The sequence below is a fragment of the Dryas octopetala genome, chromosome 7 (genome assembly GCF_963921425.1).
Source record: "Dryas octopetala chromosome 7, drDryOcto1.1, whole genome shotgun sequence".
Lineage (NCBI taxonomy): Eukaryota > Viridiplantae > Streptophyta > Magnoliopsida > Rosales > Rosaceae > Dryas > Dryas octopetala.
Window position 1 is genome coordinate 19,100,896 of NC_141372.1, and position 144,179 is coordinate 19,245,074.

The window sequence follows — 144,179 nt, forward strand, 5'->3', positions numbered from 1 at the left end:
CGGGCAGAGAAGGAAGTAGAGGCCTCTAGTGAAAAGATGTTGTTTTACACAAGCTCAGTGAAAGCAATCAGGAAGGAGATTGAAGATGCTAATGAAGAGCAAGTGCTAGTTGAGTTGGCCCGAATTGAAGCTTTAAAAGAACTTGGAGATATTGAAGCTCAAAGAGAAAAGGAAGCCAATCAATTCTTATTTGCAGTGGAGGAAACCAGGAAAAAGATGAAAAGTGTTATTGAAGAGATTGATTACTCCAAAGAGCTTGAAACCAAATTATCTCTCACATTGTCTGATGTGGATGTGTTACATAATGAACTAAAGCAAGTTAAAGAAATGGACAAAAGGATTCAAAGGAATATTGATAGCTTCAAGCATTCAGAAGGCAGTTTCCAAAGAGTGGAGGACTTGGAAGCTTCATCATTGTTACCATCAATCACAGAAGAATTAGAGGCGGCAAAGACAGAATTGGCTGCAGTAAGGGAAGAAGGTTTTCAGTTCATGGCCTCCATGGATATTATAAGAAATGAACTGAAGCATATCACAGACGAAACAGCTCGGTTAAAGAAGACAGAAGATAAAGGGGATTTAACTGTTCAAAGTCTCAATTCAAAGCTTCTCAGAGCAAAAGCCAAGTTAGAAGCTGTATCTGCATCTGAAGAGAAAGCAAACTCAATTGCATCCAATCTTTCTCTCACTCTTGAAAAGCTTAAGACAGAAACAGTAGCTGCAAAGAAAGAAAAGGAGCTTGCCCTTGAAGAGGCTGCAACCATGAAGTCGGAAATTCTGAAAACTGAATTTGAGATACACTTACATGAGGAAATATTGCAGGCTGCAATGCAAGAGCTTGAAACAGTCAAATCATCAGAAACTGTAGCTCTTGAAAATCTTCAATCTCTTATTGAGAATACCATGAGAGAAAGAGCTTTTGCATCTCAGAGTAGTTCTTCAATTACCATATCCAAGTTTGAATATGAGTACTTGACTGGACGTGCAGTGGGGGCCGAAGAAATTGCTGATAAGAAGGTAGCAGCAGCTCTGGCATGGATTGAAGCTATAAAGGCTAGTGAGAAGGAAATATTCATGAGGATAGACTTAGTTCAGAGAGAAATCAAAGAGATTGGAGAGGAGGAAGAGCAAGAGGCCAATAGAACAAAAAGACACCTTTCTGGGCAGAGGATGGTTGAGGGAGAATCACAGAACGGAAGATACAAACGGGAGAGAAATGCAGTACTTGGAAACCGTCCACAGCCTAGAAAATCTATGAAAGCTAATGGAAATTTGACTCCATCTAGGCGTGCTAAGCCTCGAAAAACTCCCTCTCCTGCAGCACGGCATATAAATTCTTTCCTTATACAGAAGAGGAAAAAGGTAATGCCTAATCTGACCAAGTTTTTTAGTGGTAAGAAAATTGTCAAACTTGTGTGAGCTATTTGGAGGTTACTACATACTCGTTGGCAAGTGAATCCAGTCCATCACATAAATAAATTACACTCACGTAATTTTACCTTTGGGAGCTTATAGCTTTGCTCTTTTCAAAATAAGTGATGCTCCATAAGCTTTTTGATTTACCAAAAACATGAAAGTCTGGATCAAGTGTGTGAGATGTCCATGTATAATACCTGTGGGCTGAGCTTGTAAGGGCCAGTTTGGTATTGCTGTGTGGAAAAACAGCTGTGAAGTAAAACAGCTGTGAAGTAATGTCAGTTGTAAAGTCAAACAATTGAGTGTTTGGTAAACTATGTTTTCAAAAGTGGTGTGAGTGCAAAAAACAGTATCAAAGTGTTTGGTAAATGTTAATGTAAAAGTGTTGTGACTGTGTATAATTACTAAAATGGACATGATGCTGAAAATGTTTTTCACTTTTTTGTTTGGTAAAAATAAAATGTTTTTTTACTTGTTTTTTAAATTTGTGGCTTCAAATTTTTATTAGCATTAATTTTTTAAGAACAACATTATTAAATAAGTATGCCTATTATTTTTTTAGGTATATTATAATTTTAATCGTACAAATAAAATATCATAATTAATTATTACAATATAAAATATAACTAACAATAGACATTTTTTTGATTCAAAATAAACAAATAAAAATTATAGAAATCAATAAGGGTATTATGGGTAAAATAAAATATTTATTGTTGCTGTGATTCACTACAGCTTTCAAAAGCACCTAGAAATTTGTTTTCTGTTTTTGTTGTGGGGAGTTGAGAATTGTGAAGAAAAACAATTTTTTATTTTTTTTACTAAACACCAAAACTGCTATAGGTGATTGAGAATTGTCATCCACAGCAGCTTTTGAGTCATCCACCACAATCTCAAACGGGGCCTAAGACATTCATGTCTGTAATTGTGTGCTGAATGACTTTGTGGAAATAAATAGAAGAGGTCACTGTTGTGGCTATGTTCATTGATAAAAGTCCCACCCAAATGTGTTTTTGGTACCTACTGCCGTGAGGCATTCTGTATACTTGCTGCTTGATTGTTGTATATGTAATGGACATCATCTAGAGCATTTTTTTTTTTTTTGCTCAAGTGGATTCCAGCCTACTGAGACAAAAGTCATGCAGTTTTGGAAAAAAATTATCCGACTGACTTAATTTTTGGCCTTATGTCATTTTAGGATATTAATTTTGTTTTGTGTCATTAAAGGATATAAACTTTTATTTTGTGTCAATCTGGCGCATTCCATCAGCAGGACCTTTTTTCCTGGTCACTAATGGTTACTTTGCATAGATGTCTTTGAGGAACCAGCAAGAATAAACTTGTTATGTGACTCTCTCTCTCTCTCTCTCTCTCTCTCTCTCTCTCTCTCTCTCTCTCTCTCTCTCTCTCTCTCTCTCTCTCTCTCTCTCTCTCCCTCCCTCCCTCCCTCCCTCCCCATCTGTTTTCACTTCCCATCATCAGTCCTCATAAAACCCATTTGCTCCTTTGCCTTTTTTCTTTTGGTCAAGAGTTTGCTTTTGCTCGGATTTTTGCGAATGCTTTGCTTTCTTTTCCTCCTATGCAATGCTCTTGCATTTGTGAGTTGTGTAAATTAAGAAGGGTTAGCTCTGCTTTCATTCAAAGAATCTTCAACAGAGTACCCTGCAGAAGGCTCTCTGAACAACTGGAACTCTTCAAACCAAACCCCATGTTCATGGAATAGAGTCACATGCAGAGAAGGAAAAGTTGTATCTCTCAGCATTCGAAATGAAAAACTTTCTGGGAAGTTCCCTCCTCTTAGGGACCTCTCTCCCTGATATTGCAATTGATTGGAATAAAAAGGATTTGAAAGTTGAAACACATCAGAGGATAATGGATATTCCACATGTGTATCTAAGTCTGATAAATTGGAATACGATTTTTCTGTATGGAAAGACCAAATCCAGCAATATTATTTATTTTGTGATTACAATAAATTGATAGAATATGGATCATCCACTACTTAATTAACTAATAAAGATATATATATATATGCATATCATGTATAGAAATCAATCAATCAATCAACACAAGGGACACAAATGAGTGGCCTGAGCCACTGAACAAAGCAAACGTCCATGATAAAGGTGTAAGCAGGGCATGAGGTGTAAGCAGGGCATGCGCGTAACTTGAACACCAGCCTCAACGTTCTCCATACAAATGACACATAAGTGCTGTCCCCTCGGCAGTTAATTCCAAACTATCAAAACTCATTTTCTGCAAGCCTTCAATGGATGATTTAGTTGCAGGAACAGAGTTGACATGATAGTCATGATCACCAAGACTGTGCAATCGCAAAGTCACGCTAGCTATGATCACAGAAACAAACAGGTGCCATTCTTCTTCTTCTTCTTCTTCTTCTTCTTCTCTCTCTCTCTCTCTCTCTCTCTCTCTCTCTCTCTCTCTCTCTCTCTCTCTCTCTCTCTCTCTCTCTCTCTCTCTCTCTCTTTCCTTCCCCCTCTCTCTCTGCAACCCAGATGGGTGCTCTTCTCTACAGTAGCTTTGTGTTTATTTATATCTTCATTCGTTTCAATCTTGCTTGGCCTAAGTCTTTCATGTCAAAACTTAAATTCAACATTTTCGTTGTGGAATTGGTCACATCTTTATTTGTTCCAAATATTAACATATCATCTACATACAAACATACAATGACACAAGAATTACTATTATTCTTGATGTAGACACATTTATCACATTCATTGATTCTAAAACCATGTGTCAACATTGTATGATCAAATTTCTCATGCCATTGTTTTGGCGTTTGTTTAAATACATATAATGATTTAACAAGTTTACAAACCTTATTTTTTGTCCCTTTTATCACAAAATCCTCAGGTTGTTCCATGTATATTTCTTTATATAATTCTCCATTTGAAAAGGTTTTTTTTTATCACAAATAGTCCCTCAACTTTTACCAAAACATCAATTTGGTCCCTAATTAAAATGCATTTTCAATCAATGTCATCCCTCATCTTTGCTACTGAAAATCAATTTGGTCCCTAGACACGCTTTGAAAATTCGCTAAAAGTATCTCGGGATATGAAAAAATTTCCAGAAAATTCCTATAGACTCGTTTTAACTACTACTATTTTTATATGGGATCAAATTATCAAATTGATTTTTCAAAAAATTCAGAATTCCCCGAATTTTTTAGAAAAATATTAAACGTCAATTTGATAAATTGACCTCATATAAAATTAGTAGTAGTCAAGATGAGTCCGTAGGAATTTTTAGAAAATTTTTTCGTATCCCGAGTTATTTTTAGCGAATTTTTAAAGTGTGTCTAGGGACCAAATTGATGTTCGATGACAAAGATGAGAGATGACATTGATTGAAAATGCATTTTAGGGACCAATTTGATGTTTGAGTGAAAGTAGAGTGACTATTGGTGATAAAAACCCATTTAAAAATGCAGTTTTTACATCCATTTGGTGTATTTGCAAATTGTAAACAGCATCGATTGCAATCAACATACTAATAGATGTAATTCTAGATACTGGAGAATAGGTGTCAAAATCCCCTCCTTTTGGCGGTATCCCTTGGCAACTAAACGTGCCTTATAGTACCATCCGCCTTTAATTTCTTTTTGAAGATCCATTTGTATCCTATTGGTTTATTACCGAGTGGTAAATCAACCAATTCTCAAGTATTATTTTGTAAAATGGATTCTACTTCACTATTAATTGCTTCCTTCCAAAAAAGAGCCTCAGGAGTAGACATTGCTTCTTGATAATTTTGTGGTTCAACTTCAGACAACAAAATAAGGAAATCCGGTCCAAAATTCTTTGGAATTTTTGTCCTTTTTCCTCTTCTAGGTTCCAAGTCCAAATCTGGTTCTTGAACACCTGAAGAAGATGGAACATAACGATTTTCATTATATGTTCTCTTTTTGTTTGAACCAGATCTTTTTTCTTTGTAAGGAAAAATTTCCTCAAAGAATTCAGCATCAATAGATTCAATTATTGTGTTAACATGTATATTTGGAATTTCAGATTTAAATACTAGGAATCTATATGCTGCACTATTGTTTTCAAAAACCAAAAAATACACAATCAATAGTTTTTGGTCCAAGTTTAGTTCTTTTTGGAAATGGAACTCGAACTTTTGCTAGGCAACCCCACACTTTCAGCGTCTTATATGTGGGTAGTCTTCCTTTCCACACTTCATAAGGAGACATGTTCGATTTCTTATGTGGAATTATTTAATATTGTGTCTGCAGTAAGTATGGCTTCACCCCACAAATTGTGTGGAAGTCCTGAACTATTTAACATGGAATTAATCATGTCTTTGAATGTTCTATTTTTTCGTTCTGCAACACCATTTTGTTGTGATGTATAAGGTGCAATCGTTTGATGTATAATTCCATGTGTTGCACAAAAATCAGAGAAGGCTGTAGACTCATACTCTCCTCCTCTATCTGATCTAAGTACCTTGATTTTTCTGTCAAGTTGATTTTCGATCAACTTCTGCCTTATATGTTTTAAACATTTCAAAGGCTTCATCTTTGCTATGAATCAAGTATACATAACAATACTTACTGCAATCATCAATGAAGGAAATATAATAATTCTTTCCACCACGAGTTGGTGTGGATTTAAAGTCACAAAGGTCACTATGAATTAATCCAAGCAATTCATTCGACCTTCCAAAAACTGACTTAAAGGTTTGCCTAGCAAACTTTGATTCCGTACATGTTTCACACTAATTATGATTAAAATCATTTTCAAATTTAGGTAACAATCCTAAATTACACATTCTATATCATGAACGAAAATTAACATGTCCTAATCTAGCATGCCAAATATTATAAGAGTCAACAATAATAAATAGAAGCCTTATTTATTTTATTAATAGCATCAGCAACAATTATATTGGGTTTAAATAAACCATTAGCCAGATAACCCTTTCCTACAAACATCCCTTCCTTAGTTAGGACGAATTCGTCATAGTGAAATACAAGTTTAAAGCCTTTGTTACTCAGCAAAGGGCCTGACACTAAATTCTTCCTAATTTCAGGAACATGTAGCACATCAAGCAAGGTTAGTACCTTTCCAGAAGTGAATTAACTTCAACATCACTTTGCCCTTTCCTTCAACTGCAGAAGTAGATGCATTGCCCATGAATAATTTTTCTCTAGCAGAAATCTGTTGGTAATCAGAAAACATATTTTTGTCACCACATATGTTCCTAGTAGCACCCGTATCAATCCACCAATCATTGACATTCAAAATCATATTTTTTTCGAAGACAACAACATCCAAGAATTCTTCAGTTATGTTTGCTTGGTTGTTTCTTCCATTCTGGTTTGGATTGGCATGATTTTGGTCCTTCCGGTGGCGGCAATCTTGTGCCTTGTGTCCAGGCTTTCCACACACCCAGCAACTCCCATTTTCTTAAAGTTCTTGCCTTTTGGTGCATGTACTGCATTCTGGTTCGCGATTTTTTCCTTTGTTTTTCTGGAACTTTGGCTTAGATGTATTACCCTCAACGATATTGGCTTTGGCTTCCATGGATGGTGCATTATTCTTATCACCCTTCATGTGATCCTCTTTAACTCGAAGCCTCAGAATCAGATCCTCTAGAGACATTTCCCTACGTTTATACTTGAGGTAGATCTTGAAATCTTTCCATGAAGGTGGCAATTTCTCTATTATTGCCCCAACTTGGAAATGTTCATTGATTTGAACAGCCCTCAGCATGAAGATCATGAATTAAAATCTTGAGTTCTTCAACTTGTGTGATGACAGACTTGGAATCAACCATACTGAACTTCAGAAATTTGCCAATGGCAAACTTCTTTGAACTAGCATCTTCACTTTTGTACTACTTCTTTTCCAGTGATTCCTATAGTTCCTTCGTAGTTTGGCAGGTCGCATAAATATCATACAAAGTATCATCCAGGCTATTTAATATATAGTTCCTACACAGGAAATCAGATTGTTTCCAAGCCTCAATGGTCATCATAGTCTCCTTGGACATGGAACTTTCGTCTATCTTGGGAGCCTCCTCTCTGGCAACATGTGCCAACCATTTGTATTCAAAGTCTCAGCATTGGACTTTGAATCTGGTGAAACTTGGGTGTTCCTCTCAGTACACAGGAAGTAATGTATGTATGCACAAAAATTCTATATGTTTGACAGAATATTCTATATGTTTGACAGAATGAGACTTTGCAAATAAATAGACGCACTAACACCTTTTCACAAAAGGTGTCTATTGAGTGTCCAATTTGCATCATTTTTACATACTAATTCTCACTCCTAGAATGCTAGAACTTGGCATTTTTGTGTATTTTGGTTTTTTTTAGTGTTTTGTAGGTAATTCTCGTGTAAAAAAGGAAAGCAGTATATTAGGGCAAATTGGGACCAATAATGGAAAATAATGGAATCTGAAATTTGGAATGAATCTTTGGAGAATCTCAGACATAATCTTTTGGGGAATCTTTTTTGTCAAGGTTGACTTTTGGTCAAAGTCAAAAGTCAAAGGTCAACTATGCCACATCATCAAGTTACATGGACCTCACATGCAGTCCATGTACTATGGGCCATGCGCATAACCCTAGCCCAAAGGACCAAGACCTTGCGCCTTTTGCTAGCCTAAATGGAGGAAACCCAAGTTGTGTTATCCAAGGGTCCACAAGCCCAAGGAATTGGCACCCACTCAGCTGATCTAAGGCCCAAATGGAAGGAATCCCACATGATTCAGTTAAATATCACAAGGAATCCTAGTTGAAGAAGAAGTCAAAATCCCGTGAAATAGAGCATGAATTTCGACAGTGATTATGTATTTCTACAGATCGAATCAGATGTCATGCCATATATGGTTGGAAAGCTACGGATGTTAGCTTCGTATAGAATTTTACGGATCTTGATTCCGAGTTGTGTAGCTCAAGATATGACTATTTTAGTGGAGGTAGCGCAGTAGTTCCGCGAACAGAAAAGTGAGTTCCGCCCAAAATAGGTCAAGGCCCAATGTTTGCTGCATCTTTTGCTACCCAAGCCCATTTGTTTTCCCTTGTTTGCAAGGAAATAACTGAATCCCACATTAAAGAATGAAAGAAACCTTAGCCCCAAGGTTCCTTATAAATAGACCTCTCTCCTTCACAAGTGTGACACGCTCTCTACATGCTCGATCTTTTCTTTCTCTCACTCTCTATCTTTTGCCACAAAACCCTAGCTGCCTTTTGCTTTATTTTCAAGTAAGCCTCCAGCCCCCATCTCTCTCTTTGTTGAAACCCTAGAGGAGAAGAAGGTTTATTTGCCGTAGCCCCCTAAGCCATCGCCCAAGGGTGTAGCCACCTCCATTTTTTTGCCGTGGCCTCTCCTTCTCTCTTCCATCGGTTTCATCAGTTTTTAATTATGTTTTGTTTTGTTTTTACTTTAGTTATGAGTAGCTAAACTTCTAGCTAGGGCTAGGATGAAGCCTTAACTATGTTATTTACGTTTGTCATGGATTATTGAGTTTTTAATTGCAATTTATGTTAATAAATCTTGGACCTCTGTTTTAATTGACTTTAGTTGTATTACATCTTTGATTGATCACCTTAGGTTGTATGCATCTAGAATTTGTTATAGAATTGGGGGGGTGATAATCAAGCCAACCGTTTCAATAGATAACAAAGAGATATCCTAGCTAAGAATTTATCTTTGAGGGAAGAGATCATAGATGCTCTTAAGAGGGTCTATGTGTTTGTCGTTCTCACATAATCATAATGACTCTTGCATGGTTAACAGCTTAGGTAGACGATAATCAAGCTATCTAGGAACATGTGGGTTAACTAAGTTACTAAGAGATAATCAATCTACTAATTTATGCATCAGGAGGACAATAGTTAGGTGAGTGTCCGATAATCAAAGCCTCTCAGCTGGCAACTTTATCAATATATCTTGTCAATTAATTGCTCTTATATATCCATGATTATGTAAGTAATATGTTAGTGGTGGATTCCGACCCCTAGTTGTTACATCCATTGTTCTTAATTTAATATTTTAATTTGTTTACTTTTTATGATTGTTGATCATTGTTCTTAAAACCAATCCAAAACCCCCTTATTGTGTGTGTGAGTTGGTGTTTGATTTAATTGGTTTTAATTGAGTTAGTAATCACAACATTAATACAATTCCTTAAGAGATCGACCTTGTATTTGCAAGCTTTGCTACTCCGCGATTCATGCTCTTGCGAGTTAACTTAGAGCTAGAAAAAAGTTAATTAAATTACTCTAGGAAAACAACAAGTTTTTGGCGCCGTTGCCGGGGAATGGTTATTAGTGTTGATTACTAGTTTAATTATTTTTAGTTAAGTCATTTTAGTTAGATTTATTTTCTATTTTTATTTTCTTTATGGCTCTTGCTAACTTCTCTTGTTTTTGAGGTACAATGGAGAAGTCAAGTTCGAAGATCACCCCTCCCACCCGTGAGGAAGTATCAAAGATATTGAACAAACAAAAGGGCACACCAAAGGTTGTTCGGAAGCCATTAAGAATGATGTTTGCCCTTGTGTCGCTGAGAGGTAGTGAATCTGAAGGAGAATACAAAGAAGAGAAACAAGAGGAGCAAGTTGAGAAGGAGGTGCAGCTAAAAAGACCATTGAGTGAGTATTCATCTCCAACACTCCTTGCTCAACCTACATGTATAGTCTATCCTCAAGTGGAGGCCGAACAGTTTGAAATTCAAAGTGGGACAATTAAACTCTTGCCAATTTATTATGGTTGTGAAGGTGAAGATCCTTATACGCACATCAAAGAGTTTCATGCTACTTGTGAGATTGGAAAGCTAAAAGGATTAAGTGATGAGCAAAGAAAGGTAAGATTATTTCCATTATCTCTTAAAGAAAAAGCAAAGAGTTGGTTGTCTTCCTTGCAAGTTGCTTCTATAGAATCATGAGAAGATTTGGCATCTAAGTTTCTTAAGAGATTCTACCCAACTAGTAAGACTACTATTGTGAGGAAGCAAATATTAGGATTTACACAAGAGGAAGATGAAGCTTTTCATGAAAGTTGGGAAAGGTATCAGGAGCTTTTAAATTCGTGTCCACATCACAATTTTGCCCCATGGATGCAGATTGATTATTTCTACAAGGGTTTAATGGAGCAAGATCACACTATGGTGGATATGATTTGTGGAGGAGCATTAAAGGAAAGGACTTCTGAAGATGCATGGGCATTGTTTGACACATTGGCACTTAATTCTCAGCAGTGGAATAGGAAGAAAAGAACTATAAAGAAATCGACCATGGAAGTAGAAGTGGCTGAGCTTAAACAGATGATGCAGGTTATGATGGCTAATCAGGTTTCAAAATCATCTTAAGGAGCCGTGTAGTGAAGTTGAAAGAGTTCACTCTAGGCTGAGTACACCACCACCTGTCGAGCTAAGAAATACATACTTGGAAAAGATGATTGCTACACTAGCTCAGAGTACAACTTCAATGTCTAATGATACAAAGTCTTTCATGAACAAAACGGAAGAGCAGTTGAATGCTACATCTAGAGCTATTTCAAGTTTTGAAGCCCAATTGGAACAAGTGACCTTAACCTTGGATAAAGTGGTAAGGGGTGCACCAATCCATGATAAGGCCGAAGCAATAACTACTTTGAGAAGTGAGAGAGTTGTGGACAACAAAGTAGGTATTAATCTGAATCCAAAGAGTAACAAGCAAGATGATGATGAGATTGTGATCTTAGATCCCAAGCAAGTTCTAAAGGATCAAGATAAGGTTGTGGAAAATCAGGAAGCAAGTGAGGAAGTACAAATGGAGCCCACGATCACTCTAAGAAGCAAGCAAGTTGTGATTGCCCCAGTTATTCCAAGGGCTCCACTACCATTTCCCCAACGCCAAAGGAAGCAATTTAAGGATAATCAAGCTAAGGAAATCCTAGACATGTTTAAGAAAGTGGAGATCAATATTCCTTTGCTTGATGTCATCCAACAGATTCCTAAGTATGCTAAGTTTTTGAAGGAATTGTACACTCACAAGAGGAAGTTCAAGGAGCATGAGCAGGTTGCTCTAAGTGAAGAGATGAGTGCTGTATTGTTAAGGAAGTTGCCACCTAAGCTGAAAGATCCTGGCAGTTTCACAATTCCATGTGTTGTTGGGAATCACAAGTTTGAGAAGGAATTGTTGGACCTTAGAGCAAGTATCAACTTGATGCCTTATTCAGTTTTGAGGAGATTGGCCTAGGAGAGCTTAAACCGACGAGTGTTGCACTCTAATTGGCTGATCGTTCTGTTAAACTCCCTAAAGAAATGATTGAAGATGTATTGGTTAAAGTTGCTGATTTGATTATGCCCGCAGATTTCATAATTCTAGAGATGGAAGATACACCATGAGTGGGTAATGAGTTACCAATTATCCTTGGAAGACCATTTATGGCCACAGCCAACACCAAGATAGATGTGAGTAATGAAAAGTTTTCAATGACAGTTCTTGGTGAAATGGTGGAGTTTGATGCATTTGGAGCTATGAGGTATCCAAAAGAGAAAGTAGATTGCTTGAGAATAGACTCCATAGACCCGATGGTGCAAGAAATGATTAAAACAAGTTTTGTTGAAGATCTGCTGAAGGCCACCCTAGTGTTAGTCGAAGCAAGCTCCCCAATTTGAGTGACTGAAGAAGTGCAAGCTTTATTTGATGAGAATCGACATCACATAGGTAAGTGGTCTAACCAATTTGAAACTTTGATTTCTACTAAGGATAAGTCATTACCTTCAATTGTGCAAGTGCCCAAGTTACAATTAAAGCCGCTACCTGAGCACTTGAAGTATGCATACTTGGGAAAAGATGAGACTTTGCCTATGATAATTGCATCGAACTTGAGTAAAAGTGAGGAAGAAAGACTTTTGAAGGTATTGCAAGAGCATAGATTGGCATTGGAATGGACCATAACTGATATCAAAGGCATTTCACCGACAATTTGCATGCATAGGATACTTCTTGAGGAGGAATCTAAACCAACCCGTGATGCTCAGAGATGATTGAATCCGACTCTAAAGGAAGTTGTTCGTAATGAGATACTCAAGTTGTTGGATATATTTTGGAATCATTTATCCGATTAGTAATTCTAAGTGGGTTAGTCATGTTCAAGTTGTGCCGAAAAAGAGTGGGATTATTGTGGTAAAGAATAAGGAGAATGAGTTGGTGCCACAAAGAACACAAACCGGTTGGCGTGTGTGTATTGATTATAGGAAGCTGAACACCACCACAAGGAAGAACCATTTTCCCTTGCCGTTCATTGATCAAATGTTAGAAAGGTTTTTTTTTTTTGGCCAAGGCAAATGTTAGAAAGGTTGGCTAGTCATAGTTACTACTGTTTCTTGGATGGGTATAGTGACTACAATCAAATCCCAATTGCACCCAAAGATCAAGAGAAGACGACTTTCACATGCCCTTTTGGTACGTTTGCTTATCGAAGAATGCCCTTTGGATTGTGCAATGCCCCAGCTACATTCCAAAGATGCATGATGTCTATCTTTTCTGACATGGTGGAGCGTATCATTCAGGTATTCATGGATGATTTTTTCTGTTTTTGGCTCTTCTTTTGATTCATGTCTTGAAAATCTAGAAAAAATATTGAAAAGATGTCAAGAGGCAAATCTAGTGTTGAATTGGGAGAAATGTCATTTTATGGTGCAACAAGGAATAGATTTTGGTCATGTAATCTCTAAGGATGGAATACAAGTTGACAAGACCAAGATTGATATGATACAAAGGATGCCGCACCCTACAAGTGTTAAGGAAGTGAGAAGTTTTCTTGGACATGCTGGATTTTATAGGAGGTTCATTAAAGATTTTTCAAAGATTTCGAGGCCTTTCTGCAATTTATTGCAAAAAGATGTGAGTTTTGAGTTCGACAAGGATTGTGTGGTTGCATTCAATAAGTTGAAGAAGTTGCTCACATCCGCTCCTATTATCATGTCACCCGATTGGAATTTTCCATTTGAGCTAATGTGTGATGCAAGTGATTATGCCATTGGAGCTGTTCTAGGTCAAAGAGTGAACAAGTTACTACATGTGATCTACTATGCGAGTAGGACGCTCAATGATGCTCAGTTGAATTACTCTACCACTGAAAAGGAGATGCTCGATATGATCTTTGCATTAGAAAAGTTTCGAAGTTACTTGATTGGCTCGAAAATCACCATTTACACCGATCATGCAGCTCTCAAGTACTTGTTGAATAAGAAAGATGCTAAGCCAAGATTGATTCAATGGACTCTACTTCTTCAAGAATTCGATATTGAGATCAAGGATAAGAAGAGATGTGAAAATGTAGTAGTTGACCATCTGAGCCATTTAGTTAATGAAGATCGAGCTGAGGAGGACATGTTGCCCTTAAGAGAGTCGTTTCCAGACGAGCAGTTATTTGTTGTTGATGACGCACTTCCATGGTATGTTGACATAGCAAATTATTTGGTGAGCGGAGTGATGCCTGAAGGTTTGACAATTCCACAAAGGAAGAAATTCTTATATGATACAAGACAGTATGTGTGGGATGATCCATACTTGTTCAAATTTGGAGTTGACCAATTGATACGCCGGTGTATACCTGAGAGTGAGCAAAGGGGGATCATTGAAATGTACCATGGTGGAGAATGTGGAAGACATGGTGGAGGAACAAAGACAGCTTACAAAGTTCTCCAATCAGGTTTCTTCTGGCCTTCCATATTTCATGATTGCCATAAATTCTATAAAGCATGTGATAGATGTCAAAGAATGGGGAACATTTTCTGCGCGAAATCAAATGCCTTTGAATGTGATGCTTGAAGTTGAAATTTTTGATGTTTGGAGCATTGATTTTAGGAGACCATTCCCCTCTTCGTTTGGTTTTGAATACATCTTAGTTGGAGTTGATTATGTGTCTAAATGGGTGGAAGCGATAGCAACAAGAACTAATGATGCTTGGGTTGTTATTAGTTTTATCAAGAATAACATTTTAGCAAGGTTTGGGACACCAAGGGTAATCATTAGCGATGGAGGTTCTCATTTTTGTAATAAGTTGTTCACAGCATTGATGACGAAGTATAGGGTAAACCACAAGGTTGCTACTCCATATCATCCCTAAACAAGTGGCCAAGTTGAGATTTCCAATCGTGAGATCAAGCACATTCTCGAGAGGATAGTCAACATGAATCGAAAGGATTGGTCAACCAAATTGAATGACGCTTTATGGGCATATCGCATCGCCTACAAGACACCCATTGGTATGTCACCTTTCCGGTTGGTCTATGGAAAAGCATGTCATTTACCGGTTGAGCTTGAGCACAAGGCCTATTGGGCAATCAAGAAATTCAATTTTGATCTAAAACCTGACGGTGAGAGGAGGATGTTGCAACTTGGTGAGTTGGAGAAGATTCGACATTTTGCTTATGAGAATGCTAAGCTGTACAAGGAGAGAACAAAAAGATACCATGACAAGAAGCTTGTGCCAAAGGAGTTTATAGTTGGTGATAAAGTACTACTTTACAACACGAGATTACGTCTTTTTTCTGGCGAGCTTAAGTCAAGATGGAATGGACCCTATGAAGTTATCCATGTTTACCCATACGGTGCGGTGGACATAAGAAACTTAAGAATGGAACGGTGTTCAAGGTGAATGGCCATCGTCTCAAGCCTTATATAGATTCGAACTTCGACTCCCACCTGGAAGAAGTTTATTTCTAGAGAACAGTAATTACGTCTGGTTGAAGACGTAAAACTTAGCGCTTCTTGGGAAGCAAACCAAGTGATGGAGGAAAAGAAGTTTGGGGGAGGTGTGTGTGCTTGTCAACCTAATCGCGTCAAAGGGGAGTCCTAACCCTATTCTTTCCATGTTTTACTTGTTTGTTTTGATTTCTCTCATGCTTTTATGTTCATTGCATGATTTTATTCTTTAAACATTGGGGACAATGTTTCATTTAAGTTTGGGGAGAAAAGCAATTTCATTTATTTTTGTTTTTAGATTTCTAGATTTGTAGAAAAAAATTTCAAAATTTTGGTCCAGAGGTCCAGTCCTCTGCATTGCTGGAGGAAGACGACCTCTCTGGAGGTCCGGTCCTCAAAGGTAAGGACCAGTCCTCTATGTAGCTGGAATGGAGCTTCGCTCCTAGAAGTCCGGTCCTCTCTGTGCACTTCCTAGAGCCATGCTCTCTGGAGGTCTGGTCTTCTCCTTTGAGGACCGGTCCTTTAGAGCAATTTAAAAAAAAAAAATTGTGTTTAATTAGGGTGACAAACCCATATCAAAATGCAATCATCTAAGTGTCATTACATCTTTGTGAGGTAATTGATTCTTAGAACTTCACTGCGACATTGTTTTTAAACAAAACAAAGTTTTTGAGTCCCCAACAAGTTGATGAATTGTTTATAGCCATTGAAAATCATGTTTAGCATTCATTTTATAGGTTATGAGTTTTTGTTTTTCTAATATTGTTTCATAACCTATTTCATGATTCTTTGTAATTAAGCCTTGTTTTCATAAGCTTAAGTTGTGATTTGCATGACTAGAGATACATATACATGATAGAGGAGACTTATATGACCTAAGTGAGCTATTGAGCCTTGTACTTTAAGAAGTGGTAGTTGACCAATTTTGAGTTCGGTCATCAGGTAAAGTATTAGGAACGTTCCGAAATGTTTTTAATGATTGTTTGAGCATGTAAATGGTTTTGAACTGATATTGATTCTCTGGTTGTGCATTGTGCTATTTTAATGTGTTTCACTGGTTATTTAGTATAAATATGTTCATACTATTTGAAAACCTAGCTAGGGTCCCCTGGGTGACAGGACCGCCCCCGGATTCCATCCTGAAAACCCGGAGAGGTCCTGTGGGATCCAAAATGAAGGAAAATCCTACCGAAAATTCGGCAGAACCTCCCCTGAAAATGGACTAACCCAGAAATTTCAAAACCTGTTAAAAGCACTTTTAAGATATCAACCACCTCTACCACAACCAAAAGGGTCTCAAACCCAACAATTTCAAATAAAAACCATCTTGAAATTTAAAAGTCGTTATCAGAGCCACTACTCTTATTACATCAATTTTATCTATTAAAGGAAAGGAACTTCCAAAATGGAAGTGATGCCTACAAGATCTGGGAACGGAAAATAGATGCTATGCCTCGACGTGATTGACTCGACCTCCACCAAAGCTACTACCTGGGAGAAAAATTTAGACAAAAATAAAATAAACTGTGAGATAACTCAGTGAGTGGATAATTTTATGGAAACAAAAACAAAGCAAATCTTCCAGTTCAGAAAATCCTTCAAAAACACATTTAGCTCTAAAACCTCACATCGCTTTTTGAAATCCCCCAGCTTCCAAACTACTTTCAAAATCTCTTCTTTCAATTCCATTTTAAATCACCTCAAACCGTAAATCAAACTCTGGAAAACAATTAATACTCTCAAGCAGTAAAACTGTTAAAATATCTGAAACAATACACAATGTCTTACTGAAACTGTCATTTAAAACATTTACTGGTGTAATATAATTATTTAAAATACTCCAAAACTGAAAACTCACGCCACACTAGTACCCGGGAAATTGCTGGTCATATACTGCCGAGTCATCTCTAGGCAAGTGCAGAGCAAATCTATACCTGCTGTGATGCTGGTCATACACCGCCGACTAGGCAAGTGTAGAGCAAATGCTGGTCGTACACCGCAAACTAGGCAAGTGCAGAGCAAATGTCATGCTGGTCATACACCGCCGAGTCATCTCTAGGTGAGTGCAGAGCAAATATATACCTGCTGAAGGGGGTACTAATATGGAGGTTTAAAACTGCTCATTTAACTTCATAAAATTCGTAACTCAAATCAAATTCATGTCAAACGATACTTAAACCATTGAAATTTACCACATATGTTCATAAGGAAAATGTCTAACTCTTAAATCAATATTTCTAATTCAAGAATCATGATAACCAAATAATAAAATCATAATTTAAGAAAACACTTCCAAATCAAAGATCCAATTCAACTTCTATTATCTCTCAAACAAATTCAATAACCAAATGAATAAATCATGAATTTAGAAAAGTATTTGCAAAATAAAGTCCACTCACTGTGAAAAGTCCTAGCTTCGATCTCCCGCTGAATCGTCTAGGCCCACGGTCGTCTCACCTATAGAATAAACAGTAAATAGTATCATTAGTCTCGACTTCAACGACCAATTTCAAAGTGTGTATAAAACTAGATTTTTCGTACAACCTCCTATTTTCAACGGTAAAAATCAACTTCATCTTAAAGCCCATAAACCCAAATCAGTATATATTCTTCCCAGCTCAGAACCCACAACACACCAAACTTTTTAATCCGTCAACTCTACTCAAATAAAACTTCTTGCACAGGACACCCCGGTCGAGGCTCGTCCGAAAGTCATTTCGGTAACCAAAAGTATCCAAATAACACCCAAAATTGAAGTTTCGTCAATTTGGGTAACACCCAACAGTCCAAAGCAACGACTGACTTAATGTGAGTCTTGATTTCGTGTCATCTTAAAGAATTGACGGCTGGGTGGTCGGAACCACCGCCATCGCCACCCACCATAGTGAATCCTACAACCATAATTCAAAAATCGTCCAAATTACTCTAAATTTTTGATCCTAAACATCAATCATCCTTCCTAAGAGGTGGAAATCGCCCAATAATAGACCAAGAACAATCTCCAAAACCAAATTTCAAAGCACACCCGAATTGGCTTTAAACCCCCAAATTTAAGTTTCAAATTTCTAGTTTTTAACAACCAAATACATAAGGAAAAGAAAAACCCAGTAGGAGAGAAGGAAAACCCACCGGAAAAAAACATTGATTAGCGACGTAGGATGGCCGGAATCCGGAGAGTAATGGCGGAGGGCTGGCTTTCCTCTAGCCTTGTTCTCGTGCGTGTGGGGGCTGGGCAGGCTGGAGGAGGGCCGGGCCGAGCTAGTCGACCAAAGGGGAAGTCACCGGTGGTCGAAGTCGATGGAAAAGTCGCCGGAGGTGGCTGGGTGGCTAGGTTGGTCGCGCACAGAGAAAAAGGGGAGAGAGAGAGTAGGCTTGGGGGGAGTGGTCGGCGCCTGGGGTGTTCGCCGGTGAGCTCAGATCAGAGGGAGGTGGCCGACGTCTGGGAGAGGTGGTGGCTGTGGCAGCTGGTGTGCAGAGGTGGTCGCGGGGAGGGAAGACAGTGAGAGATAGGTGCGGGGAGAGAGAAATAAAAAGAGAGAGAGAGAGAGAGAGAGAGAGAATGTTCTAGAAAGATAGAGAAACCCCTTAAAAAATCTGATTTTTAAATTTTAAAAACCCAATTTTTCAATTTTACAAAATTGCCCCTCGCTTCAAACGCCCATATCTCTTAAACTGTAACTCGGATCGACGCGTGCTACGTGTCTATGAAATCGTGGGCTCGAGACCTATCCAACGGACGCAAAGTCAAAATCAGAAGTCCATTTATTTTAAAAGTCAAATTTGGGTCAAGCCCAAATTAAAACAAAAATAAATCAAAATTTAAATCAAAACCCTTTTTATTTTCCGAATAAATCTCAAATCTTTAAAATACAATTCAACATCCTTTAAAAACTTCTTAAAACCATAATTGAATAAAAATTTAAATTTCTAGTGGAATATTTGGGTCGGGTCATTACATGTGGGGAAGCTATGATCGTATGTGATGTTTACCCCCTACTGTACTCTTCGAGTGCAGAGAACGTAGCAGTTGACGACTTGGACTGAAGGCGCGGCCTTGTGACTTGTTAACTCTATCTCTGTTTTGACGAATTTTGATCCTTTTTTTCTGGGCAGGCCGATTATGATCATTATGGATCACTTTTGCTATGTAAATTAGCGTGCTGTTGTCTTTTGGGTTTGTTTTGTAAATTATCAAATATTTATCTTCGGGTTGATTTGAATGTAAACACTTTATTTACATTGTTTATTTCCACTGAAAATTTAACTCTGATCCAACTTGTTTTATTTATAATTAATAAGGCTTACCTATTTTTAGAATGTTTTGGAGGATAATACTTAAGATTTGAGTATTTTATTTTTGAGTATTCTCAAGATAGGTACCGCTGTGATAGACCCGGGTTTTGGGGCATCACAATGAAGCTTGTGTGTATATATATGCCTACATGTTTATCACCTTGTAGAATTTGAATTTGATTTTAGATTCCCAATTAATGCAATGAATATAAGTGACTTTAGAATTTGTTTCTGTTACAACGTCATCTCTCTGAGTCTGAGATTCCCAAGTTTATACCACCACAACCACTACTCAGCATGATGGAAATTGACAAAACCGCCCCCAGATTTTCATTCTGAACCCGGAGAGGTCTTGTGGGATCCAAAATCAAGGAAAATCCTACCGAAAATTCGACAGAACCTCCCCTGAAAATGGACTAATTAACCCAAAAATTTGAAAACCTGTAAAAGCACTTCTAAAACATCAACCACCTCTACCACAACCAAAAAGGGTCTCAGACCCAACAATTTCAAAGAAAAACCATCTTAAAAATTGAAGTATGGTTATCAGAGCCACTAATCTATTACAATGAATTTTTATACAATCGAAATAGCGTCTACAATGTCCAAGTAAGGATATGAATGTAATTGCCTCGACGTGATTGGCTCGACCTCCACCAAAGCTACTATCTGAGGGAAAACAATTTAAGACAAAATAAGAAAATTGTGAAATAACTCAGTGAGTGGACAAATTAAGAAAACGAACATAAAATTTATTTATCCTTTCAGAAGTCTAAAAATAAAATCTCTAAAACCTCACAATCATTCTTTGCAATCCCCCAGTTTTAAAACAATTTTGCAATCCATTTTCGAAAATTATCTCATATAAACCTCGATATACTGAAAAAAAAAAAAAAACAATAAAAATTTTTAAGCTGAGAAATATCAAATCTAAACTGAAATTATCTTTATAAACTGATATCTCAAAACACTTATACTTAAAACTTACATCATACTTGTACCCGTACTGTAGACAATGTCCTGGCCACAATCCCGCGCACGGGCAGGCTCAAATCCTGGCCACAATCTCGTACATAGCGGTTACTTTGCACGAGCAGGCTCATATCCTGGCCACAATCTCGTACGGAGGGTCACTCCGCACGAGCAGGCTCGTATCCTGGCCACAATCTCGTACGGAGGGGTCACCCCGCACGAGCAGGCTCACATCCTGGCCACAATATCGTACGGAGGGGTCACTCCGCATGAGCAGGCTCACATCCTGCCCACAATCTCGTGCATTTTACACAGGCAAGCTCATCAGATTAGTACTTGCATTTTCAAATCACAACATTTCCACATCCAAAAATAAATAATCATTACGATAATCATACTATATATAATAAATCCTCTCATAAACTAATTGAATTTTAAAACACGCCATTTCCATTTCACTTTTGATAGTCGATTAATCTCATAATTAAGCTCTCCAACAATTTAGATTCCTCAATCATTAAAAACCAATTAACCTAAGTCTAATCTAATCTCGTCGATCCACTCTTACAACCTAATATCCCAAATTTAAACGGATAGAAATTATACCCTCCTCGCATTTCATATCCTTTGCGACTCAATTTATGATTCCAATAACCAATCTACACTAAGATTGAGATCCTCGAGTATACCCAACCTATCCAAACAACCAAGTGTCACAATTGACTTCCCAACGTCCTCACAACCTGTCCAATTACACAACAATCGACTGATAATCTAAGATTGGTTCAATAACTGTCGGGAATTTGCATTTCCAACTCACAAATCAACTCACAATCAAAAATTTATTCAATTTAACTCACCCAAATTTCCATTTAGTGGCCGTGTGGTCTCGGAGTGGCCGGAATTCGACACTAACACCACTCCAAACGGCTGCCCAAACTTGATTTCCAACCTAAACACAAATGTATCAACCTAATTCGAACTCCAATAGGCTCATTAAACTTAAAAAGACATAAATTCATTGAAGGGAGTCTGAATCGGCCACCACACGCGGCGAAGCTCGCGGTGGCCGTGGGTGACTGAGTTGGGTTTTTAATTCCAGGCATAATCATACAAACTTGTAGAGGACGAAGAGAGGATCGATTTCGATACCTAGGTCGAGACCAACAGTGGCCGGAGTTAGCCGGAAAACACGAAACCCGCCGGAGGTGCCGCGAGCTTCTCTTCTTCGAATCGCCGCGTACGGTGGTCGTCTTGGCAAGGTGATGACACCTTTGTGCTCTGCTCGTCGAGTGGAAAAGATCTGGGGTGGTCGGGGGTTGCAATGTTGTTGGAAAAGCGAGATCACCGGCGGTAAGTCTCAGCTTCTCTCTCTTCGATATGCCGCCGGTGGTGGTTGACTGGTGAGAAGGAGGAATGGGCTGTGATGACCGGTCGGAGAGGGTCATTTTTCGACCGGTGGGGTGGTCGGTGGTCGCCGGACAGAGAGGCATCGGTAGGAGAGAGAGATGAAGAGGAAAGTTGGGGGGGGTGTGCGTGAGTCCCTCCGGAGAGAGAGAGAGAGAGAGAGAGAGAGAGAGAGAGAGAGAGAGAGAGAGAGAGAAAGTTGTAGAATTTTCTGGAGAGAGGAGAGAGAATCCGAATTTTTAGAAATAAAAATGGCTTTTTAAAACCCCTTAAGTGAAATTTTTACACAATTGCCCCACACTTGTACGATCCGTAACTCCTAAACCGTAACTCGGATCAACGTGTGCTACGTGTCTATGAAATCGTGGGCTCGAGACCTTTGTAACGGGCCCAGAGTAAAAATCAAAAGCCCATTAGTTTTTAAAAGTCAACTTTTGGGTCAATCCCAATTTAAAACGTAAATTAAAAATTAAACCAAAACCTTTTTATTTTCACAATAAATCCTCAACATGATCCAAATAAATTCTCAAAAAATCTAAAATAACTTTTGAGAAAAATACGAAGTCTCACAATTCAATTTCTCACTACGCCTCTAAATGGCCATTACGAATAAAAATTTAGATTTCTCGTGAAATTCGGATCGGGTCGTTATAACAATGATGGAGTTGGAGGTGATGCCGCAGATGCATGTTGATGGAGTTACACATATATTTAGAAATGTTTTTTTTTTCTCTTATAGATTTAAGTTTTTTTGTTTAGCTTACACATTTTTTTATATACTGAATACAAGATGTATATTTCGGTAAATATAAAAACGAGATGTATGTATGATTTTGTTTTGTTATATAATATTATATTGTCTTCATTGAATTTAATTCAATTATTGTTTATTGTCTTTGTGTTAATATAAATTTATTAATACATTTTGGCCAACATAGTTTTTGGATAAAAGGTAAAAAATATGAAAAAAAAAAAAAAAAAAAAAACCTTAGGCAACGAATTATTTTCGTTACCCAAAGTAATTTTAGGCAACAAATTGTAGTTTTGTCACCCAAAGTAGCTTTAGGCGACGAACTGTAATTTCGTCACCTACGGTACCTTTGAGTGGCGAACCAAATTTGTCACCCAAGGTAGTTTTAGGCGACGAAATTATGGTCTTCAACGACGGGGTTTAGGTGACGAACGTTTCGACGAAATAATTTTGTTGCCCAAAACCTTAGGCAACGAGAATTGACTTTGGGTGACAAAATCAATTCGGCTCCTAAACTCTTTTTTCTTGTAGTGATATTGATTATGGAAAATATTGATTATGGAAAACAAACTTTAGGCCTCGATTAGGTCACGAGAGTAGCTAGGTCATTTTGCCTCCTTATTCGGAATTCGTAAAAACTTAATTCCGGATTATTAAAATAAGCGGTATTTTTGTAATAGGTCGATGGAGCTCTGCTTCTCAACTATTCCTAGTGGCGAGCAAGTGAGTGAAGGTGAGATAGAAACATCTTCCAGAAAGGATTGGGCATAGCTTGGTTATTCAGTGAGTTAGACTTTTGTTTTTGAAATGATTTTATGATTTTAAATATTTAGCATATTATTCATGAACAAGATTAAATGTTTTATATGATTTAATTTGGCAGTATTATCGAAATTTGAGTTTCTTGGGAAATGATCATATTTAAGCTTTATGATAAGATGATGCATTCGAATGGCTTTTTTTAAAAGGATTTCATTCAAGGATTTGGTTGAGTTTTGTTGGAAGTTTTATTCGAGAATTCATTTCAGGGTTATTGATTTGAAAAATTTCATCAACTATTTTCATATTTAATTATTGGAAAGAATTAAATGATCTGCATGGTTTTTGAAATTATTTTGAGACATTTTGTTGTTAAATTTCCTGTCCCTTGGAAACGATTCATATCGAACAGTTTTTTCATGATTTGAGAACGATTTTATCAACATTCAGAGTCAAAAATCATATTACATAATTTAGGCAACATTTGGGTCAAACCTTTTAATAAATTTCAATTGATAAAATTTTTTTGAAAATGAATAATTTAATTTCCGTTAAATTCATTTTAGTGAAAACAAACTGGGTTATTGAAAATAAATTTGAATTTCCCATCGTCTCAACCTTAGAAAATTTGATTTTCCAAATCGTTAGAGAAAAATTTCAACGTTTTTAAATAATTCTTGAAAATCAATTAAACTTCGATAACAAAGAATAAATTCTATAAATTCCCAAGGTAATTGAGAAAAAAAAATTGAGATCGCAGATTACAACTTTTTATAGAGCCTCTTAAATCCAAAATTAAATAAAAATTCAAATTCTTAGTAAAATTTGGGTCAGGGTGTTGCATAAGGGGTTATTCTATATATGGTGGTGTTTCCTCCTCAACCTTGATGAGGGAATTAGAAATCCACCATTTTGAGTATCATGCATCCCCATAAAAATACAATACAAGAGAGAGAGAGAGAGAGAGAGAAGAAGGCGTTGGCTCGACTTGAGGAGCGACTCGTCTTGGCAATTGAGTAGGTGACACATGTCATGCGAAATGGTTAAGAAATGCAAAAAGGAAGCTAAGATGAAGCTTCCTTCTGCGTGACCGTTTGGCTCCCCAGGAACAGCTTGTGACTCTTCGGCTTCCTGGGCTGGGTTTGTGACTTTCCAAGGCTTGGCCACTGATTGGATTGGGTTTCTTCAACTAGACCGGCGCAAATCTTCTTCTTTTCTTCTTTTTATTTTGGGCTTCATCCTTTTTCTTTTGAGTTGCAACCATTTTGGCCCTTTTCTCAACTTAATTCCTACAAAATAAAATAAGTATAACTAACTAAAAATCACATAAAATTATTCTAAACTAGACACAAAAATAAATAAAACCAAGTAAAGTTGTTTGCCTCTAGTTTCCTTCGGCCACGTGTCACTTAGGCCATGAATTAGGGAAATTATGTCTTTATGTATGCGTTAGGCGTGCTAGTACGCAACCATAGGCTAAGCGTACGATATGATTATCTGCGCTGAAACTGACTTTTGGTCAAGTGACCGTGGACCAATGAAGGAACACCTCTCGGTTGCAAAGGTTCTGATGCCTTGGCTACAAGGACTTAGAGTAGTGTGGTCGGGGTTGGTGTGACGGTGATACGGTGAGTGAAAGGAAATGCTCGAGCGGTGGGTGTGTGAAATCAAAATCAAGTAAATTTAATAACAATGAACTGTAAAAACAAAATCAAAACATAGGCAATCTTTGAAATTAATCGAAATAATACGAGTATGAACTGTAAAACGTATAATCTAACACTAATCTAAACTAAGAAAGAAATAAACAAAGCAGTACCTAATTTATAAGCATAAAGTACAGAAAACAAGAAATTAAACCTAAACTAACGATATGCAAACTAAAGGAACATGCTTATATTAATTCCAATAAAAACCAAAGAAGACAAAGGTTTTGATCCTAAATTCTTGAGAAAAACCATAAGATTTTATTAAAAATCTCCTGAAAATTGAAAAGACATAAAGGAAACATAGTAAAAACTTATGGGAATTCGAAAATTGGGATGCTTGATGCTCTCAATTTCTCTTGATTTTTCTGGGGGTCAAAAGTTGTTTCTTTGGGAGGTCCCAGGCCTTTATTTATAGTGATCAAACCCTAACGGGTGCCTTGATTCCCAAGAGTCATGATCTTGCAAGAAGTTGGAACTGGTAAGAATCTTTGAGGTGTTATGACTATTGATCTTCTGGGATCTTTCGATTCCTTGTGCTAGTGAGATTTGTTCTCTAGGCCTGATTCACTTCGATCCTCATAGTTCCGGGCTTGGTTATTTGTTTCTAGGCTTAACCCAAACCTTCTCAGCCCACTTAGATGGTCTTTTGGCTAATTGGGCCTTGCCCAACATGCGGCCCAATTTCCTTCTTCTTTTTCCAACCCAATCCTGTGATTTAAAAACAGTCTCAAACAAAAGTAAATAAAATCTACGAAATAGGATAAAAACTAATAATACTCGAAAATTAACTAAATATATAATATAGGTTATAAATTATTTAAAATAAAAAACACAAGGACTTAAAATATATGCTTTGGAGGTAAAATAAATATTAAAAATGGTGCTCAACAATTAAATTGTTATCACTTACCCTTCATTAAATTGTTTAGTTGTAACTTGTAAGAACTTGTAAAGCTAACGGTAAAATAATTTCAATTTTCCTATTTACATTGATCATTATTACTTTTTTTATTTATTTATCAGATTGATGACTATTATACTGTTTAAGAGCAAAAAAGAAAAAGGTAGGAAGTTTCTTTATTTAAAGATTGTAATAATTAGGATATATATATATAATTATTGGTGTATGGGCACAGTTGGAAGGGAGGTGGGGCATATCCAACTTGAAATTGGTCCACGACCAAACCCATATTCATGAATCATGTGTGCGACGTGGATGACAAAAGGTGCATGACATCAGCATGAAGTGTGATGATCATATAAATATATAGATAAAAAATAAGAAAATAAATAATTGTTTATAAAATTAGAAACCTAGCTAAATGATTCATATGTGGCACAGCCACTCCCCCTCATATTGGAGCTCAGCTACTTAGTGCTTACGGTACAAATTAAGAAATCTTTTTTTTTTTTTTTTTTTGGTAGCACAAACATGTCGACATTGGGGTGGGCATTAACTACAAATTGGTAGCTATCTTCAATTCATAGGATGAGGTAAGGTAGGGTTGCCCGCCGCCTTGGCACTTTTATCATCATCATCCTCATCATCACTCAAACCATCAACTCAGCCCTTTTTCTGATGAGATTGAAAACCACCTTCTTCTTCACGTCACTCATTATTTTATTTTTTCTCTCCCTCTCTCCAATTTTGTAACCTGGACAGCTAGCTATAAATATCATGTGCTGCTAAAACATAGTTTGCACGAATTATATATATATCCTTCAATTCCATCGCATGCAATGGGAGATAAGAAGCAAAATTTGAAGCACCAGCAGCTGCCTCCTGGTTTCCGATTTGAGCCGACAGACGAAGAGCTTGTAGTCCATTTCCTGCAGCGTAAGGCGACTCTCTTACCATTCCATCCTGACCTCATTCCCGATCTCCATCTCTATCCATATGATCCATGGGACCTAAATGGTACGTACATACGTTCCTTCATTGATTATAGGCTTATTTATATTTTTACTGCCTATAGTTTCACTTAATTTTTCTTTTATCACTTAAATGTTTATTTGTCCCATTAACACCTATAACTATTTCTAGCTATGTTCCACTTCCCTTTTTTTCGTCCATTCTTTTATTTAAACTGTCAAAAATACTAATATGACATGAATATTTTTGTCACCAATACGAACAGATAAACTAACAAAATGGACGAAAAAAGATACAGTAAGACAGGCAGAATAGTTATATATGGTTAAACTGAAACAAATAAATATATTTTAGTAGTAAAGTGAGAATCAACTGAAACTATGAATGGTAAAAATACAATTAAGCTTTAATTATATTATATGTTTTTTAGTAATTATTTGATTAATTATATATACGTAATAATTTATGCAATAGGTAAGGCTCTGGGTGAGGGTAAGCAGTGGTACTTCTACAGCAGGAGGACACAAAATCAAAATCGGGTTACTAGTAATGGGTATTGGAAGCCATTAGGCATTGAGGAACCTGTCTTTACAACAACTACCCACAACAAAGTTGGAATCAAAAGATATTACGTGTTTTACGTTGGAGAAGCTCCATCTGCTAATTCTTTTGATTCAGGCCTCAAAACCAATTGGATCATGCATGAGTATCGTCTATCAGCCTCTTCTCCATCTGCTTCTTCCTCTTCCTCTTCTGCCACTACTTCTCGATCACCATCATCATCATCATCCCAATTTTCTCAGGAATACTACAATGGATACGACGTCGTGTGTCGAGTGTACGAGCGTAATGAAGACGAAGACGATGATGATGGGACCACAGAGCTTTCATGCTTGGACCAAGTGTTCTTATCTTTGGATGATCTTGATGAAATAAGTAATTTCCAAATTAGATACTGATCCATCCATCCATCACTAATTAATTAATACACAAGGCTATGACATACTAGGAGAAACCGACCTACCTTATTAATTAGTGCTACCTTCATTGTTAATGTTAATTAATTAGCTAGTTTTACGCAATTGTATAATTTCATTACTGCAGTGCATGCGTGCAACTAGTACAATATCGTTCTAAATTATTGAATTCCATTACTAATGCTAACGTACTTCTTGATTGGCACGTGTCAACATACTTTTATTTATACTAGCTATTGGACTAAAAAAATCTCCATATTAAGCATAATAATTTTGCTGCCGACATACAGGTAGTGTTGACTTGGGAATTGAACTTCGGATCTTGTAGTTAGGATCTTCGCCTCTCGATGGATCTTGATTTGCTTCAAACATAAGGTGGAGTGCTAGCAAAAGATACTTCGACACTTAAGTCTGTTTGATATTCAAGTATGATTAAACTGTGTACCTTATCAAGTAATTAAACTTACCGTTATTCATATTTGAAGTATCTTGAGGCCCAAGTTCATACATTGGAGTCATGGATGGATTCATCGATCACCTTATCATGGGTTCATCCTCACTAATAATTAGGCCTTAACTTTGGGCCCCAAAATATTCCACCCACAATGCCCCCTTTTCCTTTCAATAAAAATGAAAGAAAAACTCTTGTTTCTTTTCTTATCCAGGAATTCTAATGAATTATATATTAATTATTTGAAAACAAAGTTAGGTGTTGATGTTAGAAAAAATAGTTGTGAAGTAAAGCAATTGTAAAGTAAAACAATTGAGTGTTTGATAAATTATGTTTTCAAAAGTGCTGTGAGTATAAGAAGCAGTATCAAAGTGTTTAGTAAATTTTCATGTAAAACTGTAAAAGTGTTGTGACTGTGTATAATTACTAAAATAGACAAAATGTTGAAAATGCTTTTGACTTATTTGTTAAGGAACAAAAAAATGTTTTTTATTTGCTTTTATAATTGGATCCGTTAGATTGTAGAGTCCGACAACTAAAATTGTCGGTCTAAAAGACAACTAGCCAAGTAAGTTGAGCTAAAGGTCAAAATTCAAATAAGGGCCAACCTAGTGCATTTGTAAAAAAAAAAATCAGTGCATCTGTAAAAAAAATTCAGTGCATCTGTAAAAATATAACAAGTTCATCTGCGAAGTCATGCATCTGCGCAAAAAATTCAGTCCATCTGTAAAAATACAACAAGTGCATCTGCAAAATCAATGCACTTGTTCAAATACAACAAGTGCATCTGAAAAATCAGTGCATCTGTAAAAATACAATAAGTGCATCTATAAAGAATCCTGAAACTATCTTTTACACCAACTTTTTAAATTAGGGTCCTTCACACACCAAATTTATTACTGGTTTGGTATTAGAAGATAATTTACTATTTATAATTTTGGTCTATAAATTAATATTAGCATTAATTTTGCTGAAAACAAAATCATTAAATAAGTATGCCTATTATTTTTTTAAGTATAAGTAGTATTATAATTTTAATAGTACTAATAAAAGTTGAGGGTATATTTAACTGGCCACTCAAAACTTTCATTAACAAGCTAGCCCACAACTTTCATTCACAACAGTTTTAAAAAGTAAGTGGAGAGCTGCTTTTCAAAATTGTGGTGAGTGATCTAGAAGAATAATGCTATACTTACCACATTCTTATACCACATTTTTATACCATCTGACGTGTCATTACTTTATTGGACAAAGTTTTTCTTTTCCTTTTTGGGTTTTTCTTTTTATTTTTAAATATCCAATGTATGAATGCCATGTAAGTTGCCACCACTACTACAAAATAGCAATCAGACAACGGATTTTCACCGTTGTCTAAGTTTATAATTTACCGTCGTCTAATCGAGTGTTGTCTATTCATACCCCCAATAGACAACGGATAAAATCCGTTGTCCTGGTGCACCTACACAACGGTTATAGATGTACCACCGTTGTATATACAACCTTTAAAATCAATGATTTGGAAGATACCGTTGTTGAGTGCCAATTTAAACATCGGTTTATATTTAAAAACCGATGTGTATATATATGTTAAACAACGGTTATGTTAAGTAAAGAATTGGTTTTACAACTATTTTAGGTAGAAACACGAGGTGAAATAGCCATTAAAACAACGGTTTATTGTTAATAACCGTTGTGTAGGCTATTGAAAATAGGTATACTGCCATGTCTATAGGTCTTTCATACTACGTTGTTTACATGAAACCGTTGTATGAATGCATTAAAAACATCAGGTTTTAACCATATAACCATTGTATATACTTATTTGGTACATCAGTTTTGAGTTAGAAACTGTTGTATGAAGGCATTTAGCACAATGGCTTTTTAAGGTTTGTATGGTATGCTTATGGATTAGACAATGGTTTCTGATATTGAACAATTATAAGTTAAGGGTATAGACCACGCTTTTGATCGAAAAACTGTTGTATAATGTGCCTGTTTACATCTGTTTTAAGAAGCTCCCAATTGTCTTTGACCACAATGCAATTATAAACAAAAATGCACAATCTGATGAGATAGACTGTTTTGGTACAACCATTGTTCCAAATTGATTCCCATCATAATTAACATTCCTAATAAATTATACATTTACAAAATACCATTCACAATAATAAAGAATTGGAATTTATAAAATACCAAATAATATAAGATATTTCAAGATAGTAATTGTATATATGCCTTAACCCAATTCCATTTACAAAACCAACCATGCCATACACAAAAACCCTCCATATATGCCTTTCCAAAATATCAAGCATCAATCTAATCTACCAAATTGCTGCCATATATCAAAAGTATTATCCAGCAAAGCTAGCCTATCAATCATTAATATCCCCAAGCTAATCTAACAAAGTAATCAATCATATATATACTCCAAGCTAGTCTAACTAAACACATGGCCTACAAAATCAAGTCAAAAAGGTGTCATATATGCAATAATCCAACATTAGTCTACATATACTACCCCACAAAGTTTGCCCATTTAGCCCCGGACTTCATTGATATCTAGCTTCTTGGGTATAAGTGTTGTCCTTCCTCCGCTCCCACTGAAACAAGGCAGAAATGGAGTACTAATTAAAAATAAAATTCAACCCAAAATGCAAACCTTCACAGCAGCAATATTCCTTGATGATAATTTAGCAGGTCGTTCTTTTGCTACTCTGACCACACCATCCAGGCTGCTTATAAACTTCTCGACATCATAAATCTCTTCGAAATTCATGAAATTTCAGTTAAATTAGTTGCCTGCCAAAACCTTTCAGTTAAATGGAACATATATAGAAGACCCAAAAATAAATGAGAAAGGCTCGACAGACATGATCAATAAACATTTTCCTAATGAGTAATTCCTCTAATCAAATCTGATTTTGTGTATTTGTGGAAGGAAACAACATATTAGAACAAATATTTATTGGGGGAAAACACCAGAGCTTTAAACAAATGTTTATGGAGGAAAAACCACCAGATTAGATCAAACTGTCTCGCCCATAAAAGTTCCAGTGTACGTACAGATGGGCCGTGCATGCCATGACAAGTACAGTCAACCATTTCAATGGATTCATTATGAACTTCTTTTTGGCCTGGATTCATCTGGGGTTATAAACTTGAAAGTTACAAATTAAAGGATAAGCTCACAGGAAAGAAATGGGTTTAATTTTAAAGAGATGCTATAAAGTAATGCGAAAATGTTCTATAGCACTCCATCAATTAACCAATGTACAACATAACAATGAGTCAGAAATAAAGATTTAATTATTACCTTAGATCATTCAGTTCCAGTGTAAGATCACTTATTTCCATGCCTGAAAGCCTAATGGCAGCCATAGTACTAGGGAGTTCTTGACGAGCTGTATCTGCCAGCTTCGAAAGAGATATTGCAGCTTTCCCAATTGCCTACACAAATACAAGGAAACGGCCACATTGGAACCAGAATTTGGACATGGTCTCCATACTAGAGATTTAAACCAAAGAAAAAGAGCACCCCTTGCTTTGTAAATTGTCTGGAAGAAACATCAGAGAAAAAATCACTAATGCTCTGTAAACTGTCTGGAAGAAAGAAAAAAAAAATTATCAAGAATTATAGACTGACAGTTCTAATTAATTTTCTTTTGGGGTACATGCCCAACTCAAGGCAACGTTACAAAAAGACCAAGACCATAAAATTCATGACAGAAGTTGTCGCACATTCCATGCCAGCACTCAAACTGTTCAAAATAACCGATTACAACTATCAAAGAACGGATGGGACAATCAATAGCAACAGTATCAAGACCCAATAACAAGTTGTAGAAAGATAGACATAAAAATAATAGAATATGATTCAGGGTTTAGGGTTTTAGAGAAAGGAAGTGCCATATCAAAGTCAGAACTCTCTAAAACTCAACTGATGATTTGCTAAGCACTTATTGATTACTTTCTCCTTTGAACTGAAATTAAACCAAAAAAAAACTTACACATAGCGTTGGGACAGCTGCAATTACAAGGCTAGTAAATGCCACAGAAGTCTGCACACAAAGAAACCAAAATTAACAAAATAAAAATTAGAAATAAAATCTTCATATTTATCATTTATGTCGAAAATTTCACAAATTGATCCCAATTTCTACAACAAAATTACAGAATTTCATTAGCAATCTACAGAATACCAAGGAATGGATTACTGAGAGGATAAGGAATTGGTTTAAAATATCAGTGGCTAATTGAAAAAAGTACAACAGAAAATCTTTATGAAAATATAAACAAGATATGCAACATCCATAGAGTAGCACTACACATTTCCTATCATATTTAACAACCATTTGATCCACCAATGGACAAAAGGATGAAATGACTGAATTTGTTGCAATTTAGGGAAAAAAAAAATTAGACTATATTCAGGAAGATTAAGTTCCAGTTTAGAGGACCCAGAAAAATAAAAGCCAAATAACTCCATCAACTAAATGGACTTTTAATTTAAATACCTGTGAAACATGGTATTCAGGGCCATTTGTTAATGAGAAAAGGACAAACCCCTCCGTCTGGTCAACATCATCTGCCAACCAGGTAACATGTAAGAATTTACAGAAAGGAATTAGGCAACACAGGACTGTGATAAACAATACATGAAACTATCAGTCACTTCAAAATGTAAAGCAATCTTACCCAAAGCTGGCTTAGACCAACATGGTTTTAACTCTTCGCCACCATTTTCCCAAGGCCCACCATTCTTCTTAGCAGAGGTAACAAGGCCCTCCTTTGAAATCTTGGCATTTTCTAAGGTATCTCTTCCTCCCCCTCCTGGAAATTTCTCCTACATAAAGCAAAAGAGAAGGAAGCCCTGTAAATAAATGCTCAAATTTATTCATTGTAAATAAACAATGTCAACTTCATCTAAATTTATACATGATCTAAATTTATTTAAATTTATACATGAGCTCCACTAGAACTCTATACAACTCTTTTAGAGTGATGACTGATGAATACCCCTAAAGAGAAATTATAACTATTGAATTCAAGAGGGAAAGGATAACAAAAGAGTCTTGAATTCAATAATTAACTCAACATAGAGTTCATCATAACTATATGACTTAGTTGACCAGAAATCTTTCTTCAACTCTTGGAGAACTAAAATTCTGAATCCATTTTGCCTCTCTAATTCCGACAAGCAAAGGATGGGGAATGACACAGTTAAACATTTCAGAAAGTGGCTAAATCTATAGTAACCCGGAAAGATGGGTATTGCTATGATTCAACTTCAATTACAACAAATCAATCAAAACCCATCAAGGAATACGAATCAAATGAAACAGAGACCGAGACAGAGAGATCGATATTACACATATTACACAATGACATTTATGTTGTTATTCTACAAAATGACAGAGAAAAATCATACAAATTAAATTAAGAACAGTTAATGAACAAAATTAATAATAATTAAGAACAAAAATTCCTATTAAAAATCCTAGTTCATGAGATTAAACCAAGCAAGAAAATTTTAAAAAGAGATGACATGAAAGGAATCAACCTCAAAAAACAAACGAATCTAACCTCAAATCCCTCCAAAGTAAACCCACAAAAAAATTACAAAAAAAAGAAAAAAAAAAAAGATAACAAAACACAAATTCAGCAACGTAGAGGAAATAATCAAGAACTTCATGTGAGAACCCTAGCACAGAGGAAAAACAAAAGAGTAAAGTGAGGGAAAAAGCACCTGAAAGCCCAGTGTGAGCTCAGCGAAGTCAATGGTCTAGATTAGGGTTAGGGTTTCAAGCTTTCCCAAATCTTTGTGTGATTTGGTTGGAGGATAGCATAAATCCAGTGATTTCAGAAGGCATAAACGACTGAGAGTCGACATGATAAGAAGATGTGTGCAGCCATGGCGACGGTGATGAGAAGACGAGTGCGTACATGGTGGTGAAAGGGCGACACAATGGTGGTGAGGGACGGTGATGGGTGATGGCCATAATCAGAAGAGAGAAAGAGAAAGAGTGAGCAAAGTGAGAGTGCGGGAGGTCTGGGTTTTGGGAAGAAGCAAGTCTAGGTTTGAGGGCACGAGGAGGAGGAGGTCTGTGTTCTGTCTGAGGGGTTAAAGGCGCGATGGTTTTTTTCATTAACGCGGGCGTGTATTTTGTCAAATACAAAGACCCGCAAATTTTTTTATTTTTCTGTAACTTGTCCAACACAACGGTTTTACTTAAAACTATTGTGTTTAATAATTTAAGAAAATTCATCCGACCAAATAGCATTGGATATGATACCTTCATATAACAGTTTATTAAAATCCGTTGTGTGTTAAATTAAGATAACGGACAAAATAAGAACCGTTGTCTATTGACTGTTGTCTATTTATACAATTGTAGTAGTGCACATAAGGTGGTATGAAATTATGGTATAAAAATGTGGTATATGTAGCACTACTGGATCTAGAATTGTGAGACACTACAGTTTTTACTTTTATTATCAAACACCAAAACTGTTGTGAGTGACCTAGAATTGTCATTTACAAAAATTTTGGTTTTCCAACTACAATCTCAAACGGACCTAAATAACCAAACCTTGGTATTCTCAAATTGCACCAAAAAACACCCCACAAAGCTTTCTTCAGCGTGACTGCCCCCACCTCTCACATTGACCTGGCTGCTACTCCGAGGTTCAGTCGCTCACTTATGTCGCACACTCGTCACACCCCCACATTGCATATCAACGAGCTTTCTTTTCCTGCACCAACAACTTTCTCTCGTGCTCTCAACCCTCGTCTACTCACACGACTTTCATCTTCGATCACCCAGCCACGTGACGCTACTTTGTTGCTCTTTCTTTGCCTCACTTATGATCGTTCCATCAGGTTAGTTCATTCCCTTAATGCTTCTATTGTCTGTTTCGATGGTTGGCATCTTCTTCTTCTTCTTCTTCTTTTTTCTTTTTTTTAATAATTAATTTTATAGTTTTATATAATTATTTTTAAGAGATAATTACACGTTTGGTCCACTTATTATTTCATAATTCTCGTGTTGGTTCACAAATTTTTTTTTAAGTGCCAAATGAGTCCACGAATTAACTGACGTTTACCACCTTAGTCCATTCCGTCAAATATATACCACAACCAAACGTTAAGTTTTGTCACATGGGTCACACCTGGAGGGGCAAATCGGTGTTTTCATGTCCCCTCCTCACCCTTCTGTCCTTCCATGTGCTCCTCGCGTGACCAAAATTGACATCCGTTTGAGATATTTTGACGGAATGAACTAAAGTGGTAAACTTCAGATAATTCGTGGATTCATTTGTCACTTAAAATTTTTTTTGGACCAACACGGGAATTATGAAATAATAAGTGGATCAAACGTGTAATTATCTCTTATTTTTAATGGTGAGTGGAGTGACCATTTTACCCCTAAAACTAGCGGATATTTGACTTAAATTGACGGAATAGGCTCATTTGACGCTTAAGTGAAGTAGTGGTCCTAACGGATAAATTTTTGAAGGGGGAAGTCCTAATCTGACTCTGACACATAAGTTGGATTAAATCTCATGAAAGCTTCCAATATAATCGTATATGCAATAAATCCTTAAAATCATTTCCAAAACCAAAGTCCAATTCACAAATCATATCAATTCTCAATCAAAACTATAGATAACAACATGAGTTAAATCGTGAAATTAATAAAAACATTTCCAAAACAAAAGTCCAACTCACTGTACATGCTACCCAGGCAACGCTCGATGCTTCTCGGGATCGCCTCAAACCTCGTGATAGGTGATGTTACCTATATAATAAACCCATTAAGTTAGGCTCGCCCCAAATACTCAAAAACTGAGTGTGTGACCTACAACGACCCGAACCAAATGTCACTAGAAATTTGGATTTTTATTTGTTGTGGACTGAAGAAGCACAAAGGAAAGTTGAGTTGTGGGACCCATCAAAAATTTAATTTGTTAATTAATTTGGAGCAAAATAAATGTTTGAAGATTCATGAAAATTTATTTGAGGTTGTAAGAATTTTTGGTGAAATAATTTGAGTAATTAAGAATTTATAGAGAATTATTTGGAAACTTTTAAATTAAATTGGATAAGTTTTGAGGACTTAAAGTTTGAAGTTTAGGAGATAGAAAATCAGTACTAGTTGAGTGGAGTCCATTGTAATAACCTATATTTAACACAAAGTAAATTATGTTTATTATTTTAATTACTTGTTTTATATTAATTATACTTATATTTACTATTAGAGTGTGATTCACACCGGTACCTTAATTAGATTAATTCTTAATCCCGGATTGGGGCGTGACAAAATGGTATCATAGCCTAGGTATTAGATAACCTTGGGTAGAACCTGTGGAGACGTGCTAAGTGTAAGGATATATAACTTTGGGTAGAGCCAGTGGAGATGAGTTATGTGCATGAAACAAGTTTGAATTATTGAGCTAGCTCGAGTGACTTTGGATTTGGGATTCTTGTTTCCACTGATTGAATTTGCATTTGGGAGAAATTAGAACTTATTAAGTACTATGGGAAGTATAAGTGAATTTGCATTTGGGAGAAATTAGAACTTATTAAGTACTATGGGAAGTATAAGTTGAAGTACGCCAAAAGTACACTGAGCTATTCTTTAACTTTTGGGTAAGTGCCAAATTTCGAGGACAAAATTTTTTTAAGGGGGTTAGATTTAACACAAAATAAATTATGTTTATTATTTTAATTATTTGTTTTGTATTTAATTATACTTATATCTACTATTATAATTTATATATTTGTATTTTACATTTTAATTAGAGTGTGATTTACACCTTAATTCGAGATGAATTCTTAACCCGGATTCCATGGTTAGTGAATTATTTAAGATTATGGACGCTTATGCCCTTAATAGAAAAGTTTGGGTTTACAAAGGGATTTAAATGAAAGGTATCTTTAAATATTCTAATTTTAGCATGGTTGGATAGAGATAGTGCTCACAAGCAAGCACGTAGGAAAAAACGGATTGCGATTCAGAGTTACGTAGACAAACTTATGAGCATTTGAAGTTTAGGGGTAAAATAGAAATTAATTTTGCAAGTAAGATATTTTTTAAAATCCAGCCCATCTTTCTCTCTCCCCAACCAGTTATCTCTCTCTCTCTCTCCTTGACCGAACTTTGACTGGCCATAACTCTCTCATCTGACCTACGATACAAGCGATCTTTGTGTCGTTGGAAAGCTATCGACAACGCCTTTCCACTTATGAACTACCCACAAAGGTGATCTCCTGGCCTACGATACAAGCTATCACAAACCGTCAAAGTCACAGCACCACTGGCGGCGATCTCCTGTTTTCGGTGACGTCGCAACCTTTGACCACCATGGTACTCTTCCTCTCGATGGCGCCAACCTCTTTGTCACATATTGGACTGTTCAAACAATCACTATGTGCAATGGATCAAGGCCAAGAAGCTGGTTTGGTGACCGAAACTTCCTTCATCGATTCCGGTTAACTCCAGCCAGCTCAGGTCTTGATTTTTTTTGTGGTTGTGATCCTCTCCTCTCAAGCTTCAAAACCCATATACAGATGAAAGTTTATGTGCAAGTTCGGTCAACCTGAGTAAATGGGCCATTCTATTGTTTTCGGCAATTTCTAACCACTTCCGGCTATTTTTTGGAGTCAGGCTTAAGTATAAAGCTGTTTATCTTGTCGTAAGCTTCACGTGGATATACATTTTGTAGGTAGTTGACTAGTTTGGAAAATGGTCATTATTCACCAACGGCGAACACTGCGGGATCACCGCACGTGGCGGCTGCTGTGGCGGCTACCGGGGTGTTTTTGCACGGTTTTCGACCCCTCTCACTTCCTAGGACCACTTTAGACCATTAATAAGTTGTTTGTTCAATTTCGTTAGATTGAAGGTTCTCAAAGAAGTTGAAACGTAAATCGGGCCACAATCGAACACCTTTCCTGATACCGAAGCGACTTCCGATCAAGTATACCCCACCTCACTTTTATTTTAGATTAATTTGTGGATTAGAATGTATAGGTGAATTTGGAATCGGGTTTGGGAAGAAACCAAGGTTTTTATCGATTTTAAATAATTAATTAGATAACAGAGTTGCAACGTACATGCATGAGTGTGTTTAGCGTGTCGGATCCTGTATTTAGACTAAATGGAACGTTTAGAAACTTTTGGACGTAACACATGTCAAGGGTTTATGTTTAGATTTCATTTTACACCGTCGTTATCATCTAGAACACCTTTCCAGCTAATACCGAAGCGACTTCTGATCAAGGTATACCCCACCTCATTTTTATTTTAGATTAATTTGTGGATTAGAATGTATAGGTGAAGTTGGAATCGGGATTGGGAAGAACTACGGTTTTTATCGGTTGTAAATAATTAATCAAATAACTGAGTTGTAATGCACATGCATGAGTATGTTTCGTGTGTCGGATCCCGTATTTAGATGAAATGGAACATTTAGAAACTTTTGGATGTAACGCATGTCGAGAGTTTATGTTTAAATTTCATTTTGCACAACCATTATCGAAATTATAGATAATCATGCCCTATGTGGATAATGGACGCCTCAATGTGAGTGTTAAGGGTATTTTGAGAATCTAAGAGTTTGCTGGGTGAGACGATTAGCTAGGTAACATATATACTTTTTGAGTATTTGGGGCAAATTTAACTTAAAGACTTTGTTGTATAGGCGAAGTCGTGTATCGCAAGAGTTGGGGCGATCCCGAAATGGACTGAATATAGCTCAGTTAAATTTGTGAGTTGGACTTTTGTTTTCGAAATAAATTTATGATTTTAAGAATCTTTGCATATTTGGTTTTTAGAAGCTCTTTCTTGAGATTTAATGGTTATGTAAAGCTTTGGGTTCTTGATGCATAATTATTTTAAATCAAGTGTTTAACATTTTATTGAATTATGATTTGCATTGTATTTGATTAATAAGTTAGTCATGACTTTATAATCTTGGAGTGTGATTTTTAGAAATTATTTCATTGGAATTGAGTATTCCAAGTATTAATAAATCCAATGTGTTGAGGCGATTTCATGGTTTTAGGAAGAGTCATGCACTTAATTGAATGAGGATTTATATGTGCGTTTGTGGAACTTTAAATGATAATTTTAACCTATGACATATTTTTGAATCCTATTAATCTATGCTTGGATTTGCTGATCAGTTTCAGCTTGAGCATATTTAATTTAATGACTTTACATTTTAGCATAGCCTATTCATATATATAATTCTATTAATTTTTAGCCGTTGATCTTTCAAGTAAACATATTAAGGTTATTCATATTTGGCTACTGTCCAGTTTTTGCTTTCTCCATGAGAATATTGAAATTCAAAACTTATATTTTCAATTATCTGATTTATTATTAGTCAGATAGATATCTTGATTTATCTAAATTATATTGTATAGCATGTTTTTGAAGTTTAATAAATATTTCATGTTCTCATGCATTTCTCATATCTAGAACATATTAGCAGTTTTGAGAGACTTCAAATATATTGAAATGTGAAATAAGTTTTAAAATTGTGGGATTTCAAAGAAAATAAGCTAAAAAAAAATGTTTTAGAAATGAAAAGAGTTTCAAGGAAATCCTTTAAAGTTTATTTTCGTCTACTCACTGAGATAATTCTTAAGTTTGTTTTTTTAAATTTTAACATAGCAGTGAATTGTAAGTAAATTGAAACTTTAGGTACTAATTGAAAAAAATGAAATTATAGGGTGCAAATTATAAAATCCCCCAACCTAAGGGGTGTAAGTTGTATTTTGCTCAATTTAGAGATACTTTAGGTATTTTTTATATAATCCTTGTTTGGCATCTAGGAAAAACAAAAACATTTTGTTCGGCCCGGGCCATCGCTAGCTAGTGACAATTCCTGACTCCACCCTTCGTGTGTTGCATTAAATTTTGGTGCACTTTGAGTTTGGGATTTGAGTGTTGCTCTTGGCATGAGGCTTTATTTGTTGAGATTCTCACGTGTATAATTAATAATTGGGAGGAGGATAAACGTGAGAGAGTGATGTGGAGCCCAGTGAGCACTGTAATGTAAGTTGTAGCTAAGGCTAAGGAAAGGGGTATTGAGCATTCATCAACCTATTCTTTTAGCTTTTTCTGCTTTCATGACATTTGGTAGTTGTATTTTGCACAATGCGATCGAATTGGAACAATTTGTTTGTTTTTTTCTTTTTGGGTGGCTGCTTAAGGGAGCATAGTGTCATACATGATGCAAGCATTCCCATGCTTTACAGTTATTGCACGTACTGCTATTTAAATTTAGTTGTGGACCTTATATTCTGTTTCAATTGTGGGAATGTTATTGTGCTTCCATCAGATCACATATTCACATGTATAGGCATTTAAATCTTATAATTTCAATTAAATCATAAGATTTATTGAACAAGTTGGATAACTTTTTGTTTTCTTTTCAATTTAGTCCATCATATGATTTATCTGCCTAAATGTATGATGTTTGACTATTTTTTTTTTTTTACAAAATATTGCTAATACCCTTATAATTAGAAAAACATTTTTTTTTTAGCCAACAATTAGCAAAACCTTAAATACAATAATAAATTACTACTTTTCTCAAAAATTTAAATTGAAAATTTGGATTAAATATTAAATGGAACTAATGGAACCTTTTTTCCTTTTATACTAACGATTTGGTCAGTTTGGATAGTCAATTTCTTGATTTTATAGTCAATTTCTTGATTTTAGAAAAGTTTGTCCTTTTTTTTGTGAGAGTTAGCCCATTTCTTGATCATAGAGAAGATTCATCATATACTTTTGTATTGGTTTAAGTGTCATCGTGTCCCTCGCAGCGGTTGTGGTTATGTCTTTTCTAAGCCTACATCATATTTCTTTGCCTTGAAGGGAGCAAGAAAGATTCTGAGTATATATAGAACAGATATACAAGAAGCTTGCTATGGTTTTCTCTATTGACTGATCAAGTATGACTGTGATTCAATTGGAAAAACTACGTTATCTATTAGAGATTAAAGGGTTTTTTAGCAGTCAAACAGAGCGTGCAACTTGTTGTAGATGTGAATTATTTGGCTTTTATTGTGTAGTCAAGAAGCGTTCTTAATGGTTAAGATTTGGTGGAGGAGGTTAAATCATTGTACGTTGACCCTAGCCAATCTTTTGGGTTTGTATTATCAGCCAAGAGAGTATAATATAATTGGTCGCTTGTGTTAAAGGAACGTGGTATGTTTTTTTGGTTAGAGGATGTTTCTGCGTGTCTTATAGATTGTATTCAATTTATACATCTTGTAACTAATCTTGATTTTTAATAAAATTCAAACTTTTATTCTAAAAAGAAAAAAGTAGTGAAGAATTTGTTTTTAGTTTATATACCAACCAAATGAGACACTAGTTTGTGATAAAAAATCTTGTACGAAGCAGAGTGTCTTTTTTTTTTTGGCAACTAATTGATTTGTTGGCCTACGGAACAATCTATAGTGTTTTATTTTATTTTCTATATATTGTCTTTTGGCTCGCCTTTTCGGAGTGTTTTGGGTCCATGAGAGTCTTCATGGAGCACTGAAGGAATTAAGTTAGGAGTTTGGAGGCAAGGGAAACAATATTGTAAGAGGAATTAAGCATCAAACGTGGCTGGTGCTTGAGTATGTATACAACAAGTCAAGCATGAGCTGGTGCTGCTGGTGCTTGAGAATGTTTCTTAATTTCTGCCTAAAGAAGCTCGAGCGTCACCAAGATTCTAACCTAACGCTTATAAATTAACTATAAATATGTCATTAGGGCTTAGAAAAACATAAGATTAGCATCAAGAGTTTTAGCTAAATTGTGAGTGAGAGATTAAGACCTAAAGGGAGAGAGTTTGTGTGATCACTGTAATTATTTTGAAGTTTAGAGGAATCTTTCAGGGTGCTCCCCAAAGGTGTAGGAAAATTGTCAAACCTAGCTTGATGAAATGGTGTGTTGTTTAATTTTATTCATTGCGTGGTTTAATCTTTCTTTATTAATTTCGTCATATATAGTTCATCAAGAATTAGATTAATACAGCCATAGGGATCGAATCACATCTAGTGGTTTACTCACAACACTATATTATTGTGATTGTCATGCAGTCATATTCGAGTTTATAAAAGTTTAGGGTTTATAAGGATTTAAGACTTAAGGCTTCAGCCCTAAAATTTATATACTACACAGTAGCTAAACCCCAAGCCTTAAACCAATATCTATACAAAAAAAAAAAAAATGAAATGAGCAAAAATTCTCGCATAAGCACCTGGGTCATGCGGACCTTATCCGAACCCAGATACTATACAACAATACATGATGCCCACCCTATACGAGAACGTCTTCATGCATTAAAGCTTTTTGGTATAGGGTATATGATCGATAGGCACCATGTATCGCCGTATAGGGGATGTTATGGTATAAGATATACTCATGTATCACTGTACAGAGACATTCTGATATAGAATGTGCATCATGTATGACCGTTTAATATTCGAGTCTAGAAGAGATCCTCCCGACCCAGGTTGCATGGGAATGACTGATGAAATAAGATGTGATTATGACTTGGTCAAAAAATTCTTCTTATCATGCAGTCACAATTGAGTTTATAAAAATAAAAAATGTTGTCTCGTTGATGGATCGCTAAGGCTACCGACTGGTGGAATGACATTTTAGCCAACTTAATTAAAAATACTCTTATACTAGTACGCAAACCTTAATGGCATAAGAAAATACGTACTCGTTGGTATCTATCAAATCAGACCCATAGTACTAGTGAAGATAAAATTATATAGGAAAAATGGACTAATGTACTAGTCTATATATGAGTTTTCAATTCAAAATTTTGGAGAACTTAAAGTGAAATACAAATTCTCCTATTGCCATACTACACGCCCCAGCAACTAACCCTGCAAACCCTTCAAGCAGCTTGGCTTTGATGTCTCTTTTGACTGCCCCAACACCCATCATCACTGAAGCTGTAGAAACCAATCCATCATTGGCTCCCAAAATTGCAGCTCGAAGCCACTGCCCACTCTGAGAGTAGTCCAAATTGCTCTCTTTTTCCTCCTTACATTGCTGTTGCTCTACATCATTTGAATAAACTGGAACTCCCATATGGTGCACTTTATCATGAGGTGCAGAGGTAGCCATGTAGTACAATTAAATTAGTTAGAGATATTAGAGAGAGAGAGAGAGAGAGAGAGAATTAATTCTTCACAATCGATCATATCAGAGAGAGGACGATCGAGCTTGTGAAGGACATCAATATTATGGTGATAAATTAGACCAATCAACCTAACTGATCAGTGAACATCAATATATATATATATAATATATATATATAGAGGGCCCTTCCAATAAGGGATTCCTCATTTAGTGTTAAATGAGGGATCACCTTGTGGGGCCCACACGAGTCGTTTTGTGCTAATCCGAACCGTTCATTTTTTGCATCTCCATTGATAGATCATCTCTGCAAAAAATCAACAAAATCGAAAATCGTTTACCCGTTCGATTAAGCGGTCAAAGTTTAGGTGTTTATAGAGGAATTTGTTGTTTGTCCATTTGTTTTAAACTTTGACCGCTTAAACAAACGGCTAAACGATTTCCGATTTAGCTGATTTTTTGCAGAGATGATCTATCAATGAAGATGTAAAAAATGGACGGTTCTGATTAACACAAAACGACTCGGTTGTGCCACACAGGGTGATCCCTCATTTAACACTAAATGAGGGATCCCTTATTGGAAGGGCCCTGAGAAAATCCACTTGAGAAAAAAAAAAATATATTCAAGCATAATGGATTCTCACTTGCTTAAAATTAAGATAGACGTTTATCATAATTAGTTTTCCCATCAAAATACACATATAAAAACCTAAAATGCATTGATGAGCAAGGGTAAGTTAACTCAACCACAAACAGATTAAAAGATCGATAACATTAACATTCTCTAATATAAAACCGAGAGCAGTTTTGCTCACCTCCTTTAACTAGGGTGTATGCTCACCTCCCTTATCAAATCATGACATCTGTTTAAAAAATTAACTCTGAGTTAACATATTGTATATTTAATTATTTTTTATTTTTTTTACACAAAACTCTCTCAATCTCTCCTCTGCGTTCTCTCTCTGCTTAACTCACCTCTCTGCATTTCTCTCTCTGCCTCCAGCAATCACTGCCCCAAAATCCCACCCCCAGCCTCCTCTCACCGAAACCCCCCAAAATCCCACCGATTTTGGATCGTTAAAATTGGGTAAATCCATACATGGCTATATTTTGAGAAGGCTTGATTTTGATAAAGTTTTGGGTACTGAAGTCATTGACATGTAGTCTAAATGTGGATCCCTTCCTTATTCTTGTGCTCTCTTTGATCAAATGGGTTCCAGAGACTCTTGGAATGCCATGATTGCCAGCTATGGAGTTCATAGGCATGGAGAGGAAGCTCTGGCACTCTTTCTCCAGATGACAGAGACAAACTTAAAGCCTGATCATGCTACTTTTGCTTCTCTTCTTTCGGCCTTCAGTCACTCAGGTCTCATAGATGAAATCTGGTATTGGTTCGATATCATGGCTGGGGGGTGGCAGCGGCAGGGGAGATCGAGAGAGATGAGAGAGGCGAGAGGAGAAATGTGAGTCCGGGAGAGATAGAAAGCAAAGGAGAGAGAGAGAGAGAGAGAGAGAGAGAGAGAATGTGTAAAAAAAATAAAAAATAATTAAATATACAATATACAATATGTTAACTTAGGGTTAATTTTTTAAACAGATGTCATGATTTGAGAAGGGAGGTGAGCATACACCCTAGTTAAAGGAGGTGAGCAAAAATGCTCTCTATAAAACCTAACAGTCTCATGTTCAATACCAACAAACCTTTTGTTTTGTTTTTGCTTTCAATTAATAAACCTTAATTATTTGATAAACGTGAATCATGCATGCCACACGTACGTACTGAACATATATTAGGAATATGGAAATGTGAAATTGGCAGAAAAGAAAAGGTATGTGGAGATTATCGAGCTAGTGTTACATTTTGACTCCACTATAAGCAATCAACTTGGTGAGGCCGTAAGTAATAGCCATGGCCATCAAGCCTCCAAACAGCATCCTAACACAAGACCTTGGCACTGGAGTTCTTCCCAAAATTGCTCCTACAGCACCAAACACCACCAATGCCAAACTAGACACTGCAACCACTACACCAATCATCACCTTGTACTCCTTTATGAATGCAGCTCCTATTAATGGGACTAATCCACCGACTGAGAAGGAAAAGGCAGATGCCACTGAAGCTTGAAATGGATTTGGCAGCTTCTCTTTCTCTTTGCTAGTATCTTGTTCACTCACTCCTTCATTTGAGTGAGTCATCTCTATCTCCAATTGAGTGTACACAGACACAAATTCTCCTATTGCCATACTACACGCCCCAGCAACTAACCCTGCAAACCCTGCAAGCAGCATGGCTTTGATGTCTCTTTTGACTGCCCCAACACCCATCATCACCGAAGCAGTAGACACCAGTCCATCATTGGCTCCCAAAATTGCAGCTCGAAGCCACTGCCCCCTCTGAGTGTAGTCAAAATTGCTCTCTTTTCCCTCCTTGCATTGCTGTTGCTCTACATCATTTGGATAAACTGGAACTCCCATATGGTGCACTTTCTCATGAGGTGCAGAGGTAGCCATGTGGTACAATTAAATTAGCTAGAGATATAAGAGAGAAAGAGAGAAATAGAGAGAGAGAGAGAGAGAGTTAATTCTTCACAATCGATCAGATCAGAGAGAGGGCGATCGAGCTTGTGAAGGACATCAATATTATGGTGATAAATTAGAAAATGGAATACTAGGCACTGGCTTAATGCAATGGACAACCTCATAATTTATTTATTACTTGTTTAAATATAACTAATTGTTCTGCTTTGCCTCTTGCAATATTTAAAAGTATAAACATAAAATATATATAATCATGTTCTAATTTTCAATGGTCAATGGCCTTTTGGCCATTTCTCTTTTCTTTTATTCTTTCGTCTAGGATTGATGTCATACATATATATATATATACTTTTAGTTACTCTTAGATTAATATTTCTTAGTAAATATATTGAAGAAAACTCTTGGCAAACATATAAAACCAATACTTATTTTTATTAACAGAGTTAGGAAGATTGCTATAATTAATGTAAATTATGTGGTTATCCACGGGAAATTCTATAATGACTGCAGGTATACAATGCCTTCAGAAGTTCTGAATCGATAGCCCATAATGAGAGAGAAAGAGGTAACTGAACAAAACAAAAGAAATCCTTCTGAGTCGCAAACAAAAAACGCAAATCTCATCTGCTTCTTTACCCTCTCTCTCCCGCACCCTTTCTCCGATCAAAACCCAGCTGTCCGGCGGCAACGTTGACAAAATCGGCCCCAAATATTCGTCTACCACTTACCATGTCGAAATCGATGAACCGATTGAACTTCGTGACGGCCATCCGCCTTCTCCGGCGGAGTTGCGACACCGACCACCCAAGACATCGTCCTCTCGACACACTGATCGTCTGGGTGTCCTCCTTTAGACCTAAAATTCAATCATGAAGGAGAATCAAAGGAGAACAGATCCAACCCCTTCGCCGGCGATCTGAGTTTTCTAGCGGCTTCGAGGTCTCTCTCGGGGATCAGGTATCAGGTCATGGTCGCTACCGGATCATTACAGAGGTATAATTGCGTCCTCATAGAGAGATTGTGAATCTTGTCAATTACCTTGCAATGGCTTTCTGAAAATTTGTGTATTTAAATTCTCTTACTTGTATGGATTTCAGAGGAATTGGTTTTTCTTGCTATGCCAGAAAATGTAATTGGTTTTTTCCCCGATTTGGGTTTTCACATATAGCAGCACAGAGTCCAGGAGGAAGATCTGTTGGTATGTTTTTTTCTATCCTTAAACTGGATACATGTTGGTATGTATGGGTACAGTTTTGTATGCTGCCTTGATGCAGGAATTTATGATATGTGCAACTATGTGTACCTGCATTACCTGTACTGTTACGTTCTCTGAATCTAATGTTATCAGGGAGAGATAAAAATTGTCTGAAGTTTTATTTTTGTGTATGTTTGTTCTGGAGTTCAAGGCTAATCCCGCATCTTATTTTTCCTATTATTTGTGTAGATAGCATATTTCCTATGGCCATGTGCTTGCTCTTCTCTAATCTGCTGATGTTGATGCTTTTTTCTATTGTTATTGAAAGACCAATTTTATATTTTAGTTCAAGGTTTTAATAGAAGAAAATGGTAGATTGGATCAGTGCCTGTGGCATTACAATTTCTGGCTTACTTTATTGGCTCCATTTCTGATTGGTTATTTCTTAAATAATAAATTTGTATTAAAGATTTCTTTCCCATCTAAGCATTGTATTATTTTACAATGCTTAGATACGTCCTTTTGGGTCCTGTACTCGGGTATTGTAGATCACTGCAAGTAGTGAAAACTACATGCTATAGGACCTTACATATAATTGCTTAAATGGTTTTTGTACCTTTGTGCTTGATACAAAAACATGCCACTGGACCTCTTCTTTTATTCTGTGATAGCATGACATGTTATCGACCTGTTTGAATTGCATACGTGGTTCAATTTTAATTCATATTTTGAAGCATTATGTATAGCATCATCTATTAACTCATCAAAATATGTTCAGATATTCAATGTGGGATTGTTTCAAACTGCAACTGAGCATAAGGAACAGATTCATGGTAATTCATTTATTTTAATCTCTAAGAGTTCAACAATTGACCTCCACACCTCTAGGTTTCATGAAATGCAGAGCTCCTGTCTTAATGCTCCCTTTATGTTTGTCAGCTCATGTTTCTTTACAAGATTTTACATTTTTTTTTTGAAGTAAATGATTATATGTGATACTGAATTTATTCTTATGAGATTGTTACAAGAAAGCTGCAAAAACATTCTATGATGAATTGTGATGGAGATATGGTATCAGCTGCACTGGTCAAATTCATGACTAAAAATTGGAGTAGAGAGGTAGAGAAGAGAAAACGAAGGCCCTTCATCTGAGTTTTTGCTAAGAAATGGGAAGGTCACTAGTAATTCAGACTTTTTGCATGGACTTGGCAGCCGCTTTTGACTTTAACAACTAGAGACTAAATCTATTCCATGGTTAAAAATTTTGGGCATGGGTGTTCAGACAATATATGAGCATGAAATTCTTCCAGGGCACAATATATTCAAGTCTCCCACTTTAGCAAGTATATGCATGCTTACCACTTTTCTTTAGCAAGTATTTAGCATGCTTACCACTTTTCTTTTCTCTGTTTTTCAGAATTATTGACCAGCATGACAAACTGAGGAAAAGAAGCACAGAAGCTTATACCACCGAGATAAGTACTACTCTTTTATCCTTCTGTCTGGTATAACCTAAGTATCATATAGCAGATAACACTGAGAAGTTAAATCACAGATTAATATTCCGATTTCTTTAGTAAATGTCACACAGTACTTTCTTACTTGTTTTGTTGCCATTTTCAGCAGTTATAATTAGCAGTTATAATTGAATAATCATGTATCTTGTGCTATCTTATGTATTTCTTTGCTATCTCATGAAGTTTTTGAATTGGGATCTAAAAGGCTCTATTATTGAAAACAAACTAATGAATGCAGATTGGGTTGGTAGTTATGTTCGCTCAATGTATATCTTCATGTTAAAATTGTGTGAAGAAGCAACCTTGCCTCCAGACCTATTGCAGAGGCAGAGTATGTTGCCATTGTGTGGTCTGCAACGTCTCAGCAATCAACACATGAAGATTGACTAGTATTTCATACCAAGTGTGTTCAAGCTAGTTGCTGATATTTTCCAAACCACTTCCAATGGTCCCATTATGTTCTCCAAGGATCAAAATTGGTCTCTGAAACTCTCCGTGCTTTTGGAACATGTATTTGAACAAATATTGATTAGTTAAATGAATGGATGAAATTTTTTATGAATGGATGGATTTTTGTTGAATGGATGGATTTTTATGAGAGAATGGAATATAAATAACATTTATAACATCCAAATCCCATTAAAAATTGACATGTATAATCTTGTTTATTTATATCAGTTTCAGGAGGTTTTATACATCGAAAAACCTTGATTACGATTTCCAATCTTGTTTTGGATATCAGTTGGGCTGAAAAAACAAATGGCATTTGCTTTGTTCTTTTGACAATTCATCCATTGCGTTTGATCTGTTTAAATGATTTTAAACGATTCGACAGGGACTGCTCAGGATCCCAATTATAACAGCATTATTCAATGATTAAAAAACAAAAAAAGATTTTGGTTAATACATAAAGGGGCAGCAAAATACAAGCATGTGTATTGGCAAAATATGTATTGGCACTTTTGGGTACTTGATATTCAACAAATTTTACCCAACTCAAGAATGCCTAAACATTTTGATACAATATTGATGCATTGTCAATTCTTTCGAGCCTGATGTGCAATTGCTATATCAAAGTAATCGTTTGGCACCCCTGTTTGACAATCATAGTTGGACACGCAATCACGATCTATAGCATGTGTCCAACTCAACTTAAACTTACCGTCTAAATGTATAAATATGGGTGGTTTGGGTTTTGGTCAAATTAGAAACTTAAACTTAAACCCGATATCCTATATCCTAAACCCAATATCCTATATCCTAAACCCTATATACTTATTATTAGGGTATAGGGTCATTTTATTGGGTTTAGGGTATACACTTTACCCAATATACATTATACTTATTAATTATTATAGTTCTAGGGTATAGTACTGTATAGTGTATATGGTATATATGAATTAAAAATGTAAAACACATGTAAATGTGTAATGTATATAGTTTTAGACTTTTAGTATAAGGTTTTTCATTAAACTTGTTAATACTTAATACCTTAAAAAATTTGATCTAAAAAAAACCCCCTACAAAATTTAAAATTCAAAAAACTAAAACTGAAAATCACTAAAACAAAAAAATTAAAACACAAAATATTGAAATTGAAACCAAAATTCCATCCTCGCCCAAAATATAAAATTAACCCACCCAAGTTGAAAAAAAAAATGAACCTCTGGCACGTCTCCAGACTTGTCAAATAGTGTAATTTTTAATTGCATGTCAAAACCTGATTGTTAAACAGGAGCTTGTATTTAGCACTCTGAGAATGCAATTGCCCTTTCGTGTATACACAGTTGTAGTGCGAAACGTTTTTTTGGCCCAGTGATGAAGTTACCATTTTCTTGAGATTTGGTTCAAGAAAATGGTAACTTGGATTAAGAAAATGGTAACTTACAATTCATTGAGAAAAAGTTACCATTTCTAGAGAAAAAAAATCAAGAAAATGGTAAGTTTGGTCACGCTGGGGCTGGATTACCACTTTCTTGAACGAAGTTACCATTTTCTTGATCAATCGATCAAGAAAGTGGTAACGTGTTTTGCTTGACTGATTCCGTTACCATTTTCTTGATATTTGGTTCAAGAAAATGGTAACTTCGATCAATAATGTGGTAACTTACCATTTCTTAAGAAAATGTTACCATTTCTTGAGGAAAAAAATCAAGAGAATTGTAACTTTGGTCAAGATTGGCCTTAGTTACCACATTCTTGAACTAAGTTACCATTTTCTTGATCGAACGATCAAGAAAGTGGTAACGTGTTTTGCTTGGCTGATTTAGTTACCATTTTCTTGATGTTGGGTTCAAGAAAATGGTAACTTGGATCAAGAAAATGGTAACTGACCATTTCTTAACAAAAAGTTACCATTTCTTGAGAAAAAAAATCAAGAAAATGGTAACTTTGGTCAAGCTTGGGCTTGGTTACCACTTTCTTGATCGAAGTTACCATTTTCTTGATCAAACGATCAAGAAAGTGGTAACGTTTTCTGCCCCACTGATTTAGTTACCATTTTCTTGAGGATTGGTTTAAGAAAATGGTAACTTGGATCAAGAAAATGGTTACTTACCATTTCTTGAGAAAAAGTTACCATTTCTTGAGGAAATAAATCAAGAAAATGGTAACTTTGGTCAAGCTTGGGCTTGGTTACCACTTTCTTGATCAAAGTTACCATTTTCTTGATCAAACAATCAAGAAAGTGGTAACGTTTTTTGCTTGGCTAATTTGGTTACCATTTTCTTGAGGATTGGTTCAAGAAAATGGTAACTTGGATCAAGAAAATGGTAACTTACCATTTCTAGAGAAAAAGTTACCATTTCTTGAGGAAAAAAATCAAGAAAATTGTAACTTTGATCAAGGTTGAGATTGGTTACCACATTCTTGAACCAATTTACCATTTTCTTGATCGAATGATCAAGAAAGTTGTAATGTTTTTTGCTTGGCTGATTTGGTTACCATTTTCTTGAGGATTGGTTCAAGAAAATGGTAACTTGGATAAAGAAAATGGTAACTTACCATTTCTTGATCTAAAGTTACCATTTCTTGAGGAAAAAAATCAAGAAAATGGTAAGTTTGGTCAAGCTTAGGCTGAGTTACCACTTTCTTGAACCAAGTTACCATTTTCTTGATCGATTGATCAAGAAAGTAGTAACGTGTTTTGCTTGGCTGATTTGGTTACCATTTTCTTGATGTTTGGTTTAAGAAAATGGTAACTTTGATCAAGAATGTGGTAACTTACCATTTCTTGAGAAAATGTTACCATTTCTTGAGGAAAAAAATCAAGAAAATTGTAACTTTGGTCAAGATTGGCCTTAGTTACCACATTCTTGAACCAAGTTACTATTTTCTTGATCGAACGATCAAGAATTTGGTAACATGTTTTGCTTGGCTGATTTGGTTACCATTTTCTTGATGGTTGGTTCAAGAAAATGGTAACTTTGATCAAGAATGTGGTAACTTACCATTTCTTGAGCTAATATTACCATTTCTTGAGAAAAAAAATCAAGAAAATGGTAAGTTTGGTCAAGATATAATTTTGTGATTGCATGTTCAAACCTGATTGGCAAACAGGAGCTTGTTTTTTATACTCAGAGAATGCACTTGCCTTTTCATCTATATACAGTTGCATGCGTAGGTGGTTACCACATTCTTGATGTGAAGTTACCATTTTCTTGAATTTAAGATCAAGAAAGTGGTAACTTGGGTTTTAGGCAGTTTTGTGAAGTTACCACTTTTTTGATGCATCCCTCAAGAAAGTGGTAACTCTTAGTCAAGATTTGGTAAGTTACCAAATCTTGACAGAGTTACCACTTTCTTGAGGGATGCATCAAAAAAGTGGTAAAACCCAAATCACACAGAACTTCCGCTCATTTCACTCTCCATTCAAAATAAATAACGTAGCCTCACCCAGACTCTCTCTCGCCGCCCTCGCCCTCTCAGTCCACTACAAGAAAAATGTCAATAGATATCACCCATTTTATATCAGATTTTAATGTAACTGATATTATAAAAATTATAATATCAGATAATTTTTTTACTGATTTCTAAACTTTATTAGATATCACATGGTTTTTTTCAACTGATATATAATATTGTCATTTTTCTAAGAACTTATAAAGACATCAGTATAAATTGTTAACTGATATCTTAAAACAACACTTATAATTTTTTTATCCTAACACTGATATGTAATGTGTTTTATCTGACTTAAATTTTTTTGTCCTACTCCCAAGTCCCAACACTTAGACATATACAGAATATACTAAAAATTAGATCTATCTCTCAGCTCACTTCGATCTCGATCTGTCTCTCGATCTCTCGCAAATTCCATCTCGCAAAAACTGTCTCAGCTCATCAGTGTCACACACTCATCGTCGGAGTCACCGTCGCCGTCGCCACTCCAGGCCCAGACTTCATTGTGAGTTCGTCTGTCTCTCTCACTCTCACTTCTCTGTCACTCTCACTTCTCTGTCTCTCTCTCACCCTCTGACTCTTAGCCTCTCCATTCACAGACGTCAAAGAACAACCTGACCAGTCGCACCCCAGCCTCTCTCTTGCCATCGCCGCCACCGCTTGAAGATCCTTTCGACAGGTGAAGTATGAATTTCTGGGTAAATTAGTTTCTGAATTTTTGGGTAAATGAGTTTGCTCACAAGGGCGTTTTCTGTGTAAATTTGTTTGGGTAAATCAGTTCCTCAGTGATTTCTGCAAGGATCTGACTGGCATCCAGCAAATTCAGGTTCGCTCTTAATTTGGCTTGCCCTTACTCATAGGAAGGACATGCTGTGTAAACTGGTGTTGCATCTATGTATTTTGACCAGTTCAATTAGTATTTTCAACTGTAGTTCCATCTATACTTGGTAGAACATTTCTAGGCCTTAATTTTCAGCTTGGTTGTGATAGTTAATAGTATAACCTTGCTATTGTTGTTTAGTTTACTGTAGTGGGTTGCAAAATTTCTAGAATTTCAAGGTTAATGCCACTTCTGTGCATATCATGTGCTATTGGCGCTGCATGAGTTTGCTAAATATTAGATGATGGACTTTTCTATTTTCATGCCAGTTTGTTTGTTTGTTTTTTTGTTGTTTTTCGGTATTCACTTGCAAACTACAGTTTCTATCTTGGACAAAGGTGGGTCTTGATATATTGATGAGTACTGCGAGCCATGTGGTCCCTATGAAGAAAAATCCTATAGCCAATTAGATGGGATTATGGCTTGGTTGAATAGGTTCTCTTACTGAACAAAGCTATGGACCATCTAATTCATGATAGAGGATGTGTAGTAGTTCCCAATATGGCTGTTTGGTGGATACCATGCACCCTGCTATTAAACAGAGTCTAGGTAGGATTGTGTCCTTGTGCTCTCTGATTGCTGTCTCTGGAGATGTCATCTGTTTCACTATACTGGAACCTTTGTTAGAATCTTGGATCACTCGTTTTTGACCAAATTTTGGTGCCTAGGGTTGGGTTAATGGCCTTTTTTTTTGTACAAGAACTTTTTTTGTGTGTTGGATTTTTATTTAAGTGTATATAGATTTTATCTCCCAACCACCTAAACACAGAGGGCGAGTCTCGACATAACTGTAAGTTTCCTCATTGGGTTCGAAAAGGGAAATAATCTCTCCACAAACAGAGCTATGGCTGTATACATTGGACTCTTTGTAGACTTTGCAATGGTGGGAGTTTCGTTCACCACGCCACAATTGTTTTTAACCAACTAAACAAGAAAAGGTCTCTTTTAATGTAAAAACTTTTTTTTTTCCTGTTGGTTATCTAGCTGATGGAAATTCTAGGACCTCTTGCATTGATTAGTCTTGCCTTTTTCTTTCTTTCTATAGTTAATTTTTAGTTGGATTCCCAGAGTTTTCTGCTCTCAAAGGTTGTATTAACTTGAGCTATTAGTTTATTGTTTATCGTCTTAAGTTTGGTAGAGGAGCTGTGCTTTCAGTGTATAGCAAGATTATTTCTTTGATGGAGACATGTTTATGGAAGGGACATTCTTTTGTCCCTTGCAGTTGGTGCATTTGAATGGTTCCACTGGTGCTTATACCATAAAGTGGATTGGTGATGTCCTATATGAGACTGGAATAGTTCTTGAATGTTCGAGTTCTAGGAAAAAGTTATTTTCCTTTTTAGACCATTCTAACAATTTGTACATACTATGCAACAGATCGATTGTAGTTTTTGTCTAGTTATTGCTATTTTATTGGAAATAAAAGTTTTGGTTTCTGTAAATAACAGAAAAAAAAGACAATTTTGACACACTGTTAGTTGATGTATGCTATGCACCATCGGGTACTTATAGATTGTGTAAGCACATCTGATTTTCAGTAGTCAAGGTTGCAGTGGCGACCCTTCAGAAAGAGAATTCTTGTGTCTAAGGAATTTTTCTAATAAATTAATTAATTCACATTGTTGTTAATTGTTAAGATTTTTTGTTGTTAATTGTTAATTCACATGGGTGCTTCTGGTAGTTAATTACTGAATGAGGCTCCTTGTTTGACTTACTCTGTTGTGTTTTAGCAAATTATAAATTGTGCATTTCATTTTTCAGGTTTACTTTGTTTGTATTAGAAGACATAACCAGCAGCCCTGTTTACACATGAGGAATTGCTAACCTAGGTATATTTCTTAATTATTTACTTCGATCACATTCATGCTGCTGTTCAATTTTGGTCTTCTGATTTTAAGCTTGTGCTTGTAAATATGACATAAGAGCTGTCCTAGTATGCATATAAGTTTTTTATTTGAAAAAAATTGGGGGAACAATAAAGTGGCTAGTGTAGATTTCTGTATGGTACACTTGCTGAGTTTTAGGAATAATAGGTTGTCCCTCTAAAGTCTCTTATGAGCTTTTTGTTTTCCATATATAACATAGATGTTTTGAATCTTATATATAAATTGCAGTACATGAATGTTTGTCTCTTAGGGTAAAATTAAAATGTATTAATGAGTATTTGTTTCATAAGAGGCTAGGTGAGAAATTTGCATTTTAATTTGATTGCACATTAATATTGAATTGGCTATTGTCTCTTTATGTGAAGTTAATATCGACAATTAAGGGCAATGGATAAAACCTGGATGCATGCTGATAGGGTGACTAAGGAGTATGAGGTGGGAGTTGAGAATTTTTTGGCATTTGCATTAGGGAATGCTACCAATCATAAGTACATTCAGTGTCCTTGTGTGAAATGTGGGAACTTGAATAAGTTTACCATTAAGATAGTAAGGGAGCATCTTTACTTTAATGGTATAGACAAGCGATATAATAATTGGATATGGCATGGTGAGTGTGCTGCCCCTACATTTGTGGAGTCAGAACATGATGTATTTGGGTCTGAAACAGTCAACATGTACGAAGGTGCATTTGATAATTTCAATGAGAATCCGGATGAGTTTATGAAGTTTGTTGAGGAAGGAGAGAGACCCTTATACCCACATTGTCATAATTACAGCAAGTTATCTGCCCTAGTCAAGTTGTTCAATTTGAAGGCAAAACATGGTCATTCCGACAATAGCTTTACTGATATGCTGGTCATCTTTGGAGATATGCTTCCAAAGGATCATTTGCTTCCCTTATCTACGTATGAGGCGAAGAAGACATTGGCTGCTTTAGGAATGGAATATGAGAAGATTCATGCATGTCCGAACAACTGTATTTTGTATAGAAAACAATATGAGCATGACACAAGGTGCCCCAAGTGTGATCTATCTCGGTGGAAGGTCAACAAGGAAGAAGTTGAGAAGGAAGGGGTGGCAGCAAAACTGTTGTGGTACTTTCCACCTATTCCAAGATTTAAACGGATGTTTAAATCTTGTGAGACTTCAAAGAATCTGACTTGGCATGCTGAACACAAAATGAGTGACGGCATGATGCGGCATCCAGCTGATTCTCCAGCTTGGAAGTTGGTTGACCAAAAGTGGCCAAATTTTGCAAGTGAGCCTAGAAATTTAAGGCTTGCCCTTTCTGCTGATGGGATAAATCCGCACAGTTCCCTTAGCAGCCGGTATAGTTGTTGGCCCGTACTTTTAGTGACTTATAACCTTCCTCCTTGGTTGTGCATGAAAAGGAAGTTTATGATGTTAACCTTGCTGATTTCTGGTCCTAGGCAGCCGGGAAACGATATAGACGTGTACTTAGAACCTTTGGTTGATGATTTGAAGACCTTGTGGGAGGGAATTGATGGAGTGCACGATGGATTTAGAAAAGACATCTTCTTTTTGAGGGCTGTACTTTTGTGGACAATCAATGATTTTCCTGCTTACGGTAACTTGTCTGGGTGCACGGTTAAGGGTTATAAAGCATGTCCCATTTGCGGAGAAGACACAGATTCGGTTTTTTTGAAACATGGTAAGAAAATGTGTTTCCAAGGCCACCGAAGATTCTTGGACCGCAACCACCCATATCGAAAACAAAAGGCTGCTTTTAATAACAAGCAGGATGATCGTGAGGCTCCTACACCTTTAAGTGGCGAAGATGTCTTAGAAAAAGTTTCTGGAATCAATTGTAACTTCGGGAAGACTAAGTTAACTAAGCCAAAAGGTGGTGAATCCCTTATTTCATGTTGGAAGAAAAGATCAATTTTCTTTGACCTTGAGTATTGGAAGTCACTTCATATTAGGCATTGCTTGGATGTAATGCACATTGAGAAGAATGTGTGCGATAGCATTATTGGAACTCTATTGAACATTCAAGGGAAGACCAAAGATGGTGTGGCTGCCCGTTTAGATCTGGTGGAAATGGGAGTTAGACTTGACTTGGCACCCGAGGTTGGGAATAAAAGAACTTTTTTGCCAGCAGCTCCATATACTCTTTCTAGGGTTGAGAAAAAAACACTATGTAGGTGTTTGTTGGGTACTAAGGTCCCGGAATGTTATTCTTCAAATGTGCGAAACCTCGTATCCATGGAAGAGTTGAAATTGTATGGTTTAAAGTCTCATGATTGCCACACGTTGATGCAGCAATTACTACCCATCGCCATACGTTCGGTGCTGCCCATCCACGTGAGATATGCAATAACAAGGCTATGTTTCTTCTTTAATGCTCTTTGCACTAAAGTGGTTGATGTGTTGAAGTTGGATAAAGTGCAATACGATCTCGTTGAAACTTTATGTTTGCTAGAGAAGATTTTCCCACCTTCGTTCTTCGATATAATGGTGCATTTAACCGTTCACCTTGTTAGAGAAGTTCGATTGTGCGGACCGGTTTGCTATAGATGGATGTATCCATTTGAAAGAGCCATGAAAGTCTTAAAGGGTTATGTACGGAACCGTAATCGACCGGAGGGCTGCATTGCTGAAAGTTACATCGCTGAGGAAGCTGTGGAGTTTTGCTCCGACTATTTATCTGATCCAATAGCAATTGGAATTCCTCACTCGCGGATGGGGGCACAAAACAGCAATAGACCTCTCTCAGGGGCTAAGGCACATTTAGTGGACCGCGAATCTTGGGAGCAAGCACACCGAATTGTATTGGAGAATGCCTCAGAAGTCGAACCTTATGCCGAGTAAGTGTATTTATCCACCACTTAGACTTATAACATATTGAATTTAATTTAATTTGAAATCATCATTTTGATGTTTTTGTTTGGAATCTGTTGGTAGAGAACACAAGGCCTACTTGAAAGAATTACATGCAAGTAAAAAAAAAAGTGATAAGTGGTTGCTAGAAGCCCACAACCGTGAATTTATCTACTGGTTACGTCAAAAGGTATGCTACTTTGTTACCTTTACAAAGCTTTGACTGTTACAAAATTTGGGTGTTTTGGAAAAGTTTTACAAAGTGTAACTCAATCTTTGTTACCATAGGTTTTACATCTAATTGAACTTGGAGAGGTGGAGATAACAATGTCATTGAGGCGGCTAGCTCAAGGTCCACCAATGAGTGTGCTGAAGTATGAGGGTTATGAGATTGGGGGGTGCCATTTTCACACAAAGGCACGGGACAATAACCGTTCTGTCCAAAATAGTGGGGTTACCTTGGTGGCGAATACAATGCAGGTGGCGAGCGCGAAAGATAAGAATCCGGTCTACACTGACATGGTTTTCTATGGGGTTATCCAAGAAATTTGGGAGCTAGATTATTGTGATTTTCGGGTTCCTTTGTTTAAGTGTATGTGGGTAGAGAATAATAAGGGCATAAAGATAGATGACCTAGGGTTCTTATTGGTTAACCTTAATAGAATAGGTCATAAGAAAGATGCGTTTGCATTGGCTGCCCAAGTGAAGCAAGTCTTTTATGTAGATGATCCACTTGATTCGAGCTGGTCAGTCGTGATTGCAGCCCCTAATAAAGACTATTATGACTATTCTCAAGAGGATGATTTAGGGAACAATGTGATTGATCATGAGTCCTTTACCAATGGCCTTCCATCTGTTGAGGAATTTGATGAGCTGATGAATGAGGATGACACCACTTACAAGAGGCCTGATTGTGAGGAAATATGGATACATCATGCAAATAAAAAGAAAAACAATGTAATAGAGAGAATGTAATAGAGCTGCTATTGTGCATTATTTGCAAAAAATGTAATGGAGAGAATATATGTATGTGTAATGGTACTGCTAGCTGCTGCTGGTTGTGTTAAGTAAATCATTTATATGTGTATTTTGTATTTGTGATCTTTTATTTGTATTTTGTATTTGTGATCTTTTATTTTGTATTTGTGATCTTGTAGTTGTGTTAAGTAAATCATTTAAGTAAATTATTCATATGTAAATTATTTTTAATTGTTAAGTAAATTATTTTTAATACTGACTTTATTTGTTATTCATATGGAACAGGAGCCACAGCTGCAAAACAGAAATGGCTACACCAAGGAAAAAGAGAAGTGCCAAGTGGAAGGCCAACTCAACACAGCTGGCCAAAAAAATTGTTGAAACAGCCAAGTGGAAGGCTAAAAAGGGCTCATCACCAGCCAAGTCCAAGGCTAAAAAGGCCTCATCACCAGCCAAGTCCAAGGCTAAAAAGACCTCATCACCAGCCAAACCCAAAGCCAAAAATGTGTCATCACCAGCCAAGTCCAAGGCAAAAAATGCCAAGTCCAAGGCCAAGCAGACTGGTCGTGGGGTTACAACCATGCACAGAGTTGTTGTGAAGAAAGCACTAGGAAGAAAGGTGAAAGTGGAGTTTAACTCCTTTGGCGCACCTTGCGGAGATGCACATTCAACTTTTATGTCATACATTGGGGTTTTAGCTCGGACCACAGTGCCAATCATTTATAAAAATTGGCCAGCTGTAGATGACACCATAAAACAGAACATATGGGAGGATGTTATGGTAATTATGAAACCTTAGAATTGAACTTGCAACTGCACCTTCCTTTTAGCCTTTTTTACTTTATTTAGTGGATAACCATGTGCTTTTTTTTAATGATCCACTTGATGTAGGGTGCATTTGAGCTGGACCCGTCAAGCAGGAAACATGTTTTGTCGTCCGTTGGCATCAAATGGAGAACATTCAAGACTATGCTGACACGCAAATACATTCTCCCATTCATAAATGATGAGAAGATGTTAAAATCACCACCAAAGGAGTATAAAAGCATCGAGCAAGTCCATTGGGATCAGTTTGTTGCTGGCAGGGTTACGCAGTCCTTTATGGTATGTTATATATGTATGAAATTTAGATTTATGTGTTTTGACTTAACTGACTGGTAGGTACTTTATTTGACAATATGGTGTTGTCTTAATTGTAGGAAAAACACGAGGTTCAACGTCAAAAAACCCTCAAGAGGAAGTATCATCATAAACTTTCACGGAAGGGCTACATTGGATTGGAGGAGACTTTGGTAAGATTCTTAACAATCCATCTGTTGGCAGCACTTGCCTTATTTATAAGCCCACAAGTTCTGATATATTTTTTTTTAATAAAGGCCTCATCTTTTAGTGGTTTTAATTATAAACTTATAAATTGTGCATTATTTTTATTATAACTTAGAGGAAAGAAAGTTTTGGGGAGGATGACCTCGACCGTTCAGTCCTATGGAAGAGGGCACGAGAAGACTCTAATGGGAAATTGGATGAGGAAGTTTCTGAAGTAGTGAATATCATTGTAAGGATTTACATTGTGCTTATACATGACTGCCATTGCTTATTCATTGATAATTATTTAAATTATGCATTATAATGTCAGGATGATTTGCTGGAAAAGAAGAAAAATGGAGAGTTGAAGGTTGAGGGTGCTAATGATGTGCTGACAATGGCTTTGAACACACCTGAGCATTCTGGTAGGGTCAGAGCAGTAGGTGGGAATGTCAACCCTCATGTGTACTTCAACATACCTAAAAAACCGAGGGAGATAATTACAAAGAAAGAGCTGATTGCAATGTTTCTGAAGGACCGTGAGGGGCTTTTGGAGAGGCTTGAAATATTAGAGAAGAAACAACGTGGTGATTCACCTGTTACACCAAAGATGGTACCTGCAGGCCAAGGTTTGATGTCAGATAAAGCAAGCTGTGTTTATGAGGACAAGGCTAAGGGTGTGGATGTCGAGGTGAAAAAGAAAGCTGCTGATGTTGAAGTAGTGGAGGTTGAAGAGGTCGATATTGCAGAAACTGTCAAGGTAGCTGCTCTCGATCCCTCTTTCCATTATGATAATAATCTTGTGAACACGTACTTGTAAAAACATACCTTAAAAAATGTTTGCCTACAGTCTTAAAACAATCTTTTATTGACTGTTCTATAAGTTTGGCTTGGTTTGTGTAGTGGGTGTTACATAAAGCTGAATGATGGGTCACTAAATGGTTGATGCTCAGCATGTATAGTTCCATTTGGGTCAGTGTGGGTTTGGATTTAAAGCATCAACTAAAAACTGAATACAAAGCCTTAAACCTATATGAGCTCATTAAAGGCAGACCTTTCTAGCCATTTTTTCTTTGTATACAAGTTATCCAAATCCTTATATAGTGTAGGGAAGGATTTTTGAAGTCTTGGAAGGGTTATTAGCTTCTATGCTAGAGTTCAGCTATCCTATTAGCAGTAAATCCATGAAAGTACGTCAAAAAATTAGCAACTAACTTTTTTGGCACACTGCAATTGCAAATAGGAGCACTTCATTTTATATTGTTGTCTCTTGTAATTTGTGCTTTGTGGATTAATCTAATTTATATGTGGGCATTGTTTGGGACATACATGGCAGTGCCTACAGTCTTTTATTGACTGTTCTATAAGTTTTTGGACCTTATAATGTATCTTTATTATTCTAACGAGTGTTGCTTGTTTTTTCTTAACACCCTAGAAACAAAAAAAACAGGATCCTGTCATAAGGAAAGAGTTATTCAAGACATCAGAAGCTGGCAAGCGAGTGCCTCCGAATTGCAAGGCCTTATATCGTTTTGCGTGTGACGCGATGGCCACAAGTGGAAGAGCTATTGCAGCAGATTTAGAGGAAGAATTCTTTGGGCATGTCCGACGTCTATACATCTTGAAAGAGGACATTACTTCCATCATGGAGATGCAAGAATTATCGGCCACGTGCATCGTGCTTTACATGAGGTAATTGTGCTTGCTGATTCAATGAGTATTTTCTCTAATATTTAAGTTATGATCTAGTAGCTGGTAGGATATGAACTAATTGAAATAAATAATTAGGCACCTATATGAAAAGGTTTTGAACTCACACATGGAAGAAATGGTTGCATTTGTGGACCCCTCGCGCATCTCACTTGGAGTAGGCGACTCACAACAGCGATCACAATATTTAGCAGATCGCTTTCATATGGGCAAATCAGATCATGTTTTTTTACTTCCATACAATTCTGGGTAAGTTTCTGAAATTACTTATCTATTGATTAATTTAAAGCAAATTGTTTTCATATGGGCAAATCAGATTGTACTTGCTGATTAATGTTAACCTTTTCAAGGGCACACTGGATTTTGACCATTATCAATGAAGATAAAGATGCAGTTTTTATCATGGACCCTCTTCCGAAGCAAACCCATGACAAAGAGTGGATGGCAATTGTCAACAAGTAAGACTTTACTTTTATTTGATTCATTGTAACCACTCTTTTTTTCCCCAGATTTATATACCATCTTTGTTTCAAGACATATAATTAAAATTTTCAATTTTTGTTCATTAAGTGCTATTAGACACTTTAATGGACTCACGGGTAGGACAAATAAGAAAACGCCCCAGTGGAGGCATCTATTCGTAAGTCCTCAACCTTTAATGTCATTAACCTTAATTTTATTTGTCTGACAAGTCCACATATGCATATGGCTTGAATATTAACTATGTGCCATTTTTTTGGATATATCATGCATAGTGTCCAAAGCAACCTGGTGGTGTTGAGTGTGGTTACTATGTGATGCAGTACATGAAGGAAATTATTGAGGATACCAACCTTGATTATGCGACCAAGGTCAGATTTCCAATTAATAAAAAAAATATCTACCCAAGCTAGATTGTATTGCGTTTGTGTTGTTCATGCATTTGGATTAAATACTTAAAAGTACGTATGGTTTGTAATATATGCAATTGAATAATCTGATCTGCCTTTTATCCTTTAAGTGGTTCAATAAACAATGTAGAAACTGCATGCATGCATACCCAAATTTTTGACTAAGTTCAACTTGGAGAAACTGCATCTTTGATGTTTGAGAGAGAGGTATTTGAAATTAATGTGAAAGTTAGAGTGGAGAACCTCTGAGAACCTGATCTGCTGCTTTGTGTCATATTGTTACTATATATTATTAATTTGAAACAGGGTTGCAACTACAGGGAGAAGGAATATTTGGTGCTTTTCTTATAGTGTGGTCTCTTTTCAAGGATAAGCAATTTTCTTAAAAGCACACATATGCATGAAGCAAGGAAATGGGAGGGTTGTTAGGCAGCAACTCATTTTCTACTGCTGCTATTGTTCATTCAACTACTCTGACTTGCTTTTATTCTTTATGCATATGCATGTTTAGTTGAAAATTGAGATTAATAAGGCATGCATGTATTCAGTATATAGAACTTATGAGATCAATGAATTTGTGATTAAATTAAAGAATATATGTTCCTTTGATGTTTTCAGTGGTCCAATATGAAGACCAAGCGAAGCGGATACACACAAGATCAAATAGATGAGTTGCGTGTGGAATGGGGAGATTTTCTGAACAATTATCTTTAGACCGACAAGTTAATTGGTAGGTGGTGTGCATTTTGCCTTTTTTGTGGATAGAAGAAAGCTGTCGTGCATGCTCATTTTTTGTAAAGCATGGAAGAAGATTGAAGATTTGGTGCTTTTAATTAGATCATACATGCTGCCATGACTATTTTGTAAAGGATGGCAGAATTGAAGATAGAACTAGCTAGCTAGCTAGACATAGTGCTGATTTGCAGATTAATTAGGCTAGGTGCTGTCATGTTATTTTGTACATGTGGGCAGCGTTTGGTACATTGTTTTGGTTTTGTAAAGGTCTTAACAAGCAGGGTTTAGGCAATATTGCCTTAGTTATTAGGCTGGTGGCATGGTATGTTTAGACCTCTACAAAACAAAAAATATATATATGGTTATCTTGTTGGATATTTGTATTGTTATTGGTGATTATGTACATGTAGGCAGTTTTGAATATTGTTATTGGTGATTATTGAAATATATGGAATGAGAATGCATGGAAGATTTTATGGCTGCACAAATTTATGTACAGGTCAAATTTATGTATTCATATCATTTTTTAGGTGAAAAAAAACTGATATAGCAAGTTGTATTCCAATTTTCTTTTGTGAAATCGACATACTAAACGATATCAGTTTTAGACTAATAATTGATATTTTATAACGCTTTGATATCAGATTCTTTCTCAGATCTGATATAAAAACAATATTTAGATATCAGAACCTATTCCATACCTGATATTGATATCAAGATTATATATATCAGATTCTACTATAGACCTGATATTGATACTATAGTTTTATATCATATTCTACCTCAAACCTGATATTGATATCGAGTTATATGTCAGTATTAGTATCCAATACGATATCTATTGACCAATCCTGTTGGTACTTGGATTTTATAGATATCAGAAATAATATCAAATTGGATATCCATTTTGTATTTAGGATATCAGGTTGAAAAAGAAAAATGATATAATAAACAATGTTTACATATCAGTTTAAAACTGATATCTAAAATACCATACATTAGATATCACGACGCGCTATATCAGGCGGCTACCCAAATAGATATCAGTCCACGACTGATATCTATCGACATTTTTCTTGTAGTGGTCTCTCACTTTCTCACTGAATCCTCGCCCTCTCAGTCTCTCACTCTCTCACTGAATCCTCGCCCTCTCGCCACCCTCGATCTCGCCATCCTCTCACCGAAAACTCAGAAACCCATCCCAGAAAGATCAGACTCTCTCTCGCCGTCCTGGCACTCTCGTTCAATCCTCGCTGTCGCCACCCTTTCGCCATCCTCCCACCAAAAACGCAGAAAACTCAGAAACCCATCCTAGCACGTCCATCGCCCATCATACCAGAAAACTCAGACCCTCTCTCACTGAGTTTCGAAACCTAGAAACCCAGAAAACTCACTCAGACTCTCTCTCTCACCGAGTTTCGATCTCTCAGAAACTATAAAACTCCGACTCTGTCTCTCTCACCCAGGTTAGGGCTTCGATTTGTTTACATTTGATTTTGTAGTTTTATTCATATGTCAAACTCTCTATCTCTTTCATGAATTTAATATTTGGATTTTGAACTAATTTATGCAGGCTCAAAAACAGGCACTTGCAGCAATTTAATCTGAAGCCAAGACACGTTGAATGACAAATATTTCTGAGCAGGGATGACCTGTGTTTATGCAGGTTGAATTATGTGATTTGTCAACTTCAATCCCAAATCCCTTTTATCCCTGTGCACCACTGACATCTGGGAAGCAGAGTATGAAAACAAATTGGCACTGCTAAATCAAAAGGAGAATCGGTATATTCATTTTTCTAAGGTTCTCCTCTGTGTGTTTGTTTTTGTTAGGAATAAATTTGACTATGACTATGCACAGGGGACAATTACATGCATTAGTTTTATTAAAGAGTGGACAGTTTAGGAATATATGAAGGATTATCACAGTGCACACCTTTATTTCTTTACTATTGATTCTGAATATCATCTTTTCTTTGACCTCTGATATATGAACGATTACTACCTTTCCAATTAATTGATTGCGTACTATTTTTTCGTGTGGCAATAAGAGTTTTTTCATTTGTAGTGAATAGTTATAGCTTTCCCTTTTTTCTTTTTAATTTGTGCAAGGAAAAAGAAAAGTGGAGTTTGTTTTTATGCTCTTTTTCTTTTCAAAATCTTGGAAAGGGGGGAGGGGGGGCGGGGGGGGGGGGGGTGGGAGGAGGAGTAAGTAAGTGGGGCTGATTTGTCAGGCTATTTTATTTTCCATGAAGGTTTAAAATTAGATATACTTTACGATGATGAGGTTCCATTGAAATTATTCAGAAACTTGATCAGGTGGAGAGCAATATTTCTAAATAACTGGAAGGTATGAGATCATGCGTAGGATGGGTTTGTTGAGCACCCTTGTAGGCTGGGTCTACAATTCATATGATGACATCCATAAACTGGAAATGCATTCACTGTTTAGCTTTTCCACTTTTTTTTGGGTGTCAATATTCATTAACTAAACTTTGCACTAGTTGAAAGACAGTATTGCTTTAGGGAGAACAAATTGAAAGTTTTACTTTAACTTAACTTTAAAGCCCATGGTACATTTTGAAGCCATGGTAGACAGTCAAGTGAGATGTATATGTTCTTATTGAAATTATCCTGTTACTATATTGTGTCTACCTAATCTTTTTACGTAAAAAGTAATCTTGTTTTCACTAAATGTTTTTACTTTTATGCATCTCTTAATCCAAATTTGTAAACTATATTACTTTTTTGCTCTATGGAAATACACGCAGTACTTTTGATCCACACATCTTAATTACATTGTAGATTCCCTTCCTCTGAAAAAGCTTCTAAACGAAGAAACTCTGAAGTGGTTTCAGCTAAAGGCCCACTGAGCATACCGGGGGATTACTCACGAAAGCCCCCAGTAGGAGGTAATTTACTACTGATTATAGTATTCAATATTTAGTTTCTTTTTTTGTCCTACTAAAGCTAGAATTTAGTCTTAGTATAACCCATTTTTATTTTTATTTTTATTTTTTTGAAAAACAAAAGTAAATACCAAGTCCAAAAAGAGAAATTAAAAGCAACAAAATATCTGTCAAAGAAGTGTCTATGTTGTACTTAAAAAAAAAAAAAAAAAAAACACAGAACTATCAAATGCAATCAAGAACCACGCTTGCTTTGTGATTGTGGACTTGAAACGAGAGATTTAGATTTAGATTAAATGAAGTGACTTTATATAATATATATTTGATTCTTATTAACTACAACTTCACATTCTTATCAATATATATTACCTATGTTAACTTCTACAATTTAATTAAAATCTAGGTTATCACAGATATGTGTATATAATTTATATGTATAATAATCTACATCACATGGTCGCGCGCATTTTAGCTTCTGATTTTATGAACTCGTTACGTGCTGTTTTTCTGAGTTTGTTTTGTTGGTGCCATTGAATAATACAGTGATGAGTGCAATGCATATGCCTGAACTGAATATTGAAACAAATATGTTTGTCAAGGAAAATTCCCCTAGCTTCTATTCTTGCATCTTATATTTAAGGAACAAGTAATTTATGTTTTGAGATTTATGTTAATGGGTTGTTTGTGTTTAATTTTAGGGGTTGAAGATGTGAGCACAAATTGCAAGACTCACAAGGTGGTTGTGCAGGGTGAGAAGGTTGATCCCATTAAGGTGCTTGAGCTTTTCATTTTCAGAATGGGTTTTTTTTTCTCCATCATTTTTGTAATTATTTCTGTATTTTTGTTTTTTAATTTGTTGGGTAGAATAAATTGGCTACTCAGGACGGGCTTTTGGGTTAAATCATCCTTCATAGTTGTGGCTTAATTAATGGGTTAAGTCATGAGGGGCTTTTGTTTTTTGGTTTAAATCATCCTCCATGATTTTGGCTTTTGTTCAATGAAATTATGAGTAATTTGTTGTGGGTTCCTTTTGAGAATCTGAAATCGATGATGATAGCATGAGGTTGGTATGGTCTTGACGTTTTCCCATTTAATTTGAGGATTTGGCTTAAGATTGTTATTGGGGTATGGGTTCATGTGGATAATTTTGATAATTGTTCGATTTCAAGGTATGGATATATTTAGGGATTTAAGAATTTGGGTTAAAATTACTCTTGACGTTTCCCATTCAGTTTGACAATTTGGCTTCAAATTGGTTCGATTGAGTGAGTTGGGTAGAATTTGGTAGGGTTTACAATTATGGGTAGTATTTTGTCTGAATAATTGGCTTGAAACTGGAATTTCAATTTTTTTTTTATTGTTAGTTGTGCAAAATGTTATTTGATTGCATGTCAAAACATGATTGCCAAACAGTAGATTGTATTGACTGATCTGAGAATACAATTGCACTTTCGTCTACACAGAATTGCATGTGAATGGACAGATCATGAATTGCTTACTTAAAAAATATATCTATTTTGCAGCAGGGAGACATGGGTACCGCTTGTAACAGATTTGCTTCAACATCTGCACCCCACGAAGCTCAGAATGTTCCCGGTCCTTCAACCCCTACTCGCAACATGTTTCGGTTTGGTGATATTCTGCAGCACAACGGGATAAGTTATGAGCAGCTAACTGAAAATGACCTTATAGACTCCGAATTTTTGACACTAGAAGAAGCAGACAAGTTTTACAGAGATTATGCCTCGGCGATGGGATTTGGTGTTAGGGTACGTGATGGGAGACGGTCCGTGGTGACCGATAAATTCTGTAGTAGATTATGGGTTTGTGACAAGGAAGGCGAAAGAGCCGAGAAGTACATAAACTCACCGAATAAGAAGCGATGTCCCAGGGGCATCACAAGAGTTAATTGTCCAGCAGCATTCCGCATTGGCTTATGTAGGAAAAGTGATTGTTATGTTGTGAAGAAATTCTGTGTGGAACACAACCACCCACTGGCAATGTCACGCGAGGCTCCTCTAATCCGATCACACCGCTCTATCCCGAACGATGATCTTTTCCAGGCCACTTCAATGCGAGGTGTATCAATTAGGACGTGCCAAATATACGAGTACATGGTCGACCGAGCAGGAGGGTACCGTAATGTTGGTTACACGATCAAGGATTTGTACAATAAGGTGAATTGTAGACGCCGAGAAATCCTTTTTGAGGGTGACATTGAAGCTGCACTTGCATACTTGAGTGGGAAAGTCGACAGTGACCCCGAATTATATTGTAAGTTTAGTGTGGACGAGGAAAACAAGTTGGTAAACTTGTTTTGGAGAGACTCGCAATCTCTAGTGGATTACACTTGTTTTGGAGATGTTGTGCTGTTTGATAGCACTTACAAGACAAATTACTATGAGAAGCCTCTAGTGTTGTTTGTCGGTGCAAATAACCATCTATCAAGTACTATTTTTGGATGTACGATCCTTGGGGACGAGACCAAGGAGACATACACATGGTTGTTGGAGACCTTCGTATCTTCCATGAGGGACAAGCGGCCTGAGTCGGTAATTACCGATGGAGACCTTGCTATGCGCAATGCCATAGATGCAGTTCTTCCTGGAGTTCCACATCGTCTGTGTGGATGGCACATCACGAAGAATTTAGCACAAAACTTGAAAGACCCAAACTTGATTCAGGCTTTCAAGCGATGTCTGTGGGCCACCTCAAGCCCCCCTGAGTTTGAAATGCGGTGGACGAGCATGGTTGAAGAATTTGGTGAATCATAGTGGTTGAAGAATATGTATGAGATTCGTCACAAATGGGCCGAAGGATATTGTAGACAGCATTTTTGGGGTAGAATGCGTAGCACGCAACGGTGTGAGGGCATGAACAGATTTGTCAAGGACTTTCTCAAGAGTGGTCCGAAGTTGTTTGAAGTTATCCCAGCTATTGACAGGGGTCTGGCACGCCTGAGGAATTCACATGTGATTGAAGATTTTCAGATGAAGAATTCGAAACAGGTGCTGACAACTCATCTTAATGCATTGGAGCGGCATGCAGCAAACTTGTACACCGACAAAGTGTTCAGGTTAGTAAGGGAGGAGATAAATAAGGTTGCTTCACTTGTGACCGCGCAGCCTGTACAATTTGGGAAAAGTCGCATGTATGTAATTCATACATACGGTGAAGAACATGTTCAGTTCAAAGTTTTATTCCACCATATCAAAGGTATCTTAGAAATAAATTGCACTTGCAATCTCCTTAAATCACAGGGCTTCCCATGTTGCCATGTTATTAATGTCATGAAGTATGAGAATTTGAAAGAGTTTCCGGAATCTCTCATTCTTAAGAGATGGACAAAGTCAGCAAAGGAATCAGCTTCTGGTATCCCACTGCCCGACAACATTGTTCCCGACGAAGCACGAGAATTAGCGAGGTACAGTTATTTGAGTACAAGTTGCAACAAACTGTGTTTCCTGGCTTCCAGAACAGAGGAAGGTTTCAATTTGTTGAATAATGAATTAAGTAGGTTAGCACCATTGTTGGATGAGTTTGGGAAGCAAGCAGGAGATACCCACCTTCGCTTTCGTCGAAATGCTGCTCGACCAAACAACATTGTTAGAGATCCAAACATCGTGAGGACCAAGGGAACCCAATACACAGGAGGCAGACGGGGAGGCAATGGAAGAAAATGCGGTACATGTGATGCATTTGGTCATGACAGGCGCAACTGTCCCAAGAGTAAGGGACACCGTAGAGGAAATAAGAACGGAAATGGCAGCAGGAAGATTGAAAGTGACAGCGATGCGGAGTAGCAGCAGGTTGAGCCGCAGATGCAAAGTTTCGTCTTGAACACTTGAAAGTCCCATAACAAAAAAATTATTATGTATTGCTATTATTTATTTGTAGCAGGATGAGCCTCAGTGTCGTCTGGAACACTTTTACGTCCCATCACAAACAATTATTATGTAGAACTATTATTTAATTTTTAATGTGAAATTAATTTAGATTGTAACTGTTCCTGAATGTAAATGCTTGATTCTGACATTGCTTGTTTATTAAGTAAAAACTATTACAAGGACCAATTAAATTTATAGTCTTTACGAAACTAGACAAACTCACATCTCCATAATCTAGCTAAGTACATGTAGGGAATCAAATTGTAAAGGAAATGAGATAAAAGGATTCCGCCAAAATATGTTAGTAGGACACACTTACTGTCTAAATGTATAAACATGGGTGGTTTGAGTTTAGGTGAAATTAGAAACTTAGACGGTTTGGGTTTTGGTGAAATTAGAAACTTAGACGTAAATTATAGCCCACCCAAGTATGATACAATGTTATGCAATGTCAATCCATTATAGCCCGATGTGCAATTGCTTTATTAAAGTATTCTATTGACACCCCTGTTTGACAATCATAGTTGGACATGCAATCCTAAACCCTCAACCCTAATACCACTACTACAAATACCCCCCTTATATATATCAGTGAATAACTTATGTCTATTCATGTTTTATGGCGATGTCTAGGCAGACGATATCTAATGTACCTACTTAAGATATCGTTTTGACACTAATATCCATTTTGAGGTTAGACATCTTTTTTATTTTAATTCTAATATCTAATAGGCCCTTTAGATATCAGTTCTCCAATTTTCTAGTGTATTAAAATTCTGAATATGATATTAAAGATAGGAAACACATCGTTAATTACTATGGAAATTATCTAAATTCTTATTAAGACATTAGTTCTGTTATATTCATCGATATGATAAATCCATTAAATGTATTTTTGTATGCTTTCTACATCATATTTAATGTGATTTTGGATATGTAAACTACCTTACATATCGTTTTATGCGCCCAGAACTGATCTACATGCTATGTTACATATTGAGTTTTTTCTATTAAAAGATGTTTGAATGTATCTAAAACATCTGTATTTAATCTATAACTGATATAAAAGACAATGTTGGACATCATGTTTTTTATATTTATTGATATGGTAATGTTACTTAGATATTGGTTGTTTTTGATAAACTAATGTGCATACTATTTTATATATCTGTGTGTAAATAAACTGATATGAAATTTGTACGATAATATCACTGTCATTATCCAATTTGTACTACAATCCTGATATAAAAGAAACTGACATTCAAGCCTGAAATGATGCAATCTCAATCCATTCCATTACCATTAATTCCAACATCCAATACAAGTATTTCAAGACCTTCCGAAAAAAGATTACACATTGCACCAAAATATAGAGCATATATCTATAATTAATTACCCCATCCCATCCTAGTATCTAAATTAAGGTAGCCTCCCTTTACAAAAATCAATAATCAGCGCATGCATTTGCACAAAAATAGGTGCATGATTCACCGCTTCTAAAGGCTGCCTTCATTTACAAAATATTAATTGGCAGCACTTGTTACCTTCCTTCACAAAAAAAATGCGAACACCTGTTATAATTCAGCTTCATTCACAAAAGAAAACCTCAACTGTTATTTCAGACATGAAACAAACTCAAAGATTTGCAATAACAGTCAAACTCAAATAAACAATAAAAATAAACATCTCCAACAGTCAACAGGAATTCATGCCAAACAAGATGCAAATGGTTTTGGGACTTCTTATGATTCATCCTTATTCAATTTCCCAACGCAAAGACATGCAAACATATCACAGCCACCATCACCCACTGGTTTTGTGAAAAAGGAAATTGTGAGTGATGCAACTAATAATACCAGATAAACTTGTCAATAAGCTCTAAGCAACTGAAAAACTAGGAAAACAATGGATGAATGGATGAATCGAATGTAAGTTATTATATAGTAACAGGGCATGAACTAAATAGTCTAATAAAAACAATCAATCATAACCTTGTTCATCATTTACTGAATTTGATCAACAACCATTTCAACCAGTTAGCTAAGAAGCAATGTATATGGTCTGATATCACACTGCTCATCATTGATTACTTCTAAATATGTACTTTGCAAGCTTAGCTACATAAAGTAACAAATGGACATATGTCGCTTACAAAATATAATTTACTCCAAAAGAAAACAAAAAAAAAAATTTATGAAACCCACTACCTCATCAAAACCATGACTAATATAGGCAAGCTCTATTTATTCTTCCATGAATCTCTCCAACCCCATTTTTTTTTTCTCTAATTTAATAGCTTCAATTAACACATGTAGATCTTCTGTTTTCCTACAATGCTATATTGTTCTTTTTCTTGTTTTTTTTTTTTTTTTTTTTTTTTTGTTTTTTTTTCATCTAACCCGCTCCAATGTCCAATCTCAAACAGAGGAATCAAAATGTATTTTCAATTTCTGTAATATATGGCAGGAAGTGTTAAAGGGAAAAGAAGATGAGTGAAGCTAATGAATAAAAGGAAAAATAAAAGTAGATAAAGACAGTGCAATCATCCAGTTTTGCTTGGCTGAAAGGTTGGGAACTTGGAGATAATGTTTAATGCTCAGAGAATAAAAAATTGATCAAAAGACAGGGATGAGTGAGTAACGAACTAAAGACATTGCTATTTCTTGATTTTATTCTTTTAATTATAAGTTAACAGTCAAATGATAGTTGTTAGCAAAGTTAAAGTAGCTATTAAGAAGAGGGACATGTGTCAAAAAAATAGCTTAGGGGACATGAAAAATGGAGACAGCAGATCTTTGCTCCACAAACATTATATCCACAAACCATTTAAACAAGCTGTACAGAAAAATAACTAATAAATTTCTATAACACTGAATTAACCACATTATTAATCAAGCTTATAGTTTAAATATTGCTAGGTGACTATAACTATTGCAGCTTAATTATATACTACAATATCAGTTGTTTGTGTAGTTTAACTATTGCTCTCAAACTACAAAGCTTTCAATGTTTTTTATTGATTGCATTCAAACTCAACAGAGTATCACCCAATCCTACACTACAAGAAACATGCCAACAAAAAAATTTTCTCTAGCAATTTGTTGTGGTAACTACTTAAATAAAGCATGCATTAGGCATAAGGCATGGCATATGATTTGGAAAAATACATAATCAATTTAGAATTCATGTTCCTGCAATCTTTCAATTCCTTTATGATACTATCCTGCACTAGAAAATATGCACATTAAGAACTGATTGAGGTTTCTAAACGGTGATATGAAACTTTTCTTTTCATAAAAAATATATGGTGTAAATATAACTGACATAAATTAGGACTGTTGTAAATATAACCTGTGTTAATCAATTTGAAACTTTTGTAGGCATTGCAGTAATGACTCCTCATTCTGTTACATTTGGTTCATCAATAAAGAAAACTCATAAGCGTAAATTTGGTTAATCCATAGACAGATATTAGAACAAAAAAGAACAAGACATGCTAAAAGGTGAAAGTAAAATTGGCTTATAAATGACAGCAAAACTCATACACCGCATATCCCTGCCAACTATATCTACTATAAGTCTATAACACATCATCCCTAGATAACCCCCTCCCCCACGAGATATTAAATAAATATTGTAAAAGACATGAGAATCTTGGCTTCACCTAAATGACACAACCAGAAAAAAAAATTGACTTTGAGCCAAGTATGAAGTTTTCCTATTATTAGACTAACCCTTACCAAAAAAAAAAAAAAAACAAAAAGATTATGACTAGATAGGAAGCTAATTTAATTCATGGCAAGCAGAAATCTTGACAACAACAGCTGGTAATAGAAATAAAAATACCGGTACTAATTTATAACCAACCAAAAGAAATCATACAATGCCATGAAGTCGATCAATATTTACCATTGAAAACAGTACTCTAAATCCAACATAATTAAATAGAAAGAAAAGGTGTAACAAACCTTTAATTTGTGGAGGATGACTATCATGACATCAATTCCTTACAGACTAGTGAACATGAAAATCTACCTGTTTAAAGTCACCACTATGCTCATCTGTGTGTGTAAAGAAAATGCACAAGGCCTTGACAGTAGAACCAAACGAAGAAAGAGAAGTCACTTGGGAAATGATTAATATTGTTAATTATTGATAAGAATGCTTTAATTCTTACATGATCTTTGGTCGGTTAATTAAGAAACCTTTCATAATCTTCAAACTGTTATAAAGATTCATGTAATAAGAGAGGTCAACTAAGACCTATAGTAATTCGGGACAAAACAAATGACTGGATGGGAGATAAGCTAAATAACTCAATTAACGACTAATATAAACAATAATATATAATAAACTTAATAAGTGTTGAACTTAGATTCACCTTGAAGTTCACACCTATTTCTCATAAAGGCTTTATAATCATAAAAAAAACAAATGGACCAAGTCAATTTTCAATTGATTGATTGAAAGTATAGTATATATTGCTGCAGTTACTATGTCTTACATATGCTTCTACTTATTTCATGAAAGAAAATGAATTTGTGGATTTGAGCTAATTATGGATTTAGAGTTCATCTTGCTGTGTTAATAACTTTGGGAACTATTGAACACTAGATTTTAGTTGTAATTAATAATGGGTATGACCTAAAGGTCATAATCTCGTTCGAATTGTGATGAAAGCATAAAGGGCAGTCAAATTAAGTAAGATATCTCACGGAAGGCAACAAACATGGCACAAAGCATTCAAGCATTTAGTCATCTCAGATACATTGAATTGAGTACATGAAAGAAGAGTAATGTACACATCCCTAGCTATTATGTTCCAGTTATCTTCAATGGGACGACATTAACTTCCATGTCAACATACAACATAACCTGAAAAGTCACATAAAGCATCAAACTAAATACCAAGAGAACTTTTTAAAAAATAACAAAGGATAGAGGAATATTGACACTCATACATACCACCCTTGTAAAAGCTGTCATTATATATATATATATATATATATTCATATAAATTAATCAACACCTTCATCCAAACTCAAGTCAAATAGGCTGTTGTTTGGTGGGCATTCATGGTTCCATTTCAAAACTCACGAGAAGAGGACAGAGAGAAAGAGAGAACCCAGGAGAGATGAGACTGAGCTTACCTTTAGACGCTGCAACCCAGGAGGATCAGATAGTTCGTGCTTCACCACCGACGCCAATGTCAACCGGCGGCAACTTCGACTTCGACTTGGACTTCGACGACAAGGTCTCAGTGAGAACGAGAACCACAAGCAGAGAGGAGAGAATGGCAGTGAGTGTGTGTCTCACTGCGGGTGAGAGAGAGCTCGTGTGATTGTGTGATTGTGTGATTGTGTGAGTGTGTGTTTCTGTTTGTGTTTGGATGTGTTGGAAAACATAGTCAAAATTTTTAAGTTGTCCAAAAATTTTGTTTCCATTTTTTTTTTTTTTGCTCCAACAAAGATGTCAGTTAAGGCCTTCCACTATGGTAAGACCCATTTTTTGTGACCAAAACCCATTTTGGGTTACAAATAGTGCTGTGACCCAATTCTCACTGCAATGGTACTGTAGTGAGAATTAAATTTTGGGTCACAGTGTTTTATACATATTTAAAACACTGTGACCCAATTAAATTTTGGGTCACAGTGTTTTATACATATTTAAAATATGGCTAATATTGATTAAGTGATGTTTAATTTATAATTTAAAATTTAAATTATAATAAAAATTATTCTATTGGTTTTATTTTAATGAGATATTTAAAATAAGGTCAATATTGAATATATTTAGAATAAGAAAATTCTACAGGTATGTCATCACTAGGGCTTCATCTTTAGCTACCTCCCAAGCATTTCTTGTAGGAGCCATGACAAAGAAAAAAAAAATTTCTGCAAATTTGGTAAACAAAGGTTGTAGTTTTTGATGAAAAACTATGAGTGTTGTATAATATATATAGACCCTGATTTATCTATATAGTTGTTGGAGGGTTTGGGGAATTGCAATTAATTTTTTTGAATTTTTCTGGCAAATTTTTGGTTATTATTTCAATTTTAAATGATTTATTAATTATTTGTTTTAACAAAAAAAGCTTGGGCGATCTGGACCGTTGATTATCAACGGTCCATTAATCTAAACCGGCCCTTTAATTTCAAACCGGCTACTTCAAATAAAAAAAATGACAAAAAATGGCAGCCTCATATCACCAACGGTCATTTAATATGGACCGTTGGTGATCACCCATCACTGTCGCACACGTCACACCACAGCAAGTGGCTGACAACTGTTGCAGGCGAGGCCCACCAAATTTTCGGCTATAGCACACTCTCTCTCCTCATGTGGGTGGGCCACTTTCACAATTGGGTCACAACCATTTTGGCTCACATTTAGACCCATATTTAGGTTACTCCCTCTTTTCGGTCACATTTTCCGGCCCATAGTGCTTGGGTGTGAGCCATTTGTGACCCAAAATGGGTTTTGGGTCACATTTTCATGTGGCATAGTGGAAGGCGTAAGGGTTTAGATATCAATTTTTAATGAAAGTAGGAAAAAATTAAGATATCGTAAAAATTATTAAAAATTATTAGGTGATATCTTAATAAATTAAGATATTGTCGAACAAATCAAATGATATCTAAAATGTTTTAATCTATTTTTTACAATAATTGATATTAAACAAGTGATGTTTATCAAGGTTTTTGTTGTAGTGTATCATAAACCCTAAACCCTATACCCTATTACCCTAAACCCTAAATCCTTTACCCTATACCCTAATACCCTAATACCCCATAAAAGCATCCTATACCCTAATACCCTAATATCCCATACCATAATACCCTAAACCCTAGTGTGTTCTTTTAAAATTTGTAATCCTATACCTTACCCTATACCCTATACCCTAAGACTATAATTCATAGTTGATAACTTGGTATATAATTATAGAAATTTTTAGGATATGGTAGATACTATACCCTATACCCTATACCCTAAGGTCTAGGATATGATGTATACTTATTATTAGGGTATAGGGTGTTTTTATGGGGTTTAGGGTTTATTAAATAGATCACATAAAGTAACATATTTATTTAATAAACATATTTACTGATGACTTTAATGTTTTAATACCCTAAACATATTGTTAATGTTTTCATAAATCCAGCCATATTTGTTTATGTTAATGTTTTAATTAAACTAAACTATATTTGTTAATGTTTTAATAACCTAAAAATTACGGAAACTGTAAAAACTCAAAATGAAAAAGTCAAATGATGAACTAAATTTGTTTTTTACAAATTATTAACTAAAGTTTTATATATATATATATAATTTTTTAATAATTTTTTTTTAATAACAGATTATTAACCAAACCTACTAAACCCCAAACCAATCCCCATTGAAACCCCATTAGAACCCCAAACCCGGTTTTTTTATTTAATTTTTTTCGTGCCCAGTGTCCACCCAAACCCTGAATAATGAGTTAGAATTTCAGATGTTCATTTCAACGTAATTCCCTCTTACATTTCTCTCTCTGCGATCGCTCTCTTCTCTCTCTTCCCTCTCCCTGCGCCGATCATCTTCTTCGGTGAGAACAGTCTCGTCCGGCGGCCGATATATTCTCCGGTGAGAACTCTCTCGATCTCGCCTCTCTCCCAGTCTCCAGCCCACCCACAACTTGGGCAAAGGCTCGATCAAAATCTCGATCTCACCCAGGCTCTGTCGCATCTCACTCTCACTAGCATCTCTCCCAAAATCAAAAGGTATGTCTCATCTCTCTCACTCTCATCTCTGAAATTTCAAATAAGGGATTTAGGTTTAGGATTTTTATTTGGTGATTCAGTGACTCTCGGATTAGGGGTTTGATTTAGGTTTTCAATTACTGATTTTAGCTTATTCATTTATCTGTATTTGGGAATTGGGGTTCTGTGACTTTGTCAATGATGGGTTATGGGTTGGGTTGGGGTTTCAGGTTTTGTGAGTCATGCTATACTGATTTGCTGGTTTGGGTACTGGTTTCAGGTTCTTGGTTGTTGTTTGATTGTTTATAGGTTGCTAGAAATTGTTTTTCTTCGTTTATGAATAACTGTGTAATGGGTTTTTCGGATGGAGGGTAGAGAGAGAGAGCAGTTGTCATCCTTAAGAGATGTGGACAATTTTCTTTATGTGTAATGATATGTCCAGTAAATTAAGTTTGTTTGTTTGCTTGACAGTAAATTATGCCACGAACAAAGCTTGCCAGTAAAAATGGGTAGGGGCTCCGACATCACCAGCGGTTCTGGTATAGATCACCTCCAAGCTTCCACTTCAAGTGCTGCAAACCCAGAAGCCACGGGCCAAGGTCATGTGGCAGGAGGAATGCCGTCGTCAAGTGTTGGCGAGAACGTGGTTGTTCGACGAGCATCGTCAATGACCACAGTCAAGGCTTGGAGTCCTGCTGACTGCTCAAGCTTAGGTGTCAAGGGCCACAAGCCCCAAAGTCGGAATCCTTACAGCAAGGAGCTCCACTTGGATACGGACGTCCATCTCTCGTCCATGGTGATTTTCAGCTACCTTTAAAATTGATTTTTGTTAGTTTTTAGTGAGTTGTTAGTCATAATGCGGTTTATCTTAAATACTCCATTTGAACTTGCAGTGCGACATCAAATCTGTTCGTGGCTGTGGCGAACAGTGGACCCTGAGATCTTGGTGGCAAGAACTGAGCTCTAGCTGCAAGGAGAAGGTTAATGCAGCGGGCTTTGGGGGCATTGTCCAAATGGCAACTTCAAAAGGCCAGCGGGACAGAAGGTTGCTCGTTGCCTTGGCAACTCGGTGGTGGGACACGACCCACACCTTTCATTTTGACACAGTTGGGGAGCTGACCATGACCCCGCTGGACTTTGCCGCAATCACCGGGATAAGGTTTAGTGGGCATCCGGTGAAGTATGAAGAGGACGCCCACAAAGATAAGAAGAGACTTACCAAGTTATTTGGTAAAGAGTTTGCTCGGGCTGCGGATAAGAAGATGGTGTGCGAGGACCTGTATACCAAGTACGGGCAGTTCGCAACCAGTACCCCCGAGTTAGAAGATCGGATGGTCAGACTTTTCATCCTCCATCTACTCGGCGCCACCCTGCTCAACGACAAGAGCAAGTTTGTGTGGCTGTGGTATATACCAAGTCTTGAGAAGGTTGAAGACATTGGTTTATACAATTGGGGCGCACCCTCTCTTTCCTGCTTGTATCGGAACATGGATGCCATCTCAAGGAAGAAGAACAGGACCATGGGAGGCTTTTGGCGCGCATGGGAGGTAACGTAACTGTTAAATTCATTTTGAAAGTTTGCACCATGTTGGCTGTGTTTTTTTTATATACACTAACTCCCGCTATTTGTTACTGTTTGATAGATATGGGCGTGCGAATACTTGATGCCCGTGTCTTTACGTGATCCCAAGCCAAAGGACACATGGCCTCGAGGCTTGAGGTGGTTGGCTACACCGGGGGTGCGAGCCAACTCACATGACACAGCTGGACTGATTGAGTCCCTCGCAAACCTAACGGCTGATCAGGTGCCCTCGGAACCACGTGTGATTAAACCATTTAAGGTGTATGAGTAGGAAGAATGGAAAAAAATAACACACTTGTTCAATTCCTTTCACCCGTTGTACGTTGTATGACTTTTGGTTTGTGTTTCCATTTCCTGTCCTCAATTTTATAACTGCTAATTAGAACAAGAATACTTGGTTTGATTTCCCTTCTCTTTTCATTTTTAGGTTGAATGGCACCCTTGGGGAAGCAATGTCTCGGATCTGCCAAGCTATGTCTCTGCCAGTATTCCGGTCACCAGGCTGAGAATACTTCTGGAAGGGCCTGCTGGGTTTGCCTGGTTCTTGGGCGAGAGAGTGAGTGTGCAAAGCTTGGGGACCCCGGAGCCATGTGTTCCCATCAGTCCTCCGCCCACCATGTTGGACGACGTTCGTTTGACGGTGGAGGAAAAACTCGAGGGATTGATAGGCAAGGATGCAAAAGACTTATTGCATCCGGACCGCCCTGACTACAACACGTTTCGGAGGGAGTACTTGGTGTACAAACATACCTCCCGGCCGTCTACGGACGAAGGGGATGGTGTGATGCCAAGTACTCAACCTCGGGCAGACAAGGGTGTCAGCAGTCAAATCCCGATGCCAAGTAGGTCCATCACGGTTCCAGGTGTGGGAGAAGAAGGAGATTGTGAGGAGCTTGTCATTCCTCGGGGCAAACACACTGCATGCCTTCCGCTTCCCAGTGATTGCAAAAGTGTAAGTGTGTTGTCTTTATGGTTAATGTATAGTGTACGATCAAGTATGCTTAGGGAAATGCTATATGGTGCATATTGTATGTTTGAACAATTATGCTTTGTAAATATGGTCGTCGACTAATTAATGCAAACATTGCAGGTGAGTGCTGAAACGGTGGCGGAGCTTCTTGATATGCATGCGGGGGTAAGATCCCTGCTGTTTGCTAAGTGCCATTCGTTGAGCAAGGCTTGCCGGGAACTTGCGACAGCTCGGAGGAAGATTGTCGAGCTGGAAACTTCCAAGGTTATATCTGACCGGCTTGTGCACACGCTACAGTCGCAGATAGTGAGTATTGCATCTTTTGATGAATTTTGGTTTCACTTTAAAGTTAAAATTGTTTTTGATATTTTAACCTATCATTCACTCATGCAGAGGGGACTAGAAGCCAAGGTGCAGGGCAGCAGAACTGACGTGGGGAGTTCTAGGTTACCATCGAATACCCAAGATGACGACGATGCTGAAAGCGATGATGAAGCGGATTCGGGGGAGCAAGAGGAGCATGAGGAGGCAGATGAAGACAACACAGATGATGAAGAAGAGGAAGAGGCAAATGAAGAAGAGGAAGAGGCAAATGAAGAGGAGGAAGAGGCAAATGAAGAGGAGGAAGATGATGACATGGCTGAGGATGAGGAAGCGGACGAAGCTGACAGTCCTAACAATGACCAAGGCGGGGAGGCCGATCAGGAGTTAGATAGCGATGAAGAGGCTTTGCTTCGCCAGCTTCTCTGACTTGATTCTTCTCTGAAGGCTAGGTCAAGTAGCCTTCCACCGAATCAACGGATGGAGAGAAGCGCGCAAACAGACAGTCCTAACAATGACCAAGGCGGGGAGGCCGATCAGGAGGTAGATAGCGATGAAGAGGCTATCTTACAATATTAATCACAGCCTATTTTATGTCATCATTTTCATCTAATTACAATATTATAACATTTTACCTTTTCATCCATTACAATATTTGTCCGCGGCATCAAATATTTTTTGTTTGCCTTTTCTTTGCGTTTGCTTGCTTGCCTTCTGTTTTTCTTCCTGGGTTTCGTTTGCTTGGTCGTCTGCATTGACCTGCAAGGTCCTCGAGCCTGTGAGTTTGTTTTGGGGGTGGCATTGTTATCAAATTCCCTCCACTTAATGCATGTGAATTTAAGCTTGCTAATTTTTTCCCTTTATGTTGGCAAAGATGGCAGTCTTTGATTTTCGTTATGGACTTGATTTCATTTGGTTTGCAACCCTTGAAAGGTTGGTTATGTCTAAGGCTGGTCTTGAAAGTAGGCAAATGAATGAGATAACTACATATCTCAGGCCGTCGAATATTTAGGACCCCAAAATTTTATAAATCCATTGTATATTATGTCTGCTTTTGGCAAGTTTCTACCTAAACAATAATGTTAATAAACACATAAACATGTTGTGAAATCATTTATTTTATCTTCAGGTTTCTTAAATTGTTGATGACATGCCCAAGAATAAGATGGTTTAATGGTGAATATTGACTATGTATAGATATAGCTACTTAGCTGGCTACAGACGTCGCTTAATTGATTTTGAAAGCTAATTCATGAGGTTTCTCAATTCAATTGTCCAACGTAAAATGGACATGCAGTCATTTGGGCCACGACTGTAAGTCTCGGGAAAAAGAGATTAGGCTTTCTGGTTTTCTTTTTTTCTTTGGTGAGGGGTGCTGTGGAAAAGTGGTTCCACTTTTTTGCCTTCTTATATAGATTATGATTTTAGTAGGTATCGATTCATGATTAAAACACTCTGATTAATCAAACACTTTGATTAAAATATTCTGATCATTTTGAATTAGTAGATGATACTTCTGTATTGCTCAGTAAGTTAGAGGTTCTTCCTTTGTTCTCAAAATTTGCATTTAAAAACATTTTTACAAATCAGTTAATTTGTACTACTGTGCAAAATTGCTTTTGACTGCTGATCTTTATGCTTAATCTATTAATTAGTATAAGTTACCAATTATCATAACATTTTAACTTGCAAATGCAAATAAAAAACATTTTAAAAAAAAGGTACAATTAGGATTGGTTTGGCTGCTTGGAACCTCAATTACATCCAGCTTTAGTATGCCCCAAATTTCATACACTTGCTCCACATTTTATACACTAGCTGCACATCTGCACATTTTATAGGCTTGATACAGATTATTATGCATTGGTTGAAAAATTGTCAATTTTTTTTTTAGACTTTCTTTCCTTGCATTGGTATCAAATTCTGAAATGAAGTTCATTCTTATCTTACAGCTGCTTTAAATTGGTTAGAAATCTCATGTCCCCTTAAATGAAGTTCATTCTTATTTTTCAAATTTGCAGCGAAGCACAACAAAAGCCCCTCACAGAAGGCAGCCAGCAAGAACAACAGCTCCCCTGTCCCACAAAGCAATGAAGAGAAGAATACCCCAGCACGAGAGATTGAAAGCCCTCAAACATACTTCTTGGGGATGACATGAGGGCCAAGGTTGCTGACTTTGGTTTGGTTAATACATAAAGGGGTATTATTGCAGCTGGCATCAAAATACAAGCATGTGTATTGGCAAACTCTGTATTGGCACTTTTTGGTACTTGATGTGTAAATGTGGATATGTTGTCAAAATATGTATTGACACTTTGGTAAATATTATGTTTGGATACACACGGATGTTTTCTTCAGTGATATGCCCTTATTAGCATATTGTGATAAATGAACATTTGGAGTAAATACTATTGCAATGTCAATCTATTCCAGCCCGATGTGCAATTACGATATCAAATTGGCAGTTTGACACCCCTGTTTGACAATCACATTTAGACATGCAATCAATTCATATTTTAAAACTTTTAGAATACATATGTTGTGGTTTACAAAACATAAGATGTTTTCTTGTCAATCTAAAAGGATTTTTGAGTACCGATATTGACCTCTAATATATTGTCTGAGTTAATTTTGATCAATATACTTGATATAGTATATAGTGGGATGACCGGAAGTGCTTTGGCCATTTATTGGAGGCTTCCAATAAAAATTACCAATTTTCACCCTACAAAGTTGAAGTGGAAATCAAAAGTACCATTCCCTGCCCAAAAACTTAAAATTGAAACCAAATTTGCTTCCCCTCCCAAAAAATGTGTTTTTATGAAACTGAAATTCATTCCCCGCCCAAAATATTGAAATTGAAACCAAAATTTCTTCCCCGCCCAAAATTATTAAAATTAACCCACCCAAGTTGAGAAAAAAAAAAAACACACTGTTATTATGTCATTCATTTTTACTTAGCGTGTATAGCCTTCGCAATCAGCCTTTAATTTATGAATCATCACCTAGTTGTTGAAGTTAATGTCTAAGTTGATTTATGCATAAAACAAAAGTTCTGAAAAATGTGGCTCAAGCCAACATTTTCAGAAATTCTACCTACTTCTGCTCAAAGGCAAAACTTTTGGACGTAGGAGGACAATCGATCTGTATGTATCCTAAAAATTATGACAATTAAGTGTTTGAGACGCTACTTTTTCATGTGCTTGGAATGAGTAGATTAACTGGGGGTTCTAATCATTATTTCAGAAATTGAGGATTAAAATTAATAAGTTCATGTTCGTTAGTAAATATTCAGGAACTCCAATTTAAACTAGCATAGGATAATTGGGTATGTTAGACTAGACAAATACATTCCTTTTGTGAGAGATGCTGAAAAAATACTGCCATGGGCAGGGGCTTGCCTCTATAATAATATGTCTTCTAGGAACCTGAGTTGTGCACGAGGACGTAGTAGACCTATCATTCAATCCCACGCAGAGTAAATGTGTCAAAGGAGGCTTTCTTCAACATATGCCGCCTCTAGCGCGTTTCCAGACTAGTCAAACTGTCTAATTTTAAATTGCATGTCAAAACCTGATTGTCAAACAGGAGCTTGTATTTAGCATTCTGGAAATGTAATTGCCCTTTCATCTATATATAGTTGCAGTGCGTAACGTTTTTTGGCCCAGTGATTCTGTTACCATTTTCTTGATGTTTGGTTCAAGAAAATGGTAACTTGGATCAAGAAAATGGTAACTTACCATTTCTTGAGCCAATGTTACCATTTCTTGAGGGAAAACATCAAGAAAATGGTAAGTTTGGTCAAGCTTGGGTTGGGTTACCACTTTCTTGAACCAAGTTACCATTTTCTTGATTGATCGATCAAGAAAGTGGTAACGTGTTTTGCTTGGCTGATTCCGTTACCATTTTCTTGAGGTTTGGTTCAAGAAAATGGTAACTTCAATCAAGAATGTGGTAACTTACCATTTCTTGAGGAAATGTTACTATTTCTTGAGAAAAAAAATCAAGAAAATGGTAAGTTTGGTGAAGCTTGGGCTAGGTTACCACATTCTTGAACCAAATTACCATTTTCTTGATCGATCGATCAAGAAAGTGGTAACGTGTTTTTCTTGGCTGATTTGGTTACTATTTTCTTGATGTTTGGTTCAAGAAAATGGTAACTTTGATCAAGAATGTGGTAACTTACCATTTCTTGAGGAAATGTTACCATTTCTTGAGAAAAAAAAATCAACAAAATAGTAAGTTTGGTGAAGCTTGGGCTGGGTTACCACATTCTTGAACCAAATTACCATTTTCTTGATCGATCGATTAAGAAAGTGGTAACGTGTTTTGCTTGGCTGATTTGGTTACTATTTTCTTGATGTTTGGTTCAAGAAAATGGTAACTTCGATCAAGAATGTGGTAACTTACCATTTCTTGAGGAAATGTTACCATTTCTTGAGAAAAAAAATCAAGAAAATGGTAAGTTTGGTGAAGCATGGGCTGGGTTACCACATTCTTGAGCCAAATTACCATTTTCTTGATCGATCGATCAAGAAAGTGGTAACGTGTTTTGCTTGGCTGATTTGGTTACTATTTTCTTGATGTTTGGTTCAACAAAATGGTAACTTCGACCAAGAATGTGGTAACTTACCATTTCTTGAGAAAATGTTACCATTTCTTGAGGGAAAAAATCAAGAAAATTGTAACTTTGGTCAAGATTGGCGTTGGTTACCACATACTTGAACCAAGTTACCATTTTCTTGATCGAACGATCAAGAAAGTGGTAACGTGTTTTGCTTGACTGATTTGGTTACCATTTTCTTCATGGTTGGTTCAAGAAAATGGTAACTTTGATCAAGAATGTGGTAACTTACCATTTCTTGAGAAAATTTTACTATTTCTTGAGAAAAAAGATCAAGAAAATGGTAAGTTTGGTCAAGATTGGGCATGGTTACCACATTCTTGAATCAAGTTACCATTTTCTTGGTCCAACGATCAAGAAAGTGGTAACGTTTTTTACCCCACTGATTTGGTTACCATTTTCTTGATGTTTGGTTCAAGAAAATGGTAATTTCAATTAAGAAAATGGTAACTTACCATTTCTTGAGAAAAAAATCAAGAAAATAGTAAGTTTGGTCAAGATATAATTTTTTGATTGCATGTTCAAACCTGATTGGCAAACAGGAGCTTGTATTTAATACTCCGAGAATGCAATTGCCTTTTCATCTATATACAGTTGCATGCGTAGGTGGTTACCACATTCTTGATGTGAAGTTACCATATTCTTGAATATAAGATCAAGAAACTGGTAACTTGGGTTTTAGACAGTTTTTTGAAGTTACCACTTTCTTGAGGCAACTTACCAAATCTTGACTAAGAGTTACCACTTTCTTAAGGGATGCATCAAAAAAATGGTAAAACCCAAATCACACAGAATTTCCGCTCATCTCACTCTCCATTCAAAATAAATAACCTAGCCACACCCAGACTCTCTCTCGCCGCCCTCGCCCTCTCAGTCTCTCACTCTCTCGGTAGGCTATCCCTCCTCTCTTTCGCTTTTTAGCATTCTCTCTACCTCATCCTCTTGGGTTTCTTCTTTATGAAATAGGGTTTCAAATTAGGGGTTTTTGGGGTTTATGTTTTTCTTCAAATTAGGGGTTTTCTTAGGTTTGTTTGTTTCTTCAAATTAACTACACCTTCGTCCGACACTGGAGTCTCCCATTTTCTGCTTATCAAGGTTTTTTTTCATTTTGGGGTTTTTATTTTCCTTCTGCATTTGGGATAGTTACAAGTTTGGTTTTTGGGCATGTTCGGCTCTGCATTTGGGTTTTGCATCTCACAGAGAGTGCAAAAAAAAAAAAAGACAAGGAAATAGCCTTGTCCTTACCTACTGGCAGTGGCCCTGTTTACCTCACCATCATCGACGTACCCACTCGCATGAGATATGGGTTGGTTGCTGCTATATCCAACTCCTCCAGCAAATTTATGGAGATATGAGTGAGAAACCGTAGCCCTAAAACAGTTCTTTTATGTACTACTGAATTTGTAGATCTCACTGGCGCTATCAGGTGCTCGAGCTTTCTCTCTCAATTCAATCTCTGTTTTTGTTTTTGTATTTTTTTCTTTTTTAAATCTATTTATGTTCTCAATCAAAGTATATTTGGTTGAATTTTGTTGTAGGTTTTTGGTAGTTCTCTGTATCTATGTGAATCTGGTGTTGGTTTTATAAATTTCTTTATGATTTGGTATTATAGATCAACACTTAATTCCGCTGGATATTCTGAGGCAAGAATAAAATCAAAAAAATCTGGCCTGAAGTTCCAGTTTTTGATATGCTTCCTTAATCCTTAGTTCTAAAATTATTTCATCCCTTTTTCCTAATATAATTAGATATCCAAGTGTATATATTGAGGTGAGATTTTGAAACAGGATACTCGAACTTTGTTTACATGGGCGCTTGATGGTGAAATTCTTGTTCTTAACATTACCCAACAACAGATTTTTGCCTCCAACCCCCAAATAAATAGCATCAATGATTGCAGTTCTCATTTAAGAGGAATGATGCAAAACCCTGAATTTCTTTGTCAGTTGGCTTCTCCTGAGAATATGCAGGTATGGTAATGAGTTACTAGCTTGCTTTTGGAATTTTGAAGTGTTTGTTTACCTAGGCTACCCAATTCACATGAGAAGTCTACTGGATTGGGTTTCTACTTTGTAGTTGTTTTGGTTTGTTGTATTTCTTTCTACTTTTCTTGTTTGTATGAACCTCTTGTATCACTTTGGCGGTTTTCCTTTTAATGGTTGAAGTATTTTCTATTTTTCTTTTTTAGGAACATGTTTTGGGTTGGGATCATTGTAAATTGTGGAGTTGGAAATTAATAAAGCTATGTAAGGTCTTGATGCATGTTTTAAGTGAACTGCAATGAGTAAGGGAATATGTTGGTTTTGACTTGCAATAGAGAAGATGTAATTGGACACTTGATGAAATTTATTTGAATAATACTTGAGAAATGTTTCGCCTTTTCTTTTCCTTAGATGATGCTGGTTCAGATCAATTTGTAGCTTTCAACTAAATTTATCACTTGTTATGGTTTTCTTTTGTAGGTTTGTATGTCAAGGGTAGTTAGTACGTACTCTGCATTGGGGTTTATTAGTTTTTTTGTAGTCGCGTGTGAATTATTGGAAAGATTTTCAAACATGTCATGCAGATTGGCCTGTAATGAGTTACAAGGAATTGTGTTAATGCATATTGGACTATAATGAGTTCCACAAACCTAGGAAGACTGATATTTTGATTAACATACTCTGCAGTTGAAGGAGCATTTGAGGATGAGAATACTGGTATGTTTACTTTCTTATCTATTTTGTTTAATTTGTTTTCTATGTAAATGTCATCATAAGAAGGAAAAATTGATAACTTTTATTGCTGCTTTTGTACTGTGACAATTGAGCCAGCTGTTTGTTTGAGTACTGGTAAGCCCCTCTTGTTAGTATGGTGTTTTATTATCTGTTTGTTATTTTTTCATTCTGGGCTTGAATGTTGTGTTCACTATTTATTCATGGTAGATGTTGAGACGAATGCGTGCTTGGATAACAATGGTGGTTGCTGGCAAAATAAAGCAGCCAACCTCACAGCCTGCAAGGTATAGATCATAACTTACTAGCTCATCACATGCTTTTTGACAAATCAGAAAATCGTGTATTTTAACTCCTCTTCTTTGGGACTTCGGCTCGCACACTCAGGATACATTTCGAAGGAGGGTATTTGAGTGCCCCCTAGTTGATGGTGTGCAGTTCAAAGGAGATGGTTACACTAGCTGTGAAGGTAAAACGAAAAAACTATATATTTTTTGTTTATGTCAAAAAAGACATGAAAATTAAATAGAGAAGGCAAAAGTGTGGTTAAAAAAAATTGTGGATTTTTTTAATGCTCCTGGTTTTGCATTCAAGTTGCTCAAAAGGTTTGATCAAGATTTAATGATCCTAGTTGTTTATATCTAGATATTGCAGACTTAATTCCTATTATTTCTCTAAACATGATGATGGAGAGGTCAAATACAAGTGTCCTGCTGGGTTTAAAGGTGATGGTGTCAAAAGTTGTGAAGGTAAGAGAAATTAACGTCTTGGTATTTTTTGTGTTGTTTTTCAATTTCACTGTAATAGGAAATAAATCTAGTAATGCATTGATATCTAAATAGCTCAAGTTCAGAAATTAAAGTCATGTTTTTGTACTGTGACAACAATGGTTCGATGCAATATAATGCCAATTTTGAAGGTAATCAACGCCCAGCCTGGGGATGCAAAGGGACTAATGTAAGTGAACGTTTTTGTTAAGTTTGGCCAACCATTTGTGCAACCAAAACATTGAAATGTCATACGCATGTGTTTTGTATTAGGGTAAGGCTGACTGCCATGGCTGGATATGGGTAGATGAGTACAAGAACTGTGGATTCACCAATGTTTCGGCATCACAACCATCCAAAGATACCGGAGTGTCAAATGTCGCGGATTCATCACAAGGGTCAGCTGCCCCTGATTTATCTCAACAGTCCAGACCCCTGGATTTGGTGGATGAAGAACCTGGGAACGACTATCATTCAGAGTCATCGCCAGACTGAACCCCTGCCAATTAGCGTCCATGGTGGCCATCTGACTCATCGTGGTCACCTGATCTTGATGAAATTTACTCCCCGTATTAACAAATGTAATTATAATGTGCAAAACTGGTTGTGACGTCACTAAACTTGGCAGGCTACAATCAAGAAGATTGCTGTTACTCTTGATTAATTTTGCAGTTTTCATGTTGTGAGAATTGCTTCTTGGGTATCTGCTTGGTTATTGTTGTACTAAGACTCAATCTAAGTACTATGGATGAAGTGTATGCTTGGCCATTTTATTTTATGCATTTTGTTCGTTCTGTTGTTTATGGATGTGAGTAATGTGACTGTGTATATATGAATACGTGGCTGCATTGTTTGGTAAATAAATGACGTATCGGTGTGCATCCTGAAAATTATGACAATTAAGTTATTGAGACGTTAATAAGTTCATGTTCGTTAGTAAATATTCAGGTACTCCAATTTAAACTAGCAGAGGATAATTGGGTATGTTAGACTAGACAAATACATTCATTTAAGAAGAGATGCTGAAAAACATAATGTCATGGGCAGGGGCTTGCCTCTGTAATAATATGCCTTATAGGAACCCCAGTTGTGCACGAGGATGCAGTAGACCTATCATTCAATCCCATGCAGAGTTCCATGTGTCCAAGAAGGAGGCAGATTCTTCAACAGATGCTGCCTCTGGCGCGTTTCCAGACTAGTCAAACTGTGTAATTTTGGATTGCATGTCAAAACCTGATTATCAAACAGGAGCTCGTATTTAGCACTCTGAGAATGCAATTGCCCTTTCATGTATACACAGTTGCAGTGCGAAACCCTTTTTTGGCCCAGTGATATTCAGCAACATGTAAATGCTTGATTCTAACATTGCTTGTTTATTAAGTCAAAACTATTACAAGGGGATCAATTAAATTTATAGTCTTTATGAAACTACACAAACTCACATCTCCACGAAAAAGTTAAGTACTTGTAGGGAATCAAATTGTAAGAGAAATGAGCTAAAAGGCTTCCGCCAAAATATATTAGTAGGAACCACAGTTACTGTCTAAATGTATAAATATGAGTGGTTTGGGTTTTGGTTAAATTAGAAACTTAAACTTAAACCCTATATTATATATCCTAAATCCTATTGTGTTTTTTTAAAATTTTAAATCCTATAACTTACCCAATACCCTATACCTTAAGACTATATTCATAGTTGGTAATTTGGTATATAACTATAGAAGCAATTTTGTTCAGAATTTTGGATTGCATGTCAAAACCTGATTGTCAAACAGGAGCTTGTATTTAGTAGTCTGAGAATGCAATTGCCCTTTCGTCTATACACAGTTGCAATGCGAAACGATTCTTGGCCCAGTGATGAAGTTACCATTCTCTTGATGTTTGGTTCAAGAAAATGGTAACTTGGATCAACAAAATGGTAACTTACCAATTTTTGACAAAAATTTACCATTTCTTGAGAAAAAAATCAAGAAAATGGTAACTTTGGTCAAGGTTGGGCTTGGTTACCACTTTCTTGATTGAAGTTACCATTTTCTTGATCGAACGATCAAGAAAGTGGTAACGTTTTTTGCCCCACTGATTTGCTTACCAGTTTCTTGAGGATCGGTTCAAGAAAATGGTAGCTTGGGTCAAGAGAATGGTAACTTACCATTTCTTGAGAAAAAGTTACCATTTCTTGAGAAAAATAATAAAGAAAATGATAACTTTGGTCAAGATTTGGCTTCATTACCACATTCTTGACTGAGGTTACCATTTTCTTGATCGAACGATCAAGAAAGTGGTAACATTTTTTTGCCCCACTGATTTGGTTACCATTTTCTTGAGGTTTGGTTCAACAAAATGGTAACTTGGATCAAGAAAATGGTACCTTACCATTTATTGAGCTAAAGTTACCATTTCTTGACGAAATAAATCAAGAAAATGGTAAGTTTGGTCAAGATTGGGCTTGGTTACCACATTCTTGAACCAAGTTACCATTTTCTTGATCGAACAATCAAGAAAGTGGTAACATTTTTTGCCCCACTGATTTGGTTACCATTTTCTTGAGGATTGGTTCAAGAAAATGATAACTTGGATCAAGAAAATGGTAACTTACCATTTCTTGAGAAAAAGTTACCATTTCTTGAGAAAAAAAATCAAGAAAATGGTAACTTTGGTCAAGGTTGGGCTTGGTTACCACTTTCTTGATCAAAGTTACCATTTTCTTGATCGAACAATCAAGAAAGTGGTAACGTTTTTGGCTTGGCTGATTTGGTTACCATTTTCTTGAGGATTGGTTCAAGAAAATGGTAACTTGGATCAAGAAAATGGTAACTTACCATTTCTTGAGAAAAAATTACCATTTCTTGAGGAAGAAAATCAAGAAAATGGTAACTTTGGTCAAGGTTGGGATTGGTTACCACATTCTTGAACCAAGTTACAATTTTCTTGATCGAACGATCAAGAAAGTGGTAACGTTTTTTGCTTGGCTGATTTGGTTACCATTTTCTTGAGGATTGGTTCAGGAAAATGGTAACTTGAATCAAGAAAATGGTAACTTACCATTTTTTGAGAAAAAGTTACCATTTTTTGAGGAAAAAAATCAAGAAAGTGGTAACTTTGGTCAAGATTGGGCTTCGTTACCACATTCTTGAACCAAGTTTCCATTTTCTTGATCGAATGATCAAGAAAATGGTAACTTTTTTTGCCCCACTGATTTGGTTACCATTTTCTTGAGGATTGGTTCAAGAAAATGGTAACTTGGATCAAGAAAATGGTAACTTACCATTTCTTGAGAAAAAGTTACCATTTCTTGAGGAAAAAAATCAAGAAAATGATAACTTTGGTCAAGATTGGGCTTGGTTACCATATTCTTGAACCAAGTTACCATTTTCTTGATCGAACGATCAAGAAAGTGGTAACGTTTTTTGCCTCACTGATTTGTTACCATTTTCTTGATGTTTGGTTCAAGAATATGGTAACTTTGATCAAGAAAATGGTAACTTACCATTTCTTGAGAACAAGTAACCATTTCTTGAGGAAAAAAAATCAAAAAAATGGTAATTTTGGTCATGATTGGGCTTGGTTACCACATTCTTGAACCAAGTTACCATTTTCTTGATCGAACGATCAAAAAAGTGGTAACTTGGTTTGAGGCAAGGTTTTGGTTACCATTTTCTTGATGTTTGGTTCAAGAAAATGGTAACTTCGATCAAGAATATGGTAAGTTACCACATCTTGATCAAGAGTTACCATTATCTTGAGGGATGCATCAAAAAAATGGTAAAACTTGTTTACCAGTTCAGCAGGTTATCTATTTTTTTTTTTTTTTTGATGTGGAGGCATTGTATGCCTGCAGTCATTCTAGAAGCTCCCGGTTATCCACATACATAACAGTATTTATCTCATGTATTTATCTAGAGATGCAAAACAAGAGATCTTGAGAAGAGTAGTTAATTGACTCTATAATTGGAGAATGGTGAATCTCAAACCGTTTAGAGTAATTGACTCTAGATTAATGAAGCTAGTGTATCTAGGATGTATTGATGAATTGTGAACTGTATATCGATAAAATCATTATACTTCAATACAAGTTCACAATCGTGAAGAATAAGAAGCTCTTAATCATGAGAAGAGTACATGGACACATTTTCCACACTTAGCCTATTAGACTATAAATGGGCCACTAAGTTTTGATAGCGAACTAAAGTATACCAATGCGAGCCAATAGGCTAAGAGAATAACTTGTCTGCCCCTGTAATAGGGGCAGGTTTGTGTAACGGTAGAGAGAGAGAGAGAGAAGAAGGAGAAAAGAGAGAAAAAGGGAAAGAGGAGAGAGATAGAGAGAGAGGAATACCACAACTGGTATCTTAGGACAGGTAAGCCCCTCTCATAGGGTAAATGGTGGGAGTATATGAACACTATCTTCAAGAAAGAGTTCGCTCTCTGTCCGTATGACAAAGGACAAGGATATTCCCCCTGAGTAAGATTGATTGTTGAAACTGACCAATCAACATGATCGTATCTATCTTCTTGGAAACCTAAATCAAGCCACAATGTCAATGATCAGATGTGAATGGACAATGATCTATCATCCAAATGCGTTCATGGATATATAGGCAGAGCGGCGATATTAAGTCATAATGAGTTGGGTACATTTTATGCTTCAATTATTGGAGTGCATTTAGAATTATTTAGTGCAATAAATTATAGTTTAATTAAATAATTATTTGATCAAGAGATTTGCATCAAGAACAATTAACCTAGTTAGTAGCCAATTGGAGGTCCAAGAGATCCCAATCTTAGCCTATGTGAAAATAAAGAGTGCTTAAGGATGCGTCTAATAACGTTTTACAGAATGATTTTCGAAAAACGATTTTAAAAAAACGAAAACGAGAAATTGAATTATGTATTTCGAGATTTGAGAATGCGTTTGGTAGCTTAACCCGAGAACTGCTTTATGAGAACAAAAACAGTGAAACACATGTTTGGTACAGTGAACAGAAAATAGTAAAAACAGTAAGTATTTATTTGGTAAAAATATTTTTGAAATATGTCTTTTAAGAAATTTTTATTCTTTTTTAATAAAAAAACATGACAATATATTTTTTATTACTATTACTTTGCCTTTTGTTTACAAATATGTTAGTAAAAAAAAAAAATATATATATATATATATACAAGTTACTTGTCAAAAAAATAACTAAAAAATACCTTAGATTAAATAGAGTACAGTCATCCTGGAACGCCCGAACCTCAGGCCCATAAATACACTGAAACACCAAACATTTAAACCTATTTTTTCTTTCTTTTGAGCCATGCACATAAACATAACTAAATACATTTCTTTCAAATAAAATATTTATGTAAAACTTCTGTATAAAAACGTTTAAATAAATCAAAATGGGTTCCACTGCCTTGACTTCTCCTCACTGCCTCCTCAGCCTGCTTAACCTGCAAAACATCAACCACACTGTACCATATCCATGGTACACCAAGTCATTTAAACAAACAACCTGGTAAGCTCACTAGAGCTCGTATGAGTGAAAAGACTTAATGAACTAACCTCAATAATTTCCTCAATTTCCATACTCAAATATAATCCACAATAAAATCCATAGTTACTTAATCACATAATAATTTCATTCACCAATGATTCAAGCATCAAAATAAATCAAATTTTCTTAATTCCACAATAAAATCCCATAAGTAAAAATGTAATAGTCATTCCAACAATTCAAGCTTAATCATCCACCATTAACCTCAAACATAATTTATAAGCCTATACCATATCTCTAACTGATTTGCGATAATCCAAACCACACATCATAACCCATAATCTCAATTATGCTAATCATCAACATTCTCATCCTCAGGATTCAAGCCTAGACTTTACCAAATCACAGTCAAACCAAATCCTAGCAACAAAAGCATACAGGCAAGCAAAGCAACAAATCAATCTATCTAATTTTACTCACATCGTTTATTGAAATCCCCCAATTTTAAAACTATTTCTCAAATCCATTTTTAAATCATCTCAAAACTGTAAATCGACCTCTGAAGAACAATTAATACTCTCAAAATACTCCACAATTGAAACCTCACGCCACACTAGTACCTAGGGAAAACTGCTGGTCATACGCTGAGGTAATTAAGCTCGCCACATCCCGTGCATAGGCACGAGCAGGCAGATAAGCTCGCCATTTCCCGTGCAGAGCGAATCGATGCACGGGCAGGCAGGTATGCTCGCTACTTCCCATGCAGAGCGAATCGATGCACGGGCAGACAAGTATGCTCGCCACTTCCCGTATAGAGCAAATCGATGCACAGGTAGGTCGGGATGCTCGCCACTTCTCATGTAGAGCGGATCGATGCACGAGCAAGCAGGAATGCTCACCACTTCTCGTGCAGAGCGAATCGATGCACGAGCAGGCTGGATGCTCGCCACTTCCCGTGTAGAGCGAATCTATGCACGAGCAGGCAGGTAACTAGGCTCGCCATTTCCCGTCACTACAAGAAAAATGTCTTTTGACAACATGCGTTTAACAACGTGCGGCTGATGCACGTTGCGAAATAAGGTATTTTACAACGTGCCTTTAATGCACGTTGTCATCAGTGTTATGTAAAAGTATTTAACAACATGCAAGCTTTGCACGTTATTAAAAGCTTATACTACAACATACTCATGCACGTTGTAAAATTTATTAAATATAACAACTTGTACCGTGTGTTGTTAAAATTAAACTTATAATATTTATGTAGACCAAAATTTTATGCGGGAATTCTCCCTCTCCTTTTTATCACTAAAAAATCAAAACCCCTTTTTCACCCAAAAAAAAAAATGGATTCCTTTTCTTCTAAACCCATTCTTCCAAACTCGTTATGCCAGTCCTCCTCTCCCCCATCGATTAAACCCATCCAATCCTCCCTCTCTCCCCGATCGATTAAACTCATCCGGTCCTCCTTAGCTCTCTCCCCCATTGATTCTGTCCTAGCTAAACCATCCATCGTCTGATTGGAACTGGAAGTTCCAGAACAGGCGCGACTGGACAAAGCCCCATCGATTCGCCCAGCCTCTCTCCCCCATCGATTCTGTCCTAAAACCATTCTTGCCGTCGTTCTCTTCCCCCCAAATCTCATCAACCACTTTCACAAAGACAAAGCCCCATATTATTCCTAGCTTAAGAATGTCTCGGGTCAGCAGCTACTGTGCCTCTTCTTCCTGATTGCTTCATCCAGGTATAACAAGATTCTTCCTTTGCTTCTTCTTTGTGGGTTTTTCTCAAATGGGTTTGATTGCATTGCATTATTATCCCTATAAATTAAGGATGGATCTTTGATATATCAATGAGGGTTAATTTAGAACGATTGATCTGTCGTAGGAGATGTCATCCACAGTTGCTCTGTCCATTAACTCTCTTAGAACTACAAACATATTTTACAAAACAGAATCACATTATTGCTTACATTTAAATTTCTTGGCATACCATTTAGGTATTTATGCACTTGATACGGCAATATTACATTCATGCGCGCTTTTCCTGTGTATCTATGTTTATCTCAAACATTCTGTTTTTCAGGTTTTTGTTTGAAAATCATGTATTTTGTAGAAGGCTTATTATGATTTTTGCCCCCTGAACTATGATCCCATTCCTAATGTGCCCCCTGACTTTTTAATTTTATCAATTTACCCCCTAACAGTTACAACGTTAGTCTAATGTGCCCCTTCTTCCAATTTCCGTCATGGGTTCCGTCTATTTTGCTGATGTGGCAGGGTAAATTGGTCATTTCGACCTCCCTGGACCATTCAGCATCCCAGCCTTTTCCACCTAGACAGCCCCCAAATGCCACATACCCACATGTGGGACCCACCCGCTATTATGCTATTAAGGGTGTAAGAATTATTTATATCAATGCAGTAATTTACATTCCGTAATGTAACAGTTGACATCTGATATGGCAATTACTAAGCAGTCAAATGGCAATTAGAAATCAAATGCCAATTGGAAATCAAACTGCATGCCAGGGAGGTCGAAATGACCAATATACCCTGCCACATCAGCAAAATAGACGGAAGTTGAGACGGAAATTGGACGAAGGGGTACATTAGACTAACGTTGTAACTGTTAGGGGGTAAATTGATAAAATTAAAAAGTCAGGGGGCACATTAGGAATGGGATCATAGTTCAGGGGGCAAAAATCATAATAAGCCTTTGTAGAATTATGTATTTGGGGATAAAAGTGTAAATTTTTATTACTTTCCTATAGAGGTATATATGATTATACAAACACACAGTAGAAGGAAAGCTAATAATCCTAATCAATATATATAGGAGTCAATTTACAGCTAATACTTTGCTAATTCACATGTGTTGGCGTGAATTAGCCAACATACGTGAATTCATATAGATTACTCTCAATGATACCAAGGACCTCAATTATGGGATTTGTTTGCAACAGATATACAGTTTCCTATTTCATTGCATAAATACCTTCTGTGGGTGATTTGGTGTTTGCTACTTCTACCTATTCTCCACATTATCAAATGCAATTCTGTACAAAGAGTTTAGCAATCTTAAAGCACTCACCAATCCAAAGCGTCTTAGTTAGTTGAGTGAATTTCTTTTAATCTTGATGATGTTGGTATTGCATTGTATGAATCTTGAAAATCTGTGTGTATTGCAAAATCTTGCGTTGAATGAATATTGGCATAATTAGCTGAGCTAGCCTGACCTCTTTAGACTATACTGGCATAATTACCAGGACCACATGTTATGTATATGCCAATGCTGGGTTGTTCTGAGGTTGCTTTCAAGGAGCTAGGAGATAACCATGAAAACAATAAAAGGAGTGAATAATGTATATGAGTGTACCATATTTTAGAGTGCAGTGGGTGCATAATGGAAGTGTACAATAAAACCCCAGTGTTCTATCTAGCATGTTTGTGTACCATATTCAATTTTTGTGGTTGAATATCAGAACAAGCTTTCATCACATATACGAACCTATGTTTTTTTTTTTTTTATTGTTTAATTATTTTGTTCAATATAATCACCCTTTTTCAGATTGATTTGGAATGTGAGCATGTGAGTTTTTTAGGGGATGAACCATTTCCCACAGATGGCAAGGAATTTGGGTGACTTGTATAGGACAAATTTTTTGTGTAGCGGCTATATTTGGTAATTAAACATTGCTAAATAGTCCACTCCCTTTTGAGTATACTTGAGAGGGAGCTTAATAATTGTGATGTTAATAACATATCCTTTTTTTTTTTTCTAGATTCTATTTGTCTATGTTCTAAAGAGTTCCTAGCTGTAGTTGTCTAGTTTTTTAACGTATTTTATTATGTTCAGGAACAAAAGGGCTGCAATTATTTCAATAAAGAAGCTAGATAGCTAGTTGTAATTTTAATAAATTTGTTGACCAAGTATGACATGTTTGTCATTATGTTGGATGTATTTGCATTTGATCGATTAAGGTCTAATGGATATACTAATTTGTATATACGATCATCACAAAGGTATATACTCTGATTAAAGCATTAAGGAGGAGCTGATTCATTATCTAATTAGCATTTGAGAATGAATAAAACTATTTTTACGAAGTTTACTAATCAAATTGCCACATATTTGAGATACATGCATAACTCATTATGCATGTTTTATTTTTATAAAAGATGTGATCAATAAATATAGAATATATTGCGAATAGTATTTGAGATAAAAATTGTTATCTTAATTTTTAAAATCCCGATCAATTAAACTAAGAGATAGAAAGGGAGATCAATTAAACTGCCATATCATATATAAGATCAATTAGTAATAAAAAGTTTTAAATAATAATAGGTGTTTTTAATATGAACAATAATTAAATTTCATTAGGAGGGTGCATGCTTAGTCTCCTCGGATGCCACCAGCTGAGCAATGATCCAGCTAGCCTGTCTAATGGGTGATGAGTTCAAGTTTGTAGCTATACTTGCAAACATGGTCACCCTCACAAATGAAAATTTATATATTATTTCATATGTTGCAGGTATTCCTGATTTTGCTGAAGTTTATAGCTTCATTGGGAGTGTTTTTGATCCAGACACAAAGGGCCTTGCTCAGAAACTCAAGGAAATGGATCCCATCAATTTCGAAACTGTGAGTTAGATTAAACTTTATCACTTTTCAGTGATTTATTCTTGCAAGTTTAAATCTATAATGCTTGAAATTGTGTAAGATTTGCCTGTTATAGAGAAAAGTTTATTGTCACTAGATAGAGGAAAGGACCCTGTATAATGGTGGTTTTTGGCCAATAAATAAATAGCGAGGGGAGGTGTGCCTGTAATTATTATAATTGTGAGAGGTGATGTGACTGTAATTGTAATTGGTTATTTCTACAGGTTTTGCTGTTGATGAGAAACCTCAGCATGAACTTGTCTAGTCCAGACTTTGAGCCAATTGTAAGTATTACTATTTCTTGTTGTTATAATTGTAACTTTCATTTGAGCAAGTTATATGTTTCTATTGTTTCTCATTGAGACTATACTTATTCTCATCAATCCCCAATCCCCTTTTAGATTTGGGTATCCAAAACAATGTGGTTCTGATGTATTGCTTTTTTCATAAAAGTGGTACATATGACTTGCTATGTTTAGTTGTTTACATGAGATACTTGTTTTTGGGTTGCTGAAGGATTTCTGTTCTAGCATAATAAAGCTACATCTTTTTTTTTTTTTTTTTGCTTACATGTTTTACAGTGTCAAGCAATATTAAAAATAAATATTGTCTAGGCTTTGTGGATAAATCATACATGCTGACTTAGAGAAAAATGATAAGTGTAAAATATAGAGGATAGTAAATGCTCTAATTATAAGTTTCAATTATTTTTTAGGTGGACTGTTTCTTTTTTAGATAACAATTCAAAATCTTGAGACTTAATGAAAAATGCAATATGGAAGTAAAAGCCTAGCAACATTCTCTCTTCATCCTCCCTAATGTCCTGACTTCTCATTTAATTTGACATCACCATACAAATATATTTCTTTTTTATAAAACTTGTGACATTCTTTAATGTTGACTGGTTAGTCATGTTGTTTGGTTTAGAGGAAGGTCCTGGTTAATATGAAAACAGTTACTGCAGGAATTGATGCCAATGCTCAGATTAATGATTTGTCATGTTGAACTTTTTAGTACTTAAAGTTAACTGGTATGTGCTTTCCATTTCTTATATCATCTACCAATGTACCCGGCCTCACTTATGTTTCCTCCTCTTATCTTTTTCTTTTCCCCCTTCTCATTTTTGGCCATTTTTATCTTGTGAGTGTTTGTTTTCACAACAACTTGGTGATATTTAACTTTTCCTCCCTTACGGAAGAAGTTTGCAGGAAGCCAAGCTGATAGAAAAGAGAGGGAAGAAGCCAAAGTACTGGAGATGCACTTTAACTTCAATGGAATTTGGGTTCAGACTATGTTTTGAATGAGGATTGCAAGTCTGGCAGCTAAGTGGATCATTCTTTTCATAAGACTTATAGTATTGTTGGAGCTTTTTGTAATACAAGTTGTCCTAGATTTGGTTTTTGTTATTTAGTTTCGGCATGGAGAATTGATGTTTATTGAAAAATCTAACTTTTTGTCTATTTTAATTATTAATTCAACTGAAAAATATTTTATTATTGGTAGATTAATGATTTTGCTTTGATTTTGAACAATTGGTGAATAACTATTTTGTTACTTAATTATTAGGTCAAATTGGTGGTTATCATTGGTCTGCCAAATTATTAAAAAAACAAAAATATATGAATGACAACGTGCAATTCAAAGTTGTCAAAAAATAAACAACAACATGCGATTGCATGTTGTTGAAACATTACCGCAACATGCACAGCACGTTGTTGATTAACCAGACTACAACGTGTGCACGTCGTCTTACATCCGCTATGAACGAATGATCACACATTGCCACAACGTGCATCGCCTTTTTTGGCAACGTGCAGTGCACGTTGTTAAAAGATTTCAATTTTTAACGACATGTCGTACGACCACGTGCAGGTGCACGTTGTGTATTTATTTTAACAACGCACATTGCATGTTGTCAAAAGGCATTTTTCTTGTAGTGCGTGCAGAGCGAATTGATGCACAGGCAGGCATGTATACTCGTCACTTCCCGTGTAGAGCGAATCAATGCACGGGCATGCAAGTATGCTCGCCACTTCCTGTATAGAGCGAATCGATGCACAGGCAGGCCGGGATGCTCGCCACTTCTCGTGTAGAGCGGATTGATGCACGAGCAAGCAGGAATGCTCACCACTTCTCGTGCAGAGCGAATCGATGCACGAGCAGGTAGGATGCTCGCCACTTCTCGTGCAAAGCGAATCTATGCACGAGCAGGCAGGTAACTAGGCTCGCCACTTCCCGTACAGAGCGAATCAATGCACGGGCAGGCAGGTATTCTCACACAACCTCAATAACAACATTCTCGAATCTAACTCATAACTTTTATTGTTTAATAAAATAATAATGCCTCTTGTATTACTTTTTAGATTCACTTCTACATATGCATCATCATCAACAACACTTGCTGTGAGAAAATTTATTCTTAAAACATTTATAAAACAAGATTCACTCACTATTTACTCCGCACTAAGCGGAATCCTTTCCAAAATTGATTCCTACTCACGACCTCTCACTTGTTTGCCACTCAAATCATACCAACACTTCCTCAATAAGTAACTTAATTATTGTGTAAAAATAATTGCCTAATCATCATTCATTGATCCTCGATAATAGACAATTCTCATCTAATCAGTAATTAATCACAGGACAACTCTATAATTCCCAATTAATTCTTTAGCCTCAAATCCTCGTCCATTCATTCTCATGATCCAAATCCTATACTTAGCCTTCTCTAACATATGACAACAAACACACAGAACAAACATTTCGCTAACGGTACTCTACATTACAATCCGATAAGTTTCACTCACCGTGTAACCACGTTAAAAGACCAAAATGCCCTTGGACAGCAACACGCTTGGATAACAAATTCGGCAACATGACGGCATCAGGAAAAAGATTTACCAGGCCTGTGTACCTGTTAAGACCAGACAACCAAATAAATACCAGGTTTCACAAATGGCTGTTCAACAGCCGAAACGGGCGGTAACCACCACGCACGGTGGCTGCCCAACCCCAAACAACACACCAAAATTCATAGAAACTCACCCAAAAGACCTAGAAAGGTTCATGGGACTACAATTAGGCGAAATTGGGTCAAACAACCACTAACCCACTGCCAAAAAGTGGAGGTTCCGACAGTGGCAGTAGCAACGGAGGCTGTGGGTAGCTTGGAAATCAACAAATCAAGTCCCAATCAATTCCAATTTCATGTTAGACACTCTAATTTGATGAAAAACGGATCAAATATATTGGTCCAATTTAAAGAAAAACCGAAATGGTCATAGACCCTAGAATTCAAACTTCAAATTTCTCAAAATTGACAAGCAAGATCAAGGGGAAAAGAAAGCCCATACCTAAAGGATCATTTCTCGTAACTGAATTGACAGCCAAATCTCGCCGGAAATGGCCGAAATCGGCGGCGGAAGCCGCCGGCCTTGAGTTGTCGATTCGCCGTCGTGCGAACTCTGATAGACGATCGGAGGGTACCATCGTGACGGGTTCGACGAGAGGAAGCTTTCTGGGCCGGAGTTGGGTCGCGAAGACGCCAAAAACAGTGAATCAATGCCGGAGCTCCAAACCGGCCTAAATTGGGTTGCTAGTTTTGGGGGATTTTTAGGCTGAACGGAGGCTAGGGGAGGGAAGAGGGAGGTACGGCGAGCTCGGGGAGCTTTCGTCCGCTTCCATCAACCTCTGGACGCTCGCCCACACGTCAGTGACAGAGCGGCGGTGCTGAACGGGCGAGAGAGAGAGAAAGAGACGCAAGAGAGAGAGAGAGAGAGAGAGTGAGTGATATAAAAATTTAAATTTTGGGTTTTAAAACCACCTTTTGTATAAATTACAAGTTTGCCTTTTACTCCAAATGCCCGTAACTCTCAAACCGTAACTCCGATTACGCGTGCTTCATGTCTACGAACTCGTGGACTCAAGACCTATCCAACGTGCCCAAAGTCAAAGACGAAAGCCCAATAATTTTAAAAGTCAACTTTGGGTCAAGCCCAATTTAAAACATAAATTAAAATTTAAATCAAAACATTTTTATTTTCCAAATAAATTCCCAAAATAATCAAAAATAAATTCTCAAAAAATTTAAAATAAATCTTTGAAAAATACGAGGTCTCACACATCCCATATATGTTCCAACAAAATAGTTCATAATCATAAATACCATAGATTAAATAAAGTACCATCATCTCATACATATTTGAACAAAATAGTTCATAATCATGCACCTAATTTGATAAAATAGTCATATCCAAATTTATGACAACATTGTCATGAAGTTGGACCACAATCATGCCACAAGTCTGATGCAATCTTATCTCTTAAAATGGTCATTTGTGCAAGGTTTTCCGGAGACATATCTATATTTGGTATTGTCACATCTCCTTCATCAAATATCATGTCTTTTACTTGAAATTCTTCAAACATTCTATCTCGATGAGCTTCTTTTCGAATAAAATTATGTAACACACAATATGCAATAGGGATCCTTCGTTGCCTACGTGGAGAGTAATTGGGCATCAATTTCAGAATAGGAAAACGTGCTTTTAGCACACCAAAACACCTTTCAATTACATTACGCAATGATGAATGCCTATAATTGAACAATTCCATAGGATCTCTTGGTGCTTGACGAGGTCCCATGTAATCACGCAAATGATATCGTTCACCTCGATAGGGTACCAAGAATCCTGGCATATTTGTATACCCAGCATCAACAATATAATAATACCCTATAATTTTTGTTTATTAATTGAATGTCACAATAATATAGGTAATACTTTAAATTTAAGAGTGACGTGCTTATTTATACCTTCCTCTGGAAAAGGAAACTCATTCTCCAGCCTTGTCACTGCATCTATGAACACCCTAGAATCATTTACAGTCCATTCCTATCCCGTGTAAACAAATGTGAACATCATATCAAACAAACATGCGCACATAACATTTTGAGAGACAAGAACCTTCCTACCACAATATGATGTTTGTTTTTGTGCGGGTGCCCTTGCAGCAACATGTGTCCCATCAATTGCACCAATACACTTCTATAATTAAAATAAATAAATAAATAGTTATAGTTAGACTTAATGACATATAAAATAATCCAAGAAATTTCCATAAACAAATATAACTTGTCATTACCTCAAAATACGAATAATATTTAGGATTGTTCAGAATCCCAGAGGAGTTGTTCCTCGAGTATGTGGGCGTATAATGCGCGGTGATAATGCACATAAAACTGTTAATACACGCTTTAACTGTCTATGAATAGTTTCTTTAGATCTTTGAAAATGTTCAGCAGCAACTTGCATGCGTACATTATGTGACACTATAAATAAGAAAATTGCCAATGCCTCATGAATACCCACATGTCTATCATTGTGCAACAAATCTAAGCTCTCAAGAGTTTGACACAACCTTAGAAACACATGCTTCTCCATCCTGAATGAATTATACATTCTATTAGGATGTTCATTCAACAAGCACATATTCAGGCCCTGATAGTGAAGATGTATTACATGGAGTTTGATCTACATATGATTCCCAATATTCATAAATATGCATGCAAATTATCATATGTTGCACCATTTCTTCAAGATCTGAATCACTATCCTCATTGTTAATTACCATCTTTGGTACCTTTCAAATATCGAAAGCCAAAATAAATTCTAAGCACTTCATTCATTTAAAAACAACACAAGTATTCATCAAATAAAAATCATAACCCACAAATATCCATCAAATTTACCAACACAAGCATCAAACATTCAAAGACATAACAAACATAAGTACCGAATATCCAGAGACATAACAAATATAAGTACCAAATAGCCTAAAACATAACAAACATCAGTACCGAATAGCCAAACATATAAAATGCAAGTCACTCATAAAAAAGAAATGCAAACACACATCTAGATAGTAATCCTAGAGATTAGCTAACCAAGCTCTCCTTATTTCTTCGGTCATGGTTAGGAAAAGTCTCCTCCATTCCATTCACAATCTTATCCATCATCTTGATAAACTGACTATTTTCAATGTCTCCCATTGCCTCCACTATTTGAATGCACTCTTCAATTGTATACATCTCCTTACTAGTCTCCTCTACACTTTTCTCTTTGTTACGCTACAACTTTTGGTTCATGACCTCACTGCAAACCTCCAAGTAAGCTTCCATTTTGTCCCTTTTTTTTGGGCGACGGTCAGATGATGGAGAAGAAACGCTCTTTCTTTTTCCTTTACCACTATCACTAGGATCAACATCTTCATCAACATTCGTATGAACCCTAGTGTTGAGGAAGTTCTCTTCTAATTCACTCTCCTCATCTGAGCTAGGAGGTAGTTGGCTAGAAGAATAATGCATTTGACCCGTTGCAATTGTGGTGTTGAAAATCTCCCCTAAAGGTGAATAGTGCTCTAAGCCTTTTTTGTGATATGGCTTCACTGCCAGTACTTTATGCAAACCATTAAAAAATATATATTCATCAATGACATGAACACAATTGTGAATTATATAAAAATTAAATAAATTATTTTGTGAATATCAAAATAATACCTTGATGTAAGAAGCCCAAACCTCTTCTGAAGCAGTCACAGCTAGTGTTTGCAATAGGATCCCACCAAATCCTGTATGCTCAATGAGATCTGAAAACTCACAATGTTTTTTACGCAATCTATTAAATTTAGATTTAAGTTGTGCCAGATTGTATCTTTTGCCACTTTCTGCAAACAACTCATCACTTATAGCTAGCCAATTTTTTTTTTTTTAAAGTCGAAGTCTGCATATCTTCTCTCTTCACATGTTCATACAATATTCGGATAAATATTCCTTCAGATTTTGCAGACCAATCAGCTTTATCATCAAAATCCACATCATTGGAAGCCTCACTACTACAAAATAGCAATCAGAAGACGGATTTTAACCGTTGTGTGAGTTTCTAATTTACCGTCGTCTAATCGATCGATGTCTATTCATACCTCAATAGACAACGGATAAAATCCGTTGTCCTGGTGCACCTACACAACGGTTATAGATGTACCACCGTTGTATATACAACCTTTAAAATCAATGATTTGGAGGATACCATTGTTGAGTACCAATTTAAACATCGGTTTATAGTTAAGAACCGATGTGTAGAGATATGTTAAACAACGGTTACGTTAAGTAAAGAATTGGTTTTACAACTATTTTAGGTAGAGACACGAAGTGAAATAGTCATTAAAACAACGGTGTATTGTTAACAACCGTTGTGTAAGCTATTGAAAAATAGGTGTATTGCCATGTCTATAGGTTTTTCAAACTACGGTATTTATATGAAACCGTTGTATTAATGCATTAAGAAAATTGAATATTAACCATATAACCGTTGTATATACTTATTTTGTACATCGATTTTGGGTTAAAAACTATTGTATGAAGACACTTAGCACAATGACTTTTTGAGATTTGTGTGGTATGCTTAAGAATTAGACAATGGTTTATGATATTGAACCATTGTAAGTTAAGAGCACAGACCACGCTTTTAATCGAAAAACTGTTGTATAATGTGCCTGTTTACATCTGTTTTTAGAAACTCCCAATTGTCTTTGACCACAATGCAATTATGAACAAACAATGCACAATCTGATTGATGAGATAGGTTGTTTTGGTACAACCATTAATTGTTCCAAATTGATTCCCTTCATAATTAACATTCCTAATAAATTATACATTTACAAAATACCAATTCACAATAATAAATGATTGGAATTTCTAAAGTACCAAATAATATAAGATATTTGAAGGTAATAATTGTATATATGTACATTGCACCCTTAACCCAATTTCATTCACAAAAACAGCCATATATGCCATAAACAAAAACCCTCCATATATACCTTTCCAAAAAACTAGGCATCAATCTAATTAATCAACCTAATTGCTGCCATATGTATATCAAAATATTATCCAGCAGCTAGCCTATCAATCATCCCAAGCTAATCTAGCAAAGTAATCAATATATCATATATACCCCAAGCTAGTCTAGCTAAACATATGGCCTACGTAAAAAAGGTGTCATGCAAAAATCCAACAGAAATGTCTACATAAACTGGCTCACAAAGTTTGCCCATTCAGCCCGGACTTCATCGATATCTTCTTGGGTATAAGTGTTGTCCTGCCTTCGTTCCCACTGAAACAAGGCAAAGATGGAGTACTAATTAAAAATAAAATTCAACCAAAAGTGTAAACAGTCCAGTAGAAAGAAAATAAAGATAACTGTCAACATCCAATGATTTCTACGCATTTAAAATTCTCTTTAAATACATTACATGGCTGGAAATGTGTATTTACATTGACAATCAAAGATATTTTAACATTGAATAACTTACTCGGAATTGTAAGGGACTAAAAAAATCTTATCGTTAGAAGATAAATAGAGTACTAATTTAAAATAAAATCCAACCCAAAATGCAAACAGTCCATCAGAAAGAAAAAAAATAAAGAATATGCCCCTAATTAGGTGTATTGTGATTTCAAGCTAGCATATATAAAAAATTAAGTGCACAACTACATTAATTAAGAATCAAGCTCACAAATACCTTAATTTTATCACAACAATTTTCAGTTAGAGCAAAGTCACAAGGAATATAAGGGCAAGTGAAAAACATAGGCATGCATGAGGAATATTGCTGTCAGGTTTCAGACTTTCAGGGCAAACTTAGAAATTACACCAAAAATGCATTCAATGTCGGATTAAGGTGATTTTGATCTTGAAATAACCATTAGGGTGTCTAGTTTCTGCTCACCAAAAATTAGATCAAAATACATCACCAAACAGTACAGTTTTTAAAAATAGTGCAACGGAGTCAGAGAACTGCTAGTAAGAAACTTGAAATGCTTTAAACAATATATTGGAAATCATCAATGTATGCATACTCATAAACAATATCTGGATTTAAGAAAAAGCATGACCATCGTAATGAAAAAGCATCACGATGAAATCACTTAATAGAAACTGTAAAATTGAAGTAAAAGAAGAAATTGAATCCCGTGAATTAAAAAAAAAAAAGAATAAAAACAGTATATGAAGCAATATGGTTCCTTTACCTTCTTTACAATCTTGTTCACACTTTCTTTTTGCTTGATTCCCACTACAATGGCCAACAACTTTGTTGATGACTTTGAGTTCTAAACAAAAGGAGTGCAGACTGCAGAGCATACATCAACATTCAAATAAAATAGCCAGTGAGCAGTAAAAAATTGCATTACTTACAACCCTATTCAGTGCATATTCACTGTAAATGCAGCTAAATGAGATTAAATTAAACCCAAGTATCAAATTCTCAGGCACCCTGAAAAGTTATATTATCACTACAATCAACATATAAATATTGGCTCACCTTTTTATGGGCCCCATAATTGTTGCATTACCAAGTCAGAGGTCTTGGAAACAATACCTTTAGGTAGACCCTTAATTCCATCAGGCCTGCATTGATTCTGAACGTGCATGTATGACAGCATTAATCACAAATTCACAAGTACAAATATCAGTCATTATATGCAATGAAATCATAGGGAGCCTACTGCCTACCTCTTTATAATTTATGACAACAAATTGGCTGCCAATGAAGAAATTAAGCTACAGAAAGCAGAGCCATAGAAGCAAGCAAACTACAACGAATGAACCTCCTTCTTGTAGGGTACTTATGAGAAATCCAAGAGCAAAGAAGAAAACATATATATGAACCAAAGAAAATTAAAGGGTATGTATGTATATATCATTCTCTGTTATGAAATTGGAGGTAGAAAGCCACAGAAACCCAAATGCAAAACCAAATTGTGGTAGATGATGAATTCAAAGAACATATAAATATCTCATAAAAGCAAGAGGGGACTTACAGAAGTGGAGGCCTTCATCATCGACAATAAAACTAGCTAGCTCCTTGGTATCAACAAATTGAGAACAATCCTCAAGATATCATAAAATGCAATAAAATTTCTGCATGCAAATTTGTCAATGATCTTACAAATAATAGGTAGTGAGGATGGGTACCTGAGTATAAGAGGAAGTGAGGCAAACGCCAACATTGGGATGGTAACTAGGGGCACACCCACCATTGCTCTACTCAAAGTTTAAGAAAACCTTTCTCCTTCAAGAGTAAATGTGATTCTATTAGAAAATCAAAACCCAAAGAGCAACAACAGTAGCTAACCCCAGCCAGTTAAGCAAAGAAAACTCCATTAACAGCCCAATAGAAAGAAGCACTTGTAGTGCTTGACTTATGCACAACTTTACTTGTAATTGGTACAAAGAAAGGAGATTGGTTTAGTACGTTACCCAAAAAGATGAGGAGGCTTGCTTAATCTACCTGAAACAGGACAAAATGGATCAAATAAAGAACTAACTGGGGCCAGCTAAACCAAAAATTCTTGTTTGTGAATTGCACCAGAGCTATCCCTTGGACTACAACATGTCTTTCTTGAATTTCAATTGCCATTTGAGCTATAATTGTTTGCAGCTTTGTTCCAACTGCTAAGATTATCTTCAACCAATACAATTGTTAGTCCTCGATCATTAATTAGACATACAATATTATTATTAGATTTATTTTAAGATGCAACTTAATTAGACATTTCATTTTAAAACTTCTTACAACTAGAGGAAGTATAGACAGCACAAACATAGCCTCCCATCCTGAAATAAAGGAAACCAATAACTAAATACTACAGTAAATATCTTTGTTATTTAGTTTTGAGAGATTAACATCAAATAGATTAATACAGTAAATCCTTCCAATGCTGCTTCTTTATATTTTCTTCTTTTACGTTTTTCACTTTGACAAAGTGGAACTTTAGACATAATATATGAAACTGAATGAATTAATGAATGAATAGACAAAGTTCAATTTTCTTCTTAATTTTACTTCATGATTACCCAAGTTGTTATGCTAGTCTTTACAATACAACAAGCCAGATTATATCCAAGTGTTTGCATTAAATGTATATGAAACGATAGGTATAGCTTAAAGCCCTCAATTTGATTAACTGATTTTTTTTTCATAAAACTATGAAAGAAATTGGAACAGAGGAGGAGGAGTTAGTGACATCAGTCTTACAAAATAGAAGGTGACTGGTGTTTTAGTCCAGAATCTTGTGTGGTCTCTTACAAACGAAGTCTCGTGAGTAAGCCTGAACTTTGTAGGATCTGTTTAAAATAGAAAGGAAACTCCACTTTAGCACTCAATGCATTGCAGACAAGTATAAGTACAAGCGACAAATTAACAATATTACTACCAAAGTCTAGCTAGCTTCACTAGAAATTACATTACATGACTAATAATTGATTAATTAATTACAAAATTAAATTGAGTAGCTGTACCATTGAATTCACTATCATGTTTAGCCGATTGTTCCCACTCCTTCCACCCACGAATCTGCAAAAACAATTATATATAATATATATATTAAGGGTAGAAAATGAATATTAAGTCATATATATATTATATAACATATATGCATCACCTCCATATCTGGAATCAATTTCAAAGACATATTTTGAGAACTTAGAAGAAAATATAGATAGATAGATAGATAGATAGATAAAATTACCCAAATATATACTACAAACTGATGTAAGGTGAGGAGTGACCCACCTTCAATCTTCCAAGTGTCATGGTTATGGAGTGAAATACTGCAAAGAAGAATATGAAGATGTGCAGTTGATGTAATGCATTTGTAGATATAAGCGGCACTTGTCCCTGTATGTATCAAAATACATCCATCCATCATATTTCGATTAGACAATAAAGCAAATGGCAATCTACCTTATAAGTAATAAGTAACACAAGTTGAATTCAGATTGTAAAGTAAGCAATCGTACTAGCTCAGAATTCAGAATGTGGGTCAAGGAAAATTGAACTGCCAACTGACCCAAATAAGCCGAGATAAAAATTGGGTTTGTATAGTGAAGGAGAGTGTATGGGTTCATGGGTAATGGGTGTCACTAGATTGAAATCATCCAACGTGGTTTGTGAGCCAACTGGATGACAAGCACACATAGATGGTTGGTTCATAGACCTATTCATAAATCAACCATAAACAACCAAAGAAATGCCGAAATATCAGCAAGATCCAATACTAAATTAGCTAAAACAAGAAAATCAAAGAACCCACAGAACTTACCCAGAATGATGTGCTACAGGATCGATCTTACGTGATGAGTGAGTGGAGTACGCAGCTGAGGAAGATGGCAAGAGAGAAGCTCATGGGACTGTGAAATCACAGCTAGGGCTTTGAGAAGGGGAGGAGATACACCTCAGAGGAAAGAAATGGAGAGACTAAGAACGAGAGACAGACCCATATAGAGGGCTAAGATCGAGAGATGGTGATGTCGTTGATGCGCGATGAAGATGGTGACGATCGAGGGACTGTGCGCTATGAGGATGGTGAAGATGGAGAAGTCAGAGGGATGAATGTCTGAAGGGGTGAAGTCAGTGTGTCTGAAAGGGGTGTAGGGATGAGTGTGTCTGAAGGGCTTTGACCTTGTCTTCGATTAATGTTTCATTAATTAATTAGCGCGCCTCCGCTTTTTGCCAAATACAAAGATCTGCAAATTCTTTATTTTTGTGTAATTTTATCAACACAACGGTTTTATCTAAAACTATTGTGTTTAACAATTTAGGAAAGACTCCAGGACCAAATAGTATTGGATATGATACATTTATATCACGGTTTCTTATAAACCGTTGTGTTATAAATTAAGATAACGGGTAAAATAAAAACCGTTGTCTATTGACTGTTGTCTATTTATATAATTGTAGTAGTGCGGCCTTCTCCTTTTAAGGAAAATAAAAATATATCAAACAAATGAAACAAGCAGAAACATACCTCATTATCCCCTCCGTCCTAATAGAAAAACATTCAAACATAAACAAGGCACAAATAGAGTATTCCAAGAGCACCAAGAGAATTCCTTCTACCATACTTAAAATATAAATACAAATTACATTAATGATGCAAATTGTACTAAGCTACGCAGGAACAGTTCATGCAATGAACATTAAAAATCTATCATAGTTGGAAAAATGAAAAACTAAATAAAATGCTTGTTGAGACTCTTAGTTATGTTTATTGTCAGTATGCATTTCTAAGGAACCATAGTCTAGAAGCATGATAATCATGCATGCGAACAATACAAATTATCATGAATGATAATTTATAAAGAAAACATTAGGTAGAAAAATGACATGTTTTGGTGCACATTTTGGTTACATAAACCTACAACCATGTATGCGTGTAGGACAAGGCTTACTTTAGAAGAAAATATAAAAGACCAAGACCTTGGTTAAACTGCTATCAGATGACAGTAAAATGAGTTGCTATGACAACGTGAACAAGAGAGAAATATTCTTTTTATAAAAAAAATTGAGATTTTTATACAAAGAAAACAAATGTTTTAATACAGTATAAAAGCAATTACAACATAAACAGTGAACAAGGAGTCCACTACAAAGTGCCTAAGCTAGACAGCTATAGTACTATACAATGCAGTAACCAAACCAACATCTAACACATGTTGCGCCTAAAAAGTGCCTAGTATAGCATTGTTAAATGGTTGGTGTTTCAAGTCTCCTTTTATGAGATGAATCATCACAATGCTCTTTGTCGCTATACAATGTTCCACGCTAATTAACTCGTTTATTTCTAACATATAAACTACTATTGAGATATTATTTAGTGTCTAAATTTTGATGACTCTTACATTATTATAAAAATAATATTCATGCACCAATGCAAAATAACTCACCACCCATGTATATTGAGCTTAAATGAAGACCACACACATAAACTAGGTACAAATAATTAATATTTATAAAAAAAACTGAGATTTTTTTTTTGGTACAAAGAAAACAGAGATTTTAATACAGTATAAAAGCAACTACAACATCAACAGTGAACAATGAGTCCACTACAAAGTGCCTAAGGCAACTACACAATGCAGCAACCAAACCAACATCTAACCAAATAAGCAAGAAAAATCAAGACACATCAGCTCTCAAATCTAATGAAGAAATCCACACTACAACAAAACTGTCAATGGATATCGCCCATTTTATATCAGATTTGAAATCGACTGATATTGTAAAAATTATAATATCAAAAAAAATTTCAGCTGATTTCTAAACTCTACTAGAAATCACATGATTTTTTTCAATTGATATATAATATTTTCCTTCTTTCTAAGAATTTACAAAGTCATTGGTCTAAACTGTTAACTGATGATATCTTAACAGACCACCTATAATTTTTTATCGTAACACTCAAACACACCTGATATGTAAATGTTTTTTTTTCCCACTTAAAATTCCCAACACTTAGACAAAAATTCTGTATATACTAAAAAAAACCTAGGTCTATCTCAGTCACTCTCAGTTCTCACTTCTCTGTCTCTCTCTCGCAAAGTCGCAAGTCGCAAGTCGCAAAAACTCTCTCAGCTCAGCCTCACACACTCGTCCTCGCCGTCGCTGTCGCCGCCGCCACTCCCACACTTCCTAGTGAGTTCGTTTGTCTCTCTCACTCTCACTTCTCTGCCTTTCTCTCTCACCTTGTGACTCTCAGCCTTTCCCTTTGCAGACGCATTTCTCACCTGACCAGTTGCACCCCAGCCTCTCTCTTGTCATCGTCGCCGCCGCTTCAAGATCCTCTTGACAGGTTATGGTAAGTGTTTATTAGTTTTTAATTTTTTTCCCCAATTCATTTCGTTGGTTTCTGGATTTTTTTATTAAGTTTGATTGAGCATTTGGTTTGTGATTTAGTTTTATTTGTGCTGGTTTATGATTTATGAATTTCTGGGTTATGGTTTGTGATTTAGTTTGCTCACAAGGCGTTTCAAGCTATTTGAGGAAATTGGCTAATATGTGAACCACACTATTGGCTTCCCTGTTAACTTGACAAAAGGTTGAACTAGGACAAGAAGATAGCAATACATCCTCAATAATAGGACCCAACCAAGGTAGATCATCACCAAAGAGCTATTGATTGCTTGTACAATCTGCAGGGAGTCACTTTCAAACATCAGCTATGAGGTCACAGAACTACCATCACAAATTAAGAGAAGACTAAAATTAGATACGAAAATGAATATACTTAGATATGAATGAAAATAATATATATATATATATACAGGCTCCTTCTATTGAGGTATATCTCAACTTATTTATGTTGAGGTATACCCTATTGGGGCCCACACGAGTCGTTTTGTGTCAATCCGAACCATTCATTTTTTACATCTCCATTAATAGATCGTCCTTGCAAAAAATTAGCCAAATCGGAAATCATTTGTCTATGTAACTTTGATCAAATAAATGGATGAACCAAATATTTTCCATGAAACCGTTCATTTGTTTTATCAAAGTTAGATAGACAAATGATTTCGGATTTGACTAATATTTTGCAAGGATGATCTATCAATGAAGATGATCCTTGCGAACGGTTCAGATCGTCACAAAACGACTCGTGTGGGCCCCAACAAGGTCATACCTCAACATAAATAAGTTGAGGTATACCTCAATAGAAGGAGCCTGATATACATATATATATATATAGTTGGTCGGTGTACCATTTTCTTATTTGGTCAGTGTACAATTATATATCTTTCCATTTTGTTTTTCATTGGATTGAAGGAAGTTGAGGATGTTTGTAAGTAGGCCTCAAATTATATATCTTTAAATAATCATGTTGGTTAGCCACACTGGTAGATGTGTCTGTTAACTAAAATGGGAACAAGGCATGCTGTAATTTTTTTTTTTTTTTTTATCTTAGTGAGGTCTTCTATGCAAGATCATCAGCATTTCAAGTCATTGCCTTGCTAATTACTTGTAACACCCCCTGCCACGTGAGGTACCCTGACCATACTTCAGCTGGTGATGCCACCTTTGTCAGCCATACTTCAGCTGGTGAATCTAGGTTGTGAAAACCATACTGAATATTGACATGTCCATTGTGAGTTTATGGTTTCTTCTTGGTTGTTATTGTTTACTTCCTTATGCAGTTCAATTACAAAACCATATCTTGGTATGTTTGCGGCTTGAGGCAATGACTGATAGTATCTCTATTCTTGGGTTCAGGTAATACTAATTAGGCAAGTAATATAACAACTCCATTAATAGTTCTCAAAGTTGCTTACTTTTATCATTAATTAGGCAAGTAATATAAGAAGGTGAAGGCTTATTGGAAATCTCAGGCAATTTATTTCCTGTGAAAGGTTATTCTCATATTACATACGTGAATGTTGAATTTTCTGTTGATTTAGTGATGGTTAATGTTCTGACATATCATTGAAATTCTTTTTACTTTGTTCTAAGAAGTGAGTAAAAGTAAAGACTAGTGAACATTATGGCTTATGCATGTGAAGTATGCTAGTGAATATGATAACATAACATGCTTCTGTTGTTCGCTGTGATTTTGCTGTAGAATCTTGGAGTATCTGCTTAGTATTTTCTCCCCCTTATTCTTAATCTTTTATTTCTACTAATATACTGGAGTCTCTATATCTTGGCTTTATGATGATTTAATCATAAAATGAGTGAAATTCATCTATTACATTTGTAGGTAAAGAATTATATCTTTGCAGCTCCAATTTTTATGACTTTGTATTTATAATTTTTTATTTGGTATGTTTCTTAACTTAGTTGTATGTTGATTAACTTCTAAGTAGGGCTGTCTACACGTATATACATGACCAAATATATTGCATAGTCTGAACTCTCAAGGTATGTCCAAAGTTTTACGACCTTTTTCCTCTAGCTATTTGTATTTCTTTTTGTTGGTTATATGGGTTGTTGGTGTTAGTTGTCTTGGGTTGCTTGATTTCTCAGTATGTATTTGCTTTTTTTAATCAATTTAGTATTTGGTTTAAAGTTGAACTTGCAAAATAAGTTTTGTGACATAGTCCAAACCTTAACACATGCTCAATGGTACAACAAGGTGAGTTTAAAGCTACATTTATTTGTTGCATCCCTCTGTTCATATTTGTGTCAACAATTCTTTTCTGTCTTTACTTCTATATTGTCTACTAGCACAAGAGTTTCAAATGGGTTGGGTGTTGGGAAACGTACAATAACTAGAATATCTGATAGTTCAAGCTTTTTATGAATATAAATGTCTACGAGCACTCATTCCTGAAGCTTGCTGATGTTCTTGCTGACTTATTAACTAGCTTGTTTAACGGCTGCAGAGTTACTCATGATTGAAATAAAAGAAACTATAACAGAGGTTGTTAGATGGAGAGAAACTTGTGAGTTAGAAGTTCAAGCGGGGAAAATGAGATTTCCTATATAAAAGGTATGTTTTTAAATATTTAAACGGTAGTATATATCTTATTTATGTCTCCCTAAAAATGTGTGCTTTACATATATAATTTTTGTGGTTTACATGTAAGGTACCCTAAGCATGGTTGTCTACACATATGCCAAGTTTGTACGTTGCACAATCTCAACTCTCAAGATTGGTCTTTAATCTCAAGGTGAGTATGTAACTGAAATAAATCAGAGAATCAATCACACTTGTGGAGTCCATTGTATTCCAATATATAGAGCATAGATACTAGAGTCCTAAAAGGTATGACTAAGCTTACATCATTATCATAAAGAGAACAGAGATAAATACATAATATCTAAGATAAATATATACAGCTGTATTAGGAGTTATCCTTTAGTAACAACCTTTTTCCTCTATTATTTGTATATGAAAAACTCTATTTTTTTCTTCCTTTTTTTTTTTTCTTCTTTTAGCAACCATATTTGTGCTTATTTCTACTGTCATTTTCTTTTTGTATAACTATAGCATACTATGTTAATATTGTATAACTATAACTCTATGTAGATATTCCTTTCTCTGCTTTTTTAACTTTTTGCTTAAGCTTAAGGGAAATAGAGGGTGTATTTGGATTGACAAAGGCATACCTTTTGTACTGCTCTGTGTATTTTAATTTCCTCTAGTAAAGTTTTGTTTTAAAATTGTTTATTTTATAGCTCAAATAAGGTCTTTAAACCTGCATGTATTGGTATTTCCTATGAATTCTAAAGAACAGGTGTTTTAACTCAAAAGAATAGCAAAATAAGCCATTTTTAGTGAATCTGACCTTACTGGACTCCTACTGAATTATGCACTGTTGTGTGGGGAATTTAAATCTGAGATTTAGGGGTTTGAAATTAGACTTACTAATGGTTGTTTTGGGACAATAACCAAGTAATTCGGACCTGTATTGAATTTTTTGTGAATTTTCTAAGATGGAACTGCTGGCAGAAATTTCTGCAGCACTAGAAACAACTATAATTTACTGAATTTAAAGGGATTTTGAGTGTAACTTGGTCATTTTGAGCCATGCTTATGATCTAATACTTATGAAATATGTACTAGATATTCTAAGGAGTGATTTAAACCAAAAACCTTGTGAATTAAAGCTATGTTTGATTTATGGTGAATTTCCTAAACTGAGACAGTTTTCAGAAAGATAAAACCCTGATTTTTGAACTTGGAAAGATTTGTAAATGTTGGTTGATCTGTGGCTTCAATTGACTTGATAATTTGTATCAATGTTCTTTTGAATGTCTAGTACAACTCTATGAAATATCATGTTCCTATCTCACAGGCAGTTTGCCTTTCCTTTCACTTTTTCTTGAAAAGACTGTTTTCTTTCTTTGATGACTCTGAAATTCCAAGTTATTACCTATATGAGGCATGTCGTTTTTTAACAGGTTCGGTGAAGATACCATCATACATGTTTCTTTTTTGCCAATAATTTTAACTTAGTTCATGTAAATGTTAATTGTTTTAATTCATGTAACTATTTAGTTAACTTAATTTATTGAACCATCGATCTTTTGTTCTTATGTAGGGCTGTTATATCTGAGGCAGCACAACACATGGGAGGAAATTGAAGTTGATGAGGTGTAGATTTCACGGGTCAATTTTGTCGGTAATTACATGTAGAGATGTTGCCATGCCAATATTTTGTACATGTGGGCAGCTCTTGGTACATTAGAACTTTTTTTGGTTTTGTAAAGGTCTTCCCAAGTAGGTTTAAGCAATATTTCCTTAGTTATTAGGTCGATGGTTATGTTTAGACCTTTAGAAAACAAAAAATGTGTTCTCTTGTTGGATATTGTACTATAAACCTTTTTTGGCAGCTGTGAATATTGTTATTGGTGATTGAAATATATGGAATGGGAATGGAAGATTTTATGGCTGCAAAAATTTCTGCCCATTTCAATTTGCAGACACAAATTTATGTTCAATCAATTGATATCCTTTTTAGCTGAAAAAAAAACTGATATATAACATACATTTCAATAATAAACGATATCAGTTTTGGTCTAAAAACTGAAATGTTTTGATGTTTTGATATCAGAGTTTATCTCAGACCTGATATATAAATAATATTTAGATATCAGAGTATGTTCCATACCTGATATTGATACCAGATTATATGTCAGTATTAGTGTCAAATACAATATGTATTGACCAAAACTATTGATACTCGGATTTTGTAGATATTAGAAATAATATTAAATCGGATATTTATTTTATATTTAGGACATCAGGTTGAGAAAAAAAAAAGATGTATAAAAATATTTACATATCAGTTTAAAACTGATATCTAAAATGTGAACATTAGATATCACGACTGGCTATATCAGACGGCTACTCCATTAAATATCAGTCCACGACTGATATATATTGACATTTTTGTAGTAGTGCACATCCTTCTAAATTAATTATGCATTGACCAAAATCTGACTTGCTCCCATAATTGTTGTCTCAAGTTTGGAAGTCTAATCTTTTATTTCAGACATTAGAACTCATTTACAAATGAATTGAGCCTTTATTTTTGGCATTTGGTTCCAAACAGTATGTTAGCCTAATATGTGTTGAAATCACAAGAAACTGTTACACTACCAATATGTTGCTCTAATAATAATGAATAGCATACTAATAATATAAAAAAATAATAATAATAAGAGGCAATGAGAAAAGTATAAGTTTGACAAGCTTATTCAGCCTGTGTTTATAACAGGGAAACAAGAACAAAAATGACTCAAAAAGAAACTATACAAAGCTACAGAGACAATACTTAGAAAAAAAAATTGAAAAAGAAAGAAGAAACATCAAAAAGAAGAAATAGAAAGAAAGAGTACGTCGTGGACTTAATTATATTATAAAAGAGTGACATGTACTTTCTAGCAAACCATACATACGAGGAAAGGCATACAATATGTGCTCATCTTTTCGTCATTATTGTAGGCAATAACTATATATATATATATATTGATGTCAAATGGTAGTAAAAGAAGGTCGCATGAAATATAAAGCATGTCTATATTTTATAGTAAAGAGTGGAAGTCAGATGAACAAAGATTAGCAGAAAAAACATTATAAATAGAAAACTAGACCCAGATACAAACATAGATGATCGATTCCTATTGTTCTTAAATTAGGGTTTTAATAAATTTTACAAACTAATTAATTGAGACAAATAAGAAAAACCAATTAACTAAGATTCATGAAAATCTACCACATCAAGTGAGATTTACAGAGACTTGAACGAATCAATAACTAAGAAAAGGTTTTCGTAATACCTGGTTTGATGGAGAAGAGAACGTCGTTGAGAGTGATCGAAGATGAGGGACTATGTTAAGTCCAGAGGCATAAAAAGTGTATCCCGTGTTTTCACTTTTTTTAGGGTTATGTTTTTATAAAACAAGTGAAACGTCATTAGCGTGTTTTGAGAATTTGGGCTAAAAAGTGAATTTGTTTTTTAAATTTTGTTTTATGAAAAATTTTAAAACGTGCTACCAAATAGTGTTTTTATGTTTTTTAAAACTTATAAAACAGAGAATAGTTTTCGAATACGTTACCAAACGCACTCTTAGTTTCCGACCATTTGTTCTAAACATCTATAGTTTCCTACCCATTCCAAAAACACAAATAATTTGAGGCAATAATTGGGCCGTTTCGTAGTTTGGAATTTGGGAAGTTATCAAATAATTAGGCCTAGCTTGAGCCCAATTTAAATAATTAATGATATATCCTAACCATTAAATGTTTTGGATAATAATTAACAAGCCAATAACTGCTTCAACAGTTATTTGGATAAGGGAGTTAATTCCGGTTTTGTGGAATAACTACCATCAGTGAAGGATATAAAAGATTCGGCGTGACAATTAACGAGGTCCACACAAAATTATTAATGAATTCTATTACAAATAATTATATAGATATTTATGGCTAACTTAACCATCGGAGACCCTTTGAGGAGAAATCTCCCAAGGGGCTCATAGAACTCAGTTGTTCATTTTTGGCAGGTACTGATCAAAGGTTGGATTGCTGACACATAATTACATGCATCTTGGAAATTTCGAGACTCAACAATTGGCGCCGTCTGTGAAAAGCGAAAAAATATATATATATATATCTTGATGGTTAACACTCGAAATTTATTTCAAGAGGGATTGTGGCGACGAGGAAGATATATACAGACATATATAAACTATAATAAGGGGTTTGGTTTTCTCTATAATAGGTATTATGAGAATTCATTCTAAAGATTTTGGGAATTTATTTGAGAAATAAAAGGTTTTAAGATAATTTTTAGAGTTAAATTCACCATTCGTCTACTTATTTTCATGTTTTTTTCAAGTTGGTTCACGATTTTTTTTTTTGTACCAAGTTGGATTTTGGGAAAAACGAAGAAAGTGGACCAACTTGGTACAAAAAAAAAAAAATCATAGACCAACTTGGGATAAACGTGAAAGTGAGATTTCACTGAAAAATTAAAATTTTAATTTAAGTTTGGTTTTACAAGGCATTCAAAAATGTTGAGTTGTGATGCTTAATTTGAAAAAAAATTTCCTTCTAAAATACTATGAGAAATTTAAAAGTTAATTACGATGACCCAAATTGTTTTCACCAAAATGAAATTTTTGGAAATTGAATGGTTGTTGTTTTATTTTAAACATTTTCGGGGAATTTAATGAAATTATTTGTGTTACAAATAACTGTTTTATTTAAAAATTGACCAAATTGAAATATTTGGTTTTAGACTTTGGTTTTGGCATGGTTGGGTAGTGCTCGAGTCCACGAGCCCGTAGACGCGAACTGTGCATCAATCGGAGTTTCGGACGACTGAAGTAGAAGACATTTTAGACTTTTAACTTAAGGACTTTTAAACACTAAAAGAACAAAAAAATCAGAAATTTCTCTCTCTCTCTCTCTCTCTCTCTCTCTCTCTCTCTCTATAAATTTCAACACATTTCTATCTCAATTTAAAACACACTCTCTCTCTCTCACAAACACTCCCACTCTCTCTCTCTCTCTCTCTCCCTCCCTCTCCCGCAACACACCCTGCACACGCACACCAGTCACCCAGACCAGGCCGCCGACTATCATCGGCATGATCCCCCGATGCCGGCAACTTCCCTTAGCTGCCCCTCCAGCCTACTAGCCCCCCCTGCGCGGAGTTTGTACTCGGAAAAATATCACAGACCACCAGCTCCTCTTCCAATTCCGGCCAGCTTTCCAACGCTAATCACCTTGTGTTTGGGTGGGTTTTCTTCCTCTTCCTTTGAGCTTCCATTTTTCTATGGTTTTGGGGTTTGAAATCTTGAATTTATGGTTTTCTATGGCATTCGCACCACTTGCATCGCATCAAATTCAGCACTGAATACATGAAAAAACTAACTAAATTTTTTAATTTTATTAATGACTTATTTATAAGTGTTTTAAAACACACTTGACACCAAGAAAAAGGTAGAATGAGAAAATGGACGGAGATGTAGATAGCATTCCTCACACACACATATATACAGGCTCATTCAGGTGTGAACGTGCGGACGTTTGAACCTGATGCTGAGCGCTCGGTGCTGGTTCAACGATGTTTTAAGTTAGGGTTTAGCTCCGGGGGTATGGGGTGAAAAGATAGTGGTTTACCCTCAAAACTCAGTGGAGGAAGCAACGTCGAGCGCTACAAGCAGTGCTCACTTGTGTTAAAAAAGTTTTACAGAGCGCTCGGCAAAGCCACCGAGCGCTCAGTGATAGATGCGCATGTTCGTGGGTTGAGATCTCCTGTCCCAAATCCCCTTGTCCCTCGATCCCTGTCCCCTCTCTCAGATTTCTTTAAAAAGTAAATTTTTTTTTTATTTAAATAAAACAAGAATTAAGAAGGGGCCTTCAAAATCTGAGAGAGAGAATAGGGAGAGACAAGGAATTGGGGACAGAAGATCTCAACCCCATGTTCGTTGGTGCGCACCTGATGAGTTCTCCATATATATATAAAAATAGTCAATTTGAAAAAAAAATATATGCAAGAGATTTAACCAAGTAGTGTCTAAAACAAATTGGATCTAATAAAGTTTAAAAATGGATCCTAGTGTGGGTCACACTTGGTAAAAAAAAAATTGTTTATTTTAATTTTTTTCAAAAATCTGAGCCTCTATATATTGTTGTGTTGGCATGTTTTCTTGTACTGATCTTTACTCCAGGAAGAGGATTTTGGACTTAGTTTTTTTTTTTCTCCCCCTCTTATATTATTTGTTCAAAATGGAAATTCAATATATAATTGAATTTAATTTAGGTATAATTTCACTTTTTTTTTTATTGAAATAATATTTCTGAAAGAAAAAAAAATAATTTTCTTATTGATTCAACCAAGGAAAAATCAAGTGATTGAATAAAGAATAATTTTTGCCCCCCACCCCGCAAAAAAGAAAACTCAAGTGTTGAATTATAATATATATCCAGCTTGTCTCTATTTTTTCTTTTTTGTTTGTTCGATTAATCCAGCTCGTTTCCAATGTGACCTTCATATACCAATTATTTTGGTGGCCCCAATACCATTGAATTGGTCAAAAGGTTGTGGTGACAAGGAGACAAACTAAGAATTCCTTTTACCAACCAGACAACTCCCACAAAAAGAAAGATAAATAATATCTGCATTCAAAAGAACAGCAATGACAGATAAATTGCCGATCATAATGAGACACGTGGCCGTACTCCTCCCATTGAAGTTCCATGTTCTTGTGCTACAATAACGGCTAACGTCTACAATTGATTGAAAGGTGTCTCTTGGTTTAGAACAACAATTAAGTTAGGAAGGAAATAGGCCGGGATTGAGAGAGGAGAAGAGCAAAAAATAAAAAATAAAGAAAGAAAAAACAAAAAAGAGGAGAAGAGAGGCAAAAAGGCGAAGCTTTCTTTCTTCTCTTCTTTTTTCTAATTAATAATCTTTCAATTTCTTTTCCTATCTCTCAGCGTCATCTCTGCCATTGCATGCCATTGTAGGTAAAGCAATTAATTAAAATAAAAATCATATATATCCATGTCTTCAAGCAAGTTTAGAAGAGCGTTGGGTGCGGTGAAGGACCAGACGAGCATAGGTCTTGCCAAAGTTGGTAGCAGCACTTCTTTAGCGGACCTCGACGTCGCCATTGTAAAGGCAACCAGGCACGAAGAATACCCAACCGAGGAGAAATACATTCGAGAGATTCTTAGCTTAACATGCTACTCACGCGCCTACATTAGTGCGTGCGTGAATACCATCTCCCGGCGGCTGAACAAGACCAAGAATTGGGTGGTGGCACTCAAGACGCTCATGCTCATCCAAAGGCTCTTGTCCGAGGGCGACCCCGCGTACGAGCAAGAGATCTTTTTCTCCACGCGTCGTGGCACGCGATTTCTCAATATGTCGGATTTTCGCGATGCTGCGCGCTCCGATTCATGGGACTATTCTGCGTTTGTACGGACGTATGCATTGTATCTGGACGAACGGCTTGAGTTCCGAATGCAAAGCCGGCGTGGGAAACGCAGCGTTTTCGGATACGAGGAAGAGGATGATTCCAAGGAAGTGGCCAATCCATCTAATAACTATCAGCAGCAGCTGCAAGCGTGTCCTAGAGCCACACCTGTCCATGAAATGAAAGCTGAGAAATTGTTTTCCAGAATGCAGCATTTGCAGCAGCTCCTTGAGCGCTTTATAGCATGTCGCCCAACAGGTTCCAATATTATATATATACACATTTATTTGAATGACTAAGCTTTGCATTTATTTCAATATTCCGGATTTTCTATGCTTTACACATGCATATATGTGCATGGAATTAAATACATGCAGGTGCAGCGAAGAGCAACAGGGTTGTTATAGTGGCTTTGTACCCGATAGTGAAGGAGAGTTTCCAGATATATTTCGACATAACAGAAATTATGGGCATCTTAATCGACCGCTTCATGGATCTGGAGATCCCCGATTGCGTGAAGATCTATGACATATTCTGCCGCATTGGAAAGCAATTTGACGAGCTGGACATGTTCTACAGCTGGTGCAAGACGATTGGAATTGCACGCTCCGGCGAATACCCGGAAGTGGAGAAGATCACACCCAAGAAACTGGAGGTGATGGATGAGTACATAAGAGACAAGACGGCTTTAGCACAAGGCCGGAGAGTAAGGGCCCTGGAACACATAAAAAATGAAGCCGATGAGCCAAATATTGATGATGAACCAAATGAAGAAGAAGATATGAATGCCATTAAGGCCCTACCACCACCTGAGGATTTCTGTGAAGCCCCTACACCCCCAGCTGATGAGGATCAATTAGACCCTCCAAAGCCACAGCAACAAGTGGGAGACCTGTTGAACTTAGGAGAGGATACAGTGTCCAGCGAAGAACACGGGGACAAATTGGCATTGGCATTATTCAACGGAAGTACAGCAGAGGGTCCGGCTAGGGGAACGGGTGGTCCGGCGCCATGGCAAGCCTTTTCGGACGAGGCGGATTGGGAAATGGCATTAGTCCAGTCAGCAAGCCACTTGTCGAATCAAAAGGCGTCGCTTGGCGGTGGCTTCGACGAATTGTTGCTTGACGGGATGTACCAACAAGCGCAGATATCAGCGGCAATGGCGGGTCCAGGGCATGGAGTGAGTGGAAGTGCAAGTAGTGTTGCTTTGGGTTCTGCTGGACGACCGGCCATGCTAGCACTGCCTGCACCACCAACATCAGATCAAGATGATCATTCCAAATCAAATGTAAAAGTGGACCCATTCGCTGCCTCATTGGTAGTACCTCCGCCATCCTACGTGCAAATGTCAGACCTTGAGAAGAAGCAGAAGCTATTGATGGATGAACAGTTGATGTGGCAGCAGTATGCAAGGGATGGGATGCAAGGCCAGCTTGGATTCACAAAGCTACAACATAATCCTCACAACATGCATATGGGAGGTTACACACACACCTACTAATCGATTGATCGATATATCATCTCATGTACTACAACACCTATTGGTTGCTGGTTGTTATTTACGTACGTACCATCCATTGAGGGTGTTAACGTACGTACGTACTCCATGTGTACGTTAATTTGGACATATTTTTTTTTTTCTCTTTTTTGTTGAGGTTCAGATTACTAGTATCTTATTCCATCCGTACATAAAAATCGTTTTCTCCATCTCAAACTTTGGTAGGGCAAGGTGCAAAAGATTAATAATCCATGTATCATCAAATACGGGTTGGGATACAATTAAGTACTCCACCGATGGAATTAGTTATGTGGAGCCATATGGGCCATTCGATGAATAACATAATCTAAGGCCAGGCTGTTAATTATTAAATTTTATTAAGCAGCTAGCCCAACTGACTACTAGTTCTTATAATACAAATGATTTTAGATAGGGCAATGCTAGAGTGCCCTAATGACATGAAATTTTCATGTCAATTAAATCATTTAATACATCTAATAATATATTTGCCACATAAGCTTTTAAAAAGACTAATATAACCTTGTTTAAAATTCTACAAAACATTAATTAAATTACAAAAATAAAATGATTTCAAAAAGGTTTCACGACAAAATTAAAACCTATAAACATACGTTCATCATTTTTCCCCAATTTTAGAACCCTAGCTAAAAAGCTACTACATCATCTCTCTCATTGCATTTATGATTTACTTAGAAGAAGTTTGTTCAACTCATACATCAAGGTACTCTTAAATTCACTACTTTTATCTCTTTAATGATTTGTGATAGAGTTCCCCATTAGGCTTTACTAGAATTAGAGGCTGTAGGTTGATGATGCTTCCAGGTATGGTTGCTTTATTAAATCAGTATTTTATTGCTTTACCATGAAAGTTAATTATCTACAATTTAAAACAATATTTTTTTTGTTTTTTTTGTTGATATCTCTAAAGCAATTAATGAGTAACTTAATTGTTATAGCTTTTGATTGCTTTTTAGTTTTTACGTTGTTTTTTTTACCATGAATTATAGCTTTTGAGGGATTCGACTTCTCTGCATTTATGCATTTATTTGCATTTTGAAAAATTATGAGCACTCTATTGAATTTGCTGGTTATTGTACCTGGAATATGACCAGGAATTTATGCGAAAGTGTACAGAGGTTACAGAGAGAATTTCAGAGGAATAAGAAAGGAAGAAGATGATGCACGAAAATGCCTCATGTGCAAGATGCACACACACCAGCAAGCTATATTCCATTTCAATTTCTGTTACACAAAACGACAACGTAACAACCAATATAGTCGTTGCCACTCACGAGCCTATGAGCTCTTACAACTACTCAAGCACCACCCTATGAGGCAATGCCACCAATGCAACAACACTTTAATTAACAAACTAAAACAGAAACTAATTCATCAGGCAAATGCCTTATTTAACTCCAATACTCCCTTCTAAGGATTTGACTGATAACACTCCAAGATGGTTCCTCAGCTCACAAAATCTTTCTCTGGCAAGAGCCTTGGTAAAAATGTCAGCCAATTGTTCCTCACTCTTGCAATACAGTAGCTCAATCTCTCCTTCATTAATGGCATCTCTAATGAAATGATACTTCCTCTTAATGTGTTTGGACCTCTGATGAAAAACAGGATTCTTAGTCATAGCTATAGCAGATGTATTATCACACATAAGTGGAGTTGCTTCCATTTGTTCTTCACCAAAATCATGTAACACAAATCTCAACCACATAGCTTGTGTTGTTGCTTCTGCAGCACTGACATACTCAGCCTCTGCTGTTGATAGTGCAACACTATGTTGCTTCACAGATGCCCAAGAGAAAGCTCCACTTCCAAATGAAAATGCATATCCTGAGGTAGACTTCGTGTCATCCTCATCTCCTCCCCAATCACTGTCACAATACCCTATTAGGATTGCAGCAGTGTCTTTTTTGTACTGGATGCCAAAATCCAAAGTTCCCTGTATGTATCTCAGCACCCTCTTAGCAGTACCAATGTGCTTCATTGAGGGACAGTGCATGAATCGAGCTAAGAGACTTGAAGCAAACATGATGTCTGGTCTTGTAGCTGTCAAATAGAGTAGACTTCCCACCATTCTTCTGTATTGTTCTTCATTTGCTGGTGTACTTCCATCATTTTTCTTGAGTTTATCAGTCGTTGCTAGAGGTGTAGAGACAGCCTTGCAGTCTCTTAAACCAAACTTTTCTAACAGACTTTGAGCATACTTCTTTTGGTGAATGAAAATGCTCCCTTCTAATTGGATTACACCATTTCCTAGAAAATGATCTAGCAGTCCCAAATCAGTCATCTCATATCTATTCATCATTTCTGCCTTGAAGTCTTCAAGCATGTTCATGCTACTGCCAGTGTAGACTATGTCATCCACATAGAGTGAGACAATGAGTGTTCCCTGATTCTCTTTGTTCTTAACATAGAGAGTAGCTTCACTTGGGCTCTTCTCAAATCCACACTGCATCAAATATGTGTCTATGTTGCTGTACCAAGCCCTTGGTGCTTGCTTTAGACCATAGAGAGCCTTGTGCAGCCTATATACTTTGTCTTCCTGGCCTTTAACAGTGAAGCCATCAGGTTGATCTACATAAACTTCCTCTTCTAGCTCTCCATTTAGAAAAGCAGATTTGACATCTAACTGATAGAGCTTCCAACCCTTTTGAGCTGATAAGGCAATCAAGGTTCTGATTGTGTCAAGTCTTGCCACAGGGGCAAATGTCTCATTGAAATCAATCCCTGGTTTTTGTGTATTACCTTTGGCTACTAACCTAGCCTTGTGCTTCTGTATTGATCCATCAAGGTTGAGTTTAGTTTTGAATATCCATTTTACACCAACAATTGGTTTGTTCCCTGGCCTATCAACCAGCTGCCAAGTTTGATTTTTCTCTATCATCTCAATTTCATTCTCCATAGCTTTCTGCCATGCCTTGTCTTTTGCTGCTTCCAAATAAGTTTCTGGTTCCACAATGCTCATTTTGCAGTAAGCAAATACTTCATCAAGACTTCTCCACTTCTTTGGAGTAAAGTCATATGTTTTTTCTAGTTCAATTTCAGTTTCTGCAGCAGGTGGTGAGGAAGAAATACTGGAACTTGGATTAGCATTAGGTGATGCAATTGGATTGAAGGGACTCTGTGGAGTTTGACACAAGACTTCATGCTCAGTTTCAGTTTCAGTAGCATGAAAATCCTCTTCATCACTCCAAGGGACTGATTTATATTCAGTGGACTTTGATTCCCAGTTCCACATTGCTGTTTCTTCAAAAATTACACTTCTAGAGACTATCACCTTATTGCTTTTGAGATCAAACACTCTATAACCTTTCTCTCTAGTTCCATATCCAACAAAAACTTCTTTCTGGCTTGTATCATTCAGCTTGTGTCTCAATTGAGTAGGAACATGTGTATAACACATTGAACCAAAAATTCTCAAATGCTTCACTCCTGGCTTCCTTCCACTGAAGGCTTCAAATGGAGTTTGACAATTCAATGCTCGAGTGGGGCATCTATTCAGAAGGTACACTGCAGTGTTAACTGCTTCCCCCCAAAAATGATTAGGTAGCTTCTTATCTTGTAGCATTGCTCTTGCCATCTCCATAATTGTCCTATTCTTCCTTTCAGCCACTCCATTCTGCTGAGGAGAATAAGCAACAGTGAGTTGCTTTTCTATTCCCAAATCTTCACAAAACTTCTCAAACTCCATTGAGGTATACTTTCCTCCTCTATCACTTCTTAATTTCTTCATTTTGTAACCACATTGAAGTTCTACCATTGCTTTAAACTTTCTGAATACAGAGAACACATCTGATTTTTGTTTCAAAAAATATACCTAGCACATTCTTGACTTGTCATCAGTAAATGTGAGAAAATACTTGTTTCCTCCCAAGGTTTCTGACATTGGTCCACAGACATCTGTGTGAACCAATTCCAGCAGCTCAATAGCTCTAATAGTCTTCCCTTTGTCAAATGCTTCCATGTGACTTTTGCTTAAAGCACATCCTTCACAAACATGCTCTCCTTTTGTGAGCTTTGGGAAGCCAATCACCATTTCTTTGTCCTACAGTTGCAGCATACTCTCAAAATTCAAGTGGCCAAACCTTTTATGCCATTTCCAGTTTGAACCAGTCACTGTGGCCTTCTTTGCCATCATTGGACTCATGTCTTTGAGTATAAGTGGGAAACACCTGTTCCCTTTCATTTGAACTGCTGCCACAGGAGCTTTCATACTTTTATCTTCATAAATGGTCACCATATACTCACCAAATACCAACCAATAACCATGCTCCACCATTTGTCCAACACTGAGAAGATTTTCATCTAGTCCTGGCACAATCATAACTTCTGTGATGTACCTTGTTCCTCCTTTGGTTTGCACAGGCAAGACTCCCTTCCCAGTTGATTCCACAATGTCTCCAGTCCCCATTTTTATTTTGCATTTCATACTTCTGTCAATGTTAATTAGAAGTGACTCATGCTTGTCATATGATTGCTGTAGCCACTATCTAAATACCAAGTTCCTTATTCTTTCTCCATAGAAGCTTTGTGACAAGCATAGAACATGGTGGCAGACTCATGGACTTGGTTTGCATAATTAGCAACCTGTCCCTTCTTGTGTGGTTGATGGTAGTCTTTCATTACCTGCCCAAACCTATCACAGTTGTAACATTTTACTTTTCCCTTGAACCAGCACTCTCCATAGTGAGCTTTATCACACACTTTGCACTTTGTCTTCCTAGCTTCACCTCCTTGTCTCAAATTAGTCTGAGATTTGTTATCCCATTTCTTGAATTTTCCTTTCCAACTCTTGAAATTTCGTTTTCCCCCATCATAGTTGTGAGACTTTGCTTGGTTGTTCTGTCCTTTAGAGCCAATACTCATACTAGCAAAAGCTCTTTCTACCGTCTCATCATCTTCTTCATGCCTACTTAACCTCAATTCATAGCTTTTGAGGGAAGCAAAGACTTCATTTACAGACACAGTGTTTAAATCACTTGTTCTTTCGAGCACCACACACATAGGGTCATAGATCTTAGTTACACTGATCAAGACCTTCTGTACCATTATTTGTTGAGACAAACATTCACCATATTTTTCCATTTGGTTAGTTAAATCAAAGAAACGAGTAGAGTACTCAGACAAGGCTTCACTCTCCCTCATCCTCATATATTCAAATTCTTTCCTCAGACTTTGCAATTTAACTGACCTGGATTGTTCATCACCATGATACTCTTCTTGTAGAAGATCCCAAGCTCCCTTGGCAGTGTCTTGGTTGATAATCCGAGAGAAAATCTCTTTGGATACAGCCCCTTGAATGATGCCCAATGCTTTTGCATCTTTCATATTCTGCTCCTCCATGTAAGCCTCTAGTTCATCCTCCTCATCGATGCTGGATTCTCCTTCCTTCTTAGCCTTCTCCTTTTTCTTCTTTGCTTCTGGGTTTGTAATCCCCTTTTCAACTAACTTCCAGATGCCATGTGACTTGAAGATAGTCACCATGCGCACCTTCCAAAATTCGTACTCAGTACCATCAAAAATGGGAGCTCGTAGCTCACCACTCCCAGACCCAGCCATGCCTAGATCTAGATGGTTAGTGCCTCTGTTTTACTCTAACTCACACACAGTACAACACCCAGTCACATAACCAACCTGGGCTCTGATACCATGTTGAATTTGCTGGTTATTTTACCTGGAATATGACAAAGAATTTATGCGAAAGTGTACAGAGGTTATAGAGAGAATTTCAGAGGAATAAGAAAGGAAGAAGATGATGCACGAAAATGCCTCATGTGCAAGATGCACACACACCAGCAAGCTATATTCCATTTCAATTTCTGTTACACAAAACGACAACGTAACAACCAATATAGCCGTTGCCACTCACGAGCCTATGAGCTCTTACAACCACTCAAGCACCACCCTATGAGGCAATGCCACCAATGCAACAACACTTTAATTAACAAACTAAAACAGAAACTAATTCATCAGGCAAATGCCTTATTTAACTCCAATACACTCTTATAATCTATGGTTTCCACTGAGCCACGTCAACACAAGTTTATAATTTTCTCAAATTTTCTCCATCCCGTCAATTGCTTTATTCGCTGTCAATATCTGCTTCTGGCTTTCTCTCCTCTCACAAACTCCATCTATCTCCTCTCTCATTCTTTCTCATTTTCTCAAATGTATTGGAGAATAACATAAACATAATATTGGGTATGACAGGAAAACCGATTAATTTATTTTGGTTTTGATGAAATTTATGATCTGGGTGTTTTAGTTTGTGGTGTTCTAAAATATATACTTGGGATAGTAAAATTTCTTCCTAGCTTTAGTTTCAATATCCTTTTCTTCTTACAATTTTATGATAAATTCTGCTTTTTGCAATGTATTTTTCGATGGGAATTGGGACTTGTTGGCTTGACCTCATGATCGGGTTTCTTTTGAGAAACATTTTATGGTTTAAAGATTATCATTGTTAATGGTAAGAGAGAAGGGAGGGAAAACGGCTAACAAAGAAAGAACTAAACTAGCAGAGGAAAAAGTGGGAGAAGGAGACGAAAGAGATGTTGCTTTCCAAGAATCCATTGCTTTGAATTTTGATGTACGTGGGGTTCAAATTAATTTATATGTATGGGTCAAGTTTGCAGCTCTTATAATTAGATGTCAAAACCCATGACATGTAATGACATAACTAAGCCTGATAAACTAGTAACCAAAAATGGATGACTTGCAAGCTGCATAACTAAGCTTGACCAATAAATCTCATATTCTTTGCCTTGTACGTACTGATCGATTGTTTAATTAATAGGAGGTTCAACAATCGAATCCTCTTAATTTCTACAATTTTCTCGATAGATTATTTGACAGTACGTATCCACCTACCTTCTTTAGTTCTTCAATTCTACATAACCATTAGCACAAAACAAAGGGGCAGTGTTAACATACCCTTCTTGAATTAATTTGATTATATTTTTAACTATTCTTTGATATTTCACTACAACAAAAATGTCGATAGATATCAGTCGTGGACTGATATCTATTTGGGTAGCCGTCTGATATAGCGCGTCGTGATATCTAATGTTCACATTTTAGATATCAGTTTTAAACTGATATGTAAACATTGTTTATTATATCATTTTTCTTTTTCAACCTGATATCCTAAATACAAAATGGATATCCAATTTGATATTATTTCTGATATCTATAAAATCCAAGTACCAACAGGATTGGTCAATAGATATCGTATTGGATACTAATACTGACATATAACTCGATATCAATATCAGGTTTGAGGTAGAATATGATATAAAACTATAGTATCAATATCAGGTCTATAGTAGAATCTGATATATATAATCTTGATATCAATATCAGGTATGGAATAGGTTCTGATATCTAAATATTGTTTTTATATCAGATCTGAGAAAGAACCTGATATCAAAGCGTTATAAAATATCAATTATTAGTCCAAAACTGATATCGTTTAGTATGTCGATTTCACAAAAGAAAATTGGAATACAACTTGCTATATCAGTTTTTTTTCACCTAAAAAATGATATGAATACATAAATTTGAGCCTGTACATAAATTTGTGCAGCCATAAAATCTTCCATGCATTCTCATTCCATATATTTCAATAATCACCAATAACAATATTCAAAGCTGCCTACATGTACATAATCACCAATAACAATACAAATATCTAACAAGATAACCATATATATATTTTTTGTTTTGTAGAGGTCTAAACATACCATGCCACCAGCCTAATAACTAAGGCAATATTGCCTAAACCTTGCTTGTTAAGACCTTTACAAAACCAAAACAATGTACCAAACGCTGCCCACATGTACAAAATAACATGACAGCACCTAGCCTAATTAATCTGCAAATCAGCACTATGTCTAGCTAGCTAGCTAGTTCTATCTTCAATTCTGCCATCCTTTACAAAATAGTCATGGCAGCATGTATGATCTAATTAAAAGCACCAAATCTTCAATCTTCTTCCATGCTTTACAAAAAATGAGCATGCACGACAGCTTTCTTCTATCCACAAAAAAGGCAAAATGCACACCACCTACCAATTAACTTGTCGGTCTAAAGATAATTGTTCAGAAAATCTCCCCATTCCACACGCAACTCATCTATTTGATCTTGTGTGTATCCGCTTCGCTTGGTCTTCATATTGGACCACTGAAAACATCAAAGGAACATATATTCTTTAATTTAATCACAAATTCATTGATCTCATAAGTTCTATATACTGAATACATGCATGCCTTATTAATCTCAATTTTCAACTAAACATGCATATGCATAAAGAATAAAAGCAAGTCAGAGTAGTTGAATGGACAATAGCAGCACTAGAAAATGAGTTGCTGCCTAACAACCCTCCCATTTCCTTGCTTCATGCATATGTGTGCTTTTAAGAAAATTGCTTATCCTTGAAAAGAGACCACACTATAAGAAAAGCACCAAATATTCCTTCTCCCTGTAGTTGCAACCCTGTTTCAAATTAATAATATATAGTAACAATATGACACAAAGCAGCAGAGGTTCTCAGAGGTTCTCCACTCTAATTAACTTTCACATTAATTTCAAATACCTCTCTCTCAAACATCAAAGATGCAGTTTCTCCAAGTTGAACTTAGTCAAAAATTTGGGTATGCATGCATGCAGTTTCTACATTGTTTATTGAACCACTTAAAGGACAAAAGGCAGATCAGATTATTCAATTGCATATATTACAAACCATACTTTTAAGTATTTAATCCAAATGCATGAACAACACAAACGCAATACAATCTTGGGTAGATATTTTTTTTATTAATTGGAAATCTGACCTTGGTCGCATAATCAAGGTTGGTATCCTCAATAATTTCTTTCATGTACTGCATCACATAGTAACCACACTCAACACCACCAGGTTGCTTTGGACACTATGCATGATATATCCAAAAAAATGGCACATAGTTAATATTCAAGCCATATGCATACGTGGACTTGTCAGACAAATAAAATTAAGGTTAATGACATTAAAGGTTGAGGACTTACGAATAGATGCCTCCACTGGGGCGTTTTCTTATTTGTCCTACCCGTGAGTCCATTAAAGTGTCTAATAGCACTTAATCAACAAAAATTGAAAATTTTAATTATATGTCTTGAAACAAAGATGGTATATAAATCTGGGGAAAAAAAGAGTGGTTACAATGAATCAAATAAAAGTAAAGTCTTACTTGTTGACAATTGCCATCCACTCTTTGTCATGGGTTTGCTTCGGAAGAGGGTCCATGATAAAAACTGCATCTTTGTCTTCATTGATAATGGTCAAAATCCAGTGTGCCCTTGAAAAGGTTAACATTAATCAGCAAGTACAATCTGATTTGCCCATATGAAAACAATTTGCTTTAAATTAATCAATAGATAAGTAATTTCAGAAACTTACCCAGAATTGTATGGAAGTAAAAAAAACACGATCTGATTTGCCCATATGAAAGCGATCTGCTAAATATTGTGATCGCTGTTGTGAGTCGCCTACTCCAAGTGAGATGCGCGAGGGGTCCACAAATGCAACCATTTCTTCCATGTGTGAGTTCAAAACCTTTTCATATAGGTGCCTAATTATTTATTTCAATTAGTTCATATCCTACCAGCTACTAGATCATAACTTAAATATTAGAGAAAATACTCATTGAATCAGCAAGTACAATTACCTCATGTAAAGCACGATGCACGTGGCCGATAATTCTTGCATCTCCATGATGAAAGTAATGTCCTCTTTCAAGATGTATAGACGTCGGACATGCCCAAAGAATTCTTCCTCTAAATCTGCTGCAATAGCTCTTCCACTTGTGGCCATCGCGTCACACGCAAAACGATATAAGGCCTTGCAATTCGGAGGCACTCGCTTGCCAGCTTCTGATATCTTGAATAACTCTTTTCTTATGACAGGATCCTGTTTTTTTGGTTTCTAGGGTGTTAAGAAAAAACAAGCAACACTCGTTAGAATAATAAAGATACATTATAAGGTCCAAAAACTTATAGAACAGTCAATAAAAGACTGTAGGCACTGCCATGTATGTCCCAAACAATGCCCACATATAAATTAGATTAATCCACAAAGCACAAATTACAAGAGACAACAATATAAAATGAAGTGCTCCTATTTGCAATTGCAGTGTGCCAAAAAAGTTAGTTGCTAATTTTTTGACGTACTTTCATGGATTTACTGCTAATAGGATAGCTGAACTCTAGCATAGAAGCTAATAACCCTTCCAAGACTTCAAAAATCCTTCCCTACACTATATAAGGATTTGGATAACTTGTATACAAACAAAAAATGGCTAGAAAGGTCTGCCTTTAATGAGCTCATATAGGTTTAAGGCTTTGTATTCAGTTTTTAGTTGATGCTTTAAATCCAAACCCACATTGACCCAAATGGAACTATACATGCTGAGCATCAACCATTTAGTGACCCATCATTCAGCTTTATGTAACACCCACTACACAAACCAAGCCAAACTTATAGAACAGTCAATAAAAGATTGTTTTAAGACTGTAGGCAAACATTTTTTAAGGTATGTTTTTACAAGTGTTCACAAGATTATCATAATGGAAAGAGGGAGCAGCTACCTTGACAGTTTCTGCAATATCGACCTCTTCAACTTCCACTACTTCAACATCAGCAGCTTTCTTTTTCACCTCGACATCCACACCCTTAGCCTTGTCCTCATAAACACAGCTTGCTTTATCTGACATCAAACCTTGGACTGCAGGTACCATCTTTGGTGTAACAGGTGAATCACCACGTTGTTTCTTCTCTAATATTTCAAGCCTCTCCAAAAGCCCCTCACGGTACGTCCTTCAGAAACATTGCAATCAGCTCTTTCTTTGTAATTATATCCCTCGGTTTTTTAGGTATGTTGAAGTACACATGAGGGTTGACATTCCCACCTACTGCTCTGACTCTACCAGAATGCTCAGGTGTGTTCAAAGCCATTGTCAGCACATCATTAGCACCCTCAACCTTCAACTCTCCATTTTTCTTCTTTTCCAGCAAATCATCCTGACATTATAATGCATAATTTAAATACTTATCAATGAATAAGCAATGGCAGTCATGTATAAGCACAATGTAAATCCTTACAATGATATTCACTACTTCAGAAACTTCCTCATCCAATTTCCCATTAGAGTCTTCTCGTGCCCTCTTCCATAGGACTGAACGGTCGAGGTCATCCTCCCCAAAACTTTCTTTCCTCTAAGTTATAATAAAAATAATGCACAATTTATAAGTTTATAATTAAAACCACTAAAAGATGAGGCCTTTATGAAAAAAAAAAAATATCAGAACTTGTGGGCTTATAAATAAGGCAAGTGCTGCCAACAGATGGATTGTTAAGAATCTTACCAAAGTCTCCTCCAATCCAACGTAGCCCTTCCGTGAAAGTTTATGATGATACTTCCTCTTGAGGGTTTTTTGACGTTGAACCTCGTGTTTTTCCTACAATTAAGACAACACCATATTGTCAAATAAAGTACCTACCAGTCAGTTAAGTCAAAACACATAAATCTAAATTTCATTCATATATAACATACCATAAAGGACTGCGTAACCCTGCCAGCAACAAACTGATCCCAATGGACTTGCTCGATGCTTTTATACTCCTTTGGTGGTGATTTTAACATCTTCTCATCATTTATGAATGGGAGAATGTATTTGCGTGTCAGCATAGTCTTGAATGTTCTCCATTTGATGCCAACGGACGACAAAACATGTTTCCTGCTTGACGGGTCCAGCTCAAATGCACCCTACATCAAGTGGATCATTAAAAAAAAAGCACATGGTTATCCACTAAATAAAGTAAAAAAGGCTAAAAGAAAGGTGCAGTTGCAAGTTCAATTCTAAGGTTTCATAATTACCATAACATCCTCCCATATGTTCTGTTTTATGGTGTCATCTACAGCTGGCCAGTTTTTATAAATGATTGGCACTGTGGTCCGAGCTAAAACCCCAATGTATGACATAAAAGTTGAACGTGCATCTCCGCAAGGTGCGCCAAAGGAGTTAAACTCCACTTTCACCTTTCTTCCTTGTGCTTTCTTCACAACAACTCTGTGCATGGTTGTAACCCCACGACCAGTCTGCTTGGCCTTGGACTTGGCATGTTTTGCCTTGGACTTAGGTGATGAGGCATTTTTTGCCTTGGACTTGGCTGGTGATGACACATTTTTGGCTTTGGGTTTGGCTGGTGATGAGGTCTTTTTAGCCTTGGACTTGGCTGGTGATGAGGCCTTTTTAGCCTTGGACTTGGCTGGTGATGAGCCCTTTTTAGCCTTCCACTTGGCTGTTTCAACAATTTTTTTGGCCAGCTGTGTTGAGTTGGCCTTCCACTTGGCACTTCTCTTTTTCCTTGGTGTAGCCATTTCTGTTTTGCAGCTGGCTCCTGTTTCATATGAATAACAAATAAAGTCAGTATTAAAAATAATTTACTTAACAATTAAAAATAATTTACATATGAATAATTTACTTAAATGATTTACTTAACACAACTACAAGATCACAAATACAAAATAAAAGATCACAAATACAAAATACAAATAAAAGATCACAAATACAAAATACACATATAAATGATTTACTTAACACAACCAGCAGCAGCAGTACCATTACACATACATATATTCTCTCCATTACATTTTTTGCAAATAATGCACAATAGCAGCTCTATTACATTCTCTCTATTACATTGTTTTATTTGCATGATGTATCCATATTCCCTCACAATCAGGCCTCTTGTAAGTGGTGTCATCCTCATTCATCAGCTCATCAAATTCCTCAACAGATGGAAGGTCATTGGTAAAGGACTCATGATCAATCACATTGTTCCCTAAATCATCCTCTTGAGAACAGTCATAATAGTCTTTATTAGGGGCTGCAATCACGACTGACCAGCTCGAATCAAGTGGATCATCTATATAAAAGACTTGCTTCACTTGGGCAGCCAGTGCAAACGCATCTTTCTTATGACCTATTCTATTAAGGTTAACCAATAAGAACCCTAGGTCATCTATCTTTATGCCCTTATTATTCTCTACCCACATACACTTAAACAAAGGAACCCGAAAATCACAATAATCTAGCTCCCAAATTTCTTGGATAACCCCATAGAAAACCATGTCAGTGTAGACCGGATTCTTATCTTTCGCGCTCGCCACCTGCATTGTATTCGCCACCAAGGTAACCCCACTGTTTTGGACAGAACGCATATTGTCCCGTGCCTTTGTGTGAAAATGGCACCCCCCAATCTCATAACCCTCATACTTCAGCACACTCATTGGTGGACCTTGAGCTAGCCGCCTCAATGACATTGTTATCTCCACCTCTCCAAGTTCAATTAGATGTAAAACCTATGGTAACAAAGATTGAGTTACACTTTGTAAAACTTTTCCAAAACACCAAAATTTTGTAACAGTCAAAGCTTTGTAAAGGTAACAAAGTAGCATACCTTTTGACGTAACCAGTAGATAAATTCACGGTTGTGGGCTTCTAGCAACCACTTATCACTTTTTTTTTTACTTGCATGTAATTCTTTCAAGTAGGCCTTGTGTTCTCTACCAACAGATTCCAAACAAAAACATCAAAATGATGATTTCAAATTAAATTAAATTCAATATGTTATAAGTCTAAGTGGTGGATAAATACACTTACTCGGCATAAGGTTCGACTTCTGAGGCATTCTCCAATACAATTCGGTGTGCTTGCTCCCAAGATTCGCGGTCTACTAAATGTGCCTTAGCCCCTGAGAGAGGTCTATTGTTGTTTTGTGCCCCCATCCGCGAATGAGGAATTCCAATTGCTATTGCATCAGATAAATAGTCGGAACAAAACTCCACAGCTTCCTCAGCGATGTAACTTTCAGCAATGCAGCCCTCCGGTCGATTACGGTTCCGTACATAACCCTTTAAGACTTTCATGGCTCTTTCAAATGGATACATCCATCTATAGCAAACCGGTCCGCACAATCGAACTTCTCTAACAAGGTGAACGGTTAAATGCACCATTATATCGAAGAACGAAGGTGGGAAAATCTTCTCTAGCAAACATAAAGTTTCAACGAGATCGTATTGCACTTTATCCAACTTCGACACATCAACCACTTTAGTGCAAAGAGCATTAAAGAAGAAACATAGCCTTGTTATTGCATATCTCACGTGGATGGGCAGCACCGAACGTATGGCGATGGGTAGTAATTGCTGCATCAACGTGTGGCAATTATGAGACTTTAAACCAAACAATTTCAACTCTTCCATGGATACGAGGTTTCGCACATTTGAAGAATAACATTCCGGGACCTTAGTACCCAACAAACACCTACATAGTGTTTTTTTCTCAACCCTAGAAAGAGTATATGGAGCTGCTGGCAAAAAAGTTCTTTTATTCCCAACCTCGGGTGCCAAGTCAAGTCTAACTCCCATTTCCACCAGATCTAAACGGGCAGCCACACCATCTTTGGTCTTCCCTTGAATGTTCAATAGAGTTCCAATAATGTTATCGCACACATTCTTCTCAATGTGCATTACATCCAAGCAATGCCTAATATGAAGTGACTTCCAATACTCAAGGTCAAAGAAAATTGATCTTTTCTTCCAACATGAAATAAGGGATTCACCACCTTTTGGCTTAGTTGACTTAGTCTTCCCGAAGTTACAATTGATTCCAGAAACTTTTTCTAAGACATCTTCGCCACTTAAAGGTGTAGGAGCCTCACGATCATCCTGCTTGTTATTAAAAGCAGCCTTTTGTTTTCGATATGGGTGGTTGCGGTCCAAGAATCTTCGGTGGCCTTGGAAACACATTTTCTTACCATGTTTCAAAAAAACCGAATCTGTGTCTTCTCCGCAAATGGGACATGCTTTATAACCCTTAACCGTGCACCCAGACAAGTTACCGTAAGCAGGAAAATCATTGATTGTCCACAAAAGTACAGCCCTCAAAAAGAAGATGTCTTTTCTAAATCCATCGTGCACTCCATCAATTCCCTCCCACAAGGTCTTCAAATCATCAACCAAAGGTTCTAAGTACACGTCTATATCGTTTTCCGGCTGCCTAGGACCAGAAATCAGCAAGGTTAACATCATAAACTTCCTTTTCATGCACAACCAAGGAGAAAGGTTATAAGTCACTAAAAGTACGGGCCAACAACTATACCGGCTGCTAAGGGAACTGTGCGGATTTATCCCATCAGCAGAAAGGGCAAGCCTTAAATTTCTAGGCTCACTTGCAAAATTTGGCCACTTTTGGTCAACCAACTTCCAAGCTGGAGAATCAGCTGGATGCCGCATCATGCCGTCACTCATTTTGTGTTCAGCATGCCAAGTCAGATTCTTTGAAGTCTCACAAGATTTAAACATCCGTTTAAATCTTGGAATAGGTGGAAAGTACCACAACAGTTTTGCTGCCACCCCTTCCTTCTCAACTTCTTCCTTGTTGACCTTCCACCGAGATAGATCACACTTGGGGCACCTTGTGTCATGCTCATATTTTTTTCTATACAAAATACAGTTATTCGGACATGCATGAATCTTCTCATATTCCATTCCTAAAGCAGCCAATGTCTTCTTCGCCTCATACGTAGATAAGGGAAGCAAATGATCCTTTGGAAGCATATCTCCAAAGATGACCAGCATATCAGTAAAGCTATTGTCGGAATGACCATGTTTTGCCTTCAAATTGAACAACTTGACTAGGGCAGATAACTTGCTGTAATTATGACAATGTGGGTATAAGGGTCTCTCTCCTTCCTCAACAAACTTCATAAACTCATCCGGATTCTCATTGAAATTCTCAAATGCACCTTCGTACATGTTGACTGTTTCAGACCCAAATACATCATGTTCTGACTCCACAAATGTAGGGGCAGCACACTCACCATGCCATATCCAATTATTATATCGCTTGTCTATACCATTAAAGTAAAGATGCTCCCTTACTATCTTAATGGTAAACTTATTCAATTTCCCACATTTCACACAAGGACACTGAATGTACTTATGATTGGTAGCATTCCCTAATGCAAATGTCAAAAAATTCTCAACTCCCACCTCATACTCCTTAGTCATCCTATCAGCATGCATCCAGGTTTTATCCATTGCCCTTAATTGTCGATATTAACTTCACATAAAGAGACAATAGCCAATTCAATATTAATGTGCAATCAAATTAAAATGCAAATTTCTCACCTAGCCTCTTATGAAACAAATACTCATTAATACATTTTAATTTTACCCTAAGAGACAAACATTCATGTACTGCAATTTACATATAAGATTCAAAACATATATGTTATATATGGAAAACAAAAAGCTCATAAGAGACTTTAGAGGGACAACCTATTATTCCTAAAACTCAGCAAGTGTACCATACAGAAATCTACACTAGCCACTTTATTGTTCCCCCAATTTTTTTCAAATAAAAAACTTATATGCATACTAGGACAGCTCTTATGTCATATTTACAAGCACAAGCTTAAAATCAGAAGACCAAAATTGAACAGCAGCATGAATGTGATCGAAATAAATAATTAAGAAATATACCTAGGTTAGCAATTCCTCATGTGTAAAAAGGGCTGCTGGTTATGTCTTCTAATACAAACAAAGTAAACCTGAAAAATGAAATGCACAATTTATAATTTGCTAAAACACAACAGAGTAAGTCAAACAAGGAGCCTCATTCAGTAATTAACTACCAGAAGCACCCATTTCTTAATTCAATCTCATCTAATTAAGAAAGTAAGAACAAAGAAGCATCACACCGACACATTTTTCTAACTTATTACCAGGATGGTACCATCAAAACAGTCCAAAAATCATAACAACAATATGTTTTTATTTGTGAATATGATATGGTACCAATCTGCTGGGCCTCCACAACAAAAGCTCAAGTGGTTGGCCTACACTCACACATAGCCATTGATTTTATGATTGCTTTCATGTGGTGTGAAGTGCAAATATATAGCCATATATTAATAGCAGGTTCCAGCTCATAAGAATCAAAGGCTGTCTATGTCAAACAAACGTTTGCAAATCAATTAACAATGAATAAGGCAGACATGGTAGTACTATTGTTAGCTCACACTTCACCAGACATCACCCCCCAACAACATAACCTTGTTTTATTAAATATAACACATTATTATAGCAAGGAAAACATGCACTTCAATTATTTTCAAAAAAAATAAATGAAAAAAGTTGAACCTTCCATTTCTTCAGCATTACATTTTCTCACTTATTATAAAAGATTTAAAGTTTTGTTCTGGACCATGGATGATAATATAAAATTACAACTACTAGATAGTCCAAATCTCACTCACTAATTTAAAGTTTTGTTCTACAAAATGGAGCACAGAAAATGCCCTTGTGAGCAAACTAATTTACCCAAAAATTTAGAAACTAATTTACCTAGAAATTCACCTTCACCTGTCGAGAGGATCTTTAAGCGGTGGCGGCGACGACAAAGAGTGGCTGGGGTGCGACTGGTCAGGTTGTTCTTTGACGTCTGCGAATGGAGAGGCTAAGAGTCAGAGGGTGAGAGAGAGAAAGAGAAGTGAGAGTGAGAGAAACAGAAGAACTTACAATGAAGTCTGGGAGTGGCGACGGTGAGTGTGTGAGGCTGATGAGCAGATAGTCCAAATCTCACTCACTAATTTAAAGTTTTGTTCTACAAAATGGAGCACACAGAAAACGCCCTTGTGAGCAAACTAATTTACCCAAAAATTCAGAAACTAATTTACCCAGAAATTCATACTTCACCTGTCGAAAGGATCTTCAAGCGGTGGCGGCGATGGCAAGAGAGAGGCTGGGGTGCGACTGGTCAGGTTGTTCTTTGACGTCTGTGAATGGAGAGGCTAAGAGTCAGAGGGTGAGAGAGAGACAGAGAAGTGAGAGTGACAGAGAAGTGAGAGTGAGAGAGACAGACGAACTCACAATGAAGTCCAGGCCTGGAGTGGCGACGGCGACGGCGACTCCGACGATGAGTGTGTGACACTGATGAGCTGAGACAGTTTTTGCGAGATGGAATTTGCGAGAGATCGAGAGACAGATCGAGATCGAAGTGAGCTGAGAGATAGATCGACCTAGGTTTTTAATTTTTAGTATATCTGTATATGTCTAAGTGTTGGGACTTGGGAGTAGGACAAAAAAATTTAAGTCAGAAAAAACACATTACATATCAGTGTTAGGATAAAAAATTATAAGTGTTGTTTTAAGATATCAGTTAACAATTTATACTGATGTCTTTATAAGTTCTTAGGAAAATGACAATATTATATATCAGTTGAAAAAAACCATGTGATATCTAATAAAGTTTAGAAATCAGTTAAAAAATTATCTGATATTATAATTTTTATAATA

The 144,179-nt window shown here is 36.3% G+C and overlaps 13 protein-coding genes, 3 long non-coding RNA genes and 3 pseudogenes across 39 annotated transcripts in view; 12 read left to right on the forward strand and 7 right to left on the reverse strand.

Moving 5' to 3' along the window:
* The window catches only part of LOC147280289 (protein PLASTID MOVEMENT IMPAIRED 2-like), a 6,003-nt gene extending 4,193 nt beyond the window's left edge, over positions 1-1,810 (forward strand). For all 9 annotated transcript variants that reach the window (XM_086250467.1, XM_086250466.1, XM_086250469.1 and 6 more), the window contains one exon: positions 1-1,810. This exon is cut by the window's left edge. In XM_086250467.1, coding sequence (XP_086106593.1) covers positions 1-1,419 — 1,419 coding nt within the window. In that variant the 3' untranslated portion in view covers positions 1,420-1,810.
* A 4,917-nt stretch (positions 1,811-6,727) lies between these two features.
* On the reverse strand, positions 6,728-7,434 carry LOC147280290 (uncharacterized; annotated as a pseudogene).
* Positions 7,435-14,575: 7,141 nt separating this feature from the next.
* Positions 14,576-15,043, forward strand: LOC147280291 (uncharacterized). The gene has a single exon (XM_086252171.1). The coding sequence runs from the start codon at positions 14,576-14,578 to the stop codon at positions 15,041-15,043; it is 468 nt and encodes a 155-aa protein (XP_086108297.1).
* An 11,610-nt stretch (positions 15,044-26,653) lies between these two features.
* XND1 (xylem NAC domain 1) lies at positions 26,654-27,845 on the forward strand. The gene is made up of 2 exons (XM_086251892.1): positions 26,654-26,899; positions 27,329-27,845. Exons 1-2 carry the CDS (start codon positions 26,722-26,724, stop codon positions 27,811-27,813), a joined length of 663 nt encoding a protein of 220 aa, XP_086108018.1. The 5' UTR covers positions 26,654-26,721; the 3' UTR covers positions 27,814-27,845.
* A 15,274-nt stretch (positions 27,846-43,119) lies between these two features.
* LOC147280293 (VIT-like transporter 1a) lies at positions 43,120-43,440 on the reverse strand. Its single transcript, XM_086252172.1, has one exon. The coding sequence runs from the start codon at positions 43,438-43,440 to the stop codon at positions 43,120-43,122; it is 321 nt and encodes a 106-aa protein (XP_086108298.1).
* Positions 43,441-45,306: 1,866 nt separating this feature from the next.
* On the reverse strand, positions 45,307-45,963 carry LOC147280294 (vacuolar iron transporter homolog 4 pseudogene; annotated as a pseudogene).
* Positions 45,964-46,629: 666 nt separating this feature from the next.
* LOC147280295 (uncharacterized) lies at positions 46,630-48,930 on the forward strand. 2 transcript variants are annotated; one of them, XR_015123526.1, is made up of 4 exons: positions 46,630-46,983; positions 47,088-47,188; positions 47,964-48,018; positions 48,603-48,930. It is a non-coding gene; the product is annotated as an uncharacterized LOC147280295 (long non-coding RNA). The 2 variants fall into 2 exon arrangements; XR_015123527.1 differs by lacking the exon at positions 47,964-48,018 and having other exon boundaries at positions 46,631-46,983.
* A 6,825-nt stretch (positions 48,931-55,755) lies between these two features.
* On the forward strand, positions 55,756-59,184 carry LOC147280296 (uncharacterized). Its single transcript, XM_086252173.1, has 3 exons — positions 55,756-58,196; positions 58,294-58,399; positions 58,498-59,184. The coding sequence occupies exons 1-3, from the start codon at positions 55,756-55,758 to the stop codon at positions 59,182-59,184; spliced, it is 3,234 nt and encodes a 1,077-aa protein (XP_086108299.1).
* Positions 59,185-59,494: 310 nt separating this feature from the next.
* Positions 59,495-64,120, forward strand: LOC147280297 (uncharacterized). The gene is made up of 11 exons (XM_086252174.1): positions 59,495-59,968; positions 60,079-60,291; positions 60,387-60,479; positions 60,629-60,742; positions 60,824-61,252; positions 61,928-62,184; positions 62,281-62,451; positions 62,553-62,660; positions 62,773-62,842; positions 62,958-63,053; positions 63,711-64,120. The coding sequence occupies exons 1-11, from the start codon at positions 59,495-59,497 to the stop codon at positions 63,804-63,806; spliced, it is 2,121 nt and encodes a 706-aa protein (XP_086108300.1). The 3' UTR covers positions 63,807-64,120.
* Positions 64,121-68,486: 4,366 nt separating this feature from the next.
* On the forward strand, positions 68,487-69,509 carry LOC147280298 (protein FAR1-RELATED SEQUENCE 5-like). Its single transcript, XM_086252175.1, has one exon. It carries the CDS (start codon positions 68,487-68,489, stop codon positions 69,507-69,509), a length of 1,023 nt encoding a protein of 340 aa, XP_086108301.1.
* A 72-nt stretch (positions 69,510-69,581) lies between these two features.
* Positions 69,582-70,538, forward strand: LOC147280299 (protein FAR1-RELATED SEQUENCE 5-like). The gene has a single exon (XM_086252176.1). The coding sequence runs from the start codon at positions 69,582-69,584 to the stop codon at positions 70,536-70,538; it is 957 nt and encodes a 318-aa protein (XP_086108302.1).
* Positions 70,539-78,108: 7,570 nt separating this feature from the next.
* LOC147280300 (uncharacterized) lies at positions 78,109-81,908 on the forward strand. Of its 2 annotated transcripts, none has more exons than XM_086251366.1 (7): positions 78,109-78,382; positions 78,833-79,157; positions 79,255-79,908; positions 80,005-80,202; positions 80,371-80,895; positions 81,034-81,219; positions 81,307-81,908. In XM_086251366.1, exons 2-7 carry the CDS (start codon positions 78,867-78,869, stop codon positions 81,661-81,663), a joined length of 2,211 nt encoding a protein of 736 aa, XP_086107492.1. In that variant the 5' UTR covers positions 78,109-78,382; positions 78,833-78,866; the 3' UTR covers positions 81,664-81,908. The 2 variants fall into 2 exon arrangements, with proteins under 2 accessions (XP_086107492.1, XP_086107493.1); XM_086251367.1 differs by having other exon boundaries at positions 80,005-80,166.
* A 7,352-nt stretch (positions 81,909-89,260) lies between these two features.
* LOC147280301 (uncharacterized) lies at positions 89,261-89,865 on the forward strand. The gene is made up of 3 exons (XR_015123211.1): positions 89,261-89,321; positions 89,492-89,529; positions 89,613-89,865. It is a non-coding gene; the product is annotated as an uncharacterized LOC147280301 (long non-coding RNA).
* Positions 89,866-96,215: 6,350 nt separating this feature from the next.
* LOC147280302 (uncharacterized) lies at positions 96,216-100,846 on the forward strand. Of its 3 annotated transcripts, XR_015123603.1 has the most exons (5): positions 96,216-96,557; positions 99,351-99,460; positions 99,703-99,762; positions 100,443-100,508; positions 100,680-100,846. It is a non-coding gene; the product is annotated as an uncharacterized LOC147280302 (long non-coding RNA). The 3 variants fall into 3 exon arrangements; XR_015123604.1 differs by lacking the exon at positions 100,443-100,508 and having other exon boundaries at positions 100,677-100,846; XR_015123605.1 differs by lacking the exon at positions 100,443-100,508 and having other exon boundaries at positions 100,687-100,846.
* A 4,560-nt stretch (positions 100,847-105,406) lies between these two features.
* Positions 105,407-106,588, reverse strand: LOC147280303 (L10-interacting MYB domain-containing protein-like; annotated as a pseudogene).
* Positions 106,589-107,248: 660 nt separating this feature from the next.
* Positions 107,249-111,978, reverse strand: LOC147280304 (MLO-like protein 5). 12 transcript variants are annotated; one of them, XM_086251945.1, is made up of 10 exons: positions 111,642-111,978; positions 111,340-111,536; positions 111,113-111,217; positions 110,839-110,893; positions 110,576-110,664; positions 109,798-110,002; positions 109,051-109,609; positions 108,860-108,956; positions 108,567-108,667; positions 107,249-107,649 (listed from the first exon to the last, which is right to left on the reverse strand). In XM_086251945.1, the coding sequence occupies exons 2-6, from the start codon at positions 111,445-111,447 to the stop codon at positions 109,820-109,822; spliced, it is 540 nt and encodes a 179-aa protein (XP_086108071.1). In that variant the 5' UTR covers positions 111,448-111,536; positions 111,642-111,978; the 3' UTR covers positions 107,249-107,649; positions 108,567-108,667; positions 108,860-108,956; positions 109,051-109,609; positions 109,798-109,819. The 12 variants fall into 12 exon arrangements, 11 of the variants coding, with proteins under 11 accessions (XP_086108071.1, XP_086108079.1, XP_086108073.1 ...); XM_086251953.1 differs by adding an exon at positions 110,114-110,154 and having other exon boundaries at positions 108,567-109,609; positions 109,798-109,828; positions 109,907-110,002; XM_086251947.1 differs by having other exon boundaries at positions 108,567-109,609; positions 111,642-111,729; positions 111,816-111,978.
* An 11,721-nt stretch (positions 111,979-123,699) lies between these two features.
* On the forward strand, positions 123,700-125,800 carry LOC147280305 (ENTH/ANTH/VHS superfamily protein). The gene is made up of 2 exons (XM_086252328.1): positions 123,700-124,507; positions 124,627-125,800. Exons 1-2 carry the CDS (start codon positions 123,835-123,837, stop codon positions 125,748-125,750), a joined length of 1,797 nt encoding a protein of 598 aa, XP_086108454.1. The 5' UTR covers positions 123,700-123,834; the 3' UTR covers positions 125,751-125,800.
* A 4,486-nt stretch (positions 125,801-130,286) lies between these two features.
* LOC147280306 (uncharacterized) lies at positions 130,287-131,339 on the reverse strand. Its single transcript, XM_086252178.1, has one exon. The coding sequence runs from the start codon at positions 131,337-131,339 to the stop codon at positions 130,287-130,289; it is 1,053 nt and encodes a 350-aa protein (XP_086108304.1).
* Positions 131,340-139,475: 8,136 nt separating this feature from the next.
* Positions 139,476-141,920, reverse strand: LOC147280307 (uncharacterized). The gene has a single exon (XM_086252179.1). It carries the CDS (start codon positions 141,918-141,920, stop codon positions 139,476-139,478), a length of 2,445 nt encoding a protein of 814 aa, XP_086108305.1.
* Between the last annotated feature and the right edge of the window lie 2,259 nt (positions 141,921-144,179).

Bases quoted from the DNA above. Each gene is read 5' to 3' on its own strand.
- XND1 (XM_086251892.1), top strand. From the start codon at position 26,722: ATGGGAGATAAGAAGCAAAATTTGAAGCACCAGCAGCTGCCTCCTGGT. The intron at 26,900-27,328 runs GTACGTACATAC...TTTATGCAATAG, and splicing joins TGATCCATGGGACCTAAATG to GTAAGGCTCTGGGTGAGGGT.
- LOC147280291 (XM_086252171.1), top strand. From the start codon at position 14,576: ATGAATCGAAAGGATTGGTCAACCAAATTGAATGACGCTTTATGGGCA.
- LOC147280304 (XM_086251947.1), bottom strand. From the start codon at position 111,447: ATGAACCCATACACTCTCCTTCACTATACAAACCCAATTTTTATCTCG. The intron at 110,665-110,838 runs GTACAGCTACTC...TATTTTAAACAG, and splicing joins ACATGATAGTGAATTCAATG to ATCCTACAAAGTTCAGGCTT. The intron at 110,003-110,575 runs GTAAGACTGATG...TATTGGTTGAAG, and splicing joins CACCAGTCACCTTCTATTTT to ATAATCTTAGCAGTTGGAAC.
- LOC147280299 (XM_086252176.1), top strand. From the start codon at position 69,582: ATGCGTAGCACGCAACGGTGTGAGGGCATGAACAGATTTGTCAAGGAC.
- LOC147280300 (XM_086251366.1), top strand. From the start codon at position 78,867: ATGGGTAGGGGCTCCGACATCACCAGCGGTTCTGGTATAGATCACCTC. The intron at 79,909-80,004 runs GTAACGTAACTG...ACTGTTTGATAG, and splicing joins GCTTTTGGCGCGCATGGGAG to ATATGGGCGTGCGAATACTT. The intron at 81,220-81,306 runs GTGAGTATTGCA...TCACTCATGCAG, and splicing joins ACACGCTACAGTCGCAGATA to AGGGGACTAGAAGCCAAGGT.
- LOC147280306 (XM_086252178.1), bottom strand. From the start codon at position 131,339: ATGGCTGGGTCTGGGAGTGGTGAGCTACGAGCTCCCATTTTTGATGGT.
- LOC147280297 (XM_086252174.1), top strand. From the start codon at position 59,495: ATGGCTACACCAAGGAAAAAGAGAAGTGCCAAGTGGAAGGCCAACTCA. The intron at 60,480-60,628 runs GTAAGATTCTTA...ATTATAACTTAG, and splicing joins TTGGATTGGAGGAGACTTTG to AGGAAAGAAAGTTTTGGGGA. The intron at 63,054-63,710 runs GTCAGATTTCCA...TGATGTTTTCAG, and splicing joins ACCTTGATTATGCGACCAAG to TGGTCCAATATGAAGACCAA.
- LOC147280307 (XM_086252179.1), bottom strand. From the start codon at position 141,920: ATGGATAAAACCTGGATGCATGCTGATAGGATGACTAAGGAGTATGAG.
- LOC147280296 (XM_086252173.1), top strand. From the start codon at position 55,756: ATGGATAAAACCTGGATGCATGCTGATAGGGTGACTAAGGAGTATGAG. The intron at 58,197-58,293 runs GTAAGTGTATTT...ATCTGTTGGTAG, and splicing joins GAAGTCGAACCTTATGCCGA to AGAACACAAGGCCTACTTGA. The intron at 58,400-58,497 runs GTATGCTACTTT...TTGTTACCATAG, and splicing joins TCTACTGGTTACGTCAAAAG to GTTTTACATCTAATTGAACT.
- LOC147280293 (XM_086252172.1), bottom strand. From the start codon at position 43,440: ATGGCTACCTCTGCACCTCATGATAAAGTGCACCATATGGGAGTTCCA.
- LOC147280305 (XM_086252328.1), top strand. From the start codon at position 123,835: ATGTCTTCAAGCAAGTTTAGAAGAGCGTTGGGTGCGGTGAAGGACCAG. The intron at 124,508-124,626 runs GTTCCAATATTA...AAATACATGCAG, and splicing joins TATAGCATGTCGCCCAACAG to GTGCAGCGAAGAGCAACAGG.
- LOC147280298 (XM_086252175.1), top strand. From the start codon at position 68,487: ATGGGATTTGGTGTTAGGGTACGTGATGGGAGACGGTCCGTGGTGACC.